This window comes from Symsagittifera roscoffensis, chromosome 3 (genome assembly GCF_963678635.1).
Source record: "Symsagittifera roscoffensis chromosome 3, txSymRosc1.1, whole genome shotgun sequence".
NCBI classification, from domain to species: domain Eukaryota; kingdom Metazoa; phylum Xenacoelomorpha; order Acoela; family Convolutidae; genus Symsagittifera; species Symsagittifera roscoffensis.
Genome location: NC_087064.1, coordinates 78,756,191 through 78,881,561, shown reverse-complemented (window position 1 = coordinate 78,881,561; position 125,371 = coordinate 78,756,191). Strand labels below are relative to the sequence as shown.

The window sequence follows — 125,371 nt, the reverse complement described above, 5'->3', positions numbered from 1 at the left end:
ATGGCCCCGTTTTTATTTCACGTTAACTCAGGGGATAAAAGAAGTTGGAGCAAGTGGCCGGCTCTAAATACCATGTATAGTCTTTAGAATTGCACTGCCGAATCGTGTGCCTCAAATGCGAGGATTGCGAAAAGCGATAGACAGTTTTGTATGTGACGGCCCCGTGAAGTACTTTAGCCTCGATACCCGCCGCCAGTTACTAGAGCGGCTGGGTTTGGCCGTGGGCAAAACCCCCGTCTCTACTGAGGATTATTCGTCATTAAGTTCAATTACACACGAGCAGGTTGTTATTGAGTGCACTCGCCCCAAATCGAATTGTTTTCTTGACTGCTTGCATTACGTTCTTACCAGCAAACTAAAATTTTCCACATAGCTTCAAAAAACACTCAGAGAACAGCAGCAAAAACAACCGCCACCGTCCTAATTGTTCTATTACCCCTTTTAGATCCTAATTTATTGTTATTGGATCACAGAAATCTCTAGTCGGATTTACCAATTTGGCTGATTTCCTCGGGTTCATTTTTACGAATACGGCGACGACCAAAGGGCCTCTGCTGGAATTAAATCGCGGCCGGGTTGCGTTGGAAGCGGTCTGTGCGTATTACCGAGCTCAGACAGAGGGGCCTCAAAAGTGAGAGGAACATTCCGCGTTAGTTACGTGGATTTGTCCCCGTATTACTTAGGTAAGCGTACAGTTAACAAGTCTACAGGTATTTAGATCACTGTTTTATTGGCGGTTTGCTTTCGTCTTAATTCGGTAACTGTTTTGGGAAAAAATGTTCCTTGGACTGAAATTTGTGCAAAAAAAGTTAGTTTTTGGATTTAATATAAAAACAGGACTGCATGTATCGGGGCGACACCTTGAATGTTCTGACTGCCTTATAAGGCCTATGGAGCAGGGATCGCTTAATAAACCTTGTTGAAGATTTGGAAAAAATTTTGAGACATTTTTGATAGTCATCCCCCACACGCCATATAAAGTACAAAGTGAAGGATGTCGCTCCTAGTAACAAAGCAATTATGGCAAATAGGCTGCTTCAACCAATTAAATCTCCGCTTACGCGTTAATAGCGCGAAATAGATTGAGCGCTACTTGTCGAAAAATAGCCAAAATTACAACATTTGAACCCCCATAATTTTACGACAGCTGATCACGAGTAAAACTTTTTTCTTTTTTTGGGCTCACGACAGGCAATACCTTTATTTGATACTTAGTAAATTTGTCAAAATTGGCTAGTTAAAAAACTTTTTTGAAGAAAAAAAGACCACCCGTAGCACATCAATTCCGTCACTTTCTTCGAAAATTGGAACAAAAAAACCATGTTATGGAAAACTATTATGAGAATAACTATCCTGAATACTTGCATCGAGGCATATTTTTGTTCCGACTTTAGATACCGAAAGTAACGGAATATTTGTGCTCGGGGTGGGTTTTTTTTTCTTCAGACAAATTTCGACATTTTAACTAGCCAATTTTGACGGAATTTTTTTATATCATTCGAAAGGTATTGTTGTCCTGAGCTCAAATTTGAAAAGATATTTCCCCTGTGATTATTTTTTGTAATGTAATGGGGGTTTAAAGGTTGCCATTTTGACCAACTTGGGACAATTAACGCGCGATATATTTATTTCGCGCTATTAACGCGTGAGCGAGATTTAATCCGTCTTAGAAATTGTTCCAAATTGGTTTAACGAAGCTTATTTGCCATAAATGATTTGTTGCAAGTAGCTAAATCTATCCCTTTGTACTTTATATGGCGTGTGGGGGGATGATTTTCTTCAAAAATTCCAAATTTTAGAAAAAAATTTTCATTTTGTTTTATTTTTTTTAATGGTATTACTGCTCCATAAACCTAAATAGGCAGTCGGAACATTCAGGGCTTCGCCCTGATACGAGAATTTTTGTTTAAATTTTAGGATTGCAATTTAACTTTCACCAAACCTTTTTGGCTCTTCTTCGATGAAATTAAGCAGAGTAAACTTTGACCAAAGATATTGGCAATGATTTTTCTCGCCTATACAGTTTGAACAAAAGACATTTAGCTGAAGTAGAGAATAAATAGGATGTTTGTCATTTTGACCATATGCCGAAATAATAAAAAAAAAAGTGCAATTGACACCTCTTATTAAGAAAGAACCCCTGAATCCCAACTATCTCCAATATAAAAAAAACTTTTTCTTTCTGTGAAAATTGAATTCAAAATGCTTGTAATTAAAATCTAAAAAGTTGAATTCTAAATAAAACAGTCAGAGATTCATTACATATTTTCACTGATGCAGTTAATTTTTTGCCATACATATTAAAAGAAGTAGTACTATGGTAAATACTTCGGTTTGCAAAAACGCATCGATTTACAAAAACATTTCTAGCCATCTGATATAGCACATTCAGGAAATATTCCATCGGATCTCTTAAGCACGGGCCCTAGGAAATTAGACGAAAAGCAAATTGGACGTGGCCAAAAAAATAATCAATAAATTTAAATATGGGAAGTTAGACATAATTGTAATGATAACGTGTTGGAAATTTGTTTACTGACTACAATTAACTTTGGCTGACTGCAATTAACTTTCTTTCGAGCTTTTTAAAGTGCGCATCTGTTTTCCACATTTCGCAATTGCATTCTTTATGTATTTCAAAAAAAATCATTATAATTAATAATTGGATTAAAATTTTAAAAATCACTTTTGAAAAACATTTTGATATGCAATGGGGTTATAAACTCTTTTTGTATTGGCGAAAGTTTGTTCAAGCAAAAAGTTTTGTTAGCCTTTTGCTATTCGTCGAAAATACTACATTTGCAAAAAGAATTTGACCTCCGATTACTGTTCTATTGGAGATGTCTAGTTTACTTATCGTCTAATTTCCAAACCCTCTCAAGTACATCTGTTTTAACATGTATTAACCAAATATATATTATCAAACACATACCTCGTCTCCTTAACCAGAAATCACGCCAGACAGTTTTTTTCTAAAAAAAGTTAAAACAGGTTAGCAGCGCATCTGTTGCATTCTGCAATTTGATACTAATTTGATCAATGTTGATACTATAAATAAGGTATAATACAATTACGTTTAAAAAATCTCTTCGAACAATGAGTGAATTTTCAGATCGGGAAGTTAACAAGACTGCTCGTATCAGGGCGAAGCCCTGAATGTTCTGATTGCCTTTAAGGTTTATGGAGCAGCAGTAATAACATTTAAAAAATTAAATGAAATAAAATAAAAACGAAATTTTTTTTTCTAAAATTTGAAGTTTTTTAATGAAAATCATCCCCTCACACGCCATATAAAGTACAAAAGAATAGACTTTGCGCCTATTAACAAAAAATTATGGCATATAAGCTTCCTTGAACCAATTTGGAACGATTTCTAAGACGGATTAAACCTCGCTTACGCGTTAATAGCGCGAAATTTATCGCGCGTGAATTGTCCCAAATTGGCCAAAATGGCAATGATTAAACCCCCACAAATTTATGAAAATTGATCACAGGTGAAATATCTTTTCAAATTCAAGCTGAGGACAACAATAGCTTTCGAATGATAAAATTCCGTCAAAAATGGCTAGTTAAAAAGTCGACATTTTTCTGAAGAAAAAAACCCATCCCGAGCACAAATATTCCGTAACTTTCGTATCGAAAGTCGGAACAATAAAACAGAATTTGACATGTTCAGTTCTCATTTAGAAAAAATTGCCGTAAATTGATTTGTGTTTATAGGCAAACTACAATAGCCGTTTTGATTAATAATTGGGAGAATATCCTTACTTACGCGTTAATAGCGCTAAATATATCGCGCGTTAAATGTCTCAAACTGGCCAAAATGGCCAATTTTAAAACCACAACTTTATAAAAAACAATCACAGGTAAATTTTTTTTTCAAATGTCAAAAGATGTTTGAAAAGAAAAAACCACCCGAGCACAATTATTCCGTCTTTTTCTTAAAGAAAAAACCACCCGAGCACAATTATTCCGTCTTTTTCTTCGAAAGTCTGAAAAAAAAATGATACGAGTAGATTACAACAGCACTTAATTTAATAGATCATTTAAAACACCGAAATAAACACTTTTGTGCATCATGACCCAAAAAGACAAAATTTCTGGCTTTCAAAACTTAAAAAATATGTTGTGGTTTAGAGAATTTAGTTAGGTGTTTTCAATTTTCTAATTTTCAACTTGATTTGAGCGGAACAACAAGCAAATCAGACGTCATTTCCACTATAATACAAGCATATCACATGCAAACTGTGCTTTTATGAACTCCAGTTTTTTGTCAAAATTGTCGTAAAAATATTGACTTGGTTCTTTACCATTTTTGGTTGAACAAGCGGTCGGCTAGGAAAAAAAAGACAAAATTCTTATACACAACAGGCCAAAAACCTTGTTTGACCCAAGAGTTGAGCTATTTCAAGTTGACCAAACGTCGCTATCTTATCTTACGGAACTTTTCTTATGAGAATCCTTTTTCTTACATATTTTACGCTTCAAAAAAGTAACATGACAGAAACTTTTTTTAGGAAAATTGTAAGATACTGACTTTTCTTAGAAGAAAGTTGTTAGATAATAAATTTTCCGACAAAATTTTCTAAAATGGTTTTTATTTTCGTTTTTAGCTTTAAAAATAATTTTATAAATTGTTCAAAAAATCTCCGCTGATGCAGAGCCAAATAACGGAAACTAGCAGTCCAAAATTTTCATTTCATCACAGAAGTTTACCGAAATATAAGAGCTACAAAAGGTTTGTTGAATAAGTTTTAAAAATTTCATTTTTAGCATTTGTACTCGCCTAGTAAACGTAACTAACTAAATATCGGCAAAAAATTGATTTCAGGGTTTGGCTATTAAGCCAGTGCACTTTTTAAGGTTTGTCACTTGCATTTTTCAAAGTAAAGAGTCACTTTCAATGTTTGCCATACCTTTCAGTTGAAAGAACATGAAAAGCTATGCTGTAAATAGCTAAAACAGAAAATAACACGTCAACTCAAATCAAAACTATTATGGCTGCCTTAGAAAAACACCAAAAAACAAACAAACTTGTCACATAAACGCAAATGACTCAGTTTGGGAAACTCTAGTAACAGAGCTCCAAAAATTAGCAAAAGAAAATGAACAAATATTTGATTAATTTTTTTTGGCGCAATACAAGTAGGGAACTTCTTCGGTTTTCATCCTTTGCCAGTAGATACTTCTTCTTAGTGCCGATGCTGAACAAAATTTTGTTGGTGTTCTTGAAGTTTATGACTGTCGAAACCATTTGTGCTTCAAGCATCCGAAGGGGCGAAATTTTCAAGCATTCGAAGGGGCAAACGTTTATTACGAAGAAAAGTTCAGGAGATTAACTTTTTTCAAAATTGAGATAAACTTTCTCAGCTATCATCTATGAAAGTATCAATTAATGGTTTAGGGATTTAGCAAGGTTTATTCGGGTCTCGAAATGACCTTCTCCAACATCTGCTTTTGGTATCTCTCATTGAAAGATTTGGTATTAGGATGCGTCGTTATTAGTTTCCTATACCGGCGAGTATGTATTCAGATAGGGAATAGGTTTGTAACGTATAAAAATAGTGAATAAGTTTCTCAGTGTATTAAAATAGGTTATAGGTTTCAGAATTCAGATGATAAAATGGTTAGTTTCTTTTGGCACCCGAATTTGCCATGTAATGAGATAGGTTATATATTTCTCTATGTACTAAGATAGGTAATAGAGTTTCCACATTTCAGTTAGGTATAGATTTTGCAATGATACAATGATTCATTACCACGGTAAGAGAATAGTAATTTTTTTTTGAAAATTTTTTTGCTGCGCGTTATGTTAATGGTAAATATCATTGGTGTTTTGCGTATGGAATAAAAGCATTTTTCAAATCATGGTAAGTCAATTGTTAAAATATTTGCCCAAAAATTATGTTTTTTTTCTGTAAAGTTCCGTAGGATTTGATCCAATTTGAGCTATAACTTATTTTCCATGGTGTTCTAAATACTAAACGCAATTCTCTAACTAGTTGAGTTTATGCTGAAAACTAGCTGGAGTTTGGTTAAATCTTCCGAATACCGGATCGAAAATAATCAAGATTTGAAAAATTTAACATATAAAACATTGAAAATCCTCCACTAATGTTCTACTTAAAAACTCACTAGTGAATAAAAGTTTTAAAAGCTCCTAAACTAGGAGGATTACAAAATACTCAGTATCTATCTAAAATTCAATATATTTTTCTTTATCTACTTCATTATTTTTCCGTTCCAGAAGATATCTAATAAGTGAACAACATCAACTCAAATGATTGATTCAAGCAAAATATTTGGAGATTTTCTCAAAAAACTCCATAACTCGATTCAACCTTTCCGAAGATTTCTCCAAGTTTTTCCAAAAAATACCCCAAGTTTATTTCAAAGAGTCAAAGTCCTTGTACCTGAATCTAAATTAATTGAATCAGTACAATAGAAAAATTAATTGTTTTTTAAACTGAATTAGGGTAAACTCACATTATGCACAACTTCTTTTATCACTTTTATCAATCTAGTTTCATATAAGAGATAATTGTTGAAGAAATTTGTTGATGAAATCTGTGAAGTAAATTGTGGATGAAACAATTGTGGAGTTCAATTTTAAAAATTGTATCTAACTTTGAAAAAAATTCTAAGTTAGTATTTAATCTGTATTAATTAAACGATCAAGTTTGCGTCCGAGTTAGGTTTAGTCCAGAGAAAATTACCTTAACAAATCTAATTTTTTTATGCCTTTACTCTCTTCATTAATTAATGGAAACAAAAATTTGCAATAGATTCCACATAATTGCTCGTACTAGAGAAAACTTTATGTTGCATTCACGTTCAGTTATAATTTATAGCCTAAATTCAAGCTAGATTTTTCAAAGTTTCTAAATAACTAACACGAATTTTCAAATTTACATTTTCAAAAAACATTAGTATAGGTTTTTCTTGGTTTCTGCTTGATTTTTTTTGTTTTATTTGAAGCTCGAAAATGTAGCTCAAAAATTCAAATTAGGATGGAAAATTATTACTACACAAAAACAAAAAATAGAATCAAAAAATCTTTTTTGCTTAGAGCTTTCAGAAATCGCTAAACCTGATAACTGCAATTCCTGTTTCAACGTTCAATTTTTGTTGAAGTGAATTTTTGTTTAGAGATTTGTATAATTTGTCTTGGAATATTCAAACTCTACCAAAAACACTCAAGTTTTTATCATTTCTGGGTTAGTTATAAAAAAATTTCGGAATGCGTAGGAAAACAATAAAAAATCATAAAGCTAAGTGTATAACTCACTAATTTTCTACTTAAAAACTCACTAGTGTATAAAAATTTTAAAAGATACTAAACTAGGAGGATTACAAAAGGATAGCTAGGTAACACAGTTCAGTTAGTCGATGTTTTACAAATATCCAGTACTTTTTAAAGTTTTTTAACAAATATGTATCACTTCATTAACTAATTTAATGCAATCTTGCTGCAAATTCGAGACATCGGAATTTCTGTAAGTTTGCTACCATTGCAGTTATTACTGTAGATTGGAGAAATTTGCACTGGGTTTTTTTTCGAATTGAGTTCATCATGAACCAGATTCTTTGAACAAAAACATTTAATGAAGGTTAAAATACCTGGGGAAACCTTGTTTAGTATTTACTAAAGTTTTCAATTTATCAAAACTGTTTAGGTTTCTAGATTATTTTCACGATACTGTTTCTCGGTATAAGTTATTAATTGCCCTCATTTCTCCTCTCTTCAATATGTTTTATCACAAACTTACAAACTTTCCTTGTCCTGGACTGTGTTAGGAAGTTACTTGGCAAGTATTTATTCAAAAAAAATTTTTTGACAAAGGGAGTAAATGAAGTGCTTATTCTTGATATTAAATATCAGTTCCTTGCTGATATATGCATGAAAAAAAGGTTCGAACACTTTGAAAAACCACAGCGTCTACGATATTTTGGCTCATCTTTACGTGTAGTGTCTCGGCGACACTCAGGACATGCATTTTTTTTTGTTTAATTTCAGTGTCGGCATTATAAAAAGTAAACAATCAACCCGAGATAAATTACAACTTGGGAAAATTAAAGAAATCTGAAAAAAAAATAAAACTTATACAAAAGTTTTATCCGAATGTTTTCAAAATTAATTGAATTAAAAAGGAATTAATTCTATCTGATGTAGCTCAAATAAAAACAAATCAATTAGAATCAAGTTTTCATTTATTATAGAAATTCAAAAAGTTTTGACATCAAACTACCAGAATTGAGCATTACTCATTATGGAAATTATATCCATTTTGATTCCACCAACCTGAAGCCAGCCTTACTTAAAATGAAAATTTCATCATGTTTGACATCAAACAATCAGATTTGAACTAATATTTTAATGGATTTTTTCCAGTTCAACGCCAATCAATCAGAATCGAGCATCACTAATTATGGATTGCTTGTCCAATTTTATATCAACCAATCAGAAACGGGCGTTAGATATGGTGCATTTTTTATCAAATTTGATATCAACCCTTCAGAATTGAACATTATTTTCAATGAAGTTATGGTCTATTTTTTTGTTATAGGCCAGTTAGAACCACACTTAACATACATTCGATTTTTTTAATCCGTTTTGATAATAATCAATCAGAACAAAAAATTGCGAAAACGTTTCATTTTTTTCCCAATCAGAAAAGCGGTTATATAGATGGATTTTCAAAATCAAAAAATCATACTGCAATGTTCTCTATGTGTACACATACGCAATTGACCTATTCATTTGACACCGAGATGTTGAGAAGTGAGCCTTTTTATCAAAACTCTTCATTTCACACCATCGACACTCAGTCATGTTTTTTTCTGATTTCCTTTTTCTTAAGCCAGGGAAACAAAAACAGACCAATAAACCTAAAAATTTCCAATTTCGTTTTTAAATACTCTAGCAAACACAACAAGAAGTTTTTAATATTTGGTTAACCGATCAAAACAATTTCTTACAAATTGAGAATCGGTTTCAGAATCGAATTTAAAACGCGAATTGAAATTATTTCCTTTATCTTCAATTTTATTATTGGTTTCTTGTTTATTTATCAGTAACACAATCCCAGCCAATTTGTGTACATAAAAACAAGATTCATTCATCTGAAAGTATTCTTTTTGTTGAAGTTTCCTGCATACTTTTAACAAAAAAATTGATTTATTGCCGTTCTTATACAACGAAATACTGATACAATCTCCACCATCAACATCGGTCCACCACGTATGTTTTTGTAGAAATTTGATGTTAAAATCTGATAAATGGTCAATTCAAACATTGAAAACAATTGTGATGGAAACATCTTTTCAGCTATAAAACCAATTTTAAAACAATCCAACGAATATCAGCGTCAACAAATTCTGTCTTGAAAAGTTTTTTTGAAGATTGTTTTTCTTTTTTCGATTATTTTCTATCAACACTTAAAATAAATTGTAGTTTTTGCCCCTTACTCAACTTGTTTTGAAGAATTTCATGGAACCAAACACAGTCTCAATTTATGCGAGAAGTTTTGAAAACAACCAATTAAAAACAAAAAATTGATACAGTTCCAATCGAAGTTTTTTTTGCTTACAATATTGCCTGAAAAACAATAAATTTTACCTTTATTCAGATGAAAAAGCAATAATATTACATTTTTCATAACTTTTTTTCAATCGCATCCAAAACCTTTAGATAGATGTCATTCCGAGATCGAGATGCTGACGCCTCTTGTGCAATTTGTTCTGTCTTTTTTGAACAAAGCAAAGGTAAAGGTTTGGAAATCGCGTTTCTTCATCTTCGAGTTGATGTTTTTTGTCCATGTTTTTTTAAGGTCTATTAATGAAACTTTTTTTTCGAAATGAATTTTTTAATAAAGATCATCCAACCACACGCCATATAAAGTACAAAAAGATAGATTTCGTTCCTTGTAACAAATCAATTATGGCAAATAAGCTTATTTCAACTAATTTGGAACGATTTATAAGACGGATTAAATCTCCGCTTACGCGTTAATAGCGTGAATTATATCGCGCGCTAATTGTCCCAAATTGGTCAGAATGGCCAAAATGGCAATCTTTAAACCCTCATAATTTTACGAAAAAAGGATCACAGGTGAAAGACCTTTTCAAAATTAAGCTCAGGACAACAATACTTATTGAATGATATAAAAAAAATTTCGTCAAAAATGGCTAGTTTTAAAGTCGAAATTTGTTTGAAGAAAAAAAACCCACCCCGAGCACAAATATTCCGTTACTTTCAAATCGAAAGTCGGAACAACAATCAGAGACTCATTACAAATTTTCAATGATGCAGTTAACTTTTTGCCATACATATTAAAAGAAATACTACTATGGTAAATACTTCGGTTTGCAAAAATGCATCGATTTGCAAAAACATTTCTAGCCATCTGATAGAACATTCAGGAAATATTCAATCGGATCTCTTAAGCACGGGCCCTAGGAAATTAGACGAAAAGCTAATTGAACGTGGCCAAAAAAAACAAGATCAGGGCGAAGCCTTGAATGTTCCGACTGCTTTTTAAGTTTTATGGAGCAGTAATAGCATTAAAAAATTAATAGTAAAACAAAATGAAATTTTTTTTTTTCTAAAATTTGAAATTTTTTTAAATGAAAATCATCTCCCCACACGCCATTTAAAGTACAAAAGGATAAATTTCGCTTCTTGTAACTAACAAATTAATTATGGCAAATGAGCTTCGTTAAACCAATTTGGAACGATATCTAAGACGGAATAAATCTCCGCTTACGCGTTAATAGCGCGAATTATATCGCGCGTTAATTGTCCCAAATTGGTCAGAGTGGCCAAAATGGCAATCTTTAAACCCTCATAACATTACAAAAAATGATCACAGGTCAAAAATCGTTTCAAATTTAAGCTCAAGACAACAATACTTTTTGAATGATATGAAAAAATTCCGTCAAAAATGGCTAGTTAAAAAGTCGAAATTTGTCTGAAGGAAAAAAAACCCACCCCGAGCACAAATATTCCGTTACTTTCGTATCGAAAGTCGGAACAACAATCAAAGACTCATTACATATTTTCACTGATGCAGTTAACTTTTTGCCATACATATTAAAAGAAGTAGTACTATGGTAAATACTTCGGTTTGCAAAAACGCATCGATTTGCAAAAACATTTCTAGCCATCTGATAGAACATTCAGGAAATATTCAATTGGATCTCTTAAGCACGGGCTCTAGGATATTAGACGAAAAGCAGATTGAACGTGGCCAAAAAAAACAAGACTGCCCGTATCAGAGCGAAGCCCTGAATGTTCCGATTGCTTTTTAAGTTTTATGGAGCAGTAATAACATTTAAAAATTAAAAGTAAAACAATATGAAATTTTTTTTTTCTAAATTTTGAAATTTTGTATGAAAATCATCCCCCACACGCCATTTAAAGTACAAAAGGATAGATTTTGCTACTTGTAACAAATCAATTATGGCAAATAAGCTTCGTTAAACCAATTTGGTACGAAATCTAGGACGGATTAAATCTCCGCTTACGCGTTAAAAGCGCGAAATATATCGCGCGTTAATTGTCCCAAATTGGCCAAAATGGCAATTTTTAAACCCCAATAACCCTACGAAAAATGATCACAGGTGAAGTATCTTTTTCAAATTTGAGCTCAGGACAACAATACCTTTCGGATGATTTAAAAAAATTCCGTCAAAAATGGCTAGTTAAAAAGTCCAAACTTGTCTGAAGAAAAAAAAAACCCACCCCGAGCCAAAATATCTCGTATTTTTGTATCGAAAGTCGGAACAATAAACAATAAATGCAAATATGGGAAATTAGACATAATTGTATTGATAATGTGATGGAAATTTGTTTACTGACTACAATTTACTTTGGCTGACTACAATTAACTTTAGTTCGAGCTTTTTTAAGTGCGCAACTGTTTTCCACAGTTCGCAATTGCATTATTTATGTATTTCAAAAAAAAAACTCATAATAATTAATGATTGGAATAAAATTTTAAAAAATCACTTTCTAAAAACATTTTGATATTCAGTGGGATTATAAACTTTTTTTGTATTGGCGAAAATTTGCTCAAGCAAAAAGTTTTGTTAGCACTTTGCTATTCGTCGAAAATACTACATTTGCAAAAGAATTTGACCTCCGATTACTGTTCTATTGGAGATGTCTAGTTTACTTGTCGTCTAATTTCCAAACCCTCTCAAGTACATCTGTTTTTACATGTATTATACTTCAACCAAATATACATTATCAAAAACATGCCTCGTCTCCTTAACCAGAAGTCACGCTGACAGTTTTTCTTTAAAAAGTTAAAAAAGGGTAGCAGCGCATCTGTTGCATTATGCAATTTGATACTAATTTGATCAATATTGATACTATAAATAAGGTATAACACAATTACGTTTAAGAAATCTCATCGAGCAATGAGTGAATTTTCAGATCGGAAAGTTAATAAAACAGATTTTGACATGTTCAGTTCTCATTTAGAAACAATCGCCATAAATTGATTTTTGTTTATAGGCAAACTACAATAGCCGTTTTGATTAATAATTGGGAGAATATTCTTAGTGAATATATAGTTTGAATCTAAGTATTCTCCCAAATATTAATTTCAAAATAAAAAAAATATCCCCCAACACGCCATATAAAAATCAAAGTAATAGACTTCGCTACTAATAAAGTAGCAATTATCACAAAGATAGCTTGCTTCAACCAATTTCGAACGATTTCTAAGACGGATTAAATATCCGCTTACGCGTTAATAGCGCTAAATATATCAGGTGTTAAATGTCCCAAACTGGCCAAAATGGCCAATTTTAAAACCACATAACTTTATAAAAAATAACTCAGGTAAACATTTTTTCAAATGTCAAAAAATGTCTGTCTGAAAAAAAAAACCACCCAAGCACAATTATTCCGCCACTTTCTTTGAAAGTCTGAAAAATAATTTCTCATTGATACGAGTAGATAACAACAACACTTAATTTAATAGATCATTTAAAACACCGAAATAAACATTTTTGTGCAATATGACCCAAAAATACAAAATTTTCTGGCTTTCAAAACTGAATAAATATATTTTTATTTAGTGAATTTAGTTAGGTGTTTTCAATTTTCTGATTTTCATCTTGATTTAAACGGAACAACAAGCAAATCAGACGTCATTTCCACTATAATACAAGCATATCACATGCAAACTGTGCTTTTATGAACTCCAGTTTTTTGTCAAAATTGTCGTAAAAATATTGATTTGGTTCTTTACCATTTCTGGTTGAACAAGCGGTCGTCTAGGAAAACAAAGACAAAATTCTTATACACAGCAGGCCAAAAACCTTGTTTGACCCAAGAGTTGAACTATTTCAAGTTGACCAAAAGTCGCTATCTTATCTTACGGATCTTTTCTTATGAGAATTCTACTTCTTACATATTTTAGGCTTCAAAAAAGTAACAAGACAGAGACTTTTTCTTTAAAGAAAATTGTAAGATAGTGACTTTTCTTAGAAGAAAGTTGTTAGATAAAAAATTTTCCGACAAAATTTTCTAAAACGGTTTTTATATTCGTTTTTAGCTTTATAAATAATTTTATAACTAGTTCAAAAAATCTCCGCTGATGCAGAGCCAAATAACGGAAACTAGCAGTCCAAAGTTTTCATTTCATCACAGGAGTTTACCGAAATAAAAAAGCTACAAAAGGTTTGTTAATTAAGTTTTAAAAATTTCATTGTTAGCATCTGTACTCGCCTAGTAAACATAGCTAACTAAATATCAGCAAAACATTGGTTTGAGGGTTTGGCTATTAAGCCACTGCACTTTTCAATGTAAAGAGTCACTTTTCAAAGTTTGTCATACCTTTCAGTTGAAAGAACATTGAAAAATATGCTGTAAATAGCTAAAACAGAAAATAACATGTCAACTCAAATCAAAATTATTATGGCTGCCTTACAAAAACACCAAAAAACAAACAAATTTGTCACATAAACGCAAACTACTCAGTATAAATATTTGAGTCATTTTTTTGGCGCTATACAAGTAGGTAACTTCTTCGGTTTAGATCCTTTGCCAGTAGATACTTCTTCTTAGTGCCGATGCTGAAAAAAATTTGTTAGTGTTCTTGAAGTTTATGACCGTCGAAACCATTTGTGCTTCAAGCATCCGAAGGGGCGAAATTTTCAAGCATCCGAAGGGGCGAAACGTTTATTACGAAAAAAAAGTTCAGGAGATTAACCTTTTTCAAAATTGAGATAAACTTTCTCAGCTATCATCTATGAAAGTATCAATTAATGGTTTAAGGATTTAGCAAGATTTTTTTGGGTCTCGAAATGACCTTCTCCAACATCTGCTTTTGGTATCTCTCATTGAAAGATTTGGTATTAGGATGCGTCGTTATTAGTTTCCTATACCGGCGAGTATGTATTCAGATAGGGAATAGGTTTGTAACGTATAAAAATAGTGAATAAGTTTCTCAGTGTATTAAAATAGGTTATAGGTTTCAGAATTCAGATGATAAAATGGTTAGTTTCTTTTGGCACCCGAATTTGCCATGTAATGAGATAGGTTATATATTTCTCTATGTACTAAGATAGGTAATAGAGTTTCCACATTTCAGTTAGGTATAGATTTTGCAATGATACAATGATTCATTACCACGGTAAGAGAATAGTAATTTTTTTTTGAAAAATTTTTTGCTGCGCGTTATGTTAATGGTAAATATCATTGGTGTTTTGCGGTGTTGTGCAAATCATGGTAAGTCAATTGTTAAAATATTTGCCCAAAAATTATGTTTTTTTTCTGTAAAGTTCCGTAGGATTTGATCCAATTTGAGCTATAACTTATTTTCCATGGTGTTCTAAATACTAAACGCAATTCTCTAACTAATTGAGTTTATGCTGAAAACTAGCTGGAGTTTGGTTAAATCTTCCGAATACCGGATCGAAAATAATCAAGATTTGAAAAATTTAACATATAAAACATTAAAAATCCTCCACTAATTTTCTACTTAAAAACTCACTAGTGAATAAAAGTTTTAAAAGCTCCTAAACTAGGAGGATTACAAAATACTCAGTATCTATCTAAAATTCAATATATTTTTCTTTATCTACTTCATTATTTTTCCGTTCCAGAAGATATCTAATAAGTGAACAACATCAACTCAAATGATTGATTCAAGCAAAATATTTGGAGATTTTCTCAAAAAACTCCATAACTCGATTCAACCTTTCCGAAGATTTCTCCAAGTTTTTCCAAAAAATACCCCAAGTTTATTTCAAAGAGTCAAAGTCCTTGTACCTGAATCTAAATTAATTGAATCAGTACAATAGAAAAATTAATTGTTTTTTAAACTGAATTAGGGTAAACTCACATTATGCACAACTTCTTTTATCACTTTTATCAATCTAGTTTCATATAAGAGATAGTTGTTGAAGAAATTTGTTGATGAAATCTGTGAAGTAAATTGTGGATGAAACAATTGTGGAGTTCAATTTTAAAAATTGTATCTAACTTTGAAAAAAATTCTAAGTTAGTATTTAATCTGTATTAATTAAACGATCAAGTTTGCGTCCGAGTTAGGTTTAGTCCAGAGAAAATTACCTTAACAAATCTAATTTTTTTAATGCCTTTACTCTCTTCATTAATTAATGGAAACAAAAATTTGCAATAGATTCCACATAATTGCTCGTACTAGAGAAAACTTTATGTTGCATTCACGTTCAGTTATAATTTATAGCCTAAATTCAAGCTAGATTTTTCAAAGTTTCTAAATAACTAACACGAATTTTCAAATTTACATTTTCAAAAAACATTAGTATAGGTTTTTCTTGGTTTCTGCTTGATTTTTTTTGTTTTATTTGAAGCTCGAAAATGTAACTCAAAAATTCAAATTAAGATGGAAAATTATTACTACACAAAAACAAAAAATAGAATCAAAAAATCTTTTTTGCTTAGAGCTTTCAGAAATCGCTAAACCTGATAACTGCAATTCCTGTTTCAACGTTCAATTTTTTCTGAAGTGAATTTTTGTTTAGAGATTTGCATAATTTGTCTTGGAATATTCAAACTCTAACAAAAACACTCAAGTTTTTATCATTTCTGGGTTAGTTATAAAAAAATTTCGGAATGCGTAGGAAAACAGTAAAAAACCATAAAGCTAAGTGTATAACTCACTAATTTTCTACTTAAAAACTCACTAGTGTATAAAAATTTTAAAAGATACTAAACTAGGAGGATTACAAAAGGGTAACACAGTTCAGTTAGTCGATGTTTTACAAATATCCAGTTCTTTTTAAAGTTTTTTAACAAATATGTATCACTTCATTAACTAATTTAATGCAATCTTTTATCAAGTTTTCATTTATTATAGAAATTCAAAAAGTTTTGACATCAAACTACCAGAATTGAGCATTACTCATTATGGAAATTATATCCATTTTGATTCCACCAACCTGAAGCCAGCCTTACTTAAAATGAAAATTTCATCATGTTTGACATCAAACAATCAGATTTGAACTAATATTTTAATGGATTTTTTCCAGTTCAACGCCAATCAATCAGAATCGAGCATCACTAATTATGGATTGCTTGTCCAATTTTATATCAACCAATCAGAAACGGGCGTTAGATATGGTGCATTTTTTATCAAATTTGATATCAACCCTTCAGAATTGAACATTATTTTCAATGAAGTTATGGTCTATTTTTTTGTTATAGGCCAGTTAGAACCACACTTAACATACATTCGATTTTTTTAATCCGTGTTGATAATAATCAATCAGAACAAAAAATTGCGAAAACGTTTCATTTTTTTCCCAATCAGAAAAGCGGTTATATAGATGGATTTTCAAAATCAAAAAATCATACTGCAATGTTCTCTTTGTGTACACATACACAATTGACCTATTCATTTGACACCGATATGTTGAGAAGTGAGCCTTTTTATCAAAACTCTTCATTTCACACCATCGATACTCAGTCATGTTTTTTTTCTGATTTCCTTTTTCTTAAGCCAGGGAAACAAAAACAGACCAATAAACCTAAAAATTTCCAATTTCTTTTTTAAATACTCTAGAAAACACAACAAGAAGTTTTTTATATTTGGTTAACCGATCAAAACAATTTCTTACAAATTGAGAATTTGGTTTCAGAATCGAATTTAAAACGCGAATTGAAATTATTTCCTTTATCTTCAATTTTATTATTGGTTTCTTGTTTATTTATCAGCAACACAATCCCAGCCAATTTGTGTACATAAAAACAAGATTCATTCATCTGAAAGTATTCTTTTTGTTGAAGTTTCCTGCATACTTTTAACAAAAGTATTGATTTATTGCCGTTCTTATACAACGAAATACTGATACAATCTCCACCATCAACATCGGTCCACCACGTATGTTTTTGTAGAAATTTTATGTTAAAATCTGATAAATGCTCAATTCAAACATTGAAAACAATTGTGATGGAAACATCTTTTGAGCTATAAAACCAATTTTAAAACAATCCAACGAATATTAGCGTCAACAAATTCTGTCTTGAAAAGTTTTTTTGAAGATTGTTTTTCTTTTTTCGATTATTTTCTATCAACACTTAAAATAAATTGTAGTTTTTGCCCCTTACTCAACTTGTTTTGAAGAATTTCATGGAACCAAACACAGTCTCAATTTATGCGAGAAGTTTTGAAAACAACCAATTAAAAACAAAAAATTGATACAGTTCCAATCGAAGTTTTTTTTGCTTACAATATTGCCTGAAAAACAATAAATTTTACCTATATTCAGATGAAAAAGCAATAATATTACATTTTTCATAACTTTTTTTCAACAAATACTGAAAAATCGGTTTCAATCGCATCCAGAACCCTTAGATAGATGTCATTCCGAGATCGAGATGCTGACGCCTCTTGTGCAATTTGTTCTGTCTTTTTTGAACAAAGCAAAGGTAAAGGTTTGGAAATCGCGTTTCTTCATTTTCGAGTTGATGTTTTTTGTCCATGTTTTCTGGAAAAGCTGTGTTTTGCGCCGCTGGATGCGGTCTATTGAAGTAATAATACCAAGGCTTTATTCCGTGTTTTGCGATGAGACCCAACTGGAATAGAATGAACTAAAACTTCCAAAGGATGGTTGGCTCACCGAAAATTGCGGGTCAAAAACCTGTAATTCCAATATATTTTCCCTTCACTTGGACTTGTTGGATGCAGCATATTTAAAATGCGTCTTACGAACCGCAATTTTCAGATGAGGGATTAAATTGAGCTTTCAAAATATAGCGTAAGATTGAGAGAGAGAGAGAGAGAGAGAGGTCACACCACGGTTGACAGACAGCGCCATTGGGCGTTTTCTGTCGGTATTTAATTGGCAACAATGCATGGACAGATGATTGACAGTACAGATTGAACAGATTTGCATGAATTGACTTATTGCTCTTTGTTTTTCCCCTCTTACAAAAAACTCAAATTTTCAAACACATGAAAAATGATATGGAAGTTTTAAGAACTTGAAAATTCAACTGTTCAAATCAATTTCTTTGGTCTCGCATCAAATACAGCTAATATAGAAATAAAACTTGTATTCAAACTGGTGATGAAATGCTTTGAGTTTTTGACCAATTCCAGGTCAGCCCTCTCCTTGGGCACACAATTAGTTATTTCAGTTTTTGTTTGATCTTTGCTGTTGTTTCCCCGTTTTTGCCTTTTTAGATGTTTGGTCTATCAAGACTCCGATCAGATTAGTGATCACGGTCGGTTTCTATACGTTCCTACGTGATGCGGATTTATCTTGGCTGCCAATATAGTTTAGGCTGCTGTAAGGCACTAATAGTTGTTAGCGCCCTCGTTTCACGGTCTCAGCTTGGATGTTGACTGACTCAAACAAATTTTTTTTTTTCTAAAAATTGATGCAATTGAAAAAACTTGCGTACCCATACGCGAGATCAAAAAAAATTGCCATTAAAACAGACAGCCGCTTGTTGTAAACAAATGACGGCAAAAATTCTGCTTAAAACTGTTTGCTTATTTTTTCTTCGACAAGAATCTCAACCAAAAAATTTTGCAGAGTAGTTTTTGAGAAAGAACAAAATTTCCAAAAATCAGTACCAACAATAAACAAACTTCAATTTTCCGAAGTTTGTTTATCCACATAAATCAGGGCATACCAGCTGATCCAGCAAAACTTTCTGAAATTTTTCATTCCAGATGAACCTTCAATATTGAATTTCAAAAGGTAATTTTTTGAGAAAAGTCAAAAATCTTCAAAAAGACGGTCAAATTTTAATAATTCGAAAACTCCTGGAGGCGAGTAATTTTTTCCTTCAAAAAATAGGGCACATTCGCTAATGCAGAGAGGTTTGTCAAAACTTTTTGTTTCGATTAATTTTTGAGATCAGATTTGGCAGGGTAGTTTGCGATAAATGTATGAAAATAAGATCGCTTTATTTGAAAACGGAACACACACTACAACTATTTTTTACCTGTAAAAAATTAGTTTTACTTGAAACTTTTATTAATATTTTATTAAGATTTACCGAGTTGAAAGTTTTACTAGGATTGGTGGTATTGGTTTGAATTTATTGGTTTAATTTCATTTTTTCAAGTGTGATTAATTTGATCTTTTACAGTGTTAATTTTAGCTCAAATTGCAACAACTAAGCTGCAACGACAAATGAAGGGACCACTTTTCATAACGAGGCCAAACTGTGTTTTGTGAATTGTAAGCTGATTCCTCTACAAGGAGGCTCTCTTTGTTTTTTCATTGCCTTTGATCGTCCCGACAAAATTTTAACATTTTACAAGATTTCTCTGGAATCCAGGTACATACAGGCACAAAATCCTGCGTCTATACAGTGCACTGTTTAGCCTGGCAAAATAACATGCTTCAGAAGTTCTCACTTTTTTCTCACTATGCCCACCAATCAAACAAACGGCAGGTTTTGTAATTTGAGACAAAAAAATGATAGATAACTTCTGGAATCTCTATTTTTGTATAATTCTGTTTGATTTTATCATAAAGTCTGATACCTTTTTTAATACATTTTAAGAAAAAAACGCTATAGTAAGTTTGAAGTGAAACTCCAAGAACAAAAAAAAATTACTGAATTTTGGTATCGAATACATTGCATTTACCAGTACAAGATCCAAAAATTACCAAATTTACCAGTTCTTTTTGTTAAAAATAACTGACTTTTGTCACTGATTAAGAAATTGAGAAGTGCTACGTGGTAAAACAGCTTTTTAATTGTAGTCGAATTGAAGTGAGAGGTCAGCCTTACCTGCAAAATTGGCCAAATAAGTGTGAACCGATTTTTTTTCAAATCCAAAAGATAGGATAAAAGGTTTTAATATAAAATCACAATTGATCCCCTGTGCTGCTTCTTAGAGTGCAAAGTGGCTGTTTTAAATAAATCAAAAACTGAACATTTACTAAAAAAATTTTATTTCTCGAAAGATCGGGACAAGAAAAATGAGCTGTCAAAATTTCGTTAATAAAGCTGTTTGCTAATGCGTCAATATAATTTTGTTGCTGGTCTGTTGACTGAATCAAGTAGCTGTTTAAAAAACGATGTACGTGTAATTGAAACAGTGATCTTCATTTCTTTCATTACTAATTTCAATCTAATTCATGGATAAATTTTTTATTCAAAAAGGAACAATTTTTAATTATTGATTTTTTTGCTGAGTGTAAAAAATTCCAGAAAAAGACCTGACAAATTTAAGTTCGAAAACTTGAAGAAATCTGTTAGGTGGATAACATCAAAGCAGCAATTTAAATACTGAATTTTTACTCCTATAACAATTTATGTCAGACACTCAGGTCAAAATAGTACTTCATAAAAAAAGCGAATACGTAAGCCTAATAAGAGATAGTTCAAATCACAATTTCAGTCAATCAGCCTCAAACTAGAAACACTTACGAGAGAAAGAGTCTTGTATTCGAGAAATAGAATTCTTCTACCAAACAATTGTTTTCATAACTTTGTTTTTAAAATTTGAGCTATTGCAAAAGCATAATTACGTGCTGAATGTCTTGAAAACATAAGCAAGTTTCTTAGTTTATATATTGATTAATTCTTATTTAAATTGCAGTGTTTTTGAAATTTAAGGACAGCAAATTTTCATCTCGATTTTGGAGGTTACCGTTTTTTCAAAGTAAGAACAATTTGACCTTCTACAGGGTGAGCGTTAAGTCCAATCACAACAAATAAGCTGCAACATCAAGCGAACGGAGCAATTTTACATGCTTCATGATTTCAAATTTGTTTTTGTATGCAAGGGAAAGTTAGCAAAAAAGTTCTTTCGCACTATGCCAATTGATCAAATAAATTGAAGATGCACTCTACACTCAATTCTTAAATAATCAGATTTTTCAAGTGAAAAACGAGCACTTGGATAGCTTCAATTAAACTCAACTTAAACTTGAGCATTCTATTGGGTGTTGGCCATACTGCAAACTTCAGATGGCTGAATAAATTGTTTATAGTTATTCTGATGTTTGATCCAATTTTTGAAATCCCTGATCTCGGAATTTTGGATTGTATCCTCGTTGCCGCGGACAAAAAATTGTTCCACTAATCGCTGTTGACTGATTTGTGTTGTGGCTTTCTGTATCATAAGCCATGTTTTTCGACTATTTGTCAATGCGCATTTTCAATAGTTTCTGGGTTGAAGTGATTTTAGTAAGTGCGTTTTGTGTTTGGTTGGACTGGAGATACATTAAAGCTGTGTCGAGTTAGTGTCCGAGGGAAAAAAGCCGTTAAAAACTAGCATTTGGCTCACTAGGGTGCAGAAATTGATCATTTTTGGATTGGGTGGCTGTTCAAGAAGCTTTAGTCTGAGTACAAAATAGTTTTTTCAAAAATCCGAAAAACGTTTTTTTTTCTTGAAATGCAAAATTTTATCATTCGTCGTTTGCTTCGGCTTCTCTTGCAACTCGCTTTGGTTCAACCGTCCCACCTTTAGCTGCTGGAGCGACTGGGATAGGGCTAGATATGGTAATGATTGCTTTACCGTTGTTTGAAGCTCAACGAAAAATCTATCTGGTTTCAACGTTCTCTGATCAAACTTCATCGATTCTAGATTAATCATTTGAAGCTCGGTCAAATTTGAATTGCAAAAGTAATATACGTTGAACATTATGAAAAAATGCTGCTGAATGTTTTGAATTTTCACGAAGCCGAGCTGTTCTAGAAAAACAGAAGTTCCGGTATGGCGGTGAAATCTGGCACAAAATAGACGCAGGATTTTGTGCCTCATACAGGCACAAAATCCTGCGTCTATACAGTGCACTGTTTAGCCTGGCAAAATAACATGCTTCAGAAGTTCTCACTTTTTTCTCACTATGCCCACCAATCAAACAAACGGCAGGTTTTGTAATTTGAGACAAAAAAATGATAGATAACTTCTGGAATCTCTATTTTTGTATAATTCTGTTTGATTTTATCATAAAGTCTGATACCTTTTTTAATACATTTTAAGAAAAAAACGCTATAGTAAGTTTGAAGTGAAACTCCAAGAACAAAAAAAATTACTGAATTTTGGTATCGAATACATTGCATTTACCAGTACAAGATCCAAAAATTACCAAATTTACCAGTTCTTTTTGTTAAAAATAACTGACTTTTGTCACTGATTAAGAAATTGAGAAGTGCTACGTGGTAAAACAGCTTTTTAATTGTAGTCGAATTGAAGTGAGAGGTCAGCCTTACCTGCAAAATTGGCCAAATAAGTGTGAACCGATTTTTTTTCAAATCCAAAAGATAGGATAAAAGGTTTTAATATAAAATCACAATTGATCCCCTGTGCTGCTTCTTAGAGTGCAAAGTGGCTGTTTTAAATAAATCAAAAACTGAACATTTACAAAAAAAATTTTATTTCTCGAAAGATCGGGACAAGAAAAATGAGCTGTCAAAATTTCGTTAATAAAGCTGTTTGCTAATGCGTCAATATAATTTTGTTGCTGGTCTGTTGACTGAATCAAGTAGCTGTTTAAAAAACGATGTACGTGTAATTGAAACAGTGATCTTCATTTCTTTCATTACTAATTTCAATCTAATTCATGGATAAATTTTTTATTCAAAAAGGAACAATTTTTAATTATTGATTTTTTTGCTGAGTGTAAAAAATTCCAGAAAAAGACCTGACAAATTTAAGTTCGAAAACTTGAAGAAATCTGTTAGGTGGATAACATCAAAGCAGCAATTTAAATACTGAATTTTTACTCCTATAACAATTTATGTCAGACACTCAGGTCAAAATAGTACTTCATAAAAAAAGCGAATACGTAAGCCTAATAAGAGATAGTTCAAATCACAATTTCAGTCAATCAGCCTCAAACTAGAAACACTTACGAGAGAAAGAGTCTTGTATTCGAGAAATGAAATTCTTCTACCAAACAATTGTTTTCATAACTTTGTTTTTAAAATTTGAGCTATTGCAAAAGCATAATTACGTGCTGAATGTCTTGAAAACATAAGCAAGTTTCTTAGTTTATATATTGATTAATTCTTATTTAAATTGCAGTGTTTTTGAAATTTAAGGACAGCAAATTTTCATCTCGATTTTGGAGGTTACCGTTTTTTCAAAGTAAGAACAATTTGACCTTCTACAGGGTGAGCGTTAAGTCCAATCACAACAAATAAGCTGCAACATCAAGCGAACGGAGCAATTTTACATGCTTCATGATTTCAAATTTGTTTTTGTATGCAAGGGAAAGTTAGCAAAAAAGTTCTTTCGCACTATGCCAATTGATCAAATAAATTGAAGATGCACTCTACACTCAATTCTTAAATAATCAGATTTTTCAAGTGAAAAACGAGCACTTGGATAGCTTCAATTAAACTCAACTTAAACTTGAGCATTCTATTGGGTGTTGGCCATACTGCAAACTTCAGATGGCTGAATAAATTGTTTATAGTTATTCTGATGTTTGATCCAATTTTTGAAATCCCTGATCTCGGAATTTTGGATTGTATCCTCGTTGCCGCGGACAAAAAATTGTTCCACTAATCGCTGTTGACTGATTTGTGTTGTGGCTTTCTGTATCATAAGCCATGTTTTTCGACTATTTGTCAATGCGCATTTTCAATAGTTTCTGGGTTGAAGTGATTTTAGTAAGTGCGTTTTGTGTTTGGTTGGACTGGAGATACATTAAAGCTGTGTCGAGTTAGTGTCCGAGGGAAAAAAGCCGTTAAAAACTAGCATTTGGCTCACTAGGGTGCAGAAATTGATCATTTTTGGGTTGGGTGGCTGTTCAAGAAGCTTTAGTCTGAGTACAAAATAGTTTTTTCAAAAATCCGAAAAACGTTTTTTTTTCTTGAAATGCAAAATTTTATCATTCGTCGTTTGCTTCGGCTTCTCTTGCAACTCGCTTTGGTTCAACCGTCCCACCTTTAGCTGCTGGAGCGACTGGGATAGGGCTAGATATGGTAATGATTGCTTTACCGTTGTTTGAAGCTCAACGAAAAATCTATCTGGTTTCAACGTTCTCTGATCAAACTTCATCGATTCTAGATTAATCATTTGAAGCTCGGTCAAATTTGAATTGCAAAAGTAATATACGTTGAACATTATGAAAAAATGCTGCTGAATGTTTTGAATTTTCACGAAGCCGAGCTGTTCTAGAAAAACAGAAGTTCCGGTATGGCGGTGAAATCTGGAGGCAATCTTTTCAACGATCATTTTTTCAGCCCTTGCGGCTTTGTAAACGCAAAGCGTCTCTTTTAGCAGTTGAATGGAACTTAAACTGTAATCAAATTTCAAACCGCAGATCAAATTTGATGTAAACAAAACCGATACGTCTTCAATACCTTTATTGCAATAGCATTAGAAGCTACAATGTTACAGCTGTTTGTCTATGGATTCCACGAAAGCAAAAAGATCAACGAAAAATATCCTTGTTTCAGTGTAGAATGTGCAGAAAATTGAAAAAACAATGATTGGACCCGGCGAGTCATTATAAAAAGAGATGAAAACAAAAACAAAAAAAATTGTTTAAATGCGAGCACGCTGTTTCAAAAATTTTAGCCGCTACACTCAGGCCTCAAAAAACTATCGGAAGAAGCGCAAGTGACATTTGAGAATGGGGGAGAAAATTATAGCTCTCAAAGCGAAACTAAAACACCCTTCCATAAAAACAGATAAGACAAAATAAATCCAATCTGCCTAACAAAACAAAACAGAATCCAATCTGCTAAACAAATGAGAAAGAAAAATGATTCCCAAAAAGGCGTCAAAAGAAAAACTAATTTTATTCCAGCAAAATTAAAGTTCACAAAAAAACGTGAACTATTTCTAGTTTCAAATACTAAGTTGCTCCACATTTTTCAAATGGTCGGAACAATATTTGACATTCTTCCTCGTGACATCCTTAATGTAAAACGGCGTGATTGGCTGCAGGGGTTCAGAAGAATTGATTAGCGAACTAATCGAGATACATGGCATAAGTTTTGTCTACGAAGTATTTTAATTGTTGTAAGATGTGATCTGTTAAAAATTACGCAAAAGATTGTAAAGGCGATTGGTTTTTTAGAACAATGTTCCCGTCAACCTATCAATTTCTCCGCAACCCTGATTAGCTGTGAATGTTAAATTCAATGTGTTTGACACTTATATATGTCGTGGTATGCAATACCATGCATATCCACTTCATTTGGCCTCGATATACAATCGGGCGATAAAAGGAAGCTATTTTGTTTCCATACAACCAATTTCAAATATTGTAGAGCAACAATAAATGATCAGCCCCATACATTATCTTTTGATAACCTTTCTGGCAGTATTTTAATGTTTTTTTTTCAGATAGAAATCTCCATTTTGTAGATGTATGGAACTGGTCCATTGAATAGATTGAGTATCAGGAACCAGTCTGGCATCCAAAAATTACTTAAATTCGCAATTGGAGCCATAATAAGGCGCCACATTTGGAGCCAGTTCGTTCTGTTAATAGCACATATTAAGGCAGTATTAGTTAAAATGCACGACTAGAAAATATCAAAATATATATTAATGTGTTATATTGAGTCCAATATATTACAAAGAAACAGTTCTAGATTACAAACTGTGCTCTCAACAGCACCATGGATGAAGGAAAATATAAGAATATGCATACAAATATATAACATGTTCCCTCTTCGTGGTTGTTGATTGGTTACCAAGGCTCCGATACCTGACTTGACTCTTTCATATCTGAGAAGGAGACTAATTTCACCACCAATAGTGCATCAAAAATTAGTCCTTGTTCAATTTTTATCTTGTTAACACTTATTTGTGGTTATTTTGAGAACCGATTAGAGCCATGATTCAATCGCGTCTCGTTTGAACAAAGTCGAATTAGGACTAGCTAATGCAAATACACGCATTTAAAAAATAGCAGAGAATATGAAGAAAGAGCGGCAAGAATACAAGTTTGAGATAGAAGAGAATCAAAGATATAATAAAGTGGGTTAAGTCTTATTCTGAAGTTTTGGCCTGAGAAACTGTAGCTAAGAGTGTAGGCAGGTGACAGGTGAGGACGAGAGAAAGACTCTGAGCGTGCCTGTGAGTGGTGGCCACCTTCAGCTGCATCACCGGTAAATAGCGGCAAGTCCACTCTTAAACGATCTAAAGCAAATCACATCTTGAATGAACCAGTCATACATGCAATTGCCTCAGTACTTGTCCCATTGAACGTACCAAGTAACCATGTTCTGATCTGATGTTTCACTTTTACCATTCAAAGCCTTTAACCAGCTAGTATCATTGTTCAAAAAAATATGGCCTAATTAAGGTAATCGCTAAGGAGATTGTTTAAGAGCGCACTAGCTACCAATAAAGCAGATAAACACGAGAATGTCTATGTTCCGAAATGATAACGCTTTCTAACCGCTAGCAAAAAATCGCATGGGTCAAAAATCAATGTTCAACGATGCGGAGAATCGCTGAAATTTGAAGAGTGCAAAAATTATGAAAACCATTTTTACTCGTCACAATTCCTGACAAGTGTTTAACCCAAATTTGAGGGAAATGAAGACAATAACTTCCCACATATTAATTTTAATTGATGCCGCATGTTAACGGAACAAAAGTTACCCAAGCACGGCACTACAGTTTTTGGTGAATAATCTAATAATTCAGGCTTTGTACCTGCTATATTCAACTAGAGAAAAAATAAACTAGGAGTGAAATTCTTATCGTTTCGCAATTTCGACTATCGGACCGCCGAAACTCGATCTGATGTTTCACTTTTACCATTCAAAGCCTTTAACCAGCTAGTATCATTGTTCAAAAAAATATGGCCTAATTAAGGTAATCGCTAAGGAGATTGTTTAAGAGCGCACTAGCTACCAATAAAGCAGATAAACACGAGAATGTCTATGTTCCGAAATGATAACGCTTTCTAACCGCTAGCAAAAAATCGCATGGGTCAAAACTACGTGCACATCAATCCACTGAGCAACAACTCAGAAAAAGTTCCAAGCATAGACATCCAAACACTTTGATAAATTTACTCAATTTGAGCAAAGTGGATAATTTTTTTTATTCAGCTGGAAAATCATAAAAATATGATCCACTTTCGAAACTAAAAGTCGTCCACGTTTTCGTGACCTTTACCCTTTTGCTTTTCGATAATGAAGTTTGCCTATAAAAGAGTATTCACTACGTTCACTGACTCTTAGAAATGTATGCAAAAGTTTGAAACAATTTCAACAAAGATTTTGTAAAAAAAATCTGAAAAAATCCAAAGGCTTATGAAAATAACCCAATTAAACCAAACTTATTGAATATGAAGTTAATTTGCAAGTTTAATAGCGCTGGATCACAACAAAAAAAAGATAACAATAAAAAAGCACCCGTAAAGAAAATGAAAAAAAAAACACGAAAATTCATTTAATTTCAAAAACTTCAGCTAGAAAGAATCACACCCCTGAATCTCGTGCGACACTCGCCACATATCTCCGTAGACAAAATATTCAAGAACAAAAGAGGCTCCTTTTCCTCCCCCTCCTCACATAAGCATCGATTTTATGGTGTAACGAGGGGTTTTACAAGGTTAAATATGAAGACCAAATATGTTTGTCATGACCTAATTAGTTTGCATGCCTAAAAAATTAAGAGAAAAGTTACTAAAACAAAACACATGGCAAGTAAACCGACGAAGAAACAAACCGAATCAATAAAACCGACAAAAACCAAACATACAAATGGGCTAGAAATGGATATCATAAATTGGAGATCGTGTGAACGAAGTTATTAACGGAAAAAGACAACTGCCCGATTGCAATTCCTTGCTTACTGCAAGGGTAATCATCAATACCGGCTAGATGCTTCAATTCGATATTTCAATCAATAATCTGCACTGACGAAAGAAAACTGACGCATCTACTTCAAGTTAAAAAATATGCACTACGCATTCACAAAATATTAAAGATGTTGAGCAATGACTAGCATTCCAATCCTATTATCGGCCAAATTAACGTCTTGAATTTCGCAAATCGATGTCATCATCATCAATTGTGGTTTATACACCCCTTTTTTTGCTGCTCAAAAGTGTGCTAGATTGAGGCAGCGCATCAGTGACGAAAAAAATCAATGTTCAACGATGCGGAGAATCGCTGAAATTTGAAGAGTGCAAAAATTATGAAAACCATTTTTACTCGTCACAATTCCTGACAAGTGTTTAACCCAAATTTGAGGGAAATGAAGACAATAACTTCCCACATATTAATTTTAATTGATGCCGCATGTTAACGGAACAAAAGTTACCCAAGCACGGCACTACAGTTTTTGGTGAATAATCTAATAATTCAGGCTTTGTACCTGCTATATTCAACTAGAGAAAAAATAAACTAGGAGTGAAATTCTTATCGTTTCGCAATTTCGACTATCGGACCGCCGAAACTCGATCTGATGTTTCACTTTTACCATTCAAAGCCTTTAACCAGCTAGTATCATTGTTCAAAAAAATATGGCCTAATTAAGGTAATCGCTAAGGAGATTGTTTAAGAGCGCACTAGCTACCAATAAAGCAGATAAACACGAGAATGTCTATGTTCCGAAATGATAACGCTTTCTAACCGCTAGCAAAAAATCGCATGGGTCAAAACTACGTGCACATCAATCCACTGAGCAACAACTCAGAAAAAGTTCCAAGTATAGACATCCAAACACTTTGATAAATTTACTCAATTTGAGCAAAGTGGATAATTTTTTTTATTCAGCTGGAAAATCATAAAAATATGATCCACTTTCGAAACTAAAAGTCGTCCACGTTTTCGTGACCTTTACCCTTTTGCTTTTCGATAATGAAGTTTGCCTATAAAAGAGTATTCATTACGTTCACTGACTCTTAGAAATGTATGCAAAAGTTTGAAACAATTTCAACAAAGATTTTGTAAAAAAAATCTGAAAAAATCCAAAGGCTTATGAAAATAACCCAATTAAACCAAACTTATTGAATATGAAGTTAATTTGCAAGTTTAATAGCGCTGGATCACAACAAAAAAAGATAACAATAAAAAAGCACCCGTAAAGAAAATGAAAAAAAAAACACGAAAATTCATTTAATTTCAAAAACTTCAGCTAGAAAGAATCACACCCCTGAATCTCGTGCGACACTCGCCACATATCTCCGTAGACAAAATATTCAAGAACAAAAGAGGCTACTTTTCCTCCCCCTCCTCACATAAGCATCGATTTTATGGTGTAACGAGGGGTTTTACAAGGTTAAATATGAAGACCAAATATGTTTGTCATGACCTAATTAGTTCGCATGCCTAAAAAATTAAGAGAAAAAATACTAAAACAAAACACATGGCAAGTAAACCGACAAAAAAACAAACCGAATCTATAAAATCGACAAAAATCAAAACATACAACTGGGCTAGAAATGGATATCATAAATTGGAGATAGTGTGAACGAAGTTATTAACGGAAAAAGACAACTGCCCGATTGCAATTCTTTGCTTATTGCAAGGGTAATCATCAATACCGGCAAGATGCTTCAATTCGATATTTCAATCAATAATCTGCACTGACGAAAGAAAACTGACGCATCTACTTCAAGTTAATAAATATGCACTACGCATTCACAAAATATTAAAGATGTTGAGCAATGACTAGCATTCCAATCCTATTATCGGCCAAGTTAACGTCTTGAATTTCGCAAATCGATGTCATCATCATCAATTGTGGTTTGAAAGTCAGCTGCTCAAAAGTGTACTGAGGCAGTGCATCAGTGACGAAAAAGTTAATGTTCAACGATGCGGAAAAATTATGAAAACCATTTTTACTCGTCACGATTCCCTGACAAGTGTTTAACCCAAATTTGAGGGAAATGAAGACAAAAACTTGCCACATATTAATTTTAATTGATGCCGCATGTTAACCGAACAAAAGTTCCCCAAGCACGGTACTACAGTTTTTGGTGAATAATCTAATAATTCAGGCTTTGTGAAACTTTCCTATCGTGTTTCCCTAAGGAAACAGTTTTTACGCACAGTTGCCTATAATTTACAGGCGGAATTCAAAAGTTACAAAAATGATCAATTTTCGGCAGTTCCTTTTCAGTTTTGGCAAAGTTGCACTTCGTCACTGTTGAACGCCGCCATTTGAAAAACATCAAATATTGCAGGACAGGCAAGCCGACAAAAAAAACAACAGCAACTTATAGTCGAAAACGTTGTTCAGAAAAAATCGAAACATGGGTATATCGCAAACAATCGGCAAACACTGGCCACACGTGAAGCAGAGAACAATTGCATTGAAATTTCCAAAGCTACAGATCGTGATTATAGCAAAAGCACCACCAAAAGAGCTTTTTTGTTTGCGAGTTACGTTGGAAAAAAGTAGGTTCAAACTAATACACTACGCTCGGAATCTCGCAAGTGTAAAAACCTTTGAACAAGTTATTCATGGTAAAAAAAATCTAGTATCCGATTACAAAACACACACTATTGCAAGTGTTAAAAGAAAAAAAATTAGAAACGCTCAAAGACACATACGTACACATTTGTAAAAAAAGTTGTTTAAAGAACAAGACTATTTCTCGTTTACAAGACTCTTTCTCTCCCAGGAGTATGAAAAGACTTTAAGACTTTTTCCTGAAAAAAAATCAGCAAGACCTATATAAGAGTACTCACTACAAGACCAATTTCAAAACACATTGGCGAAGTTGCACTTCGCATAAACAAGCAAAAACATGACCGATGACGCTACTGGGAAAAACTGAATGAGTAACTTTGAGCCTACAAAATTTCGTAAATCACGCACGCCAATTATGAAGCATTAGCAGTACCAGCCAATTTGATAGAAAAGAAATTTACCCACTAACATGCCTCAATTTAAACAACAGTCTATGGAAATTATCCCCCCACACGCCATATTAAGTTAAAAGTGATATATTTCACTCCTAGTAACAAATCAATTACGGCAAATAAGCGTCCTTCAACCAATTCGGAACGATTTCTATGACAGATAAAATATCCGCTTACGCGTTAATAGCGCGAAATATATCGCGCGTCAATTGTCTCAAATTAGCCAAAATGGCAATTTTTAAATCTCCATAACTTTAGGAAAAATGATCACAGGTGAAATATCTTTCCAAATTAAGCTCAGGACAATGATAATTTTTGAATAATACAAAAAATCCCGTCAAAAATGGCTAGTTAAAAAGTCGAAATTTGTCGGAAGAAAAAACCACCCCGTGCACAAATATTCCGCTTATTTCGTTACGAAAGTCGGAACAATAATAGTATGTGTTAATATCCTTAGCATTGGCTGTACTTAATAGCTGGTTATTGATCAAAATTAACACTTTCGAAATGAACACATGTTATCGCATCAATATTTGCGACTTAGGTTGGTAAAAAAAATAATTCATACTATAAAACAAGCATTGCTTGTGTAATTAAGCTCCAATTTGTATTTCCAATATTAAAACTTACCACAAGAAGTCCTTTGATCGTAACTCAAAACTTCACCAGGAGTCAAGCACACCCATAAAAGGAATTCCAACAAAACTTTTTACACTTTTTAGACAAATAATTCATGAGAAAACTGGGTCAAAAACTATTGTTTTTTATCCCGAGCAAAACCTAAATCCACTTTTGAATCTCATATTAATTCGTGTTTTTGCTCACAAAAATGACTAACTCGCACACAATTGTAAAAAAAGAGTTGGTCGTTTTATGACAGTATCTAGTTCCGTTTACTAGAACAACTTTTTAGTTCTGCTTCTGGAAGCAAAAACAAATAAAGACATGATTGAAATCTACAATTGACAATTTTCAATCCAAACTACATGTCGGAAACTGAAAATTGAAGTTTGGCACTTAAATTTATCTTGCAAGGTCTGTCAAGGTCCAACGTGTTCTCTCACACATTGTGTCTGAAAAGAACTGAGTGAGTGTGCATGTTCCTGTGGATGTATGCCTGACTCGCCTGTTGTGGATGCAGTTTTGGCGTCAATCCAGTGGCTCCGCTGTCACATGGTGTTCTCCACTAGAGGAGTCGTGATCTCCCCCACTACTGCAATGATCCTCCGTTTCCTTCCGGCTCTCACTGACATTACTGCCCCTGCTGCTGCTCATGGTCCTATCCCCACCCCCACTGCTAGTGCTGACTTCTGCTTCTGTTGTGATGACATTGTCACTCTTATGGTGAATCTGGTCGTCCGATGACACGCCGCCGCAGCCGTCCCCCGATTTGGTCCATGGCAGCGTCTGATGTCCTGCATCACCATTGTCCTGACTGTGCTCCACTACCACTTGGGCCGTCTTACAGTTAGCACTCAATTGACTGCTGTTTTCAGACGAGTTCTTTCTGCCTGACGAAGATGGTGCTGTCGATTTCTGCTTTTTGTCACAACTTGTCCTGCGTGCGCCACTTTTGCCACCCTTTGACACTTCTGATAATATCTCATCTTCGCTATCCTCTTTCCTGAAGAGCAGCAACTTAAGTGAGGTTCGATATTAGGTGCAAACTAATTTATTTATTTTCTCAGCAGTGAGTCAAACCAAACAAAAATAACTGGTTGCCCCCTACCAAAACCAAGAAGGAGCGTGACAAAAGTTTGCCCCCAACAAAATGTCCAAATTGAGATGGGTTTTCAAATGACCATTGTTTTATGTTTATTTGAATTGAAACTGATTGGGGGTGCCGTGGGTTGTAGTTCAGCCACCAAGCTAAAAAAAAAAGTGCGAGCGGGACAAAAGATAGCAGATTGGTATGCTATCTTCATTGTGTATAGCATAATGTTTGCTTGTACTTGAGGTGGAAGAAGAAGAACCCATTGATGACGTTGAGCATCTCCAGCACTCCCTTGTGAGTCGGCTGGGTGATGAAGAGTGCGGGAAGTGCTGCATTGGCCAGGGAGGCAGAGGCACTCTTGGAAAACTGGTTGATCTTGCGCTGCAGTGCCACCGCCTGACTCGTCAAGTGCTTCAATAGCTCACTACTCTCCCGCGTCTTCTCATTCTCCTCTCCCAGCTACACCACAAAACAAAACAAAAACATGACAGCAAATCCTCGACAGTCAAAATGTAATGACTTTATTTGGCGCGAGAGGGTGCGTGCTTATGGCGTATTGTCTACTAGTAGTATCTATAAGTACATGATCTACTTATTAGTGAATGAAAAGTCCAAAGAACGGACACAGACCTCCGTTTTGTAGATGTTGAATGCCTCCTTCTCGTACTGCAGAGCGGATCGGAAGTCTCCTTGGCAGGAGGCCACACACGCCTTCAGGTGGTGTGACAGGGCAGTCTTAAGGGACATGGCGCCACAGTGTGTCTCGTTCAGAGTCAGCGCATTGTGGAGGAAGAGGAGCGCCTGGTCGAACTTCTGCAGCGAGTGCAGCACCAGACCTATGTTAGTGTCCACCGTGGCCACTTCGGGGTGATCTTCTCCAGTGGCCACACACATCAGGTATCTGGCTCTGTGCAGCAGATAAAGGGCACTGTGGGGCTGTTCGGAGCAGAAGCAGTAGAGCGCCATACGTAGGTACTCAGAGGTGGTCTGCATGCAGTCGTATCCACCACACCGCTCGTACATCATGATGGCCTTGTGTTGATGTGAGATGGCCTCCAAAGGGTCTCCCAGGATGTAGTTCAGATGGGCTAGCAGTTTCAGACACAATGCAATCTCACTGTGGATGGGACCGTACACGTGGTTCAACAGATGCAGCGACTCCGTGATCAACTCACAGCCCGGACGCAACAGACCTACGCATCAGACGTTAACTATAGTAATAAATTTGACCCAGCGATCACTGAAAAATCTAATCACAGAGACAAGCTGTAACGAAATGGCAAAAAAGTCCTAGAATTTCAATAAATTACTAAAAAGCAAAACAATTGCGTAAAACTAACTTTGAATCAAGTACCTGAAAAAATACATATAACCTTATAACTCCCTGACTTCAAAGAGCATATTATGATTGACATTTTCTGGACATAGCCAACAGACAGTCAGGAAAGAGTCTGAACCCAACGAAACAGGAAAAAAACAGACTGCTCTTTGAATTTCTAGAATAACTTATGATTGAAACTTTTTTGATAAAAATAACCCAAATTGAGAACACTGGATCAATAAGTAAACCTTTTTTTATTCCGCTGAATAATAAATTCCAGTTTCGAAAGTAGACGTCGATCAAGTTTTTGAGCGACCTTTATAATTTTGCGACCTTTAATATATGAGCATTCACTACGTTCACAGTCCTTAGGGTATAAAGTCGACGGGCGCTAACACTAGGCCAAGTGGGAAGGAACCTGGAGCATTTGAACATTTAATAAAAAAGCAAGTTGAAAAGTTAAAACGTGTACGAAAAGTTCTTAACTGGAACAAGTCTTGTTTCCGATTTCAAGACACTTGCTCGAACAGAAATTTTTGCCCTCGCAACAACGCAATATAAGTTCACAACGCAAGCTGAAACCGTTTAATCAAGAGCAAAGTTACAAACTTTCAACAAGAGTAAAAAAATCAAAATCAAAAAAAATCTATGCTTAATAAAACAACTTTCATGTTGAAAAACGGGAAATAAACCAACGGAAACTAGTCCAAAAACCGCGAATTCGAAAAAAAATCAACACTTTGACTAACACCGGAAACGAACTACACCAATTTACTACCTAAATGAAGGCAGTTTTATTTGAATTTTCAAGAAATTGAGAATGTCTGAAATTTACCTTTCCTACACATTTGACATTCTGTGCCTAAAGTTATTTACGGGAAAAAATCTAGTACACGATTGCAATACCCTCTGACTAACACCGGAAACGAACTACACCAATTTACTACCTAAATGAAGGCAGTTTTATTTGAATTTTCAAGAAATTGAGAATGTCTGAAATTTACCTTTCCTACACATTTGACATTCTGTGCCTAAAGTTATTTACGGGAAAAAATCTAGTACACGATTGCAATACCCTTGTTTACCGCAAGGGTAAATAACTCTCTGTAACTTCTTTATAAGCACTTTCATTTGCGACTCAAGTTGAAAAAAATGACACCGTAATAAGACGCTACGCTCTGCATGTGTAAAATGGTCCAACTTGCGATAACCAAATTTCGCGGGTTCTACAAACAAATACTTGTGAAGTAAGCTTTTGGGTACTTCTGTTCTGCTGCAGAATCCGCAAAAAACCGAAATTATCAAAGAAATAAACTTGGCATTTCGAGCTGACTCAAAATTTGACCATGTCTGTGGATGTCAAAATATCAAAAAATCGCCTTGTGGATTCTACGACAAAACCGTTTTCAGTATGTTGCAGAATCAGCTTAAAGAATCAGCAATCAAAATTCAGTTTGCCCACGTAATGTCCGAACTTTATTTAAGGCCGAAGAATTCAAGTTTGCAAAAAGTATATTCCTTGGCAATAATCGAGGCCGGATCTTTAAAAACTTATGCAGGGTGCTTCATCATTACACTAAATTGGCAGCAGAACGCATAAAAGCTAGCTTCCTCGGTTACAAGACAAGATTCTCGGAAGCCTAGTTTCCTAGCAAATATACATTTTGGTGTAGAATTTTGTGTAATTCTAGAGCTTAAGTGTAATCCTAAGCAGTATTTACAGGTGACCGTACCTTGTTGTATGCAGTGTTGTCCCTTGTTGAGGAGCTTCAAGCCTTCGTTGGCTTTGGGCAGCACATGTTTGACAATGGGAAACAGATTGAGTATATCTGAGGAACGGAAAGTGGGCGAAATTGTTGAGAGGAAGTCGTAGTTCCTCAGCTTCAGCTGCACTCCCACTTTGGAGCAGAGGGTGCGCAACAGGGAACACTGCAGCACACCATACTGCCCACACACCTCCTCAATACAATCACTACAACACGAAAACATTCCAATAATTCACATGCAATTCAAACGTGTATACACAGGGAAAAGCGGGGCCAGTTTTCAGGCGAAAAAATTGATTGTACAAATCTGCGAGGAACTTCAAGAGTAGGCAAAACCACGCCATTCTGTAACACATTTTTCATTATTCATAAAACTTCATTTGACTAGCGCTAACCACAAAAACAAGGCAAAAGAAGCATTTATGAAAAACGGCACTAATAGTTTTTTTTCACACTTTTTTACCCAGATTAAATCACGATTTCAAAGAATTTGATTGCTGAACTAATTTCAAGACAAGGCTCCATTCACTGCTTTTCTACATCCATTGGCGGATTCAAAGGTGGAGATACGCCTTCCTCGAGGATTGTCCCCATGACCACCAACAAGGTACTATTTTAAGACATCCATTTTGGCTGACTGACCCAAAAAATTTCATAAGCCACCCATATATCATCAAAAAGGCTCCTACTAAAAAGAGCCTAAAACAATATTTGCGTATTTCAAAAAAACGTATTCATGGTAAATTTCAAAACGGCACCTGCTAAAAAGAGACTAAAACAGTATTGGCGTAAAAACTTAGTCAAAAAAGGGACTCAATTTGGTCGACCTATTTATTTGAAAAAATTGCCTTCACCTCAATAAAACCACAGATCCGCGCCTGCCGACTATCAAAACAAAAAACGACAAAAAATTAAAAGCTCTGGCTTCATCAAATCGGAACAATGAAAATTTTTTCGAATAAAAAAAAATTCCGAGAAAAAATATTGGCACTGAAAAATAACTACACTGTTCGAGCAATGAATCAAAAGGAATTTAAATAAGAAAAAAGCCAACAAGTAGTCTAGGAAAGTGTCAATAAACCCAAGGATGGAAAACGGGGAAAAATTGTTAAAATATGCACCTTCGAAATGCAAGGAAAACTAGCAGGCCCACTGCAGCTAAATCTGCGCCTGAAAAATGGCAACGTTTATCTTTAACAGAAAAAGAGTTTGGATGTATGTCTGGTTAGCTGTTTGTACAGATGGCTGGATGGATAGCTGATATGGATGGAAGCATGGATGACAGTTTAGATGGATGGCTAGACGGCTGGTTGGGTGGACGGATGGATGGCTTGAATGATGGATGGATCGAAGGATTGACTGGATGGGTGTATGGGTGGCATGATGGATAACGGTTTTGATAGATGCCTGTGTTGATGAGAGCATGGCTGAATTAACCAGATGCCGGGTTGATTGGTTGGTTAAATGGTTAGATGGATGTGTTTAGATCGATTGATGGTTGGAGAGATGGGTCACTCAAAATTTAGATGGACGGCCGACTGTATGGCGGATAGCGAGATGGAGGAACGACTGGATCGATGATAGATGACTGGTGGGATGCCGGATGGATTGCCCAATTGCAGATGGCTGCCTTAGATGGGTGGATCGCTGGATGAACAGATAGATGGCAGGCTGGGCGGAGGGCTAGAATGGTAGATAGATAGCTGGTTGCATGGAAGGCAGAATGGATGAATGGACGGCCAGATTAATGGGTGGCAGATGAATGAGCTATGAATAGTTATATGGCTAGACTGTTGGATGGTTTGTTGGACGGATCAATCGATGGCTAGATTGATGGTGGTTTAGTTGACGGCCCGTTGAATGGATGCATATGAGTATCGAGACGAGCGGAGGGATCAATGAATGCATGGGTGCTTGGATAGATGAACAAATGGATGGCCAAATGACTGGTTGGATGGATGGCTGATTCAAGTAATGGATGGCTTGAATGCTGAATTTATGGATGACTGCTTGGGTGGATGGATGACTGGTTACATAGATGATTGGTTGGTTGGATGTCTAGATATACCATTGGCTGGATGGCTAGATGAAAAGATAGATGACTTAATGATATGAAGGCCTGGTTAAATGTATAAATGAATGGGTGATGCTTAGATGGCGGGATTGATGCAGGGCTGAAAGGATTGATGGATAGATGGATAGTTAGTTGGATAGCTTGATATGCCGACGACTGGATGATTGACTTGTTAGCAAGGATGGCCAGATGGATGGACTTGTTAGTTATCTGACTGAATGGATTGCTTGATGAGTGGACAGCTGGTTGAATGACGTGATGGATAGATGGATGGCATTATATATTAATAATTTGATGGATGGCTTGTTCGTTGAATGGATTGGATGGATTGAGAGCTGGATTGATCGATGGATGGATGGCTAAATTGAGGGATGGATGGCTTGATGAATAAGAGGCTTGATAGATCGTTGGCTGGTTAACTTAACGAATGAATGGATGATTGAATAAAATGACTGGTTGGATGGATGGATGACTAGTTGGATAGATGAATGGCTTGATGAATGGAAAAATGGCTATTTGAATTGATAGAAGAATCAATAAATGGATGGATCATTTGACTATTTAATGACTTGAATGGATGGATGGCTGGCTTTTTGGATGCATGGATGGCTAAATGAATGAGCTGATTTATGAATAATTAGCTTGATGGCTGGTTGTCGGATGACTAGTTGGATGGATCGATGTATGAAAGACAATATCGATGGATGACTAGATGGATCAGTTGGATTGCTTAATGGATGGAAGGCTAGATGAAAGGATAGCTAGATGGATTAATGTCTAGATGGATAGATGAATATCTTGTTGGAAAGATCGATGGATGTAAGAATTAATGGCCAAACGAATCGGATTGATGGATGGCTGGTTGGATCCCAGACGACTGACATGATCTGAGCAGTCAATTTTGGAGGACTGCAACCCCGGAGAGTAACTTAACAGACCCCGCCAAAGAAACATCTTTAGAAACTTTGGAAATATCGAGAACACTTAAAGAGACTGAGAAATCATATGCATGTAGGTCATATCTGCAACTACTGACAGTACCCTGATATCAGCCCAACAAACGACCGAAATTATAAATTTTGAGAATTATGTTTTTTCACTTAAATTTTCGAAAGTTTTGAAAATTAAGAAAAAACCATATCTCAAAAACTATATCTCAGGCGCCGAGCAGTCATATTTGAAGGCCAGATATAAGCCTCCTGAGAATAACTCTACCTTGACAACGCCGTACTATAGAGTTGAGAATTTCAGACTTGAGGCGAGCATGCCGAGTTAAACCTGATAAGTCCCCGTCATTGGGTTGGTAATTTCGGGAGATTTATTAGCTTTTTCGATTGAGACTTTTGCATCATAAAAAACGCCATACCTTGAAAACCAATAATAAATGAGGGCTCATGTTTAGATAAAAAAATGCTAAAATTCGCAAAAAAGCTTTCGAAAACCCGAACTGCTCCAAAAATCCGTCCGTTCTATGGAAACTAGAGCAAAAAAATTAAGTAGAAAGACGATTGTCTGATAAAGAAAAAAAATTTTCAACTCGTAAAAACTTCAGGCCTTTGTCATCTTTGCATGGAACTCCAGGCCTTTGCCATCTCAAGCAAGATTGTTACCACTGTGAACATAGGATCCACGGGTGCTAATGTGGTATGCACAGTTACGAAACTAAACTGACGAAAACTTAATTCGACAGACAACCATGAAGCCGAAAAACCATCATCAAAAATCAAACCAAAATTCTACAATTTTACACAAAGAGGCAAAGCGGAGCTTCGTAACACTTGCGATACAACGCAAGCATAGAAGAAACAAATAATGAAAAAAACTAGGTCAACCAAAATTCTCATATGTCTGGATTAAAAAAAAACTACAGGCGCAGCTAAAGCTGGAAGTATGCGTTTGATATTGAATGAATTTTCTATACTAATGCGGCACAAAAAATGTGATTTCAAAAATAGGACTTTGCCCAAAATCTTAGAGTAAAAAATCTTGAGATAATCAATTTTCCCAAGAAGTTCACGTTTCTCTTACGGAAAACTAAGAAGTCGCCGTTTCTGTAGGAACAACTATCGCAACCGGTTCCTCATTTAAACTTTTCATCTCAGATTTGATTTTAAGAATAATAAAAAAACTTCCAAAAAACGGTCAAAGTTCTAAAAAAAAATAACGGTAAAAAGACTTTCCAATATCCATAACTTTATTCTACGCAAGGCAGGTTGTGGCTGCTTAAGCAGAGAATATATTTCCAAAACCGGTTTTCTCGATTGAACACGACCTGAAAACTGTCACGGTATTTTTCGCGTGAAGTCAAAAAGGTTCCAAAAAATTGTCAACGTTTCAAAAATTCTGAAACAAAGTGGGCACAGCCAGCTATAAAGGTAGGCTTTCAGCAACCTGTTGTTTCGATTAAAATATGATATCAGATTTGGCAGGATAGTTAGCGAGAAAAGTACAAAAAACGGTCAACTTATCAAAAATTTGACATTTCCGAGAATCAAAGCTTTCTGTGTGATAATAGAGGGTGTAGACGCTTATGCAGAAGGCAATCAATCAATCTGCAGTTTCGATTAAATCCAAAATCTCAGATTTGTTTTTCTCTCGGAGATTAATTTTCGAGAAAAGTCAAAAATTGAATGTTAAACTGATACGGGACGAAATGCCAAATACTGAAAACTGGACTTTGTCCATAACCTGTTCTTTCTCCACATAAAAGTGATAATTTCTAAGATTTTGGAATTTTCCTACAAACATAACCTTTCTCTTACAAAAACTTAAGTAGTAGCTGCTTCTGCAGAAAAATTCGCTATAATTGAGTAAGGATTTCGATCTCAAATTGTACCATTATAAGTTTTTATACGAAAATAAAAATATACGATTATACGTTATAAGATCTTCGGCTTATACGATTATAAGTTAAAAGTTTTTTTTCATTATTTGAAAAGTCGGATTATTTGACAACACCCAATTTTAACCAACTTGAAGAAAAACTGGAACAAACTTTTTATTGCGCTGGAAAATCTGAAAACCAAATGAACTTTCAAAACTAGAAATCGATCACGTTTTTCGTGACCTTTATTTTTTGCTGTTCGATAATGGAGTTTGCCTTCCTTTTAACAAAGGAAATGAAGTGAATTTAAAAGGAAATCAAAAATCAAACCGCAAAATAGTCAAAATTGAGTTTGATTAAACTTGAAGACTGTTCCTGAAACAAAAACACTAAAAATTAGCAGATAAAATTTTGGAGCGTAAAAAACTAAAGCCAACCACACTAACTTTGCATGTGATAAAATGGAAAGTAAGAAGCCAAGTTGTGTACATAATCTGCATTTCAAAACTTTCTCGAAAATTACGAAGTTGGAAAATTTCTGAAAAGGAGTTTATATTATAAAAATTGTACTTCTGCGATTCACAGTGGATCTATAAAAGGCTATCCAACCTGCCTAAGCATAGCACGTTTCTCTTATTTACCTACATACCAAACTGAGTTATTTTGTTGAGCGAAGATCTTTTTGTGCGACTTCAGGTCGTTTTTTTTGCGCCTAGAATTTTCCGCATTTCCGAATTTGTACGTACCGCTAGTGCAACCGAAATCAGTCAGGCTGAGGTAAACCTGAATCTAGAGGTCAAGTGATAGCTCGATCTCACACTATAAACAGGCAGTGAATCGATTACACGATTTGACTATCACAAAGTATACGCCTCACCACTATGCTAAGTGCCTATCTCAATGCTACGTGCTTAATTGTACTGTTGTATGAAAGAAACGGCTTTCATCAATTCATCAAATAGCTTTCTTCATTTCATTTAAAAAAAACATCAATTATGTTGACTTAATAGTAATCAAATGCATATTATTAAAACGCATTATTAAATAGCCAATTCAGCCTCTTGCTAAAAAGTGCCAGCAAAAGTAGCATTCATATTCGCGGCTTATGTTGAAAAAAGGAGCCATGTAGAGTACAGGGGTCAGCTCGTGTAAAACCCATTCTTTTATCACACAAAAATGACTCGTGAGCAAATATTCGAATGTGGGAAAGTAAAAGCTGATACATTTGCGCTCGCCAAACTACTTGCATTTAAATTCGTTATTGAATGCACAATTTTCGTTGAAAATTGATGGATATACTTGTTGCTGTAGTTAAATTGCGGGTTCATTAACAAAGGCATAATTGCGGGTTCATTAAATTACCTCATTCTTAATCACATATTGATTCGTCTCTCTAGAAAACAACTAATTTGAAAACAACGCTGTTTTGAATGTAATAAAGTATTTTCCCTCCTCCTCCCCTCTGCCTCTTCCTCTCACTCTATCTCCCTTTCGTTTTAATTTCTCATTTCTCGCTCACGTATTCAACCAACATATCTTTTCTGTGTTTACTAAACACTCACCCCCTGAGTTGGAAGTAAAAGTAGTCCTTCAAATCTGTCTTGATCTGTCTCCACAGCTGAGTGGGGGACAAGTGCATCCACGACCCAATACCAGTCATGCCCCCCACAGCAGAGGAGTAGAGGGGAGGAGCATGGACATGTTCCTGCAGCGGAGAAGGGAGCAATGACGAGGAAGAAGCAGCCCCACTCACGTGTCGCTGACTTGATTTCTTCTTCTTGTCTACACAAAGAGAGTATTTGCTTCAAACTGCCAAATGTTCGACAAATTTAATAATCAGAATTCATGCTATTACATTTTTTCCCGCTAACTTCTGACAAGCCTACACAATAGTTCAATAGCGTGCGATAGGGCTTCCGGGTTAAGCAAGTTGTAAAAACCAGAAAAATTATTGTTTAATATGCTAAAACAATACGTTGAAAAAACTTCATTATGGTGAGATAGTGAAGCAGCCCGCACTTAGATATATAATAGATTAAAGTTGAACTTGATGGTTTGGAAAATTAGCGTTTTATCAACCAAACAATTCGAGCAATCGAGTTTTGAACATTTTCAATTGATTTTGAAAGCTGGAAATGTTTCGTAAACAATACAAAAAGTTTCAGCGAGCAATTCAAGTGATGAAAAATGAAATTTTTCATCTGATATTATATTACTCTTGAAAAGCTGAGTTTTCAGGCCAGCCCAATGACAAAAATTACCGAACACTGGGAACACACTGCAAAAACAAATTTAAAAAATTCAAATAAATTTGACTAGTAAATAAAAAGATAGCCAACAGACAGTTGGAAAAAGTCAATGAGAGCAAAAAAATAATACATTGACTCAATTTTTGATCTACAGCTGTCTGAAGATCAAAACCAATTTATGATTGACATTTGTTTTGATAAAACTAACACATTTTGAAAAAACTAGATCAATAGGTAAGTTTTTTTATTCCGCTAGAAACATCTGATAAGTAAAAACTTCCTTTACATTTTTGATGTTCAGTTCTAGAGTTTGATTTCCTTTCAACATGAACTGAATTTAGAAAGAAATTCAGTGTCACACCGCGAAAAATCACAATTGAACGTGAACCAATTTCCCGAAAAAAAACAGCCGTCATGACCTATGTAAGTCTTCAAAAATCAAATCTTAAAAATCAAAAGAAAATCTTGAATCTAATCACAAGCTAAAGAACAAGGATAGCCGATTGCTGTGCAAGTAGCACAGAATGTTTCGACCAAACTTTTTCGAAAAATACAAAAAAAAGGTTTTTTCTTTTTTAAAATTGTGTCGTCTTTTGTTATAGGTGTGATGAGAGAACCTAAACGAAAGACAGAAAAACTGATAGCAAAAAAAATTAGGGACATTTGTTAACAGTTTTTACATTAAAACAATATAAAATTTCAAAATAAGTGAAATTAGTTACAAAGAATTGGAGTAAAATCAAGTAATAGTTAGTTTTAAAATTTTGAAACTAACTCGTATAAGACTATTACAAGCCTGCTCGCTCACTTTAACCGCTTGAAATTAGACGAAAAACCAAAAAAAAAAATTCAAACCTGTTTTTCGAGACAATGGAAAAATTTTTTGCAATTTTTAAATTTCGTTCAAATCGCACTTGATAGGGCTTTAATATGATGTATCACTCGATCCATTCCCATGATTATCATGATTATTTATGGTACCTGATGTTGCGTGAAAACCAAGAGGAAACAAACTAAAACGCATCCGAATACCAAGTTCCTGTCAATAGTCGGAACAAAATTTCAAGCAAGCAAATTCAGTTAAAATGAGAAAAACATAGAAAGAAAAACATGCAACTAATTGCAAAATGATAAAAACATTCAAGATTCAAAAGTGGAAAGGAAGTAATCGAAAGTAAAGCATCAAAAAAAGCAAATCAAGAAAAATTTCAAGCAAGCAAATCAAGCCATAGAGTAGTTTAAGTTTAAGCAGATTAAATTTCCAGCAATGTAGCAATCTTAGTCAAAAATTTTCAAGCAATTAAAGAAATTTAGTGCATTAAAATGAATGTAAAACGATGTACACCAAACCAAGAGGTTGTAATTGTTCAGACCACTGAAAGTAGGAAAGAAAGTTGGATTTAGGCGTGTTTGAACACATTTTCTATCTCAAGCAAAATGAAGTATCACAAATATCGATCGTATTACCATATTACCAACTTCAGTGGTGATCGATCGACCCTTAAACTTGATAGTCCATTTTTTTCCGTTTTGAAAAAAAATTCGGTGCTTTTCTGTCTAATGTGGAAAGTAAATCAAACGAGTAACACAAAAAGCTCCTAGGTAAATTGAAACATGAAATACATCGCTTCTATCTAGAGAAACTAGTTGTTGACGTTTAGTTTTCAGCTTTCCTAACACTAAGAGTAGAAACTAATTAAAAAAAAATTCAGTCTGAAAAAAAATCAGGAGCTTCATATTATTTGCGAAACAAAGATAAAAACACAGGAAAACAGTTTTCAAAAAACCGGATTCAAAAAAATTAAAAAATGAATCAAAAACGGAAAAACCACTACTGAATAACCTATAGATTGTAGGCAGATAAAATCAACGAAAAGATTGCAAACGCAAAATTAAGCTTAAAGTTTCAGCCGAAAAGTCGATAAAGAAAAATTGAAACTGAAAAAAAACACGGATATAGCTAGATATTGCAACCTCTTTAGAGAATAAACTTTACAATAAAACTTGCATATCGTTTATTTGTGTTCTAACATGATCATCCTGCGGCATCTTTCGAGTTTTACTAAGCAACAATGGATTTATAATTGGAATGTACGCAGATACCAATGTACGCAGATAATGGAATGCACCCAGATAAAATCAAAGAAAAGATAGCAAACGCAAAAATAAGCTTAAAGTTTCTGCCGAAAAATCGAAAAAGAAAAATTGAAACTAAAAAAAAAAACAACACAGATATAGCTCGATATTGAAACCTCTTTGGAGTATAAACTTTACAATAAAACTTGCATATCGCTTATTTGTGCTCTAACATGATCATCCTGCGGTATCTTTGGAGTTTTCTTAAGCAACAATGGATTTATGATTGGAATGTACGCAGATACCAATGTACGCAGATAATGGAATGCACCCAGATAAAATCAAAGAAAAGATAGCAAACGCAAAAATAAGCTTAAAGTTTCTGCCGAAAAATCGAAAAAGAAAAATTGAAACTATAAAAAAAAACAACACAGATATAGCTAGATATTGAAACCTCTTTGGAGTATAAACTTTACAATAAAACTTGCATATCGCTTATTTGTGCTCTAACATGATCATCCTGCGGTATCTTCCGAGTTTTCATAGTAACAATGGATTTATGATTGGAATGTACGCAGATACCAATGTATGCAGATAATGGAATGCACCCAGATGAAATCAAAGAAAAGATGGCAAACGCAAAAATAAGCTTAAAGTTTCTGCCGAAATATCGAAAAAGAAAAATTGAAAGTAAAAAAAACAACACAGATATAGCTCGATATTGAAACCTCTTTGGAGTATAAACTTTAAAATAAAACTTGCATATCGCTTATTTGAGCTCTAACATGATCATCCTGCGGTATCTTTGGAGTTTTCCTAAGCAACAATGGATTTATGATTGGAATGTACGCAGATACCAATGTACGCAGATAATGGAATGCACCCAGATAAAATCAAAGAAAAGATAGCAAAAGCAAAAATAAGCTGAAAGTTTCTGCCGAAAAATCGAAAAAGAAAAACTGAAACTAAAAAAAAACAACACAGATATAGCTAGATATTGAAAACTCTTTGGAGTATAAACTTCACAATAAAACTTGCATATCACTTATTTGTGCTCTAACATGATCATCCTGCGGTATCTTTCGAGTTTTCCTAAGCAACAATGGATTTATAATTGGAATGTACGCAGATACCAATGTACGCAGATAATGGAATGCACCCAGATAAAATCAAAGAAAAGATAGCAAAAGCAAAAATAAGCTGAAAGTTTCTGCCGAAAAATCGAAAAAGAAAAACTGAAACTAAAAAAAAAACAACACAGATATAGCTAGATATTGAAAACTCTTTGGAGTATAAACTTTACAATAAAACTTGCATATCACTTATTTGTGCTCTAACATGATCATCCTGCGGTATCTTTCGAGTTTTCCTAAGCAACAATGGATTTATGATTGGAATGTACGCAGATACCAATGGACGCAGATAATGGAATGCACCCAGATAAAATCAAAGAAAAGATAGCAAACGCAAAAATAAGCTTAAAGTTTCTGCCGAAAAATCGAAAAAGAAAAATTGAAACTTAAAAAAAAACAACACAGATATAGCTCGATATTGAAACCTCTTTGGAGTATAAACTTTACAATAAAACTTGCATATCGCTTATTTGTGCTCTAACATGATCATCCTGCGGTATCTTTGGAGTTTTCCTAAGCAACAATGGATTTATGATTGGAATGTACGCAGATACCAATGTACGCAGATAATGGAATGCACCCAGATAAAATCAAAGAAAAGATAGCAAACGCAAAAATAAGCTTAAAGTTTCTGCCGAAAAATCGAAAAAGAAAAACTGAAACTAAAAAAAAACAACACAGATATAGCTAGATATTGAAACCTCTTTGGAGTATAAACTTTACAATAAAACTTGCATATCACTTATTTGAGCTCTAACATGATCATCCTGCGGTATCTTTGGAGTTTTCCTAAGCAACAATGGATTTATGAGTGGAATGTACGCAGATACCAATGTACGCAGATAATGGAATGCACCCAGATAAAATCAAAGAAAAGATAGCAAAAGCAAAAATAAGCTGAAAGTTTCTGCCGAAAAATCGAAAAAGAAAAACTGAAACTAAAAAAAAAACAACACAGATATAGCTAGATATTGAAAACTCTTTGGAGTATAAACTTTACAATAAAACTTGCATATTACTTATTTGTGCTCTAACATGATCATCCTGCGGTATCTTTCGAGTTTTCCTAAGCAACAATGGATTTATGATTGGAATGTACGCAGATACCAATGGACGCAGATAATGGAATGCACCCAGATAAAATCAAACAAAAGATAGCAAACGCAAAAATAAGCTTAAAGTTTCTGCCGAAAAATCGAAAAAGAAAAATTGAAACTAAAAAAAAAACAACACAGATATAGCTCGATATTGAAACCTCTTTGGAGTATAAACTTTACAATAAAACTTGCATATCTCTTATTTGTGCTCTAACATGATCATCCTGCGGTATCTTTGGAGTTTTCCTAAGCAACAATGGATTTATGATTGGAATGTACGCAGATACCAATGTACGCAGATAATGGAATGCACCCAGATAAAATCAAAGAAAAGATAGCAAACGCAAAAATAAGCTTAAAGTTTCTGCCGAAAAATCGAAAAAGAAAAATTGAAACTATAAAAAAACAACACAGATATAGCTAGATATTGAAACCTCTTTGGAGTATAAACTTTACAATAAAACTTGCATATCGCTTATTTGTGCTCTAACATGATCATCCTGCGGTATCTTCCGAGTTTTCCTAAGTAACAATGGATTTATGATTGGAATGTACGCAGATACCAATGTATGCAGATAATGGAATGCACCCAGATGAAATCAAAGAAAAGATGGCAAACGCAAAAATAAGCTTAAAGTTTCTGCCGAAATATCGAAGAAGAAAAATTGAAAGTAAAAAAACAACACAGATATAGCTCGATATTGAAACCTCTTTGGAGTATAAACTTTACAATAAAACTTGCATATCGTTTATTTGAGCTCTAACATGATCATCCTGCGGTATCTTTGGAGTTTTCCTAAGCAACAATTGATTTATGATTGGAATGTACGCAGATACCAATGTACGCAGATAATGTAATGCACCCAGATAAAATCAAAGAAAAGATAGCAAACGCAAAAATAAGCTGAAAGTTTCTGCCGAAAAATCGAAAAAGAAAAACTGAAACTAAAAAAAAACAACACAGATATAGCTAGATATTGAAACCTCTTTGGAGTATAAACTTTACAATAAAACTTGCATATCACTTATTTGTGCTCTAACATGATCATCCTGCGGTATCTTTCGAGTTTTTCTAAGCAACAATGGATTTATGATTGGAATGTACGCAGATACCAATGTACGCAGATAATGGAATGCACCCAGATAAAATCAATGAAAAGATAGCAAACGCAAAAATAAGCTTAAAGTTACTGCCGAAAAATCGAAAAAGAAAAATTGAAACAAAAAAACAACAACACAGATATAGCTAGATATTGAAACCTCTTTGGAGTATAAACTTTACAATAAAACTTGCATATCACTTATTTGTGCTCTAACATGATCATCCTGCGGTGTCTTTCGTTTTTTCCCAAACAACAATAGATTTATAAAATTTTTGATAAGCCTAAGAATTTGGCTCGGTCTTTATATTGAGTACAATCAACGGATTGAGAAATGACAAAGTAACTATTTTGGGGTGGAAAAACATAGTTGACTAATTTCGAAGATTATTAAATTCTTTATGTCTTTGCTGCAAGATAGTTAGTTTTTGCATGAGCAGGGCTACTCCAAGTTTTTCAATTGTCTGGCATTAACGGCTAGGACATAGCAAGATTAAGAAGCGTTTATGTCCAAGCAGTTGATGCCAGACAGTTGGAAAACTTTCAGTTGCCCTATTGATGCAAAAAGTAACTATCTGGCAGCAAAGACATAATAAACTTCATAATCGTCGAAAATAGTCGACTTTGTTTTTTGACGCAAAAAATAGTAACTTTGAAGCGCTCAAAAAAACAGTTTGGACCTTAAAAAACGTCCAAACTTTTGAAAATCAGAATTAGATAGGTAGCCCTTATAAAAAAACTTAAGAAGCCCCAAACAACACAGAATAATATTGAAAAAAAAAAAACAGTAAAAAGACTGACTCGTTTTTTTGAATGAATCAGAAGAAAACAAAAGATGGCTTTATAGCTCTTTGAATTTCTGAATATTTGTTCTGACACAGTATCGTTAAAACAATCCAGTTTCAGAAAATTGAATCAATATGTCAACTTTTTATTTCGCTGGGAAACCTGATAACTAAAATCTATTTTCATTAGAAGTCGATCAAGTTTTCGTCACTTTTACATTTTTGCTGTTAGATAGGGTAGTTTGCCTTCCTTTTACCAAAGAAAATGCAGTGAACTTCAAAAGAAATCAGAAGTCAACAGCGAAAAGCTCAAATTAAGCGTGGACAAATTTTAAGCCTTTTTCCTAAAAAAATCATTAAAAAAAATCACCAAGACCTATATAAGAATATTCACTACGTCCAGGACTCCTTTTATCAAAAAAATGATACAAAAAATGACAATGTATAAAATAAAATTGTAGCCAAAGACAGCTGGAAAAGAGTCAATTAACTCAGGTTAACATGAAAAAAACTAACTTGTTTATTTTTGAAAACGTATGCGTCGAATTTCAAAGAAAAAATATGGGGCCTTACAGCTCTTTGATTATCATGAACAATTTATGGTTGAACTTTTTGATGAAGTTGAGCGAATTTGAGAAAACTGAGTCAATAGGTAATTTTTTACTTCGCTGGGAAATCTGGATATTACAATTCACTTTCGAAACTCGAAGTCGATCACGTTTTTGTGACCCTTACACTTTTTTTGTTCGAGTTTGCCTTCCTTTGAAAAAAAAAATAAAAAGCAAAACTTTCATGAAAAAAAAAACAATCATCACCGCCATTATAAGAGTCTTCACTATGTTCATCGACTCTCTATCAATTCACTCCTTATGCTCAACACAAGCCATTAACTTAATTTACGCAAAGGGAAAGCACACCTCTACATCATTTGGGATACAACGCAAGTATAGCATTGAAAGCAAGCGAATAAAAACTGAGACAAAAAATAAGTCGACAAAAAAGCATGAAAAATGGTTGTGGAAAAACGAGAAGTCTAACTCAGAAACGCTGTTCAGAACCGCCAACACCATCATTAAACACAAAGGTGGAGCAAAACTTCGGATACAAATAAAACAATGCATTACAAGATAATGATTAGAAAAAAAGAAGGAAGTCAGTTTTTAAAACATTAAGCTGAAACGATTACTTGAAAAAAGTTGAAAACTATATTTAAAAAATTATACCTTTGTCTCGGATGAAGTGCAAAAATTTTTTTTATCTCAAAATCTTAAAAACCCTTTTCTCATGAAAAGCGCAAAAGCATTGAAGTCTAGTTCATAAAACCATGTAACATAAGCTGGCTCAGCCGATTTAACATAAACCGAACCTGTTTAAGCGAAACAAAAAATGTATTAAAAATCAAAGTTGGTAAATTTACAAACAATTGAACAACTTTCACTTAGTAAAAACCGTCTGCATCAAAAATTAAAAACCCAAGCTTTGAGTAAAAAATTGCTAGATAACCGTACCAGATAAAATAAATTGCCCATAAAAAACGGAAAATCAGCCGACAGAAATTAGGACGAAAGCGTTAATCCGAAAAAAATCAATATATTCAACATATTTGATAGTTTTAATTACTACCTCAAAAAAATAAGAGAACTTACAGTTTAAATTTTCAAAAAAAATTAGCATGTCAGATTAACAGCAAGTTAGCAGAACTGAGCATGGGAAAAAGTCTAGTTCCCGATTACAAGTCACTTGCTCTCGCAAACGAAATAAGCTTTAGCATTTACCGAGCGGTAAATTAGTCAATACACGGGTAGACGCCCATTGAGCCTATTAGACCATAAAAACATGTTGTCATAAAAGAAACCGATTGAGTTTCAAAACCCTACAGGTTTACATTTAAAGAGATAACAAATTTCTGCCTTTCTAAAGACCCAATATAAATTGACTTAGCCGATACATTATAAACCGAAACCAATTTAAATTTAAAAAAATTTCATTTAAAAATCGAACTGTTATAATGTCAAAATAACAGAAATACTGTCAAATATTATTCAAATCCGGAAAAAAAATCCATGCTTTGGACACCACTTCGACAAAAATAAGCAGACAAACGACACTGACAATTCATTTTTACAAGAAAAAAAAACTGCTTCATACATGCTGAGAAAGAACGAAGTCTGACTGGACACACACCCAAGACCTTAGGGTGCGAAGGCAACCGCGTTACCTCAAGTTCTTAATTGGAAAAAAAATCTGGTTCACGATTACAAGACACTTGATCTCGTAAGTGCTATAGAAAAATTACAAAGCTATTATAGTAGCTAAAAGTAGCCACCAATGACGCAGCTATCTATAAATGCTAATAAATCTAAAGGTATGCAGCAAAAATAACCCAAAATAAAAATAGTGCTAAGTGCGGCGTTGAACCTCCGACAAGTAGCTTAGGCAGCTCACGACCCAACAACGCTTGACAAACAGCAAACACTAGCCACCAAAAAAGCAGAGAACAGATGCTATGCAATTTCCAGTGGTACAGATTGTGGTTATAGCAAAAGTTCCACCAAATGAGGACTAAGACTCATACAATCTCGCTTATTTAGAAAAAAAACTATTGTCTAATGGGTTTACATTGTTTTAGGACAAAGAATGTGATTTGCTTCAGTAGAGCTATCGGTGTTACTTTTTTTGTTCTGCTGTTGTCCGAAGAGTGTGTTGTTGTTTGTGGTCTGATGGTTAGATTTGAACAGGATTCTAGAATATTCCTCCTCCTCGGCCAGCACTAGCAGCTTGGGCTCCTTGTAGGCTCCCACTAGACAATTCAAAAAGAGCGCCACTCCGTCCGAGAGAAAGTGCGATTGCACGCTCTGCATGTAACGCTTGAACACGTGCTTAGCGCTTCTGCACAACAGCTCCATGGCTACCACTCTCTGCAGCAGGTCCAGACTGGCAATGATGGAATCCTCGTTGGGCATTTGGGAGTCGTGTTTCTCCTTCTGCGTCTCACATACAGTCACTATGTGCGAAAGATAGCGCATATTAATGCCACGCGAGTGTAAAGCGTCTGTCAGCTGCATTGAGTCCACCGGCACACTGAAACAACTCATTTCTCACGTTTCTTCATTGACAATCTTTCTGTTGCACACAAACTTTTAAGGAACACTACCTGCACTTAAGCGAATCACTTGCGATACACAAAAAAAACTATTAACACAAAATGAAAACCATTTTAGGCAATAGCAAAAAATAAAAAAAATAAAAAACATAATTTTTTTTCAGTTCAAGAATTTGCAGATAAAGATAAAATTAGCCGTATGTCTTATCAATTTTATCTTTAACAGGAGATTCTCAAGGAATTGAAAAAGTTTGCTTATTCTTAAGACATTATTATAGAGGTTAAGCGAAACCTCGCACCACTTGCCAAACAACACTAGCCGACAGATAATTAGACAGAGACCACAAAGCTAAAAAAAAATCGGAAAGAATGTCTTTTTAGATCTACAAAGTTTGCATATGTTTGTCTCGATTTGTATTGAACAATTAGCCAAGACAACTGAACGTGGAGTTAGAATCCGAAGAGTCTTACCAGGTGGTTGAAGAACGATAGTACGTGACACAGAGGCGAAACGGAGCTTCGAAACACTTGCGGTGCAACAAAAACATAGAAAGTCAAAACAAAATTTAAAAAGTTGAAAAAAAAGGTCTAGCAAAATTTATAATTTTTCGATATGTCTCGTTAGAAATTCATTTCAGGAAAATTCCCAGAAATTTGAATATTAAAATAGCAACGGAACAAAACTAACAAAGAGTCACAAGTCGACAATCTTTCAGCAGACACGAGTAGATGCGAAAAAAATATGATTACATGAAAAATCCCACCTGAAACTACAATAAACAACACTTGCACTGTGCAACTAAAATGAAACTTGCTTACAGCTTAAGCAAAATCAGTAATGTAGAAACTAACCCGACAACCTTTGAGCAGATACCAGTTGAGCCGAAAAAAATAATTTTATGAAAATTTTCAAACAAATCTTTCAATATCTCCCCTGATACTAGAGTGAACAACACTTGCATTTGCAATGAAGGTAGCTTACAGCACAAGCAAGATCCATGATGAGACAACTTTGTAGACAAAATTTGAACAGAAAAATGAAAGTCAGACAATTCAATTTTTATCATATTGTTTTTTCAATTGCATCCAATTCACGGCCGAGACACGAAACCCAGAACATAGGATGCAAAGGCAACGGCGTTACCTCTAGGCCAATTGAGAACAAACTGAAAGTTGTTACGGCTTAAAATTAAACACATAGAGGCGAAGAAGTACCACAAAAATAGCATTGCAAGCTAGCAGACAGAAAGGAAAGCAGAGCCAATAAGTGCAAAGAAAACGGAACAATTTCGGAGAAACCAAAACTGAAACTTCGAAATGTTGTCTGGAATGATGTTTATTTGCGGAAAACGCGTCCAGAATCACATTCGATAGCGTCGACAACTCAAAAATAATTATCGAGCGAAAATAAATTTGTCATGAACAACTTTGATATCAATTCTATTCCGAGACTTTCAACGTTTCGTCTGATCCACAGGAAAGCATTCAAATGATGGTTCCCTCAAAGGACCCAAAATTAGTTTAGTAAGCCGATAAAAGATCAACCGAAATCAGTTCGGCCGAAAAAATTTTTTAAAGCGGAAAAAAGTTTAAAAAAGAAAATATACGAAACCAAGGTTTGTAGGATTACAAATTGCAGGAATAAATAAAAACAAAGAAAACTGCATACAGCAAACAATTCTAAGATGTGCCAACAAAGCTGAACAACATCAGCAGCCAAATAATAGGACGACAATTTTTTTTCAAACGGAATAATTACCGTTTGAAAAAAAAAACAGGTCATGATTCGAAACCAGGACCTTTGCTGCCTTAGGCGTATCAGATAGCTCCAGACTTAGATTGCCGGAGACGCTTAAAAAATTGAATTCAATTTGAACCAAGATATCAAGTGGTTCTGTTCAACAAGTTGTTAGACCGAAAACTGACACCCGTTCAGCCAAACAAAAAAAAACCCACTAACCCTTTTTATCGCCCCCACTCAAAACACACGCGCATAATAAAGTTTTATTGCTCATCAATATAACGTTACTGAGCCGAATAAACATAAACCAAAACCTTTTAATCCAAATAAATAGAAAAACGAATTTAAAAATCTGAAAACTTAACACAGAGAAGAAACGGAGCATCGCATCTCTTGAAATAAAAAAAGCCCCACTTGAGATAAAAAAAAGCCCCAGATTCATGAAAGCCCACATGACAAAAAACCACACGGACTCACAATGCGAAAATCGTAAAAAGTTTACTCCGTAATACTGGCATTAAGTAAATTTAAAATGATCTTTGAAAATCAAGAACAAATTAGACTCGGCACTTTTTGATAAAAATAGCCAAAATTGAGAAAACAGTATCAATAGGTATCTTATGTACTCCGCTTGGAAATCAGCGAATTAAACTCCAATTTCGAAACCTTCGCTCACGTGACCGTTCCACTTTTGATATTTGATAGAGGAGTTTGCCTTCCTTTTAACAAAAGAAAACAGCTGAACTTAGAACGAAATCAAAATTCAAACCGCGAAAAAAAATCAAATTTTATCGGGAACAAATTTATACTTTTTCCTGAAAAAACACCAAAACGTATAGAAGATAACCTGGAGACAATTATATCTAAGATAAGTTTGGAAAATTTTAGACCAAACTCTAGGAACTAATTTTAGACAAGACGCCAATTATTACTTTATTACAGATAGATAACGCAATAAAAGAAGATGAACACAAAAAAAGCTTCAATAATCTCAAATCAAAACACTAAAAAACTCAAAACTAAAATTCAGCACAAATGCTTGGAACACAATTACCTGCATTATAACCGGAAGAGATTGAAAGAGCTAATTAACAGTTTTGATACCAGAACTTGATGAAATACTAAAGAAAGATGGTCAACAGATTCGGAGTGTTTGATAAGCTAGTTGTTAACCCGAAACATAGCCAATCGAAGATTGGAAAAAGTAATGAACGAAAGTAAACATAAAAAACATGAATTTCTCGAAAAAAGCTCAACTTTCGAAATTCAAAGAAAAAATAGATGCCTTTTAAGTTCTTTGAATTTCTAGAACAATTTATGATTGGTGCTTTTTTTACTAACATGCACCCAACTTGAGAAAACTGTATCAATAGGTAAAGTTTTTATTCCGCTGGGAAATCTTAAAACTAAATTCCACTTTCGGAACTAGAAATCTTTTATGTTTTTTGCGCCATTTCCACGTTCGTATTTGGAGTGTGCTGTTTACGTCACTTTCAGCAGATGAATTTCAATTGAACTCAAAAAGTCCATTATACCTAAGTGCATACAAAATTTTAAGACTTTTTCCTGAAAAAAAAACAAAAAAAAAACCAGTAAGACCAATATAAGAGTCTTCACTACGTTCATTATTCTTAATAAGCTGAAACTATCCCGCGAAGCAATTTGAAAAAAACAAGTACATACACTTTTGTAATCACAAGATCGCAGATAGAGGCGAAGCGACGCTTCGCGCCACATGCGATTCATAACAAACATAGCTTGGCAAGCTAGCCCACAAAAAATGATCCTGAAATCAAAAAACAATGAAAAAACTAGAAGCTGCAATTGGCTCTAAAAAGCAAAGAAAACGCTAAATTAAATTTTGAAAATTCCACTTTCGAAACTAGAAATCTTTCATGTTTTTTTGCGCCATTTCCACGTTCGTACTTGGAGTGTGCTTTTTACGTCACTTTCAGCAGATGAACTTCAATTGAACTCAAAAAGTCCATTATACCTAAGTGAATCAAATTTTAAGACTTTTTCCTGAAAAAAAAAACAAAAAAAAACAGTAATACCAATATAAGAGTCTTCACTACGTTCATTATTCTTAATAAGCTGAAACTATCAAGCGAAGCAATTTGAAAAAATAAGTACATACACTTTTGTAATCACACGATTGCAGATAGAGGCGAAGCGACTCTTCGCGCCACTTGCGATTCATAACAAACATGGCTTGGCAAGCTAGCCCACAAAAAATGATCCGGAAATCAAAAAACAATGAAAAAACTAGAAAAAGCAAAGAAAATGCAAAATTAAATTTTGAAAATTAAACTTTCACCATGAGCCAGAATCCATCCCCCAACCTGGAGATTAAGACTCTCAAGTACTCGCATGTGGGCTAAGTGCTATTTAGTTGGTCAAAATGAATACTTTTTTCCGAGTTAGATTGGAAAAATGTGAACTTGTATGATAAAAAAAGCTCGCATTGTTGGAATAGAATAGGTATTTCAAATGCAGACATTCTCAAAATATGTCTATGGCTCCAATCTTTCGACCGAGGCATCCCGGAAATGAGTATTGTGAATGAGGTTGCTCACGGGGAAGAGTATATTAACCGATTCTAATACTCTTGATCCTAAAAAAAAAGAAATCTTATTTAACAAAAAACATTTAAAAAAATCAAATTTTAAGTGTTATGTGTTAAATTCCTAGACACTTTGAGCCTAATTACTTTCGAGCAACTTCACCTCAAATCGTCATTTTAACACAGAGGCGAAGCAGTACAAAAACAAGAACACGACCAAAAATTAGCTCTATCATGTGAACTAGGAAAAGTAGAAATAGGCCTCAAATTAGCAAAAACTCGGCTACGTGTCGGATTCGAATCTGCGACCTAGCAAGTTTGAGTCTCACGCACGAAAAGAGTAATGAACGCAATGAAACTGAAACAAAAACTGACTTGTTTTTTTTTCAAAAATCTTCCTGAAGAACTTTTGAATTTCGAAGAAAAAATAGATAGCCTTAAAGCTCTTTGAATTTCAAGAACAATTTATGATAGACACTTTTTTGTTAAAATTAATCCAATTTGCGAAAACTAGATCAATAGGCAAAACTTTATTTCACTGGGATATCTGATAATTAATTTCCATTTTCGAAATTAGAAGTCCATCACATTTTTCGTGACCTTTACATTTTTGCTGTTCGATAAAGATTTTGCTTTCCTTTTAACAATGGAAATGCACTGAACTTAAAAAGAAATCACAAGTCAAACCGCGAAAAATCAAAATTGAGCATGAACAAATTTTGAAATCACATCAGGAACTAACGTTGGTGCAGCTAACGTTGGTAAAAAAAAGAGTACTGACCTAATAATTATCCTTTCACAAGCTTGCTTTTGTAAAACAGGACCAATTGATGTGTCAGCTTTGTCTGAAAATCTAGACTCAGCTGAAAACCTAGTACGTAATTCGATGGAATTATTACACGCGACAGTTGCTCATGGCAAGAGTAATAAGGGACGTAAAAGGAGATTAAGCTCTTTTTGCTTCTCCACAGCAGAAAAACAGAATTAAAAAAAATTACTCAAAATTGAAAAAAGATTTCGTTTTTTTTTTCGTGTCATTTATTCGGCATTTGAATTTAAGAAAATTTTATTCGTTCGAAAACTACTGTGCCGAATAAACGACACGAAAAAAAAAACAAAATCTTTTTTCAAGTTTGAGTTATTTTTTTTAATTATGTTTTTCTGCTGTGGAGAAGCAAAAAGAGAGCTTTTACGTCCCTTATTACTCTTGCTCGAAGGAATAAAATTTTCTTAAATTCAACTTTGCTTCACATTGAAATCTTAGAGAAAGCCGTATGCACAAAAATTTCCAAGCACCTGTTCTTTCGATTGATCCCTTCATCTCAGATTTGGTGTTGTAATTTTCGATAGAATGCACCGAAAAACGGTCTAAAAAACTAGAGCGTATCTACTTAAGCATTAGAAAAATCCTACTCAGTTTTTCCGATAAAAACCTTTTATCTCATATTTCGCAGGGTCTCATATTTCAAGAAAGAGTTTCTAAAAAACGAGCAAAATTTCAAGAGTAATTTTTTTAAGGCGATGACTTTTTTTATCAAAAACTTTGGACGATACACGTTGTGCAGCAAATATTTATAAAATCTGTTTATTTGATGAACACAAAACCTCAGGTTTTCAGGTTTTGCTGAGTAGTTTTCCAGAAGAAATAAAAAAATTCCATAAAAAACTTCAAGAATTTTGACATTTTCTAGGACCAATATCATCTTTACCAAAAAAGGGTGTAGCAGTGTAAGCAGGGGAGATTCCCAGAACACTCTCTTTCGATTGAAATTTAAATCTCAGATTAATCATGGTTTTCGAGAAAAGGAATAAAAATCCAAAAAAATTGGACAGAAGTTCGCACCACTGAAACTTTCGAAAGTCTAAGGCAAAACATCTATCCTCGGGAAAAAATCTCAAGAAATCTCAGGAGAACACGACAAAAAGCAGCTCTATACAATGCAATAAAAAAAATTATAAATAAGCCTCAAATTATTAAATAATCGCCTACCTCTGAGATTCGAACCTGTGACCTAGAGATTAAGAGGCTAATACGCTAACCACTCAGCCACGGAATCTTAATATGCAACAAACACTAGAAACAAATAAAGCACAGAACAGATGCTATAGAATTTCGAAAGCTACAGTCAAATTTCCAAATACGTGAACACTTTTAATGAACACTTTTATTTGCGAGTTTGGTTAGAAAAAAAGGGGGCTCGTAATAATACACTAGACTGATCGCTTCGCATTTTTTTGCCTCAGGCGGTCCCACCTTAAGAAGGCAGATGACACTGGGACTCCTCCCATTACTTGAAAACCTCGAAATAGTAAAAATTTTGCGATATGTCGGATTCGAGCCTGCGACCTCGAGCTTTGGATTCTCACATTTTTTCATATGTGCTTTGGTCTCTTGAAAGTTAGCTAACAATGGCAACAAATGATGCAGCTATGTATGCTACAAAATTACCAATGTAATGCAGCAAAAAATGCCACAAAATATGAACAAAACTTGACTTTAGGTGTCTTTGAACATCCGACATGTAGATTAGGAGTCTCACGTTCTTCCAAATGTGCTACGGTCGGTTACAGATCGGCGAACACAATCCACAAATAAAGCAGAAAACAGATGCTGTGAGAAGCTACAGATCGTGATTATTAAAAAGCTATTTTATTTGCGAGTTGGCTTGAAAAAAAAGTAGAGTCATATTAATACACTACGCTCACTATTCGTTAGTGTAATAAAAAAAAATCCCATATATTTTCATAATACCTGTTTTTTTTTATCAAACACGAAGTAGCCACCAATAAACCAGATACAAAAATATGCTGCTATTGAGGAAAAGTTATCAGATATAAAAATTCGAAGGAGCCACCTAATAATGAGCAATTTTAGTTTGCGACTTAAGTAGGAAAAAAGTGAATACCGTAATGTCACAGAAAGCTTCGCTTTGTAATAAAGTGGGGAGGCAGCACAAGGATATGGTCATTAGAACCGTAGAGTAGAGAAGTAGACTGACTTGGATATGTCCTGCATGCAATCCTTGACGAAGGAGGGAATCATGAAGTTGAGTAGAAACTTGCACGCGTCCTTGATAACCACCCTCTCTTCCTCCAATCTCCTCCGAAAATGCTGCGGAATTCGAGAGGACACCTAACACATTTACTCATTCATATATTACTACATTCCAGATTTGCTTTTTCGCGATTAGTACAATACAATCTTATTTACACAGAGACGAATCTGCACAAACGACAAGACGCCATAGCCAAAAAGTTTCGAAGGCAAAAAAGAGAAACAACGCAATAAAATACAAATTTATATAGGCTATGAAAAATGCCCAAACCTCCAAATTCAGAGTCAAATGTCTATACAACAGTGTATTGAGACACTTCATGTCATCAAACACTAGCCACCAATAACTTTTGTTTTGAACATTTTGAAGCCTTTTCATTCAACTAGCCCACTTAAACAAAGTTGGGTTCATTCCGCTGGGAAATACTTCATTCCAATTCCGAAACTTAAGTCATTCCATTTTTTTTCGCACCCTCAGAGCGTAAGTTGCTTTCCTTTTAATATCAATATGTATGAAAGCACATCTGTAGTTATTAAGACATATTTAGACTTTTTCCTGAAAAAACAGCAAAAACTCACCAAGACCTATATAAGAAGCTTCACTACGATCATCACTCTTAATACTCTCAGACCATTTTTTTGACACTGAGAGACTTTCTGAACCAATTTTAGAATCCAAAGTAGGACGAATACAGCTTTAATATAATACCAAGCTTGCCCCCAACGAGCTTTCCTTGAGTTATTCAAAATTGGTAGAAAAAGATGAGCGAAAAAATTCGGCAACCACAAACGTATCATGACAAATTAGCAGACAGAAATGAAGACGGAAGCCCCTGAGTAAAAAAAAGTTTTGAAAATGTCGATAAATCTAGATCAACAAAAATTTTAAGCAGGGGCACAACAGCGGTTCGCCGTGATGAGCTGTACAGCTCGTATGTTGGTCCTATCCCTCGTGGATAAAATGATTAATAATTTATCTTTGACTGAATTCATTTTAGAAAAAGTTCAATTTTTACCAAAAACAAGACAATTGAAAAAAAACAAGGCACGGAAACATCTTATGAAGCGGTAACAAAACCGGCAACTTTTGAGCAGACATCCGTTGAGCAAAAAAAACTTTTAAAACCTATTTTTTTTTTGAAAATTTTTCATTCGTCCATCAAAAGGCTTACGCGCATTGGGAACTTGTTTCGCTCATCCAACGACGCCGCTAAGCACATGAGTTAAAAACTGAAAACATGTAAGCCGAGTAAACGAACAAACTAAGAAAAACGAATAACGGAAAATATACCGATCCGGAGTAATATTTAAACCAACAAAAAAAACTAATATTGAATAGAAGGAGTATTTGAAATGCAGACAAGCTCAAAATAGGTATATCGGAGAAATTTCATAATATGTCTGACACACGCATCTTTGATGAAAATGATTCAATGATCTTGTTGAACAACTTGTTTACACGAAAAAATCATATGAGTCAAAACTACGTGCACATCAACCCACTGAGCGAACAATCAGAAAAAATTCCAAGCATTGACATCAAACAGTTCGATAAAATTGACTGAATTTGAGAAAACTGGATCACAACAATATTTTTTTATTCCGCTGGAGAATCTGAAAAATACTATCCACTTTCAAAATTAGATGTCAATCACGTTTTTAGTGACCTTCACGCGTTTGCTGTTCGATAGTGGAGTTTGCCTTCCTTTTCAGAAAGCAAATGCACTGAGCTTAAAAACAAATATGAGTCAAAAAGCGAAAAATCAAATTTAAGAGTGAATATTTTTCAAGATTTTTCCTGAAAAAAAATCACCACGACCTATAAAAGAGTCTTCACCATGTTCTACTACTTCAAAAAATTCATTGAAAAATTTTCAAAAAAAATTAGGAAATTAAGAAAGCTGAACCTTCAAAAAGAGTGTGCTACCGGAACTCAGCCGCCAAACATCAACAACAGTCCGAGAAAGCTAAAAATTTCCAGTTTGCAGAAACAACAGGTCCCGGCCGGATTCGACCACAATCCTTTGTTGTCTCAAGCATGGAGTGCTGGATGGTTGAATAATTTCGAGTTTTTTCGGAAGCAAGTTGAAACAAGTGTAATCGCAAAGGTAAAAAACGGGGAACCTAATCCTTAGTTCTCGTCCAACCTTCGAGAGTGTTCGGAGCAAAGACGAAGGGTTTTTCCCACTCAATGAGGTCAGTAAATCTTATCAGGTATGTCGATTGTTTTCATTTTGGTTTCCAAAAACTTCTGTGAATTCAGGAAAATTGTATTTCCTTTGCTGTTTGCTGATTTATTTTTTTCAATTAACGATAGCTCTGTAACTCTGAGCACATTAAATTCCAGTTTGATGTTGAAAAAGTCCACTAAGAAAAAGATAGACAGGGTGATGGTAGTAGAAGAAATTAGAAGTTACGTTTGGGGAGAATGCATCAAGGTTGAAGGAGATGTCGAATTTGTCTGGACTGAGGGATCCAGCCACCTCGGCCGACAGCCGCACAATCTCCCTCTGGCTCTCATTCAACAGCACCCTGTCCCCTTCCCCTTCCTTTCCCTCTTCTGTCCCCTTTGTTTCGACAGCAGCACTGCTACTGCTCTCAATATTCTTCACCAGTTCTGCAAGAGTAGACTTTGTGGTTCCCTCCCTGATGTTGCTGCTGTTGGACAAAGAGTGTGCGTGTCTCTCGAGGTCACTCAACTGTTCACAGCTCACCATGTCCACTTCGTCGCTCACGTCAACTTTCCCCTCCCCGCTATTCTCACTCTCACTCTTCTTGTTATCACAGGAGTCTACACAACACAAACTAATACCCTTCTACATAAACAGAAAGGATGCACATAAAGACTCAACACTAACTTCAACTCGCTTAATCTCTCCGTGCAATTGTAGAAATGAAGATACACCTAATGACGAGTCAAACAATGAGAAGCCACACCGCCTTCAACTTCCCACAACAATTAGGGTCTAATAAAAGACGTGTGCGCACTGACCTGTGTTGTCTCCTGTGATTGGGGCTGAGGGGGAGTTTGTGTGGCAAGTGCTGCTGTTGTTCTTCTGTTTGAGCACCATGGAGGTGGCATGACTCACAAATGCCAAGTAGCGACTGTCCACAAATGCCTCCACTAGCTCTGACCTCAGCTGCGGCAGTTTGTGTGGGTGTTTGCGCGGGAAGCCCTTCTGTTTCACCGACTCATCTAGTTCCTCTCCGTCCTCCAAGTCCGGCATGAAGTTAACGTCCGGTGGAAAGAGACGCAGTAAGTCCAGCAAATAGTGTCTGCCGTCATTGCCAATGATGCCTTTGCACTCCGTGGACACATGCACCAGGTGCTCCTTTGCTCCCCCTTCCCCTTGGCCTGATGCATCATCATTAGCTTCTGCTTCACCACACATGATGTGAGGCCTGGACTTGAGTTCGTGGGCTATCTTCTCTAGCTTCGGTCCATATGCCTCGTGTGAGACTATCTTTTTACCAAAATCAATCGACCCATGCACAACACTTTCTTCTTGCTCCTTGTCCAAAACACCTGCAACAAAAATCCACATTTCACACGGTCGAATTCTGTTGGGAGAAAAAGATACCAACTGATTCAATGAAGAGAACTAAATGCCACCAAGGTGATATGTTAACGAAATATCAAAATTATTCTCATCAACACGGCGATCTGGAAACCCTGCAAAATAATAATAATTTTATTTTCAAGCCAAAACTTAAAACCATACATTCTATGTATGTTTACAATCTAATTCGGCTTCCACATTCTATGTATGTTTAAAATTCAATTCGGCTTGGGAGAAAGGCATCAGCCTGTCAGGTGGCATCTCAAAAAGCCTGCCTAACAAGGATCTCACAGTCTATGCTGTCAACCCTAAATTGGGCTGTCAATTTAAGGTGAAGGATAATACATAGCTCAAAGTACGGTAAATGCTGAGTTGTCGTTTTATCCGATTTTTTTTTACCGGAGCTCGTCTAGCGGCAATCTCTGGTTTAAACGACTTAGTTGCTGCGAAAACCATGTTTAAAAAACGTTCTTCCAAACTGCATATAAATGGATTGTTTTATCCGATTTTTTTTTACCAGAGCAAGTCCTGTGTAGCCCAACGAAGTTTTAAAACGGCATATAATCTCGGTACAACGTTCAATATAAAGGCAAAACTGAGCTTTTCGCATCACTTCCGATAAAACGCAAGCTCCACGTTGCAAGCTAACGAATAGAAAATAAGATACAAATAACAAAATCGGAATAAATTTTTTTGGGGAAATGAAAAACAGTCAAAAAATCAACATTAAAGTCCAAAGAAAGAAAGTTGAACAAAATCTCAATTAAAAAACGCAATTAAACTAATCTTGCTAAAAAGGCAAAAAAAAACAAATCATTGAATGAGTCCGGAAACGTATCAAAATTATCTAGAATTGAAATGAAATTAAATAGAACGTTTTCTTAAACAGACAACGGAAAAACTAAAAAACCAAAAAGTTATTTCGTTACAATTTTAACACACTTTAAACTAAAGGAATACAAAAAGTTAACCAGGAAAAGTAGCAGACAGCAACTCAAGTTGACAGAGTAAAACAAAAAATGCGTCAATCACTTTTAAACAAAATTACCAAAAATTTTGAGTTGATTTATTTCTGATTAGAAACAAGGCTTGCTGGGTCTTTATTTTTAAAATGAAATGGCTACTTTTAGGAAAAATAATCCAATGAGAATTAAAAAAATCATATGTCGAAAAACCCAAAAACAAACTTAATAAAAAATGTGCAAAAACTATTGAACTAATTTAACTGCACCAAAAAGAATGCGATAAATACTAAGGATCGAACAACCAAAAACAACAGAAGTTATAACAAATTCTGTTACTTGAACTGAGAAAAACAAAAAAAAATACATTTTCTATAGAATTTCTTATTAGCAACTAATCACTCCCACATAATACCAACGAAAAAATTTACTGACGAGATTCTTCTGGTTGTCTTTGCAATACTAAAATCATATCTAGGTTTAAGGTTCTGTATGATGAGAGTTGTAAACTGTTTGCAGGGAGTAGTATTGCTCACCTGGCATGATTGTCTGGCATGCCACCCTGTATCCCCGGTAGTCCACAATGGCAGTACCCAGAGTGTACAGTGCCCCTTCCATTCCCTCCGCCTGCACCGCCGCCTCGCTAATCGCCCTCACTCCCTTCAGGTCATGGTTGCATGCCACATAAGCAGCCGCATCTCCCCCTAACTCCAAGTAGTGCTCCTTGACGTCGAAGCCGAGTGAGAAGAAGATGTTGTTGTAGATGTACATGTGAGTGTTGCGGCACTCGCCCGGGTTGATAGGCATCATGTTTCCGTCCACCACGGACACTGCACCCCGAACAGCAGCCGAGAGGAAGTCGCTGTACGTCTTGTACATTGCCCGCTCTCTCGTAAGTCGCTCGCTCTTCGTCTTCCCGCTCATCTCTCGGATAGACTGGATCTCCTCGTTCCAGTCGCGCGTCTGTCCCAGAATGTGTTCCTCGTAGCCTAGTCTGTAGAGCCAGCTGTCCTCTGCTTTGAGCCCATCGGCCACATGGCCACTGGGAGGCACGATCCAAGACCAGTGTTGAAGTGACGTAGGCACTCGCGTGAGAACATTGCGACTCACTCTAAACATATTGCTTTACAATTCTAGAGCCTGCTTCTTTCGTTGTCAATGAAAAATAACTCCAGTTTTAATTAAGCAAGAAATCAAGAAAAAACTGGTCTATCCCATTATAGCCCACCCAGTAAATTATAAACATCCCTCAAATAGATCTGATACAAAGTGAAATCGCATGTGTATGTTCATTTGGCTCTTTTCCACTAACCCATTTTAAAATTTCGATGTTTATAAAGGGTTTACGTGATTTTATGTCTAACTGCGTAAATTACCGATATAAAATTTGAAGAACAAATCTGTTCAAAATAGCTACCGGCTCTTTTTCCTCCCTCCCCCACGTCACACGAGCATAATTTTTTGGTGTAACGAGTGACTGTACAAGGATAAGTACAAGAACCTAAAAAACCTAATTAATCCGTTTGTCAATTTTTACACAGAGGCGAAGCGGAACTTTGCACCACTTGCGATACAACAAAAACATAAAAATAAACTAAAGAAATAAAAAGAAAAAAAAATTAGGGGAACCACAATTTTTGTATGATAGAAAATAACTAGGTGCCCAGTTTAAGCTGGATATACCTGTTTGATATTTCCTGATTTTAGTATACTGATATGGAATAAATGGGCTTTTTCAAAAATTAGCATTTGCCAAAAAATCTTAGTTGTTTCTCTACTAAAATAAGAAAAGAGTGAAAACTTTTGGGATACTGGATTTTACCCAAGGGCAATATTTTTCTTAAAACAATAAAGGAGTCGCCGCTTCTGCAGGAAAAATTATCACAACCGGTTCTTTGGATGAAACCCTTTATCTCAGATTTGATAGGGTAGTTTGTAATAAAAGTCAAAAAGTTTGGAAAACGCACAGAAGTTCAAAAACTTGAATTTCCGAAATCTAACGCAAAGAAGATTCCCAAAACCGGGTGTCTCGATTGAACACTTACCTAAGAATCGGCATGGCAGTTTTCGAGAGATGTTTCCAAAAATCTCTCAAAGTTTTAAAACTTTAATTTTTTGAAGGCTCATGCATATAGGCTTTCAACAACCTGTTGTTTCGATTAAACCATCAATCTCAGAATTGGCAGGCTAGTAATCGAGAGAAAACAAAAAAATTCCAAAACACGGAAAACAAATCCAAAATACGACTTTTACGAGAAGCATAGCTTTTTGCTTCAAAAATTTTGGGCATAAAGGCTTTGCGGGAGAAAAAAATCCAAAAAATGGGTCAAATATTCGCCCCCACAGTTTTGTTCGAAGGTTGTAGACAGTGGGGTATAGTAAAGAGAGACTAAAGGATCACACAGGCAAACAAAACAGTACGCGATCTTTCCATTTATACCCATTTTCCTAAAATCTCAAGACTAGTTTTTTGAGAAGAACATTAATTGCAAAGAAAAGGAAAAAATTTTCCAAAGCGCCTCAGAAAAATAACATTAAATACCACTCCAATACATGTTCATAAGCCTCGTTTTTACCATGCCGGAATTCTCGGCAAACATGCTGAGCAAGGCATGAATTTAAAATTGGCAAAGGAGGAAATTTTCGAAGTGGAAAAAAGCGGAGAATCTTTGAGCAGACAACATTTGAGCCCACTCCAACAAAAACCCGCCGAGAAACGAAAACCCGACTATTCAATTTAACTAGATTTTTCTTTCAATTTAACTAGATTTTTCTTTCAACTCTGTACAGACTGATAGATACAAGGTCCTGGCGGGCGTTGAACCCCAGACCTTAGGGTAAAAAAACTGACTGTGTCAACTCCAGGCCAAATCGGAACGCACCTGGAAGTTCTTGAAGAAAAATTTGTTGAGTGGGGAACAAATCTAGTTTCCGATGACAAAACACTTGCTCTCGCAAGTGTAATGAAAATTGTACAACGCGAACAGAAATTTTACTAGTAAAAACTCGCAAGTTGAGGGAGGGGCAAGAAAAGAGCCTAGTCAATTTGTTAACGTATCAAGTTTCATTGCAATTTGACGGAATAGAAGGTGCCAACAAAGGTTGGAAAAGTGTAAAAGAACAAGGAAACCGATGACTTTGGAAGAATTTTCGAACTAGAACATATATCAGGAAAAGCAGTTTCTATATTTCAAGAACAATTTATATTTGAAATTTTTTGACAAACCAAAACAACTTAAGAAAACTGAATCAGAATGAAAAAATTTGATTCATCTGGAAATCTGACAATTAAAATCAGAAAAATTCAAATGTTCGAATCACAAGTAAAAGGACACTAAGATGATATATTACTCGGCCCCCTCCAATGACTATTGACGGTACTTGACTTTGCGTGGAAAACAAACAAAAAAACTAACACACGAATACAGAGTTCCACCCCATTTCAATGGTCGGGACAAAAACAATGTTCGGTCGGGATTTTAATTCGATGTGAATACCCCAAGCCACGCCAATATTCTGTTTTTGAAAGTTTTTGAAATTTAAGAACAATTAATGATTGACACCATTTTTTTTATATAAAATCAGTATAATGTGAGAAAACTCGATCAATAGGTAAAATTTTAATTTGGCTGGCAAATCTATTAATTAAATTCCATTTTTGAAATTAGAAGTCGATTACGTTTTTCGTGCCCTTTACTCTTTTAACAAAGAAATGATCTGAAACTTCGAAAGCAACAAAAAAAATCACCACGACCTATATAAGAGTCTGAACAAGTTCATCAACTCTTAAAAATCAGATGAAAAACTCACCAATGAAAGCTATTATCATCATCTAAATTTCTGAATGCGAAAAACCTAAAACTAGTCCTAATATGAATGCACTTCTGTAGTTATTAGAGCATTTTAAGAGTTTTTCCCAAAAAAAAATCTCACGACCTATAGGAGTCTTCACTGCGCTCATCGACTTTTAAATATAGCAAATGAAAGCTTCAAAAACACAAGTGCAAAAAACACCTGCATATATAATACTGCATTTTATGACTTTTGAGAATATGGCCCCAAATTATGCGATTTAGAAAGCTTTTTCTAGAAGTGGAACTGTAGCACTGAGAAGCTCATGAAGTTTTCTAGATAGGTGCGATTTTTCGAGGAAAAAATCTTTGTCTTTTTTTTAGTTCGACCAATTTGATTTTCCTAGCTCCCTATAAGACACTAATTTGCCAAAAGTTTCTGCGCCAATTCTGGCACTCGTTCTTCCTCAATTAAAGTTGTATTGGCTCAGCATGCGCCTTTAAATAATTTTGCGGGTGATCTACCAAAATGGGTGTCGTAAGATAATACCAAAGGATGACACTTTAGGAGGAAATATTCCGATACCAGAAATATTTTTGGGAGAGGAGGGGGGTCTCACTTTTTTGGCGCGCTCCTGATTGGCAGTATAAACAGAGGCGAAGTTGCACTTCGCATACAAAGGCAAAAGTATGACCGATAACGCTACTGGAAAAAATTGAATGAGTAAAACTTTGATCCTACTTTGAGCTACAGATCCATGATACCTTGAAGCTGAAATGCTATTTGTAATATAATAGTCTGTGTTAATATCCTTAGAATTGGCTGTTTTTAATAGCTGGTTATTGATCAAAATGAACGCTTTCAAAATGAACACATGTTGTTGCAGCAATATTTGCGTTTCAAACGTATTCCCTAGCGTATTCAAACATAGAGTAATTAGACCGCTCCTCAAACATAGAATGAACACAGAAGCAACGTCAAGTTATCGCCTGATTACAAACTTATCTGCAATTTCGAAAATTACAGAAAAGCTGGTCCTTGCTCAGTTCAGCGAACAACTGTCAACAAAAATTTTGTGGCCTAACTTCCAATCGGCATACCGTGAAGGTTATTATAGAGAAACTGGTCTTCTTCTTTGCGCACATTACATTTAATCCAAAATTGATTCTGGAAAGCACTTGTAGGTTGTATCGTTAGATTTTTCAGCAGCTTTTGATACGATAAACCACTCATTGTTGTTAGAAATTCTGTAAAAAAGAGGTTGACATTGCTAAAAATGTCAAAAAGTTCTTGGAATCTTACCTTTCCAACCGCTTTGTACAAGTTATGGCAAACGGTTACCTTTTCGATAAATTCAGGTTAAAACTGAAGTGCCTCAGGGCTAGGTGCTTGGTCCGATTTTTTCATCCTTTATCTGCATCCTGTGCTTGAGTATCTCATCGACAATAATGTCGCCTACCAGTTTTACGCCGATGACTCACAGTTATTTATGGATATTAACCTTGAGAAAATTAGCACAAACTGCGCACTATTAAAACTTTATGCTCTCAATTGCATCTTAGTCTCAACTTGAAGACTGTATTTTTCTGTGAGGCTTTGTAAGCCTTCTACCACTCTTGAGTTCAAGAAAGAGTGGCAAAGCCAATCATCATCATCATCATCATCATTTGCGACTACAAGTGGGAAAAAAGATAAATCACACTACAACACAAGTTTTGCTTGTGTAAACAAGCATTTGATTGTGTAATTAACTATAGAAACCTTGAACAACAATGCGGACACTGAATAACAAAAAAGGCCGCTGCGTAAGTAAAAAGCGCAAAGAATCGACTCAGTTTACAAAAGTTTAGGAGCTTCAGAATAAAAAGACGGACAATATTACCTACATTTGGTTACCCTTAACTTAACTGATAACAGTTTAATTGAACTCTTTATTAACACAAATAGGTATTTCGCGCAAAATTGGACTATATCGCCCTGTAATGGTAATACCGATTTTAAAAACTTTAAATTTAGAAAAATCTATGGAAATGAATGTGACCGAATGTGCCTTAACTGTTGAGCTTTGCAACTGAGTTGATTTCGAGGTTATCTGAATTGTTTTCAAGCAACGGCCCCCCCGGTCTATATTAATTATTGTTTATTGAAAGATTATTTTATGTGATTCCTTTCTCACCGCTTCTTCTGGGCAAGTGGGAAGTTCTTCTTGAAAGACAGGCTAATCTTGGACAACAGCTCCACCAATGTTAAACTCATGTTCGGATCATCTGACGGCGTAGAGTCAAAGTGGGCATCTGTGATTCTGTTGAGATAGAAGCCTCGCGTGCAAGCTGTGATTCCCACTTCCAGCCCCTCCAACGTCTTCACTTTCAGATAGAGCAGATCTCCCTTCAGCCTGCGAGTGTTGGGCACTGGGTTCCAGTGTGACATGGACAGTTCGCTGAGACACGTAATCGAGATCTGAGACTGAGATTCCGTCGGAATCATCGGCAGCAGAGGCTGGTTGGCAGGACTAAACTGACCTGGGGTTATATCAGCAGACATTTTTGTTGACTCGGTAGTCTCGCCTTGGTTAGGAGCTTGGTAGCACTCTGCATTGCTTTTTTGGCTCAATTTGGGCGATGTTGCCTGGTTTGTTTGGGAATCTGACGATTGTTTAACTGAAACAGCCATTTTGCACTAAAGACCGCGATAATTAACCAAGAGCTTCCTAACCCAGTATTTGAGCAGCTTAGATCGAGTACTTTAGCACGAAACACAGATTGGAAAAAAAAAACAAAGACTACGGCCATTGAGTTGTAACAGCCAATTTTGTCTCACATTTGTGAGTTGAAACTGGAAAAAAGACTAGAAGTAATCCCACAAAATTCGATAGAAAGGATTCAAATAAAAATTCCCAACAAAGTCGAATTCAAATGTTTTTCGAAACTAAAACAAAATCTTCGAAACTAAAAAAAAACATAAATTGATAGTATAATTGTTAAAACTGGGTTGACATTCAACAACTAATGAGAAGCAAGCGTTGCTTTGATTTTTACCATGATTAAACTGGTGCAAGTTTTTTTTCGAAACTTAACCCCAGAAAAAGATCGTTTTTGGCTCTTTTCATTAGAAAAAAGATTCAAGCTGAAAAACAGCCTCAATTGTAGAGCAGATCTCCTAAACAATCTTTTGATGAAAATATTTCTTTTCGATAAACAAAATATCATTTTTACCAACTTAAATACCAATTTTCAAAAATATTCAAAAATTCGAAAAGTAGCTTTAAATAGATGTCACAGAAAAAAGTCAAACAAAAAAACGTTAACAGAGATAGAAAAGAGCTTCGGACCGCTTGCAAAATCCTGCAAAGTTAGCATTTTAAGAGAATAAAATCGATAAAAATCAAGCTATCAAATAATTCAAGTGATTTTATTAAACCAATTGTTCGCCTTAAAATCTATATATCGATGCGATAACTGGGCCAAACTTCTCGAGAACCCAAATCGACTGCCACGCAAAACTGTTACACGCGCTTGAAGAAACGAAACAATAGCCACTGGTAAAGCAGAGAATACGCGCTATTAAACTGCCAATACTGGGCAGCAAAAAGTGCCAACAAAATGAGAACTATTTTTATTTTGAGCTGATTAAACAGTTTCAAACTAAACAGTTTCAGAGACGGTAAAAGGAAAACGAAAACTAAATTATGACATGAAACATAACAGCCATCAATTCAAAGTTCAATGAAAGAGATTATTGCAAGTATCCTCAGAAAAGAAAAACCTTCATAAAACACAATGATTCAGGAAACTATAGACAAGTAGAAATCATGAAAAAATGACCTTGCGTACTCAAAAGAAGATCTCAAAAGAAAACTCTTTCCGAAGCTGAACAGCTTGAGAACTACAACAGTATGATAAAATTCGCATAGTTGTAATAGAAGCAGATGCACGCTGAGATTAATCCACTACACTCCAAAAAGTTTTCAATGCATTGCAATTAATTGAAGAAAATGTAAGCTCAAATGTTAAATCGATTGCTCATATATTACTCAGTAGAGGGAATAGATTGCGTCTGTTTTACTCGAAGAGTACAAGAAATTAAAAATGATAAACCAGAAGAAATCCCTGCGAAATAGCGCCACTTTGAAGATTGTATGAATACTCGAAGATTATCCTTGCCCAATAGTCAACTTTTTCAATCTAGCGAAATGTGACTCTCGAATAGCAATGTCTAGACGAAGGATGAGTGGATATTTTGCGTTTGCAAAATGGAAAACTTATAAAGTAACGGGGCTGTATGACGGTGGCTTACAACCGATATACAATATTTATCAGGTTATGAAAAGTTTTGAAGAAACGGTTTTTCGGCAGCAGCAGCGTTCAGATGCCAAAAAATGAAAAAATTATTCGCTATTATACCAAAACTTTAACAATACTCAATGAGAATGTCCGTTTCCTAAATAAGAACTACAATAACTTGTAAGCACTTGTTTATAGCTAAGAACCTTCTCTCGGCCCTTGACAATTAGATTAATAGAAACCTGGCTAAGTAACAAAATTGAAGGCGAAGCTGTCCTCATACAAGGACAAAAAATTATTGGGCAAGAAATCGTTCACAAGGTGGATGTGTAATGATTCAGTTACGAGAACACAGAGGAAAAAATGAAAGTTAAGTCCATTCGAGTAGTCAGAAGCAGCTCTCATTGATGCCGAAGGGTTCCGTTTTCAGATCATCTGGCTCAACAACAAACTGAGAACTAAAAAAAGTAGCTTAGTTGAAATATTAGACAATTAACTTGAGCCTCAACTCGCCAAACACTCCATATGCAGTGACATAAATGGTGACATATTGCGTGAAAATCATTCAACTATAAATTTTTGTACACGCATGCCAAACACTTTCGTTAAAACATCTGCCGGTTATATATAGTGACATGAACATAGACATATTGCTCGAAAATCAAAATTATTCGAATGCGTAAGATATTTGCCGTAAGGAAGTGACTAGAAAAATGGATCATTCAAAAATTAGCTTAGATCGTTTTCATATCCAAAAAACTCCTAATTAAGATTTACAAGAACTTCAGCATCATAATTACAGAGATCATTTTCCAGTGGTCCTGAATGAAGAAAACAAAAAAAGCAGACACTTAGAGATGTCTCTTTTTTGAATCACCCAGCTCAAGTGAAGCTTCATGAGGTAACTAAAAAAATTGGCGAAAGTTACCAGCAAAATTAACGGAAGCTCAAATGCATAGTGAAAATTAAAACTTCAGGAACAAAATTAAAAATATGATTACCAAACGAAAAAAATTATACCAAAAGAAAGATGAATGAAAATGAATTTAATGAAAAGCTTCAGAAATCTTCGGGCAAAAGTCAAAACAGACATAACATTGTCGAAAAAAAAAATGAACTAGTTTCTTGGTTGAATTGGAAAATCACATCAAACATAAAATTTACAAAATGAATTGTGTGGGACAAGTGATTTTCAGAGCATTATTCCCATACTCAATTCCTGTGTTGATTCCAGCACTACTTCCTTTCTAGCGATCTGCTAAAATTTTGAAGTGATTCGTACCAAAATTGGCTACAACTTAAAGAACTTTTGATAAATTGTTTTGTTTTTTCAAAATGCATCAAGGCAAGTAGATGAAACTCTTTTGAGTTAAATGAATAAGTTAATATCGGGAGCGGATGATGTAAAAAAACTTCTGAAACTATCAGAACAAGTAACAAATCCTCTTTCAATCACTCTTGTCAATCAATCATTGAAACCCGGAGTCTCAGAATGCCAAGTCTTACCACTTCTTAAAGAAGGATCCAAAGCAGAAGAGAATAATTACAGGCAAATTTTTCCTCTTACAGTATGGAGTAAGTCCACGGGAATATTACAATATTTTTAAACGGGTATATGGGAACTTCGAGAGCTTATCCCTTTTCTATTGCAAACAATTTGGTTTCCCCAAGAAGAATTAAACTGAAATTATTTTTTGTTAAGTACCATTATGCTCACACTTTTTTGAAAAAAAAACTTGAGATATCTCTAGGATCTAGTGCTTCGAATACAATGCACAATTATCCGTTTGTTTTGTTTATTAGTATGTGAAAAATGAAAACCCGTGCAACTAATAAGGAAAAAACTGATCAACAATTATCGTTTAAATGTCATGTTGCTTATGTAGTACAGACACACGAAAAACAACAAGAAATAGTAAACTTAGACATTTTCTCACAATATTGCATCTTCTCAATTTTTATATTAGCAGTATAAAATCTACACATAGGCGAAGCCGATCTTCGCACCATTTGCAATACAAAAATGAATGATTACGAATGAAATCAAATCAGAAAAAAAATTGATGAAATAACATCAAAAAAATTGTTTTAGTCAGTAAAAATCTAAGAAATTGCATCAGAAGCCTAAAATATCCGGAACAAATATAAACGCAAGAGCTTGAAGAAGGCTAGCAAGAAACCAAAACTCAACACAGAGGTGAAGCTGAGCAAAAATTTCAGCAAAATTGCAATAAAAAAACGCAACAATGTCAATTAAAATTGCAACGAAAGCCCAAAATATCCAAAACAAAAAGGCTGCACCATTAAAAAGTCTACATAGAGCTTTGGGAAGGCTATAGAAAAGCCGAGTTCTCAAGCAATTCCTTTCTGCGTAACTAAGCAGACAAAAAATAAGCAGGCAGACCATAATCTAGATTAGCCAAAAATTTCTGTGAAAGAAAAATAGGTCTCAACTGGAATCGAACTCGCGGTCTTTGTCATCTCAAGCATGGGGGTTACAGCAACTTAGAATAAAGCTGAACCATCGAGCTACGGAAACTATGCGGACGTTAATCCGAGAAAGCACAAAAATAAGCAGACACAATAACCAGACAGAAAAATTAAAAAACGGCCTGGCCAGAATTGAATCACAAGCTTTCGACGTCTCAAGCAGTTGTCTCACCTCTCCGCCAGAAGGGAGATCCGTTTGAAATTATATTATCCAAGCGATAACAAAGCCGAAAAACATCAGCAAACCTTCATGCCAAAAAAAAAACAAAAAAAATCAAATAATGTTAGGTCCCTTTTCTCCTCAGATAGACACACTTGCGAAAAAACTTTTTTCAGTCGTAACGACGCACTTTGTGGCCACTAAATCGATAATAATGAAGCTGAGAATTAGATAAAAAGTAAAAACGATACAAAACGAAAATTTAAAAATCGAGCTGGTAAAATTACAACCCATGTAAAAAGCAAATTTTGATTCAGCCGGATTTTTAAAAAGCTAAAAACTGCAGTGAAAATTGTTCACAGCTAAAATAAACAATTCTTAGATGTAACAACTAAGCCGACCAACCATAAGCAGACAAATAGTCGGGTTCGAACCAAGGACCTAAGCCGACCCAGGTGTATTCGTTACCACCAGGCTAAGTGTGCAAGAGACGCTACAAAAATTGACACTAAAAATCATTACGAACCATGGTACCACCAGGAGGCCAATGAGTCCTGTGGACAAAGTGGTTTACGGGAAACAAAGGTCTACTTTCTGATTGTAATAACCTTTCTTAACAAAAGGATAATCATACAAAAAGGACTTCTCATCTACGGATGCTGCAATATCTCTACATTAAAGCCAATTTATTTGCTACAAATTACGATTTACAAGAACTTGAGCATCATAATTACAGAGATCATTTTACAGTGGTCCTGAATGAAGAAAACAAAAAAAGCAGACACTTAGAGATGTCTCTTTTTTGAATCATCCAGCTCAAGTGAAGCTTCATGAGGTAACAAAAAAAATTGGCGAAGGTTACCAGCAAAATTAACGGAAGCTCAAATGCATAGTGAAAATTAAAACTTCAGGAACAAAATTAAAAATATGATTACCAAACGAAAAAAATTATACCAAAAGTGGGTTCAAAGAAAGATGAATGAAAATGAATTTAATGAAAAGCTTCAGAAATCTTCGGGCAAAAGTCAAAACAGACATAACATTGCCGAAAAAAAATGAACTAAAGTTTCTTGGTTGAATTGGAGAATCACATCAAACATAAAATTTACAAAATGAATTGTGTGAGAAAAGTGATTTTCAGAGCATTATTCCCATACTCAATTCCTGTGTTGATTCCAGCACTACTTCCTTGTCTAGCGATCTGCTAAAATTTTGAAGTGATTCGTACCAAAATTGGCTACAACTTAAAGAACTTTTGATAAATTGTTTTGTTTTTTCAAAATGCATCAAGGCAAGTAGATGAAACTCTTGAGTTAAATGAATAAGTTAATATCGGGAGAGGATGATGTAAAAAAACTTCTGAAATTATCAGAACAAGTAACAATTCCTCTTTCAATCACTCTTGTCAATCAATCATTGAAACCCGGAGTCTCAGAATGCCAAGTCTTACCACTTCTTAAAGAAGGATCCAAACCCGAAGAGAATAATTACAGGCAAATTTTCCTCTTTTAGTATGGAGAAAGTCCACGGAAATATTACAATGTTTTTAATCGGGTATATGGGAACTTCGAGAGCTTATCCCTTTTCTATTGCAAACAATTTGGTTTCCGCAAGAAACATCAAATAATAGACGCAATGGCCAAGCTTATTTTAAAAAGTCCGTTTTAATAACAAGCACTCAGTAAGAAATTCTTCATTGATTCGAAAGAAGCTTTTAATACTTTTGACCAAGAGGTACTGTTAAAGAAAATCGAAAGTTAGTTAAATTACTTAATTGTTTCATAAGCTACTTATCGAATCGTTTGCAATGTTTCCATCTAGCGGACGCCTCATCTTCACCGCTTGAATTGGTGGTGTACTAGGAGTGTGGTGTACTAGGACCATATTCTTATAACTAAATAATTGATCTCCCTCAGATATGTAAAAGTACAGACATTTATCTGAGTTCTTTGGACAAAAATGTAACAGGTTATGTTAACTCGTAAAACAAAATTCAAGAAGAATTAAATTGAAAATATTTTTTGTTAAGTACCATTTTGCTCAAGCTTTTTTTGAAAAAAAAAAACTAGAAATATCTCTAGGATCTATTGCTTCGAAAACAATGCTCAATTATCCGTTTGTTTTCTTTATTAGTGTGTTAAAAATGAAAATTCGTGCAACTAATTAGGAAAAAACTGATCAACAATTATCGTTTAAATGTCATGTTGCTCATGTAGTACAGACACACGAAAAACAACGAAGAAATAGTAAACTTAGACATTTTCTCACAATATTGCATCTTCTCAATTTTTATATTAGCAGTATAAAATCTACATATAGGCGAAGCCGAGCTTCGCACCATTTGCAATACAAAAATGAATGATTACGAATGAAATCAAATCAGAAAAAAAAATTGAATAAGTAACATCAAAAAAATTGTTTTAGTCAGTAAAAATTTAAGAAATTGCATCAGAAGCCTAAAATATCCGGAACAAAATTAACCGCAAGAGCTTGAAGAAGGCTAGCAAGAAACCAAAACTCAACACAGGTGAAGCTGAGCAAAAATTTCAGCAAAATTGCAAAAAAATGCAACAATGTCAATTAAAATTGCAACAAAAGCCCAAAATATCCAAAACAAAACAGGCTGCACCATTAAAAAATCCTACATAGACCTTTGGGAATGCTATAGATAAGCCGAGTTCTCAATAAGTCGTTACTGCGGAACTAAGCAGACAAAAAATAAGCAGGCAGACAATAATCTAGATTAGCCTAAAATTTCTGTGAAAAAAAACAAGTCTCAACTGGAATCGAACTCGCGGGCATTGTCATCTCAAGCATGGGGGTTACAGCAACTTAGATTAAAGCTGAACCATCGAGCTACGGAAACTATGCGGACGTTAATCCGAGAAAGCACAAAAATAAGCAGACACAATAACCAGACAGAAAATTTAAAAAACGGCCTGACCGGAAATGAATCACAAGCTTTCGACGTCTCAAGCAGTTGTCTCATCTCTCCGCCAGAAGGGAGATCCGATTTGAATTTATATTAACCCAGCGATAACAAAGCCGAAAAACATCAGCAAACCTTCATGCCAAAAAGAAACAAAAAAAATCAAATAATGTTAGGTCCCTTTTCTCCTCAGATACACACACTTGCGAAAAAACTTTTTTCAGTCGTAACGACGCACTTTGTGGCCACTAAATCGATAATAATGAAGCTGAGAATTATATAAAAAGTAAAAACGATACAAAACGAAAATTTAAAAATCGAGCTGGTAAAATTACAACCCATGTAAAAAGCAAATTTTGATTCAGCCGGATTTTTAAAAAGCTTAAAACTGCAGTGAAAATTGTTCACAGCTAAAATAAACAATTCTTAGATGTAACAACTAAGCCGACCAACCATGAGCAGACAAATAGTCAGATTCGAACCAAGGACCTATGCCGACCCAGGTGTATTCGTTACCACAAGGCTAAGTGTGCAAGAGACGCTACAAAAAATGACACTAAAAATCATTATGAACCATGGTACCACCAGGAGACCAATGAGTCCTGTGGACAAAGTGGTTTACGGGAAACAAAGGTCTACTTCCCGATTTCAATGCCCTTGCTTATCGTAAGGGTAATCATACAAAAAGGAGTTCTCAACTACGGATGCTGCAATATCTCTACATTAAAGCCAATTTATTTGCTACAGAAAAAAATTCTTTAACTCATACACTTCAGAAGGCGAAGCGATACATCTGAACACCTTTTCATGTAAAATAGCTTTTTTAATATACACGAATCACATGTACGAGTTATTTTTCCGAACATTCAAAATGGAGATGAATTTTGTTTTCGGGTGTGTTTTAGTTTTGTTTTCAATACAAAATCAGCTACCACGAACAATAATCGGAGAGAGTTGAGTGATATAGCATATTAAAGCCCTTTATGTCGTGTTTCGAACGACATTTAAAAATTTCAAAAAAAACTCAAAAAAAAAAAACTGATTAAAACTTTTGATTTCTACTTCAATTTCGGGCAAAAAACACGTTCAAATAACGTTCGTTTATGGAAATTAACCATTTTCCACAAAATTTTAAACTTCCACAACTTGATTTCACTATCATGAAAACTAGTTGCTTTTAGCGCTTATTTGACAATAAAAGTTTTTGATTTTTCTTTTCATTTTTTTGCTCGGTCTTAATGAGAATAAATTTTTTCGATCTGGCCTAAGTCACTAATTCTCTACGCGATCGTATAGTACTCGAATCACGACACCCGCGACACTAAAAATCGCGACACTTAACTGAGAAAAAAATTTAAAAAGCTTTTTCTGTTTATATGAATAAGGTCGGAACATTCTGTGCTACTTTCACAACAACCGGTTATCTTGTTGATATTTGTCTTGCGCTCAATAAATCGGTTTCACCCAGAGTTGGCTTTGAACGATACGTTATTGTTTAAAATTTATGCGCGGACCACTAGGCGTTCTATAAACACTAGGCGTTTTAAAAGCAATCTGAAATTTTTTTTGAGTTTTTGGTGCTCAACTTTAACAGCTATTTAGGAACACAGGAGTTCTGACATGAGACGCAGATTCCTTAACTGAAGAACAAGAGAAATATTATCACGATAGCAAAGACAGCTACATAGACAACAACAACAGTGAACTAACTCGGAAAAAATTTCTTTGAATTGAGTTTTAATTAATGATGAACCCACGCAAAAAACTAAATGGTGCTTTCCTCGAACACGCCAAAGGTCCATTGGTTTTAAAAAAACCTTTCAGCTTGAAACCAAATGATTAAATTCCGCATAAAAGTAAATTGCTGTTTTTTTTCCAGTTTTTCTTTTCTCGCTTAATTTTTGGACTTCTGCTTCTATCATTGCTCTGACAGCTACAAATCGTGATTGCGCAAAAACGTTTCGTCGCCGTAATGTCTCAAGATTCTGAGTAGGACAAAAATTTGGAAAAGAAAAAAATCAACCCAATTTGTTACTTTTGGAACAAATTTGGCTTGATTGTTTTATTCAACCAGGCAAACCGTGTTGGGTTTCACTTCAACGCGTGTTCCTTCCTTGTTAGTGTTGAGAGCTCATAACAGATTTTCCTGGCTGTATTCCTATGAAATTATAGTTTTCTTGAATCTTTTCTTGTTGCAAAAATATGAATAAACATTATTCTTTCTCCTTCAAAATGCTGAAAACACATAATGAACTACTATAGGGCAGACTGTAAAGCGGACATTAGTCCCGTTGTCTGACCTCTCCGAGAGCTATTATATGATTTTCTGCTATGTTTGTTGAAATATCTTACTTTGAAACGATTTGGAGAAATACATTTTTCTTTCTTTCTTTCTATCCTCTCAAAAATGGACTCGTAATATAACAATGCTCACAAGCTAGCGTGTAAAAACTACGCAATTCGAAAAAAAAAATTGGCAACTTATTGCAATTAGGACAGTACTGGACTTTATATATGCATATATGAGGACGATACGAGTTGAGGCGGGATAGAAGTGAGTAAGTACTGACTGAGAGAGCCTGACTCGTGGATTATGTGGTCTAGGACGGAGACGGAGCAGCCTCTTTCTCCCGAGTACATCTCTTGCTGTGTCATCTCTTCACACCCCCCACACATCAGATCCCTCACATGACGCACGTGCACCCTTGCCTCACGCACACTGTATGGCTCTAAACACACACACCCACTCAAAGCAGCGCTCATGAAATCTACACTGCTAGCCGATTGAATCACAGAAAAATTTCACAATTAATTCATTTCTGTTATGTTTTTTTTTCCTGTGCGAGTTTGACAAAAGACAATTACTTACTAATGCGAGTGGCAACAAGCTTTGATAATACAAATTAGCAAAAGCGCTCAGTGCAAAGAATCAATTTGTACACCAATTGCCTGCTTGCACCAACTTCGAAACAACAGATAGCAAGGCAACTGGTCGATTGAAACGAGACGAAAATCGTTGAGTTGAAAAGAAAAACTTTTTAAAATATCAATCAAACATCTTGTTTGTCTAGAGTTAGTTCAAACTGAGGTAACACAATTGCCAGAACTGGAATTAAATTAGTGCTGAAATAGAATTTATTAAGCGGTAATTGAATCAGATAATACTTGGGTGGCCGACTATGGATCAGAGAAAAATCCATTAACATTTTTTGAAACTCCTTTCGTATACGCTTCCCACACTATATTTTTGACTTCAAATGACATATGATGCGGCAAATAAACCGAACCATTTAAGTCAACAGAGGCGACGCAGAGCTTCGCATCACTTGCAATACCATAAAAATCGCATTGTAACATAACAGACAGGAAAGGAATGAAAAGCCACTACGTCCAAAAAAAACTTCAAATTGTTGTCTGATTAAATTTTCTATTTGCATAGAATACGTCTAGAAACACATTCGACGGCATTTAATGAAAATTCAAACAAAATTTTCAACAAAAAATGCTGTAAAGACTAAAATTTGAACTATAAATTCCATACTAAATTCCAGATTTTTTACGTTTCCGCGATCCGGAGGAAAACATACAAACCAAGGTTCCATCGAACGACTCATAAGTAGGTTAGTAAACTGATAAAACACACAGAGGCGAAGCGGAGCTTCGCTCCGTTTGCATTTGCGATGCCACAGAAATTGCATCGCAAGCTACCAAAGAGAAAATGAAACAAAAGTCACTAAGTCGAAAAGCAACATGTCGAGATATTAAGAAACAGAAAACTTCCTTTTTGAACTTAAAAAAAAAAACAGGTTCCGGCCAGATTCAAACAAAGGACAGGCATACTACTTTTCTCAAAAACAACGTGTGCCTAAAAACCAAGAAAGTTCGAGTTTAATTTAAGCAAAGCTATCATACGATTCCATTTTGTGAAAAAAAAATCGGTGATGCGGCAATTAAGCCGACGAAACACAATCAGACAAACGACAGGCATTTAGAATTTTGAATTATAAAAAAAAGAACTCCTGGATTCGAACCCACGACTTTCGCCGCCCAGGCGTTTTTGCTATCTTTATGCCAGGTTTGCCGGAGAAGCCAAGAAAATTGATTTTATTACCAATATCAAGAGTACTGCATGACGCAGTAGCGGTAGACTGGTAGTTCAATGTAAATTTTCAAAAATGTGAGCTTGACAGCACGTGAATAGAGCACGCGAATGAAGTCTAAAGATTCAAGTGATTTTGTTAAACAAGTTTTTAACCCGAGAAAGTCTATATTCCGATTTGATAACGCTTGCTTAAGTGAATAGTTTAAGTGAATTTGATTGTTTTTTCTCTCAACAGCCAATATCAAATCGAAAGTGTTACAATTTGAGTCTTAAAGGGAATTACTATATTCGGGCAAGAGCAACGCCCCTTCTCAGGGATTCGATCCCCTGCCAATCCAAAGGATCCCTGTTTACTAGTATTTTAGGACATCCAATCTGGCTGACCGGCCTTGAATTCTTTCTACAAAAGGCAATTTTTTGGTCAGAACCTTCCAAAAAATGCCTGAACCTGTCGTTTGTGATCTTTTTTATTTAAATTCGTAATTGGCTCAAAATAGGATCTCCAAAGTGTTTTGAGAGGACTCAGTAAATCAATTCGGTCGGATCAGAAAATGTACGAAAAAAGTACCTTTATGAGAATTCGCGCCACTTAGCTTGCCTCATTTCATATGGGAAAACTTTTGACAATGAGATAACTCGCCATACGCTCTGAGCATCATAGGTAAAATCTTAAAACAACGCATAAGTTAGTCCAAAGGGTGGCCGAAATTGACTATTTTCAAACCCCGGTTTTTTACATTTGAATTTGGTGATCTCTTCAACTATCCCCCTCCCCCTTCCCTCGTATAGCTAGTAACGAATCCCCCCTTTAAAAAAAACAAAACAAAGGTTAAGCATATGCGAATTTTGCACCTGGTCAAATTGGCCTGAACAAAAAAGAATAAATTATGCAAAATGGTACGTGGATATTTACAATTAACGCTGATATATCAAAACGCATGGCAATTAAAGTAATTTTTGCAGTAATTTACCATTAGAGCTCCCTCCCAGCCTAGTGGCAAAAAACTCCCCACACCTTTTACTTTTTAATTTACTTTGAAACATTTCGATGTGATTTCCATTAAATCAAATGTGCGTTTGTGCATTTATACAAAAGTGTTACATAGAGTTACGAGTTATGTGCGTACGAGTGAAAGCGTAGAATAGAGTTTCGAGTTAATTATGGTCAACTAAACATGTACATGCTTTTTCACGGTGCATAAAAATATAGTCTATCTATTTTTAGCGGGGGCTATAATTTACTGGGGGGTGCGGCTTAATCCAGACAAAAATTCTATGCATAGGAAAGTAGAATTTGGATAATCCGACATTGAAAACTCCCGGAATTAAACTCAGCACCTTTGAGGCACCAAGCAAGGGCTTTCCTCTATACTATATAGAAACTACAGTTCAAGAAACACGTAAAATGACACGTGAGCTAATTCGGATAGCAGTGTTTAAAGAAAAAACCCAGGCTAAAACCTATTACTAATCGCAAGGTTAACCAAGTATTCTGCACTTGTGTTGTAGAAAAGTGCTATTTTATTTTTAATTCAAATCTGTGACCCTTCTATCGATTGTGATATAGGGTGAGGCTCGTTTAAGGGACTAGTACTGACCGTGGCGTACTCGGATGGTGGCGCCCGGCTTGAGGTCCTTGAATGACTTGAGTTCTGAGAAGTTATCCATGTGTTGTCCGTTGAGATGTAGGGAGAAGCAAGTGAACTGACAGGACTCCTCCCTGTCCATCAGCACCTGGTGCAACTCCTGTACCAACTCGGTCAAATTCACCTAACACAAACAAACCTAACCCACTCACACATATAAACATAGCCAACAATCACTTGAAAAGTGTAAGTTAAATTAAGGAACCCAAAAGTAAAGGATTTACTTACTCTGTCAAAATTCTTTAAATTTCAAGAATCTTTTATGATTGAACCTTTTTCATAAAACTAACACAATTAGAGAACAACGGGTAAACATGGGTATAGAATTCTAGTAGGGGCCATTCAGAACTCTCAAAACTTGAAGGGGTCAATATTCTAGGGGGTCAAAATTTGGTGGGGGGGTCTATGAAAAAGTCGATTTGCGTTGGGAAATGGCGTCCCAACAAATCAGAAGTGCAGAATACGCGTTGAAGATAAATTCCGATCGATTTAGGCCAGTTCATTAGTCAAAAGTTATTCCTTCATGCAGGGGCGGATTTAGGAGGACGCGCGGTCAACATTTTCAAAAAGTGCCTAAAAATGCCTTTTTGGCCTTACAAAGAATCCTTAACAGGGTTGGGAAAAAAACGTTTTTTTATTGACGTTTTTATCAATTAAACAGCGTTTTATAAATAGAAAACTTGTTTTATTGTTTTTTTTGCAGTTTGTTCAGTTCTAACTTTTGCCCTAATACCGATGATCTGATAGATGTGCGGCAAGAAAAACAGGAGTCAGTTAATCATCTCTTACTTTTGCTACAAAATGTTTAAGATGATCCGGTGCAGCATTGAGATGATCCGCTGCAGCACTGTAGAGATCGAGCCGACTCAAAAAGGGAAGGCGGCTCATACCCCTATCGCAGCGTTCGACTCCCAGACAAGTCTAGTTTTTAGCGATAAAGGTTTTAAAATAAAAAAAAACACTATTTTCTGTTTTAAAACGTGTTTTTTGCCTTGTTTTAAAACATTCCCAACCCTGATCCTCAACTCAGCAACGCTTGTGCAAACAATTAGACAAAAGCTTCAAAAACTTGGTGGGCGCGATTGAGCGCAACAAAAAACAAAAACCCTGATTGTGACATACGTAACTTTTTAACGAGCTAAACCTGATATAAAAAGGTAGCTGGTCACTTTTTTGCATCAATAAAACCTAAGGACCAAATTCAAACACAGTTTTTTCAAAGGTAGCAACCAGATAAAGCTATGTGGTTGCGCGAAAGCTGTGCTAGATGTCTCGCAGAAATTTCCCCATCCATCTAACGCATCATAGAAGGCCAGCTAACCCTAAAGTTCGATAAATCATCAAAAACTCAGGTTATCGGAACAATCGACAACTTACAACAAAGAAAGGCCTCCAAAATTGCTAAGCCTTGCCCCATACGAACCACGATATGAATATGCGGTAAAGAATTGCTATAGAAAAATTCCATATACGAACAATAAATAAGCGATAAAGAACTTCATTCAAGTCAAATAATTGAAAAAACGCAAGGAGGAAACTCAGATGGTGGAGCAAACATGGAGCAAACAAAAATGGTGTAAAGATTCGATGAATTTGATAGCAGCAGAACCAAATATCTTGGTTGAACCAGAAAGGTTTCACAATTTCCAGGCTTGACCGCTCATTGTGTTTCAACTGATTTCAATATGAACAAGTGAGCAGCACGAAAGATCAGCAGCTCTTACTCAAATATCGGGCAGACTGTAGACCGTATTGAAACACCGATAGCTTCAGCTATTTTGATAAGCAAAATTTACCTGTTGATTTCTCTCAAAAAAAACACAGGTTGAAACAGCTCACAATTCCAGCTACAACTAGAAGCATCGATAATAAAGGACAACGCAATTTGACCATATCGCGCAAGGAAGTTATAAAAACAAAGAATTTTGAAGTTCGCGGAAAAAATACAAATTCAAGAAAGAAACTACGATCTGAAATGCCAAATCTACGTTTTAGGTTGGGTTGTGCTTAACAGACAGCAATTAACCGCAAAAAAAAACTACTATTTTAAAAACTCACCATCCAGACAAGACTATTGGTTAAACTTTTGCAGAATAATCAATTCACCGAACTTTAAACAATTTAACGCTAACAATTCTCTCAAGCGAGTCAGCAATTGAAACCTAAACTCAGAATCACAGCAGAATAAGACAATCGCAGAAAAGCGAGAATGTCGTTAAAAAATACGATAAGTGAGTCGCATTTAGATGAGAGGCCGTGGCCAAATGGGGTAAGGTATACGTCTCTCAACATGAGATTCGTGCATTCGAATCCCACTGCGGTCGAGGTTCGTGGGATCCCAGTGTCATCTGCCTCCTCAAGGTACTTTGTCATACGCTTTTTCGAAGTCAAGGTAGAGAGCCGTCAGTGTTGGAAGCTCGGAATTGTCATACGATTCAATTAAGTATAGGTTCATTTGTATCATTGTAGATTTATATGTCGTGAACCCATGCTATTCTTTGCAGATGATAAGCCCATTTTCTGTATAACTTATCAAAAATTATGTTTCGAGGACTTTCGATAGGCACACCAAAAGCGATATGAGACAGTAATTAAAAAAGTCTAGTTTGTCTTTAAACGGGGTTGTAATGTTAATCATTTTCCATAAGATAGGGTAGATATGTATATTTGCGATTATGTTGAAAACAAATGTAAATAAAAGAGTATTTTGCAAGTTTTTTGATAGGTAGACTTTCGCTTTCCCGATTCAAAAGTTCTGAAGTGTGGTTTCCATTTATTATTTCGTTGAAACGTAAAAATGTAAGACAAGAGTACCCAAAACCAAACTTTCTGTCTAGCCGACAATCGCATTGATAATCAACCATTCAGCGCATCAGTTTGGCATCCCAATAATTTATGTATACTTCAAGAAAGCGCTGCTGTTCTAGATGGTCGGGAGTTACGGATTTTTCAGACATAACCAGCCTGGAAAGTTTGATATTCCTGATACCACACTACTTGCAATTAATCCGCACGAGCCAATCGAAAAATAAAATTGGCAATGCCCAACACTAAAAATCTATTTTTCAGTTACTGAATTTTTATGTTCATTCAATAATTCATTGTACAGCCCTGTCCAGCAACCGGTTGCAACGGGGACCGATCGTTTAAAAGATCAATCTTTTGGCATAAAAATTGAAAAATGAGTCTTTTAGCGGACCAACGTAATAAAGTGATGGATGATTGATTGACAGACTCAAAGAGACGCTGTCTGGGGCCAAGCTTCCCCAAGTAAGTCAGTTATCTCACGATTTGTCAACAAAACTATCAACTTCAAAAACACAACACTCTCGAGTAGCGGCAAAACAAAGATTTACGCGCACAATAACACTCAGGTTGAATTTCAGCGCAGCGGAGCAAGCGGTCGCTAATCGCCAATGCCGCGTTTAAAGTTAGCTATCACAGTTTATAATTGTTCTGAGTCCGCTAAAAAACCGGTCTGCTAAAATCCCTAGCCCCGGTTGCAACACCTTGATTATGTCAAAGCTAAAAAAACTATTTGTGGACAGTTTCGCCTTCAAAATTTGCCCAGTTTTCGAAGAGTACACTTGAAAGCTTAAATTCAGAATTTGAAAACCAAACTTACCTGCAGTTATGGGTACAGTTTGATTACGCTTACAAAGGAGTGCAGCCAGTATTTAGACAACCGCGTATTCATACTCGTCAGTATTTAGACAAATACTTTATGAACCAATCAGAATCGAGAAAAGACATAAAAAATCCAAAATAAATCATAATCATTTATTAATTTCTTCTTTGTCTCGATTCTGATTGGTTGAAACAGTATTTGTCTAAATACTGACCAGTCTGAATACGCGGTTGTCTAAATACTGATATGTAACCGAATACAAACCTGGATATCGAAAGCATCTCCAGCAATTGGAACAACTTTTACAGCAAAGCCTGGCGACTGTAATTCAAGCTCGATCGAAGTTGAAGTTTCCTTTTCACTGCAGTAGTTTTCATCGGCTGTAAAAAAAATCGTCTAAGCTAGCAAGTATCGACATTGGTGACAGAAACGAGCCTTTCGCAACAAGTTTTGGAAGCAGGACTTAAGTTATCAGACCCAAATTATCCTGAGGTTGTCTGAGAAAAAGGCATGCAAAAATCTGTCAAAATGTACAACTGTTGTATTAAATAATTAGTAGTCGCATTCGCTTACGTTTTAGCATGCCTCCGCGTGGTTCATTGGTTTCCACGTCCGTACTTGATTTTTCAAGTTCAGCCACCATTTTGATCTCAAAACTAAGAAAATATTTAGAAAACTGTGTAGAACAACTATAAACCAGGTAAATGGTATAAAACATAAAAAAGTAGATTATAAAAAGGGCCCTTCCGTTTAGGTTCGGTCGTTCACAAGCTGGATAGGGCCGATACCAGCATTATATAAAAACACCAATAAACTATTGCGGTAATTAAGTCAAGTCAGCATTTAATGTTTTGTCACTAAAAGTAATTACTTCAACCGCCCTTCCTCTACAACAGCACTAATTGATGAAACATTCGCCTGGAAGTACATATGGACGGAAAATAAAGCTAGGTTCTAAAACGACTGGCTAGCGTCTAAACAAAGCTCTACATGCTTTTCACCGTCTCTGCCAAGTGTGACATTCGACCAGAATGGACAAAAATGCAATTTCGAACTAGTAGCCGCTGACCTGGAGAGTTGACAATTTTAGAAGATGTGTGCCAGTCGGTCATATCTGGAAGTTTGACCTTGAGGAACACGAAATACGAGGTTTTGGAATGAAGTTTAATTTTTCAAAAATTCGAATGGAGCCTGTCATGCTCAGTTTTCTCGCGACAACTGAAAACATCAAATAGAAAATCAGAACAACCGATTTACAATCACGGGAAAGTACTAAAAAAAAGCAGCGGGAAATTGCTATTCGCAATTTCAAGATACAAAATAAACGCGAGTAGAGCCGTCTTATCCTGAAATAGAAGAAGAAACGATTGCGAAAGAAGAACACAATTATTCGAGCTAAACTAGAGTGAACCCTCAGTGGAAAGGTGAACAGCTGGGGTGTCCCAATGGTTCAGACCAAAACTTCATTTCTAGAGTCAAAACTTATTTCCCTCATTGAAACTAATTAGTATTAAACTTCTCAAGTTATCATACTTAATTCTCGAGTTGTACATTAATTTAGTTACCTCTAATTCTCGAGTGTGCCGACATGTGAGTTCTCAATTTAGTTTTCTTGAGTGTGTTTTATGATTGTTATGTTGAGATAAGGCGAGTTTTAGGTTGATCCATCTGAAATGGATCAAAGTTCCACTGTCTAGTAAAAAGTAACTTAACGGATCGTTCCAACTCTGTTTTTAACGGCGTTCGCGTATTTGGGTTATTTTGAGACTTAAGTATGGGGACCAGGGATTGCAATATATTGAATGATCAGATATTGAATATTGAGACGATGTCAATATTGAATTTTTAATATTGAGATATTGAAGGCTAGATATTGATTTTGATATTGAATTTTTTGTAGATATTGAGAAAAACGGATTTTGTATCATTGCTTGAAACGTGACGTTTTAACACATACACATAAAACAAATTACATGGACACTCACTCAAGCATTAAAATTAAACAAATTAAACAAAAAACAATTACATTGCAAAAAAAAACTAAACAAATTTAATTATATATTTCGAAATTCAATATTGAATGTGGTCTCTGGTATCTTAAAATCGTGATAATATTGAGATATTGAGCTTTTATATATTGATATTGATATTGATATTGAAATTTCATCCTATTTGATATTGATATTGATATTGAATGGAAGATATTGATATTGACCTCAATATATTGATATTGTATTGAAATCCCTGATGAGGACGTTCTTATTTACTAGAGTGGGGGGATATTTTGGTAGCTGCCTTTAAGCTGTAACGGGTTCTAGTCTCATGTCGCAAGTGAACTGAATCGGCTCCGACCGTTTTGAGGTAGAAAAACACAAGAGATAGTGTCCCTGACTCTTGAGCCAATGGTTATAGGGCCTATTTTTCTTAAGCCTCATGTGTGACCGAAGTGGCGACTGTTTCATAGTGTTTTTATGGCGCCCCTGGGTGTTTTTACGACATCATGACTACGGAGGCGAACCCACTTGACACAGCTCCGGGCTGCATGTCCATTCTAGAGTACCGGTGGTACGGTTCAGTGTAACATTCGCCCAAATACTACACAGCGACGGAGCGTAGAAAAAGTACCTATCAACGACTTGCAGGCGTCAGTTACCTTAATCCTACTCGTTTCTCACCGTCTCGACCTTGTCAGTTGATTTTCTGGTCTGTCTAGGGCTAAGAAAAAAGTTACTATTTTTAGGCCATCAGTCAAACGACTTTTGATCAGCTTTCGTTTACATGCGAACACAACCACATAGCTGAGTCTCGGATCCTCAGACTACGTGATTGCTATTGAAAACACGGCTCGAACACCTTATTTTAATATGTTGTTGTGTGACAGTTCTATATTAAATCCATTGGAGATGGATTGACCCTTTCCTCTTTCTAGCTATTCATATTCTAAAATATCAAAATATACCGGTGTTAATTCAGAGTTCTATGACATTCAAGCAGCTACAAAGTCAGTTTAATATAGTCCTTTCACATACGACAGTCTCTGGGGGACCAAGCCTCCGCTCCCGTGTTCTTCTCGTGATATCGTCGTTATCACTCCCAATTTGTGGCACGGGAGGGTTCCGTGGAATATTCCTTCCCCACTGAAGCTTCCTTCCCCACCAATTTCCACTGCTAAGAGTCTTATCGTGTGTTGTTGCCACGATAAGAGGCTTCGTGTTTCTCGTCTCTTGTGCGACCGTTTTCCCCAATATCTGTCGTTTTTCTGTTTTTCCGTCCTTTTCAGTCAAAATGGCCGTTTTTCGTATTTCTGAGAAATATTCCCCTTCCGATCGAAATTTTAAAAACAAAAATTCTAGAATATTCCATCCATCCTTCGCAGCATTATTTCGTTTCTAAGGCCTTTAGTCACCATTTTCAGTGTCGCCAGAAGGTTGCTCTGTGCCAATCTGGCGGAAAGGCACATACTCCCCGGACAGCTCCCATCAATGTCCCCATTGATCGCATAACACCGGGTTATCGTCAAGAGCTATTCCAGTCTCTATAATTGATCTTACAAATCGCATTAGAAAATGAAATTTAACTACTCCACCTCAACTCACTACGTGTCACAAATGGCATCGTACTACATCTCACTGCCTTTCAACATTTTCACAAAATTTGCACCATGAGGAGTGTCCTAGATAAAATTTCTTTTTTGACTACTTACGTCATCTTGCCATAAATTTTTTTTTGCTCTCTGTGATTAAAAAGTTGGGACGTGGCACGGCCACGCACCCGTTAAAAATAACCTAACGTCACTCACCAAGTGTAATCAGTTATTGATGCGGTCCTTTCAATATTAAAACTAAGAAACTCTGTGGCTAGGAAAGTTATTGAGTTACTCACCCTTTCCGAGTGAATTTACCCCAACTTACCATGTCGCCACACAGTGAATTTGTGTCTTACACATGTTAATAACTTCAGTTGTGACTAAATAGGTAAATATTTTCACCTATATCCTTCATATATATAAATAGTCATAACTAAAATCAACAATTTCAACAATTGCAACATTATAGTTTGGTCTGATCAAACTATATCAAAACAAAAAATTTAACAAGTTTAATAATCAAACTTGGTTGATTGGTTCAAGTTTTAACACACAAAAACAATCAAGTTTTTTCTCCTTTTCTTCCTTTCTCGTTCACGTCTTCACTTATCATTTTCGTTCCATCATTTTCATTCCATCGCTTCTTCATCCTAATCTCCAGCGTCACTGTCTTCCAGAACTTTTTCTAACATGTCCATAGAGTTGCGGGCCGTGCCCCAACTCTCCTGTCCCAACAGCCTCGGTTTGCATCAAGGTAGTAAGTCTACATTCACCTTTTGCTCCCGGTTCCTGCAAAAGCTGTTGTGGAGACACAGGCTCACATTCCGTTCTAGGTCAGCTCTTAAGACCTCCTTCATTTCATCTTCAGTTACACAAGGCGCTCCAGCTACTCGCTTCAACGCCGTGGTGACCGCGTTCCTGTGCGTCAGGAATACTCTCATATAGGCTCCCGGTCCTATAACTAACTGGAAAGATTGATAAGCTTCCGTGTTTCTCGACATGTGACGCTTCGCGCGTTCATACATCCATGACGTCATCACTGCACGGAACCAAGGCATCAATCTCTGCCTTGAACGTATTCTTTCTTGCAGGTGGTTCTGAAAAGATCCAGTTTGCGGCTCATCTTTACGTTACTCAGCTGCTCAGGAGTCGGCACGGCCGTCTCCTGTTCACTCGTGTCCGCGTTAGCCTCCAGCCATCTAACTACCAGCATGGCACTAACCACCACGATTGACACTTGTTGATTCTGATCAGGCAACCCCGTAGAGTACAACCCCTCCACGTCCCATACTAGCATCAGATTCCCGTGTTTGGGGTACCATAACGTCTGCGCCAAACAGTGACAAGGGTACTCCCCATGGGTCCTCAGTATGTTCCTTCGGGTTCGATACCCTGAGGCTCCCAGCAACGGTTCCACTTCCATCATGATTCTGTGCAAATCGTCTTTCTCTTCTACAATGGGGAAATCAGTGGGTAACGCTCCACTCGGTTTCTGGTTCTGGAACTCGCTCACATTACCTTCGTTTAACCTCATGAACTCTTCACCCACTACGTCTTGCAACTCGCCTTCAGATCTCTTCGTGACTGCCCGAAAGATCTTCGCCAACAGATCGTATGACCTTTCTGACATTCTGGCCAACCTCACACACTTTGGCACAGAGAAAAGTGGATCAACCAACACCTGCTGCGTCCTCGCATCCATCACCACCATGTGCGTAGGATACCTGCTGTTGCAATAAGGGGCTGAACTTGAACCCACCAGATATTTTGAACCAGTAGGTCTATGATAGGCCTCACTATCCTTCAGATTCATTTCGTTTTCTAGAGCTTCTCGCCAGCCTCCAATCTTCTGCTCTGTCTGCAATGCTCCAGGGAATACTTCCAGGCTGAGGGACGTCACTAGCTCATGGGCACGCTCCAGGCGCTCAAGTGACTCTATCGAGCTCGTCATGCTACAAAATCCCAGGGCTGTGGTCAAGTTTACCTCCGTCACCCCATGACAGTCCGCTACCAACTCCATGCCACTCTTATCCGACATGCTCAACCTTCCATACAATTGTGCCAGTTGTTGATGCTGCTCACTCAGCGTAATCAAGCAGTATCCCAAGTTGCAAACATGTCCTTCCATCCCACTATGTTGAGCTAAACAGATGCCTCGCTTCAACCAATGGCTCGATGGACTCTCCTCGGATGGCTCCGTGGTTGGGTTGTTCTTCCACTTCGTCACCCTCATGGCCAGCAGATGGTGTATCATGGCCAGATCATGCAGACTCGCATCATCATCCAGGTCTAACGTTATATCCGCCGCCATATCCCAAATCAAACCGGAATTAGGATGTCAACACCAAGAAGGCTTCATGAGCTCCCACATGGCTACCAGGCTGGTTTTCAAGGGACCGTCCCAAGAACCACAATCAAAACTCACTTTCTCCTTCAGCTCAGGAACCGAGGGTTCGACCACTCGTTCTTCTAAAATGATTCCCAGCTTGGGTTGTTCCACCATCAGCATTCCAGTCTCCTTGATTCGTTCAACCCAGAAATTGAGCACTATGACTTGCTCATAGTCGAAGTACGCTTCCCTGGCTTCTTCGTTTACGAAGGGGTTATACGCCATCCCCGGTATGCCAGACACATATTGGAACGACTTCAGTTTCCCTAGTGTTGCAAAGTCTTTCTGCCCCCTGACCGTTTCAATCAATTCCCAGCTCACTTTCAATTCTTTGTTGGAATACCTTCTCACTTCTTCCAACTTGCGATAGCTTTCTATGTCGTTCGACTCCCTACTTGGTACACCCAACGGCATATCCTGATATAGCTCCAGGAGTGCCCTAAGGAACTTTCTTTCGCAATCAGCTCCCTTTTGCCGAATGATCTTTATGCGTTCTCCCAAAACAGGAGTGGGGATACGATCCACCACAAACCTTACAAAGCAAAGGGAATCCTTACGCTTAGCCCAGACTATCGCAGAATCGTCTTTGGAAATCAATGCTCGCAGGGCTTCCATCAACTCCAGTTCCTGTTCCTTTGATTTCAAATCCTTACTGGCTTCATACTCCGCCTTCTTAATGCCCATTAAGCACCAAGCCAACCTTACTTGCAGGTCAGTTTTCGTACACGGATGAGCCAGGTATGCCACCACCGTCGCAGGCGCATGCATCTTCTCGTCGAAGTATCTTTGGAGGGCCGCCCTCCAATAAATTTCCAGTAGCCTTTCCAGTCCGATTTCATTCGCCTCCGAATACATTACCGTGCCTTACTCTTTCCGATTCAGGTTAGAATTCTCTGTAAGCCCTTTCATATATTCCTGCATGGCTCGCTTCTCGCTCCAAGCCATCAGGTGCCCTCTCGCGGAGTTCCTCGTCTATAACATCTCCACATAACCCCCTGCCGGATCTCCCATGTGGACCGATTCCGGAACAGTGATTGGCTCCGTGGTTGGGTTGTTCTTCCACTTCGTCACCCTCATGGCCAGCAGATGGTGTATCATGGCCAGATCATGCAGACTCGCATCATCATCCAGGTCTAACGTTATATCCGCCGCCATATCCCAAATCAAACCGGAATTAGGATGTCAACACCAAGAAGGCTTCATGAGCTCCCACATGGCTACCAGGCTGGTTTTCAAGGGATCGTCCCAAGAACCACAATCAAAACTCACTTTCTCCTTCAGCTCAGGAACCGAGGGTTCGACCACTCGTTCTTCTAAAATGATTCCCAGCTTGGGTTGTTCCACCATCAGCATTCCAGTCTCCTTGATTCGTTCAACCCAGAAATTGAGCACTATGACTTGCTCATAGTCGAAGTACGCTTCCCTGGCTTCTTCGTTCACGAAGGGGTTATACGCCATCCCCGGTATGCCAGACACATATTGGAACGACTTCAGTTTCCCTAGTGTTGCAAAGTCTTTCTGCCCCCTGACCGTTTCAATCAATTCCCAGCTCACTTTCAATTCTTTGTTGGAATACCTTCTCACTTCTTCCAACTTGCGATAGCTTTCTATGTCGTTCGACTCCCTACTTGGTACACCCAACGGCATATCCTGATATAGCTCCAGGAGTGCCCTAAGGAACTTTCTTTCGCAATCAGCTCCCTTTTGCCGAATGATCTTTATGCATTCTCCCAAAACAGGAGTGGGGATACGATCCACCACAAACCTTACAAAGCAAAGGGCATCCTTACGCTTAGCCCAGACTATCGCAGAATCGTCTTTGGAAATCAATGCTCGCAGGGCTTCCATCAACTCCAGTTCCTGTTCCTTTGATTTCAAATCCTTACTGGCTTCATACTCCGCCTTCTTAATGCCCATTAAGCACCAAGCCAACCTTACTTGCAGGTCAGTTTTCGTACACGGATGAGCCAGGTATGCCGCCACCGTCGCAGGCGCATGCATCTTATCGTCGAAGTATCTTTGGAGGGCCGCCCTCCAATAAATTTCCAGTAGCCTTTCCAGTCCGATTTCATTCGCCTCCGAATACATTACCGTGCCTTACTCTTTCCGATTCAGGTTAGAATTCTCTGTAAGCCCTTTCATATATTCCTGCATGGCTCGCTTCTCGCTCCAAGCCATCAGGTGCCCTCTCGCGGAGTTCCTCGTCTATAACATCTCCACATAACCCCCTGCCGGATCTCCCATGTGGACCGATTCCGGAACAGTGATTGGCTCCGTGGTTGGGTTGTTCTTCCACTTCGTCACCCTCATGGCCAGCAGATGGTGTATCATGGCCAGATCATGCAGACTCGCATCATCATCCAGGTCTAACGTTATATCCGCCGCCATATCCCAAATCAAACCGGAATTAGGATGTCAACACCAAGAAGGCTTCATGAGCTCCCACATGGCTACCAGGCTGGTTTTCAAGGGACCGTCCCAAGAACCACAATCAAAACTCACTTTCTCCTTCAGCTCAGGAACCGAGGGTTCGACCACTCGTTCTTCTAAAATGATTCCCAGCTTGGGTTTTTCCACCATCAGCATTCCAGTCTCCTTGATTCGTTCAACCCAGAAATTGAGCACTATGACTTGCTCATAGTCGAAGTACGCTTCCCTGGCTTCTTCGTTCACGAAGGGGTTATACGCCATCCCCGGTATGCCAGACACATATTGGAACGACTTCAGTTTCCCTAGTGTTGCAAAGTCTTTCTGCCCCCTGACCGTTTCAATCAATTCCCAGCTCACTTTCAATTCTTTGTTGGAATACCTTCTCACTTCTTCCAACTTGCGATAGCTTTCCATGTCGTTCGACTCCCTACTTGGTACACCCAACGGCATATCCTGATATAGCTCCAGGAGTGCCCTAAGGAACTTTCTTTCGCAATCAGCTCCCTTTTGCCGAATGATCTTTATGCATTCTCCCAAAACAGGAGTGGGGATACGATCCACCACAAACCTTACAAAGCAAAGGGCATCCTTACGCTTAGCCCAGACTATCGCAGAATCGTCTTTGGAAATCAATGCTCGCAGGGCTTCCATCAACTCCAGTTCCTGTTCCTTTGATTTCAAATCCTTACTGGCTTCATACTCCGCCTTCTTAATGCCCATTAAGCACCAAGCCAACCTTACTTGCAGGTCAGTTTTCGTACACGGATGAGCCAGGTATGCCGCCACCGTCGCAGGCGCATGCATCTTCTCGTCGAAGTATCTTTGGAGGGCCGCCCTCCAATAAATTTCCAGTAGCCTTTCCAGTCCGATTTCATTCGCCTCCGAATACATTACCGTGCCTTACTCTTTCCGATTCAGGTTAGAATTCTCTGTAAGCCCTTTCATATATTCCTGCATGGCTCGCTTCTCGCTCCAAGCCATCAGGTGCCCTCTCGCGGAGTTCCTCGTCTATAACATCTCCACATAACCCCCTGCCGGATCTCCCATGTGGACCGATTCCGGAACAGTGATTCGACTGTACTCGACCACGTCGAGTTGTCCCTCCAGTTTCATTCGGGCCATGTTGATTCGCGAGGGCCTGTAATCGTCGAGTCCTCCAGATCCACGCTGACTGATTATTTCCATCTCCAGCTTAGTGTCTTCCAGGGTTCGTGCAGTCTTTTTCGACTTCGTGGCTGTTATGGTCAGACCTGCCAAGAGCATAGGGGGTATCAGGTTTTCTTTTTCTCCCCCGACTGGTGTCGCACCATCTCCTTGACTGCTCTCGCCTGAATGACCCGCAGTAGTCAGAGAGGCCACCATTGTGTTTGCTTTTGACTTCACCACTCTCTGATTCACGGCTCGACTCCCTGTTTTTTCTTTCAATCGCTTCAGCCCTTTTTTGGCTCGTCTGACGGGTAGTTTCTTTGTGCCCTGCTGATCATCGGCACTGTCTTCTGTAACTGACTCGGTCAGAACATCCGACTCCATGGAGTTCACTATTTTCTCCAGGACCTCACGCATGATGGGTTGGTTCAATCCCACCTTCATTATGGACTGCGTCCCATATCGCCTTATCACGTCCCATGATCTTTACATGAAATTCACTCGACTCCAGGTTGCCCCTGTCTTGCCTTCTAACTCACTTTGATATCTCTCCCATTCCTCTTCCGGCAGCGTGCTCAGGAAGGATACCCTCATTGATTCTTCGATTTTTCTCCTCCTTGGTGACTCATGGAGCAATCTCTGCGGATCCCTGCTTCGACATTCTCTCGCCTGGCTTATTGGGTCTATCGGGGATAAGTCGGCCGACGCCTCCTTTGTAGGGGACATGAAAGACGATGGCGTCATTAGCAATAGACTCCCATCGACTTCTACTTCGTCGTCTTCACTAAACTGGTATTCTAGCAAGTCCCTCTCTAACGCTCCCAGATCTGTCTCACCCGGTTTTCCCGTCTTTCCCTCGGTGTCATTATCGTCATCGTCCTGATCCATCAATTCATCATCACCTGCATCAGGTTTTGGCCTGGGTCCTGAAGGTCCTTGTCGTGAGTCTATACCCGATTCCGGCCGAGCCGGTACGGTCATGTCTCCTGCGTGATAGAACAACTCCTCATTCACCAGGAACTCTACTGACTCCTCGCCATGTGGTGCCAGGTCCTCTATCGTTATGTATGAGCCTCCTCTGCACTCTTTTGCCACTTCCAGCATCACTTTCACCTCCCCAGACCAATTCAATCTCGATAAATTATCTGTGGGGGAATTCACATCACTCCACACACCAGCTGAGACCTCCGGTCTCCTGGAAGGTGGTTCTTTAATCTTCTTCCTGCTCCAAGCATCAGGAAACGTGAAGTCAAAAGTGTGTGCCGCTGCAGCATTCCAACTGATGAAGCGCGGCTCTATCCCTTCACTCCACTTCAGCATTCTCCTTTCTGCGTCACGAGCTGCTCCAATGCGAGGGGCAATGATGGGGGATGTGACTCCCAACAACATCCTTCTTATCGGTGGGTATCGAGGGCATTGGTCCGGCAGCGGCGTGGACCCAGAAAGCCACGGTTGCTGGTTTTCTCTCACGTGTGCGTAAGCCTCTGGCAGAAGTGGGACTCTCATCGCCGTTTCCGAATCTTTCACCACCGGTCTCAGATTCCAGAGCTTCGGGTTAAACTGGATATGGGAAAGGTCTTCGCGACCCATCCTGCACTTAAAGTGGTTGTTAAAGTCCATCAACACCCAACCCGGCTCCGCTATTCTCCCGAACAGCAAACTTCGGCCAGTCCTCTCAGCTCCCTCTGCTCTACCCAATTCAGCACAGAAAAATCTACAACTGAGAACAGGTTGACATACAACACAGAGTTCCTGTATGCCTTGACTTGCACGTCCGGGAACGCGAAGGACCTCACCGGTCCATACACCACCGTGACGAACTCCGGCAGTCCATGAATTAGAGCCAACGGATCGATCCGCATCATGACAGCCAAATCTGTCAGCAAAGGCATGCCACAATACTGTCTGCACTATTCCGCATCCGTCGCCACCTTATCTTCTCCTGTGACACTTCTGTTCTGCTGTAGGAGATATTGGAGCAGGAGAGTCCTCCAGTCCTTCATTTTCCTGAGCGAGGCGGTTTCCAACTGCGCGTTGAACTCGCGACTAGTTCCCTGAAGTTGTTCGGGGTAACGCAAAAACACAAGCAAATCACCCAGGCGACCATAGGTCATGGCAATCAAGGTCAGGAGTCCGTCCAATCTCAAATCTGCTATTGCTTGGTTGAAGAGATTTGCAGGTCCCTTCACGAAATTCTCATGACCAAATGTCACGTACAGGGCCAATATCAGGCCAATCGACAGCTTCCTGATATCTTTGACGAAACTCGCGATCAGGTTCCGAGATGCCCTCGGAGAGCACGTCGACAGGAAGGATGGCGTCCATACCACTCCCATTCCACCCCAGATAGCATCTGATCGTTCGTACTGTGCCCTCGTGGCCAGTATGTCAGCTTGGAACTTGTCCGATGACATCGTGTTCACATCCTGCATGAACTGCAACATCATGCCCCCGGCTAACTCTCGGTCATCCAACAAAATTTTCAGATACGCGTGTATCTCTTTGATCACCGCCGGTGCATAGTCGAATGCATCCTCTCCCAAGGTACATAGTCTCGGTGACAAGTACAACCATGAGTTGTTGTGCGGCTTCGTGCGCAAAGCCATTGCCATGAGATCCTCTTCAGCTGACGTCATGTTCTTCCTGTCTGTCCTTCCCTGTTCATTCTCCGCATGATCCATCTGTCTGAACCAGAGATCATTAGCCATCTGTTGTACTAACAGATGATCGTCGTCTACCCCTGGTCTTAGCTTTAGCAACCTCGCGAAGTTAGACAGCTCCAACCCCAGAACCTCATCTAACACCAACCGCGTTGTGCTACAATCTTTGAGTCCCTGAATGGCATTTGAAATGTCAGCCCAGACGGCAGGAAGCTCAGATCGGGATGGGTAGTTGTTGGGGTCCACTACTCTATTCGGGGCAGGAATTATTACGTTGAGTCGTCCCTCTGCTATTGTTGTGACCATCGTGTACACAAACTGAAGGGGTTCTGGCAATGCAGCGTATCCAGTTGACAACACAAAGACCACCTTCACTACATTCTGAGTGAAACGCTGTTTTGCCATTGCTTTTACCTCAACCATCGCCGTGAGCAATGTCATTATTGCCTTTCCTACGACCTCGTTGCTCGGGATCGAGCCATCCGTCAGACGAGACAACAAACCCCTGCTTTGCAGATGATCATTCGAGCCTGCAATCACTATCACCTGCGGCTCCATGCTGACCACCCTTCGCACGCTTATCATCATGCGCACTGACTGTCCCCAGTCCAACTTGGGCGCCGTCAAGAAAATTACGTCAGGCCAGAAGAGAGAACTAGGCGTGTATAGATAATCCGAGCTGGCCACTATCAGGTACTTGGCAGCCTTCATGTCCAAGGGATCATAGGCGGCAAACAGTCCATCACCAACTGGGGCCTTCAGTTCCCCGTATCTTCTGTCATCCCCATCCACTGTGGTCGCTCGGGGGATGTCTCTTGAGTATTCGCCAGGCGTCTGACCCGGTGGTTTAGCAAACTGCCTGTACATCTTGTGATGCTTGTTGCTAGGCTTGCTGTCTATCAGAAACTTGCCCTTACGAGCAGGTGGAGTTAATTCCCTGGCCCTCCGGCGGACGTCCGTAAGGGATCGTGTATTCAGAGTTCCGATGGTATTTCCCGAGGCAATCCATTCAAGTCTGCGTGCCGGAGCGTCGTCGTGCAGCTGAATTGCTCCTGCTCTGCTAACAGCCAGTACACGCCTGGTATCCGATATAATCGCGACACGGTGGGACCTTCTCCGCCAATCATTCTCATTGCGTCTTCTCGACACGTCAATGTATTCATGTTCAACTTCGTTGACATGTCCGTCTTGTATTGTCCCCAATGACTAGGGTCTGGACGGATCCAGAGCATCACGCTGTCCGGTTCAACCGTTCCCGTCGGCACGGCGCTTGTCGATGGTCCTGCCATCGAAGCAGGGTTTGCCGTAGCGGGCGGATCACTCCTCCTAGACACGGTCTGAGAGTTATTCCTGTTCTGATCAACCGATCTCCCAAGTCGGCTTTCCAGCGGTTGAGTTCTGGGAGGAGGGGCAGTCCCCAGTCGCTCTCTTACATTGGAAGTCTGGGCTACGGGTGCAGCTGTAGCCGTCTGCGTTGCCAGGGACCCCAGGCGGTTGACAAGGGATTCTGGCACGCTTCCCCTTACTCTACTCCCTCCAGTCGAACTGGTCCAAGCCAGGGAACTGGTCGCCTTCAACTCCTGTTCCATTTCCCTCAACTGCGTCTGAAATGTGTCATTAACCCAGTGTCTCCCTCATTGGGTGTTGAAATGTATCCCATCCCTGGTGAGCGCGATGTGATCAATCATGCGCAACATGCTTTCGAGATCCATAAGTCGTAGCTCGCCAGGGTTGTTCCTCACCAATCTGCGGGTCATTTCGTTCCACCGGGTCACGTTGCCATTCATGGAATCTGCGACTAAAGTGCCCACCATCGGGTTCTGTGGTATTGTGCACAGTATCACAATTCTGGGCCTGTATTTCTCCTTTAGTTCATTCAGGAGGCAGACCAATGGAGGCTCCCACTTGCTCTCTGGAGTTACTGGGGCTCTTGAGACGTCGTTGGTCCCCAGCATTATCACCAGCGTATCCAGGTAATCTTCGCTCTGAAACTCCATCATCTTGATGACCTGAGCCACTGAGGCTTCTCCAAAGGACAGAGCGGTAGTCTGACCATAGACGAAGATCTCATTGTGATCCCGCACCAACTGTCTCCTATGATCAAGTGGCGATTCCCTGGGGGAATTATTTGGTCGCTCGTAGCGGGGTTCCAGCTCATGTCATTTAGGCAGGCTCGAGGATGCTCTGCGGCCACTTGTGGGAATTGGTGACGAGCCATCAGATTCTTTCTAATGTCTACCACGCGAGACTTTCGAAAGACTCCGCAGGCGCAGTCCCCGAGGACGCTACCGTGCGGGGTGTTCGCTCCGAACAATTGGACGAGTGTTCCCGACCATGGGAAGGGACGATCCTACCCAGTGTCCGTCCAGTGGTTCTGTTAATCTCATCCATGGTCGCTCTGGCCACTTGGTTGAATGACTCTTAGAACTGAGGAGCGAGATAGGTGTCGGAGGGATCTGGTATCGCTTCCTTTGATTAGGAGCAGACTGTTGTGTCTGCTGAGGAGCCTCGGGCCCTCTCGGTGTACACAGCTCCTGTACTCTTGTCTTGGAGCGTGTCTGCGTGGATCCCTCCGAGGACTTCATCGTCACCAGAACCTCTTGTGACACTTGGCTCACCTTTGCCATATACAGCTCCTTCAGGTGTTTTATCTCATCCTCCTTGTAGGCCACCTGCAGGTCCTCGTACTTCTTCTTCCATTCGTCTCTTTCTCGAGCTATCGCCCTATACTCCTGGAGCTTGGCACACAGCTCGCTCTGATCTCTCTTTTTCTTCTCCAACGTCTCGATTGTCTCCGACGTCTGTATCTCTATTTCGTTGACCCTCACTCTCTTGGGAGGAGGAGCAGCTGTTGGAGAATCGATTGAATGTGACGGGCCAGGCCCGTCAAGTAGTCTTTTCGCTCCGATGAGCGGTTGCGCCGGTTGGGTTGGCAAGGGCATCTCACCTAGCCGGTGTTCCCTTTGTTCCCCTAGTCCTGGCTCACGAGCCAGGTCGTGACCAGACATTTCTCCACGCCGCCATCTCATCAGTCGGTTTCGACCTCTCTCGGCGGTCCCGGACTCACCGAAGGCCAACATTAACACCACTTCAGTAGGGCGATTCCCTCGACCCTCTCGTCCCAACGCATTGAGGAGCGCGACCACAAACATCGCCAGCCACGGGTCTTCTCGTGTAAAATCACAATCGATCAGCCGCTGATAGATCTCGTCTAGAGTCGCTCCTAGACTCGCTGAGAGGAATTCCATTAATTCGTTCGTGTCACCCATTTCTTATCGTGTTGATTCTTGTTTCGTGAATTTTCTCCTGGTTCGTTTTGATTCAATGAATTCAATAAACAATTTCTGATCGATCAAGATCTAAAAAAAAAGTCGCGACCTACAACCGTCATCTTTTGATAAAACTTCATTCAGATCTTTAAAACTCTTCATTGAAATTCTCTTCTCAATTTTGATTAAAAAGTTTAGCACCAAGGTGGATCGTCCACCTGCATCCTTGCCAAAGTAGCGCAAATGAGCGCTGTCACCTTGACCACCTGGAGTGTTCTAGGTCTTTTTATGACACAAAACATAAAACATATCATAACAATAACATAACGCATAAACGTCACACATCTACACTATCACTACAAACATAAAACTTAATCCTACTCTAAAACTTGATTCTAATTCCTATCAAGTTAACTTAATAAAAACCACTTACCGCCGAATGCATTTCCTAGCATATACTCAGATAGTATTTTTTATGTAAGTAAACCTCTATGTCAGTTTCTGAAAATATCACATGTACAAGGGCGTACAACTCTCTCGGATGTAGCTTTCCTCTATTGGGATCATAGACTGGCAACGAGAGAGAGGTCACACCTCTCTCAACCAGGAAATCCCTAAGTCGTGTCAAGGCCAATACCAAGCTCTCTGGATTTACGTGTTGCCTATCGGTAGCCTTCGTAACCAAAAAGCACAGATACTTCCCTGGTACCTGTGATGCAACAGGGGGCAGCGCTATCATCCCTCCTACACCAGGCCTCTGTTTCCATAAAAACTCGATATTCTTGTACTCTCTCTTAAAGTCAGCTGCTAGTGCTGTTTTGAAGCTTACATCCGCGGTTATCGCTATAGCGCATGTACGTTCCGTAAGTATGAAATCGCTGTCCGTTACAACGATGTTGCTTGAATAATGGTTCGGTAGGTCAAAATAAGATTCAAAATTTCGGCCGAAAGCTGGTTTTTTAGCATTCTCGCCTTCCGTCTCTAGTTCTCCGGTTTCTCTTGCCGATTTCAATTTTTTTATGATCAGGTTTTCGGTGTGGGTGAGTCCTACCCCCACTCCCCGGACAAAATACCCATCAACGTTCCCGTCGATCGCCCAAAGTCTAGCAGATTGAGGTTGGATTGCGGAACACGTAGAGGACCATCTGGGGCGACCCAGTTGGATTCGGTATTGTCATGACTGACGTAACTGATGTCGTCTTTATCGATGTCCTGAATCGTCAGGATTGTCTCTTTTGGATCCGTCAGCAGATCATGGAGCCATTCGAGCACCCGCAAGTTCGCTAGCTCTTGCTCATGAGTCTGTTCCGCTTCTGGTTCGAACTCCACTTCCGGTTCTGATCGATCGTCGATCCAATCCTGATCCATATCATTAACCAAGTCGATTTCTTCTAGCACCGCTACCTCGTCCAAACCTACCAGCGTGTCCATCATATCACTTACAGCTATCCTGTCTACGACCAAATCTTAGACGACCTAAAACCTAATCCTACTCTAAAACTTGATCCTAATTCCTATCAAGTTAACTTAATAAAAACCACTTACCGCCGATTGCATTTCCTAGCATATACTCAGATAGTATTTTTTATGTAAGTAAACCTCTATGTCAGTTTCTGAAAATATCACATGTACAAGGGCGTACAACTCTCTCGGATGTAGCTTTCCTCTATTGGGATCATAGACTGGCAACGAGAGAGAGGTCACACCTCTCTCAACCAGGAAATCCCTAAGTCGAGTCAAGGCCAATACCAAGCTCTCTGGATTTACGTGTTGCCTATCGGTAGCCTTCGTAACCAAAAAGCGCAGATACTTCCCTGGTACCTGTGATGCAACAGGGGGCAGCGCTATCATCCCTCCTACACCAGGCCTCTGTTTCCAGAAAAACTCGATATTCTTGTACTCTCTCTTAAAATCAGCTGCTAGTGCTGTTTTGAAGCTTACATCCGCGGTTATCGCTATAGCGCATGTACGTTCCGTAAGTATGAAATCGCTGTCCGTTACAACGATGTTGCTTGAATAATGGTTCGGTAGGTCAAAATAAGATTCAAAATTTTGTCCGAAAGCTGGTTTTTTAGCATTCTCGCCTTCCGCTTCTAGTTCTCCGGTTTCTCTTGCCGATTTCAGTTTTTTTATGATCAGGTTTTTGGTGTGGGTGAGTCCTACCCCCACTCCCCGGAGAAAAATACCCATCGACGTTCCCGTCGATCGCCCAAAGTCTAGCAGATCGAGGTTGGATTGCGGAACACGTAGAGGACCATCTGGGGCGACCCAGTTGGATTCGGTATTGTCATGACTGACGAAACTGATGCCGTCTTTATCGATGTCCTGAATCGTCAGGATTGTTTCTTTTGGATCCGTCGGCAGATGATGGAGCCTTTCGAGCACCCGCAAGTTCGCATGTTCTTGCTCATGAGTCTGTTCCGCTTCTGGTTCCCTCTCCAGTTCCTCGCCGTACGGATTGTATTTCTTCTCGTTCTTCCCTCTCTTGCTCTGGCGTGTTTCCATGGTGAGAGGAAAGTCAGACTGTATTCCTTTGTCAATTTCGTTTTGTTCCGGGCAATCCCAGTCTTCCTGGGCATAAGGTAGAGTTTCATCGTCCACCTCTACTCGCTCGGTCAACTCCAGATCCAGTGGTAGGTCGCAATCGTCCACCACCTCATTCCCGTCATTTTTGTCGCGAGTACCCCTTTCATTCACCTCACAAGCAGGATCCACTATCAAATAGTCTCCTTCTTGCATGTCCGCTGGGATGCACCAGTCCTCTGACGAGGCATTGTGTGGTTTGATATTTTCGTAATGAGCTGCTCTTCCAGTGCTCAATCGATAAAAACGACCTCCTTGGTGCACCTCCGTTATCTGAAATGGACCACGCCATTTCTTTAATAATTTCTTGGTCCCTTTTGGTGGAACCATTTTCTGGAGAACCCAGACGTAGTCGCCAACTGAGTAGGTTTTTGCGTCGGCAGTCCTCTTATCAAACCTCCTTTTCTGTCTAATCTGCGCCTGTTGCGTGTTCCTCCTGCATAGGTCATTGAGGTCCTGCTGTCTTCTAATGACATCCCGCACGTACGTTTGCGGTGCTGTTCTCTTCCCTTCATACTCAGGGTAGAAAAACGTCAACGGAAGCGCTTTTTCGTGACCCGTTAGCATCATGTGCGGACTTATTCCCGTGGTGGAGTGTTCTGTGCTGTTGTAAGCACCCATCACTTGCGGCAAGTGCTTGTCCCATTCATCCATGTAGCGTGAGGAATAGACTCTCAACATGGATACCAGTGTGCGATTCTGCCTCTCGACTAGGCCATTCGTTTGCGGGTGATAAATGGTCGAGTGGGCTTGTGTTCCCTGCGACCTTTTCATTAACTCTTTCGTGAGGTCACCCACGAATGATTTGCCATTGTCCGATTGAAATGTGATGGGGCAGCCATGCCTCGCTATCCACACATTTATCAAATGATCACATGTTTTTTCCGCCGATGCTGTCATGCAGGGTGCTGCCTCCGCAAATTTCGTAAAATGATCGATCATTACCAGCACCTGATTATAGCCCGTAGCTGTCATGCAGATCTTCTGATGATCAATCTGCACCACTTCGTTGAATCCCGAAGACTCTATTGACTGTAGGGGGAACCTTAGTTTCCTGGGATCCTTTGCCTGTTGACAAGACAGGCATGCGGCTATCCACTTCTCACAAGCCTTCTTCAATCCCGGCCATTCGAATCGTTTCTGTATCCTGTTGTATACTTTCTCCACGCCTTGATGGCTCATCTGATCATGTGAACGAAAGAGCAATTCGGTCTGGTACAACTGTGGCAACACTATCGAATTGTATTTATAGAGGACCTTATCCTCCTCTTTACGTTTACAAGCTACAATCCCGTCCTTGTTCAGGTACAACAAGTCTTTCCTCTTCAGGTAGAATTGCTTTAAGATCTTATAGCTGTCTTCTACCAAGTCCCCCTTGTCAGGTGCTCCATTCTCGATCCATCTCTTCAGACTGCTCGTCATTCTATCATTTTGTTGAGCCCTTAGGAGATCCGACAGCCTGTACCTGGCTTTCAAATACGTCTTTACCACGTTCATTTGCCCGCTCATCATTTCCGGAGCATGAGCATCGTCCATCAACTTAACACACCATATCTTCTTCAAGGGGGTTGCTTCCTGAACGCACGGCTCCAAATTAGTACGGACGACCGTACCGTGTGGCAGTAATCTGGTGGGGCGTTTCGAAACTGCTATCAGCTCGAGCTCATCCGCGGCATTGTCTACCACAGTGCCCTCTTCATCTGAGGTGCACCTGTTCCTGACTGGATCTTGATGCATTTCTCGGTCCAGCCCGCGCTGCTTCCAGTCTACCAACAAGGAGTGGATTGCAATCTCCGAGAAACATCGGAATTGGACGTTGTTTCAGATGTGTCGTCCCAGTACTGGGGCCTCGAGTCATATTCCAAGTTGTCTGCGATGTTTCTCGACTCCCCGGACAAATTTCTGTCCCTCGGTTGCCTCGAATCCGACTCCCCGGACAACATTCTATCCCTCAGTTGTCTAAACAACCTCTCCCCGGACAAGTCGTCCTCTACGGGCTCAAAGGTGTCAGGCTCCTCGAACAAGTCGTCCTTGCCGGGCTCGAAGGTATCAGACTCCCCGGACGTTGTCTCTTCCCCGGTCGAACAATCTGAGCTCGGCTCGTATTCCTCTCTTACATCCGTGAAATGCACTTTCCTCGTAAAGCTAGATCTCGACTTGACTCTGACTTCTTCAGTGGCTTGGGCCTGATTTAGTGTCCCATTTTCAGTGAACGAAGTTCTCAACAAGACCTCCTTCGGCATCGAGCTCACCAGCTGGTTGACTATCGACCTGCAATCCTGTTCAACACCTCGGCTGCGAATGGACACTGGCCTCTTCTCTGTTCTTTCAGTAACAGTCAACCGCTGCATGGTCTCCATCCACTCACGATCACGCCTATCCACTTCCCTGTCCAATAAGTCACGGAGCTTCCCCATGACGTCCGGCGCCACGTTCACCGTCCTGTTCAACAGAGCTATGCTGTTTATACCCAGCCTGGTGAGTTCTTGCTGTACCAAATTAGATCGGACTAACAGATCTAGCGGAACGGGCTCGCCTCTGGCTAAAAATTTTATCTCCGCGGCCGTCTCCACTGGAAGGTCAGGGTGTCCAGGTATAGGATGCCCTGACTTGTCTAACCACCTAGTAAGTGGCAGTTTGTCGTAGGTTTACTTGTCCAGAAATGAAAACCGTTCGATGATTTCCGATTGGTTAGCCTGTTTCTCTTCGAGGCGCTCATAAAATTCTGTCTTCTTACTGAGGCTATCTGCGTTCTGGTGCTTATCACGGGTACGGTGCTCTATGATCATATGGTATTCATCTAGGCGTACGATCCAACGACCAATATAGCTTTGGTCCATCGAATAGGTTTTCAGCCAGGCAAGGGCACGATTGTCCACACGTAACTTGAAGGGAGCACTCCCCAAGTAGGCCCTGTATTTTTTCACATAAGTGATCACCGCGAGCATCTCCGCTTTTGGTGCGCCATACTTCATCTCGGTATCACTCAGGACTTTACTCCCGTAGGCTATCGGACGGAGAACCGTTCTCCCGTTCCACTCCTGCTCCTGGTGAAGTCTGCCCGATATCGCAACCACCGATGCATCCGTGTCCAGCGCAAACATCCCCTTCTCTGTTGGCATGCCGAGGACCGGTGCCTCGCAAAGTTCACATTTGATGTTCTCAAATGAAACTTGTGCCTCATCAGTCCAAGTGAACTTTTTGCCCTTGTTTCTCATCAACCGCTGCATGGGGTATATTTTGTCAGCGTACCCCTTGATAAATTCTCGATAATAATTAGCAAATCCCAAAAAACTCATCAGTTGTGTATCTGTTCTGCGTGCCTTCCAGGTCAGGACCGCCTCGACCGCTTCAGGATCTGGTCTCAGTCCATGCTTATCCACCAGACGGCCCAGATACTTCATGGAGTCTCTGAGGATTTCACACTTTGAGGGTTTACATTTCAGGCCCGCCTGCTTCATACAAGTAAACACCTCATCCAACCTCTCTATGTGATCCTCAAGGGTTGGCGTTGTGATCACGACATCATCTTCATAACACATGATGAGATTCCCGTATTTCTTAGTCACGCTCGTGAGTGCCTGGGCCATGAGTCGCTGGAATGTGGCCGTCGCGTTGCACAATCCGAATGGCATCCTCTTCCACTGGAACAGTCCCAGTTCGCATGCGAAGCCTGTTTTCTCCCGATCTTGCTTCCTGAGTGGCACTTGCCAAAACGCGGAGCCCAAATCCAACGTCGTGAAGAACTTCGCGTCCCCTAGCTTGGAAAGGCTCTCGTCAATGCGGGGAATCGGGTATGCGTCTTTTATCGTCACCGCGTTCACGTAGCGGAAATCACAGCAAAACCTGAGTTGCTCCCTTTCTTTTTGGCCATTACCACGCCGCAAGCCCACGGGGATTTCGACGGCTCGATCATGTCGTACTCCATTAACATCTCGATTTCTTTTCTGCATGCCTCTATTTTATGCGGGGTCATTCTCCTCGCTCCTTCCCTATGAGGTACCGAGCCCTCCTCTATCTCAATCTCATGTTCTACAAAATTACAGCAACCTATGTCAGCCTTATGCTTCGAAAAAACGTCTGCATTCCGACTTAACACTGCCCTGAGCGAATCTAGTTCCGTGTCTGATACTTTACCCCTCAGATGCTCTATCTCAGGCAGGACCGGTTTATTTGCTGCTAATTCTGTCTCTGTCGGCCTCTCTGGAAAGTTCGAACAACTAGACAACCCATCGTCTGTCTCCGATGTCATTGATAACACTTTTCTGGAAGATTCCATTTCAATTACTCTCTTCAATATACATTCTTGGTTAGCATGCCAAGGACACTTGGTTACATCAAATTTTTTCAAGTTCTCCATACTCTGAAAGTCTGTGTTCAGAGGCAAAGCATAGCCAAGCTTCTTTCCTCTCTGTATTGTCACTGTTGTTGCTTCTGTGTTCAACAACACACTCACACACAGTCCGCTCTGAGTGAGCGAGAAGCTTTTTCCTAAAATAGCCGAGCTTTTACTGTTTGGATTTGGTACCAGACACACCTGTCTGTCATTGCTGAGTTCATTTAAGTTCCTTATCCTAAACGTCGCTATTACGGCTTGGTTTGGTTTCAATCTAACTTTTCGATCCAAGAAAATTGGCACCTTGGCCTGGTTAATTAAAATCTTATTAAGAGGTTTCTTTTCATACTTTCTCTCAGGATCCTTGATCCTAATCAACCCGTCATTGAGATTGATCGTGACGTCAAAGTTGCGTACGAAGTCCCCCCCTAGGATGAACTGATCGGATTCATCCAAATTCTCCACTGCTAGGAAGCTCATCCAAAGATGCCTTCCTCCAAGCTGTAGTGAAATGATCGGGGTTCGTCCAGTCACATAGATCGTTCTCTGATTGGCAGCTGCCAACCTGACGTTTGTCGGTATGAGATCCGATCTCTCGAAACCCATGTGTGTCCAGGTTTTCACTGGCATGACACTGACCACTGCTTCCGTGTCTAGCAGTCCCTTTACTGAAAGTTGTCTGCCTTGCACATCCAGCACGTGTGCGGCCAGATCGGCCTCACAACCTATGTGCACCGCATCCTGTTCGAGCATGGCATTATGTCCGATTGGTCTAACCTTCAGCTTCTCTTCACCAATGTATATCCGGCCAACTTGATCACTCGCATCAGTTACATGAGCTTTCGTGTAAATATTGATGCCATCCACGTTCATTAGAATCGGGTATGGGCCAAGGACTTCGATGTAATGCCCATCCACTTTCATCAGCCTCGGACCTCCTGTCGTGAGCAGCGCTCGCACTGCCCTGGAGTCCAGTTTGGGATCTTTCTCCCTTAGGTAGTCTGCATAAATGTCCAGGTGGACTAGTGTAATCTCGGATGGCTCACTGAAGTTCTTGACCACCTGGTGTCCTGCGACCGAGATGATGGGCATTATCTTCGTCCCTTCCTTCGTCATGCCAAAGGTTCTGCCAGATAAAACGTTCAGTTTTAGTCCCTGCTTGCTGGGTTCCTCTTTGTGTTCTTTTTCTATCGTTTTACCAAGAATATTAAAGTTTTCCCTAAGATCCGTGCTCTCCAGTTCCGATCTTACCCATTGCTCCACTTCTTCCGTGGCCAGTTCCTGTTTGACATTTTGTAACGCTGTTCTTGCCGCAAGACCGTAAACCACCTTGAGTGGGCTAGCCGACTCTGCCTCCAGGTTCGAGGCCACCACCTCGTCAGGCAATGTCTTCACATTCTTAGTCGTAAAGGTGCTCGGTGTCGTCTCCTTTCTCCGAGACTCGGCCTCGTTCATCAGACGTGCTCGACTGGTCTTGACACCCGAAAGCGCCTCCTCGTGGCGGGGATGTTTCGCGTCCGCCACTGCATCCCAAAACTGCGTGCAATCCGACTTGAAGTGTCCTTCCAAATTACAGAAGAAGCACCTCGGACCATATTTCATGATGAGCCTTCTAACGTACTCTTCGTGGTCCTCGTCGGTCGCGTCGACGTCGTCGAGAAAGTAGCCTTTTGCCTTCATGTTCTGTTTGTATGCAGAACACGCGGAAACGTGATGGTCCATCGAACCACAATTCGCACACGACCTCCTCTTGTGCATGTCGTCGCGAGGTTTGTACCAACTGGAGTTCGCACCAGTGTTTTTCCCGCTATAGTTGCCATAACTGCCGTAGCGGTTTTGCGCCCTCGGTTTTATGAGTAAATATTCGCGTGACTTCATACGCAGATCATCGGGCGTGGGTACCTGGTTAAGTGACAGGGTGAAGTGCGTGGCCAACATCGTTTTCAACTCCTCACTCTTTACTCCGTCCATGAACTTCGAAGCAATCGCCAAGTTTCGCTTAGATATTCTCTCATCGGGGTTACTTCTCGTCCTAAGCAGCTCGAGGTCGTCCAAAAATTTGTCTATGGACTCATCATCCCTTTGACGCCTCTTCTCAAACTTCACCATAGCCTGGTGCCCTTGTACTCCAGAGCCGAAACGATTCAATAGGATTTCAAATATCTTACGAGCGCTGTCCCGTTCGTTGGCCCTCTTCGCAATAACACAATTCAATGCAGTACCCTCTAGGTTGCTTGTTAGCCCGCTGCACTCTTGTTTCTTGGAGAGACTCTCTTTCTCAAATTGCAACTTCATCACTTCTATCCAAGTGTCAATGCAGCCGTCTGACTCGTCTTTGTATGATTTCGGTTTCTTCAGTGTCCTTCTTGACCTCTCTCCTCTCTCGGTTGATTTCGAGAGCTTAGTGATGAATGTCTCGAGAGATCTATTCAGAGGCTCAAACATCGAGGCATACATCGTTGTGTCCTGTGAGACCGTAGTCAGATCTGGCACTGAATTGACTTGTGGCACAGTTGGCAACCTTGTCTCCGGAGTAGCATCTGCCTCCGGCGGGACCGGCTTCGTCCAGCCAGGCCTCGACGGGGCTGCCCTTGGCCGCTCCCTATTCCTAGGTTCGTAGTTCGTCCTCGAACTTTGCTGGGCCCTGGAATAGCTGCCCGTACCATCTCCATCATTCGCGTGGCGTGAGCGCTCCCTTGGGTTGGAACGCTCCTCCCAATTGCTCCCATTCAAGATCGCGTCAAGCTTCCGCATCATTAAGTCAGATTTGGCATCTAACCTCTTTTCCAGGCTAGTCATCGTATGGGCGTAGGTATTATCATGATCGTTCAATAATCGCTCGATCTCTCTTGTCATCCTAGTTTCTCTTTCCTCTGACTCCTTGTTTGCCTGTGCCAGGCTCTCCGCCAGGCGTTGATCGGTGTTGCGAACCAATTGAGCCTGATCAACCCTCGCCTGCGACTTCACGTGCCTTAGTTCATCTCTCAAATTCTCTTGTGAGCAGCTGACCCTGGTGAGCTCTCTCATCAACTTGATCTATTCTCTTGGTCATGTCCCGTCTCAGTTCATCCAGACCGTTCATTACACTAGCGTGATGTCACTTATATCGCCTGTTGCCCCCAATGGCGGGGTTAGCCCCAGAGAAGATGAAGTCAACTGCGGCTGCAGCCTGGTACTTGATGACGCACCACCCTTTTGCTTGTGCATCGACGTCATCAATCTGTCGAACGTTGATGATGCTCCCATCGTTATACCATCCGACATGGGCCTGGTCGGCGAGGCAGAAGACGCCTTCCTGCTCATGTCGTTTCTTGGGCACGATGTGAAGTCCACACCCGAATGGGTTATCTCCGGTTGGTCATAACTAGAGGATAGACCTTCGGCCTGTAGTGACGCCATGCGCTCATCGTACAACGACTTCCAACTCTTCTTTGCCTTTGAAACCGTTTGTTCTTCACTCGGACTCATAGTCGACATCATCGCGTTGTTGCTCTGCTTGGCCAAAGATGAGTGTGTACTTGTCAGATGTGAAGGTTCTTTTCTCCACTTATAACTCTTAGTCTCCGATTTGGACATTCCCCTGTACAACACATCCTCCCGAGGCCCGACCCCGGAACGCTCCGAGGTCTCCTCAGTCCTCTCGACTTCCTCCCGTTCGAGGTCCTCGTCTGGCTCAAAGTCGGGTCGAATGAGCGTTCGCTCCCCTTCGTCATAGGGTTCCAATAGCGTTTCGCTCGCGGGCCCGATCTCGGCGCTCTGCCCTTGATCGCCATCGAGGTTTTTCTCGATCCTTAGTTTCATTTCGCTCACTGAAAGATCAGGTTGACCTTTTGTCGATTCGTTATCAGCAAACGCGTCGGAAGCGCTGCTAAACGAGGATTGGCTACGCCTAGTTTTAAATTTTGGCGTGCTTCACTTGCTTAGTCTGGGAATCTTAGTAGTCGATCCTAGCGAGTCCCTGCTCTGCATACTTTTTAACAAATACAAATATTCGTATAATTTGATGGCGATGCACACGTACCGCAAACAGGATCAAGTTAAATCACTTAACGCTGCCAACTCAATTCCGTTAGTATCAAAATGTCTCTTAGATTTCTTAACGACAAAACTAGTGACTCAGCTAAAGTTACACACAGGGCCTACTCAGTATTGCTACAGTGCTAACTCAACACCGTTGTATAGTATAACAGTATCACAAATTTTTCACAAGATATAATCAATACACAAAACACAATCGATAATCAGATAAGAATATCCTACAGGTGACAGCGACCTTTCGTCAGTATCAATTTGCGGCCACACTCTTATCAAGTCACTGCTTTGTTAAAATCAAATAATTTTTGGTAAAAAGCAGTGATGATTCAGAAATAGATAAATAAAACTTAGACTTAAAGAAAAAGACTTCCCTCAGTCGGAACGATCCAAAAGAACAAAGCCCAGGACACAGTCTTCTCAAGTGGGTGTGTATTTGCCTAATACACCCACCGAGGTCTTCTTTTAGGTGTCCTGCGATTGCCCGAGCTGTCCTACTAAGTAGCTCAAGGCAACCTCTGATCGAAAATTTCTAAAGTCTATGAAAAAGCTCCCCCACACCCGGAACGCTCCAAGTGCACGAGAGCAGGGAACAACTTTTCTTCTCAGGTGAGTGTGTATTTGCCTAATACACTCACCGAGGTCTTCTTTTATTTGTTCCCGGATTACCCGAGCTTTCCTATTAAGTAGCTCAAAACAACCACACAACCAAAATCACAATCAAAAAAATTTTTGGTTCGGGTACTTCTGATACACTCGATCTAGAATCTAAAGTTGATCACAAATTTCCGGGTCAAATGGGCTCCTATGATCCTAACATGCACGCCAAATATCCTAATACGATCCTAATTAAAGGGATATTTTCCGTTTCCCAAATTGCCACAGAAGATTTCCTCAAGTTTCCAACAAGGAGTGTTGCTAAGAGGTTTTAAGTCACTCCGGAGGGTTACTTCGGAGGATTGTTAAGACACTTAGCCTACTTCGGAGGGTTACCTCGGAGGGTACCTTAGCCACCCAAGTGACTTCGGAGGGTTCCTCTTCACTAACTAAGTAGGGTTGCTAAGGGGCTTAAGTCACTCCGGAGGGTTGCTCCGGAGGGTTCCGCAAAAATCAAGAAAACGGGTTATCTCACCGCAGTAAAGCCTCCGTAAGCGGTCTACCTGACTTAAAACTAGGTTGGCTGACACGGTCAACCTTCCCAGTAGGATAAAAAGATAATTTTATAAAATTTTATGCCGCTCGGAGGGTTCCCTGTGATTTGGACCCTCCGAACCAACAAATTCTAAAAAAAAAATTTTCCCGAAATTATCAACCCAAAAACGGTTGCGATCCGGACAAATGGTCAAAAATTCCGACTTATCGTACCAGAATCATTGCGATCGGATGACTAGTCTTTGAGAAATCGCCAAAAACGCGTTCGTCAAAATGGCCTTTTTTCACCACCTATACAGGTTCTGAAAGACTTTTTCCGCAATTCCGGTTGAAAGTGCCTAAAAATAATTGAAACGAGCGTAGTAGCCCTGTATGGCACTGGAATAATGCAAAAAACCGGACCGAAATTGGTCTGGAAACAAAAATTTGGCCAATAACTATCAAACTTGGACCCTCCGATTCCTTCCTTTTCCAATCCTTAAGTCGTTAGTGTGCCATTCTGCCAGACTGGCACAGCACAACCTTCCGGCGACGTAAAAAAGAACGACTAAAGGCCTTATTGACGAAAATGTATTGCAAAGGAGGGTCGGAATATTCTAGAATTTGCATTTTTTAAAATTTCGATCAGGAGAAGAATATTTCTCAGAAATACAAAAGACGGCCATTTTGACTGGAAAGAACAAAAAAACAGAGCAACGACAAAAATCACCAAAAACAGTCGCACAAGAGACGAGAAATACGAAGCGTTTTATCGTGGCAACAATACACGATAAGAACCTTAGCAGTGAATATTAGTGGAGAAGGAGGCTTCAGTGGGGGAAGAAATATACCACGGAACCCTCCCGGGACACGAATTGGAAGAGATAAGAGCGTTATCTCAGGAATATTACGGGAGCGGAGGCTTGGTCCCCCAGAGACTGTTTTGTGTGAAGAGACTGTATAAACTGACTGTATACCTACTAGAATGTCATAGATCTCTTAATTAACACCGGTATTATTTGATATTTCAGAATATGAGTAGCTAGAAAGAGGAAAGGGTCAATCCATCTCCAATGGATTTAATATAGAACTGTCACACAGAAATATATTAAAATAGGTTGTTCGAGCCATGTTTTTAATAGCAATCACGTAGTCTGAGGATCCGAGACTCAGCTATGTGGTTGTGTTCGCATGTAAACGAAAGCTGATCAAAAGTCGTTTGACTGATGGCCTAAAAATGGTAACTTTTTACTTTGCCTTAGACAGACCAGAAAATCAACTGGCAAGGTCGAGACGGTGAAAAACGAGTAGGATTAAGGTTACTGACGCCTGCCAGTCGTTAATAGGTACTTTTTCTACGCTCTGTCGCTGTGTAGTATTTGGGCGAATGTTACATAGACGTTTTTATGGCGCTCCTGGGTGGGCCTGTCAAAGGCATGAAACCATCATGATCAGCAAGCGTTTGAGCGACGAACCCTCCGCTCCGGGCGTATGTCCGAGTTAGAGGCCATAATGACCGTTATTGTACTAAAGTGGAAGGTGCGGACCCTCCGCCTAGTACTATTTAGCTTTTTAACATAGTTAAGACCGAAACTTCCGGGGGCCGGAGGGTTAGGTGGGAAGTCATGAGCCCGCTTGTCCCAAGGTCCCGGGACCAAAAACTATTAAAGAGAAAACGTAAAACCAAACAAAAATAGTGTATAACCAAGAAAAAGCCAAAAATAAATTTATTTGAAAACAAAAAAGTACAAAAAAACAGTAATAAAATCCAAAAAAGACCAAAAACAGTAAAAAACGTAAAGTGACAGTTTATATGTTATTTCCGGACGAGATGTGATCTGACCTTCCTATTTGTTGTTGTTTCAGATTGATTTATATCGTTTCTGATAGAAAGAATGTGTGTTTTGGTGAAGGGTTGGATACCCTCCCTCGAGTGTAATTTGAGTGTTTAAGCACGTTAATGGTGATTTTGCCGGTGACCGGAGGGTAGAGTGGCAAGCTGACCGACGTGTTCCACACTCAACAGGGACATCAGGGACAACATCCGCAACGACTGTTGGGTATCGTTGAAGCAATTTTAGTATCGTTCGGGTACTATTTCATTAAAACTTAAGTGGTGGGGGCACGATTGGCGCGGTCCGATTGTACCCTCCATCGATTACATATTTCCGAGTTAAGGGTCTTAATTCGGGTATTTTGGTACAAAGGAGGGTAGAGTACTATTCATTAACGACTATTAATAGATTATTATTATTATTATGTATTACTTATCTACTATTTAGACCCAAGAAACACCCAAATTTTGTCGACCCAAACTTTAGACCCCCCAATTTTCGGATATCCGAGTTTTTCCGAACAGCAAAAAGCTTTTGTATAGGGAGTAACTACGTATTTTGATCCCCTTCACTTAAGAAACCGCGTGAGAAAAGACTGAGTAGAAGTTAGAAAAAACGAAAGTTTTTCGATCAAAACTTTGATAATTTTCTGAATTTTGTCAATCTGTTTTGGGGATCGAGTTTTTGAGTTTTTAGAGTTAGAGCAATAAAAATTTTTGCGTTAGGAGCGTGCTAGCATAACGTGCTCGGTTGCTAGAGAAATCTTTGGGTAACCCTCCGAGTAGCTCCGTGGATAGAGCTAACGACTTAATGTTTGGAAAAGGAAGGAATTGGAGGGTCCAAATTTGATAGTTATTGGCCAAATTTTTGTTCCTAAACCAATTTTGGTCCGGTTTTTTTGCATTATTACAGTGCCGTACAGGGCTACTAGGCTCATTTCAATTACTTTTAGGCACTTTCGACCGGAATTGCGGAAAAAGTCTTTCAGAACCTATATAGGTGGTGAAAAAAGGCCATTTTGACGAACGCGTTTTTGGCGATTTCTCAAAGACTAGTCATCCGATCGGGATAATTTTGGTACCATAAGTCGACTATTTTGACCATTTGTCCGGATCGCAACCGTTTTTGGGTTTATAATTTCGGGAAAAAAAGTTTTTTAGAATTTGTTGGTTCGGAGGGTCCAAATCACAGGGAACCCTCCGAGCGGCATAAAATTTTATAAAATTATCTTTTTATCCTACTGGGAAGGTTGACCGTGTCAGCCAACCTAGTTTTAAGTCAGGTAGACCGCTTTTGGAGACTTTATTGCGGTAACATAACCCTTTTTCTTGATTTTTGGGGAACCCTCCGAAGTAACCCTCCGGAGTCAGCTAAACCCCTTAGCAACCCTCCTTAGTGGAAAGTTTCCACGAGATCACCCAAAGAAATTAAAACAGCCCCCCATAGAGCTTTTAGCTTGTTTTGACGCTTTTTGAAGTTAGTGGAAGAACCTTCTAAGTGAGATCAAAAAATTTGAAAATTTTGGAGGTACCCTCCGAAGTAACACTCCGGAGCATATTAAGCATCTTATTGACCCTCCTTAGTAAAGTTAGGGGGACCCTCCGAAGTAACTTGGGTGATTAAGGTACCCTCCGAAGTAACCCTCCGAGGTAGGCTAAGTGTCTTAACAACCCTCCGAAATAACCAACCGGAGTGTCTTAAACCTTCTAACGATCTTCCTTGTTAGAAACTTGAGTAAACTTCTGTGGCAATTCGGGAAACGGAAAATATCCATTTCATTAGGATCATATTAGGACATTCGGTGTGCTTATCAGGATCATAGGAACCCATTTTGACCCGGAAATTCGTGATCAACTTTGGATTCTAGATTGGGTGTACCCGAAGTACCCGAACAAAATTTTTCTTTTTGATTGTGATTTTGGTTGTGTGGTTGCCTTGAGCTACTTAATAGGAAAGTTCGGGCAATCCGGGAACAAATAAAGGAAGACCTCGGTGAGTGTATTAAGCAAATACACACTCATTGAGAAGAAAAGTTGTTCCCTGCTCTCGTGCACTTGGAGCGTTCCGGGTGTGGGGGAGCTTTTTCATAGACTTTAGAAATTTTCGATCAGAGGTTGCCTTGAGCTACTTAGTAGGACAGCTCGGGCAATCGCAGGACACCTAAAAGAAGACCTCGGTGGGTGTATTAGGCAAATACCGACCCACTTGAGAAGACTGTGTCCTGGGCTTCGTTCTTTCGGATCGTTCCGATTGAGGGAAGTCTTTTTCTTTAAGACTAAGTTTTATTTATCTATTTTTGAATCATCACTGCTTTTTACCAAAGATTATTTTATTTTAACAAAGCAGTGACTTGATAAGAGTGTGGCCGCAAAGTGATACTGACGAAAGGTCGCTGTCACCTGTAGGATATTCTTATCTGATTATCGATTGTGTTTTGTGTATTGATTATATCTTGTGAAAAATTTGTGATACTGTTATACTATACAACGGTGTTGAGTTAGCATTATATCAATACTGAGTAGACCCTGTGTGTAACTTTAGAGCCACTAGTTTTGTCGTTAAGAAATCTAAGAGACATTTTGATACTAACGGAATCGAGTAGGCAGCGTTGAGTAATTTAACTAGATCCTGTTTGTGGTACGTTTACATTGCCATCGAATTACGAATATTTTCATTTTGTTAAAAAGTATGCAGCGTAGGGACTCATCAGGATCGACTACTAAGATTCCCAGGCTAAGCAAGGGAAGCACGCGGAAATTTAGAACCAGGCGTAGCCAAACCTCGTTTAGCAGCGCTTCTGACGCGTTTGCTGAAGACGAATCGACTAAAGGTCAACCTGATCTTGCAGTGACCGATATGAAACTAAGGAGCGAGAAAAACCTCGATGGCAATCAAGGGCGGAGCGCCGAGGTCGAACCCGCGAGCGAAACGCTAGTGGACCCCTTTGACGAAGGGGAGCGAACGCTAGTTCGACCCGACTTTGAGCCAGACGAGGACCTCGAACGGGAGGAGGTCGAGAGGACAGAGGAGACCTCGGAGCGTCCCGAGGTCGAGCCTCGGGAGGAAGTGCTGTACAAGGGAATATCCAAGTCGGAGAGTAAAAGCAATAAGTGGAGAAGAGAACCTTCACATCCGACAAGTACACACTCATCTTTGGCCAAGCAGAGCAACAACGCGATGATGTCGAGTATGAGTCCGAGTGAAGAGCAAACGGTCTCGAAAGCAAAGAAAAGTTGGAAGTCTTTGTATGATGAGCGCATGGCGTCACTACAGGCCGAAGGTCTATCCTCTACTTACGACCAACCGGAGATAACCCATCCGGATGTGAACTTCAAACCGTGCCCGAGGAATGACATGAGCAGGAAGGCGTCCTCTACCTCGCCGACCAGGCCTATGTCAGATGGGATAACGATGGGAGCGTCATCAACGTTCGACAGATTGATGACGTCTATGCACAAGCAAAAAGGCGGTGCGTCGTCAAGTACCAGGCTACAGCCGCAGTTGACATCGTCTTCTCGGGGGCTGACCCCGCCGTTGGGGGCAACTGGTGACATAAGTGACATGTTCGCTGGTGTAATGAATGGTCTGGATGAATTGAGACGGGACATGACTAAGAGAATAGATCAAGTTGACGAGAGAGCTCACCATGGTCGAGAGAATTTGAGAGATGAACAAACGCACGTGAAGTCGCAGGCGAGGTTTGATCAGGCTCAATTGATTCGTAACACCGATCAATGCTTGGCTGAGAGCCTGGCACAGGCAAACAAAGAGTCAGAGGAAAGAGAGGCTAGGATGACAAGAGAGATTGAGCGATTATTGAATAATCATGATAATACCTACGCCCATGCGATGACTAGCCTGGAAAAGAGGTTAGATGCCAAATCTGACTTAATGATGCGGAAGCTTGACGCGATCTTGAATGGGAACAATTGGGGGGAGCGTTCCAACTCAAGGGAGCGCTCACGCCATGCGAATGATGGAGATGGTACGGGCAGCAACGCCAGGGCCCATAGCTCGAGAACGAACTACGAACCTAGGAGCAAGGAGCGGCCAAGGGCAGCCCCGTCGAGGCCTGGCTGGACGAACCCAGTCCCGCCTGAAGCAGATGCAACCCCGGAGACAAGATTGCCAACTGTGCCACAAGTCAGTTCAGTACCAGATCTGACTACAGTCTCACAGGACACAACGATGTATGCCTCGATGTTCGAGCCTCTGAACAGATCTCTCGAAACGTTCATCACCAAACTCTCGAGGTCAACCGAGAGAGGGGAGAGGTCAAGAAGGACACTGAAAAAGCCGAAGTCATACAAAGACGAGTCCGACGGCAGCATTGATACTTGGATAGAGGTGATGAAGTTGCACTTTGAGGAAGAGAATCTCTCCAAGAAACAAGAATGCAGCGCACTAACGAGCAACCTGGAGGGTACTGCACTAAATTGTGTAATGGCGAAAAGAGCTAATGAAAGGGACAGCGCTCGCAAGATATTCGACACCCTGTTGAATCGTTTCGGCTCCGGAGTACAAGGACACCAGGCTATGGTGAAGTTCGAAAAGAGGCGTCAAAGAGATGACGAATCCATAGACAAATTTTTGGACGACCTTGAATTGCTTAGGAGAAGAAGCAACCCCAATGAGAGAACATCCGAGCGAAACTTGGCGATTGCTTCGAAGTTCATGGACGGAGTAAAAAGTGAGGAGTTGAAGACGATGTTGGCCACACATTTCACCCTGTTACTTGACCAGGTACCCGCGAGTATTTACTCACGCGAGTCACGCGAGTATTTACTCATAAAACCGAGGGCACAGAACCGTTACAGCAATTATGGTAACTATAGCGGGACAAACACTGGTGCGAACTCCAGTTGGTACAAACCTCGCAATGACATGGATAAGAGGAGATCGTGTGCGAATTGTGGTTCGATGGACCATCACGTCACCGCGTGTTCTGCGTACAAACAAAACATGAAAGCAATAGGCTACTTTCTTGATGACGTTGACGCGACCGACGAGGATCACGTAGAGTACGTCAGAGGGCTCATCATGAAATATGGGCCGAGGTGTTTCTTCTGTAATTTGAAGGGACATTTCAAGTCGGATTGCACTCAGTTTTGGGATTCAGTAGCGGATGCAAAACATCCCCGCCACGAAGAGGCGCTTTCGTCGGGTGTAAAAGCCAGCAGAGCACGCCTGATGAACGAGGCCGAGTCTCGGAGAAAGGAGACGACACCGAGCACCTTTACGACTAAGAAGGTAAAGACACTACCTGACGAGGTGGTAGCCTCGAACCTGGAGGCAGAATCGGCTAGCCCACTCAAGGTGGTTTACGGTCTGGCGGCAAGGACAGCGTTGCAGAATGTCAAACAAGACCTATCCACGAAAGAAGTGGAGCAATGGGTGAGGTCGGAGCTGGAGAACACAGATCTTCGGGAAAGTCTTAATACTCTGGGTAAAACGACGAAAGTAGAAGACAGAGAGGAACCCAGGAAACAGGGACTGAAACTGAACGTTATATCTGGGAGAACTTTCGGCATGACGAAGGAGGGGACGAAAATAATGTCCATTATCTCAGTCGCAGGGCACCAGGTGGTCAAGAACTTGAGTGAACCATCCGAGATTACACTAGTCCACCTGGACATCTATGCCGACTACCTGAGAGAGAAAGATCCCAAACTGGACTCCAGGGCAGTGCGAGCGCTGCTCACAACAGGAGGTCCGAGGCTGATGAAAGTGGATGGACATTATATCAATGTCCACGGCCCTTACCCGATTCTAATGAATATGGATGGCATCAATATTTACACAAGGGCTCACGTAACTGATGCGAATGATCAGATTGGTCGGATATACATTGGTAAAGAGGAGCTGAATGTTAGACGAATCGGACACAACGCGATGCTCGAACAAGATGCCGTGCACATAGGTTGCGAGGCTGATCTGGCCGCACACATGCTGGACGTGCAAGGCAGACAACTTTCAGTAAAAGGACTGCTGGACACAGGAGCAGTGGTTAGTGTCATGCCAGTCAAAACTTGGACCGACATGGGTTTCGAGAGGTCGGACCTCATACCGACAAACATTAGGTTGGCAGCTGCCAATCAGGGAAAATCTATGTGACCGGACGAACCCCGATCATTTCACTGCAGCTCGGAGGAAGACATCTTTGGATGAGCTTCCTAGTAGTGGAGAATTTGGACGAATCCGATCACTTCATCCTAGGAAGGGATTTCGTGCGCAACTTTGACGTCACGATCGATCTAAATGACGGGTTGATTAGGATAAAGGATCCTGAGAGAAAGTATGAAAAGAGACTCCTTAATAAGATCTTAATTAACCAGGCCAAGGTGCCATTTTTTCTAGATCGAAAAGTTAGATTAAAACCAAACCAAGCCGTAGTAGCGACGTTTAGGATGAGGAACTTGAATGAACTTAGTAATAACAGACAGGTGTGTCTGGTACCAAACCCAAACAGTAAAAGCTCGGCTATTTTAGGAAGAAGCTTCTCACTCACTCAGAGCGGACTGTGTGTGAGTGTGTTGTTGAACACAGAAGCAACAACAATGACAATACAGAGGGGAAAGAAGCTTGGCTATGCTTTGCCTCTGAACACAGACTTTCAGAGTGTGGAGAACTTGAAAAAGTTTGATGTAACTAAATGTCCATTGCATGCGAACCAACAATGTATAATGAAGAGAATGAAATAATTGAAATCTTCTAGGAAATTGTTTTCAATGAAGTCGGAAACAGATGATGGGCTGTCTAGTTGTTCCAACTTTCCTGAGAGGCCGACAGAAACAGAGTTAGAAGCGAATAAATCAGTCCTACCTGAGATAGAACATCTGAAAGGTAAAATATCAGACAAGGAACTAGATTCGCTCAGAGCGGTGCTAAGTCGGAACGCAGACGTTTTTTCGAAACATAAGGCCGACATAGGTTGCTGTAATTTTGTAGAACACGAGATTGAGATAGAAGAGGGCTCGGTACCTCATAGAGAAGGGGCCAGAAGAATGACCCTTCACAAGTCAGAATCGTGTAGGAAGGAAATCGAGATGTTAATGGAGTACGACATGATCGAGCCGTCGAAGTCCCCATGGGCTTGTGGCGTAGTCATGGCGAAAAAGAAAGGGGGGCAACTCAGATTTTGCTGTGATTTTTGTTACCTGAACGCAGTGACTATAAAGGACGCATACCCGATTCCCCGCATCGATGAGAGCCTATCCAAGCTGGGAGACGCAAAGTTCTTCACGACGTTGGACTTGGGCTCCGCGTTCTGGCAAGTGCCACTCCGAAAGCAAGACCGAGAAAAAACAGGCTTTGCGTGCGAGCTGGGATTGTTCCAGTGGACGAGAATGCCGTTCGGACTGTGCAATGCGACGGCCACATTCCAGCGACTGATGGCCCAGGCACTCACGAGCGTCACTAAGAAATACGGGAATCTCATCATGTGTTATGTCGACGATGTCGTGATTGCAACACCAACCTTAGAAGACCACATAGAGAGGTTGGATGAGGTGTTTTCTTGCATGAAGCAGGCGGGTCTGAAATGTAAACCCTCTAAGTGTGAAATCCTCAGGGATTCCATAAAGTATCTGGGCAGCCTGGTGGACAAACATGGAGTGAGACCAGATCCTGAAGCGGTTGAAGCGGTGCTGAACTGGAAGGCACCCAAAACAGATACACAGTTGATGAGTTTTTTGGGATTTGCTAATCATTATCGAGAATTCATCAAGGGGTATGCTGACAAAATATACCCCATGCAGCGGTTGATGAGAAACAAGGGCAAGAAGTTCACCAGGACTGATGAGGCACAAGTTTCATTTGAGAACATCAAACGTGAACTTGGCGAGGCACCGGTCCTCGGCATGCCAACAGAGAAGCGGATGTTCGTGCTGGACACGGATGCATCAGTGGTCGCGATATCGGGCATACTTCACCAGGAGCAGGAGTGGAACGGGAGAACGGTTCTTCGTCCGATAGCTTACGGGAGTAAAGTCCTGAGTGATACTGAGATGAAGTACGGCGCACCAAAAGCGGAGATGTTTGCGGTGATCACTTTCGTGGAAAAATACAGGGCCTACTTGGGGAGTGCTCCCTTCAAGTTACGTGTGGATAATCGTGCCCTTGCCTGGCTGAAAACCTATTCGATGGACCAAAGTTATATTGGTCGTTGGATCGTGCGCCTGGATGGATACCACATGATCATAGAGCACCGTACCCGTGACAAGCACCAGAACGCAGATAGCCTCAGTAAAAAGACAGAATTTTATGAGCGCCTCGAAGAGAGGCAGGCTAACCAGTCAGAAATCAAAGACGGGTTTTCATTTCTGGACAAGGAAACCTACGACAAACTGCCACTTACTAAGTGGTTAGACAAGTCAGGGCATCCTATACCCGGACACCCTGACCTTCCAGTGGAAACGGCCGCGGAGATAAAGCTTTTAGCCAGAGGCGAACCCGTTCTGTTTAATCTGCTAGTCCGATCCAATTTGGTACAACAAGAACTTACCAGGCTGGGTATAAACAGCGTTGCTCTACTGAACAGGACGGTGAACGT

The 125,371-nt window shown here is 38.6% G+C and overlaps 1 protein-coding gene across 1 annotated transcript; it reads right to left on the bottom strand.

The window, feature by feature from the left end:
• Positions 1-25,473: 25,473 nt before the first annotated feature.
• LOC134842886 (clustered mitochondria protein homolog) lies at positions 25,474-88,087 on the bottom strand. Its single transcript, XM_063859394.1, has 16 exons — positions 87,997-88,087; positions 87,688-87,803; positions 83,748-83,919; positions 80,618-80,776; positions 70,362-70,845; positions 64,930-65,504; positions 62,864-63,397; positions 62,289-62,662; positions 59,816-59,949; positions 52,081-52,490; positions 42,532-42,751; positions 36,039-36,277; positions 33,615-34,177; positions 33,223-33,443; positions 32,397-32,894; positions 25,474-26,579 (listed from the first exon to the last, which is right to left on the bottom strand). The coding sequence occupies exons 1-15, from the start codon at positions 88,064-88,066 to the stop codon at positions 32,420-32,422; spliced, it is 4,746 nt and encodes a 1,581-aa protein (XP_063715464.1). The 5' UTR covers positions 88,067-88,087; the 3' UTR covers positions 25,474-26,579; positions 32,397-32,419.
• Positions 88,088-125,371: the final 37,284 nt, after the last annotated feature.

Coding starts and splice junctions, on each gene's coding strand:
- LOC134842886 (XM_063859394.1), bottom strand. CDS start 88,066: ATGGTGGCTGAACTTGAAAAATCAAGTACGGACGTGGAAACCAATGAA. Junction 87,804..87,996: donor ACGCGGAGGCATGCTAAAAC/GTAAGCGAATGC, acceptor TTTTTTTTACAG/CCGATGAAAACTACTGCAGT. Junction 33,444..33,614: donor TCAACATCTACAAAACGGAG/GTCTGTGTCCGT, acceptor TTTGTGGTGTAG/CTGGGAGAGGAGAATGAGAA.